The sequence below is a fragment of the Melozone crissalis genome, unplaced genomic scaffold, assembly GCF_028551555.1.
Source record: "Melozone crissalis strain CALT ecotype California unplaced genomic scaffold, PUWL_Pcris_2 ptg000016l_1, whole genome shotgun sequence".
NCBI lineage: Eukaryota > Metazoa > Chordata > Aves > Passeriformes > Passerellidae > Melozone > Melozone crissalis.
The window spans coordinates 4,843,627-4,967,006 of NW_026535794.1; the positions used below are offsets into that span (position 1 = coordinate 4,843,627).

Consider the following 123,380-nt stretch of genomic DNA (forward strand, 5'->3'; position numbering starts at 1 on the left):
GGGCTTCTGCTGCCCAGAAGAAGGTACCCGGACATCTGTAACTCTTTGTATTAATTGTCTCATATTGTCCGAATCCAAATTGTCCAAATTATTATTACTCTAATTGTATTACTATTTTTATAACCATTTTATTACTATTAAACTTTTAAAATTTTAAAAACAAGTGATTGACGTTTTTCACACCTGGCTGCTGAGCCTTGGTGCCACCCTCCTCTTCCTCCTCCTTCTCTCTGTTTGCAAAGGGAGTGATGCCCGAGCAGACGCAGGGAGGGCCCAGTGCCAGAGCACACTGATGCCCCCAGGTGTGTGGGGATGCCACTGATGCCATCTCTGCCTGTCCCCAGGAGGTTTTGGGGAGCAGGGAGATTGCCTGGCACATTGGGTTGTGTTGTGTTGTGTGCTGGTGCCCCTCTGCTCCACTGGGTAATGTGTTTAATCCAAATCAGCCAAGCCATGGGTGTAAGGAGAGGCAAAATCTGCAATCCTCGTGCTTTCCTCTGGTGCCAAAAATAGGTGAGATAACCCTGCCCTTTGCAGGACAATCTCCTTGAGTGAGTGCTGCTGTCCAGAAGAGCCTGAAAAAGTCAGGAGACACAAGAATCCAGCCAGTTCCTGCTGGGGTGTGGCACAGGGATGCCCCAGGAACAACCTCTCACTTGTGTTAGAGGGAGTCCCTTAGGGAAGCAACATGAGCTTCTTGTTTGGTGTTCAAACACAGGAACCAGAACTTCCTGGGAAAAGGCTCTGGGCTCACCTCAGCTCTGAGCTGCTTGTGTGAATATTCCAGTTATTCTCATGGAATAACCCCAAAAGGCTCCTGGGAAGCACTGGGTGTATCAGCCTTGTGGCAATGAAAATGAAAAAAAAAAAGAGGGTTTCGGGCAGCATCCTGCTCCTCACCAGCCTGTCATGGACAGGTTGGGGGTGGCTGGGGGACACCAATCCCTGCTGGCACCCAAGGCTGTGGCTGGGGGACACCAATTGTGAAAAATGCATGTATTTTATGATTGGTTTTGGCAAATATGAAAATGAATATTATATGTGTTGTGTTAGAAGGTAATGCTGTATTAATTCTCTTAAGTAAGTGTGTTAAAAATAGTTTTAGATTATAAAAAATGTTAAAATAGAAACTATGCTATATAGGGTACTTTTTTTAAAGAAAGGACTTGAAGTGCAAGGATAGCAGCCACAGGACACCCAAATCTTTCAGAGAAAGAGAATTTATTGCCCCCTTATCAGAAGAAATGAACTTCTTCCCACCTCAAAGGCGCTGTTGGACTCAGAGGAAGAAGTTGACAATGACCAGACAGAATCCTGTGTTTGAATGGAATTTATGCATCATGTATGAGGTGTATGAATATGCAGCAGGTTATTTTTTTAAGGGTTAATCCTCTGTTAACGTGGGTCCTTTTTAGGGCTTGTGCTGCCCAGAAAAAGGTACCCAGACGTCTGTAACTCTTTCTTTCTATTGTCTCATTCCTAATTAGAATTGTCCAAATTATTATGACTCTAATTGTATTACTATTTTTATAACCATTTTATTACTATTAAACTTTTAAAATTTTAAAAACAAGTGATTGGCATTTTTCACACCAATGCTTGCTGGCACCCAAGATTGTGCTGGCCTTTTATCTCCACATGCAGCACAGCAGGTGTGGCCCAGAGGGGACAGGGGACACAGAGCTGGGGGTTCAGCTCTGGGCTGGACTCTGGAAATCATTTCTGACAAGGCAGCTGCAGTCTATAGACTGTGACATTGCCCAAAAAATGGCTGCTTGAATTCTTCACTCATTGAAAAGCTGTAATAATAAAATCAGACTTGCACTTCATCTTGGGGGTATGGTTTGGTGGTAAATGTGGCAGTGCTGGCTTAATGGTTGGACTGGATGACCTTGGAAGTCATTTCCAGCCTTAACTAGTCCATCTTCCATTTTTGAGAAGTCATTTCCAGCCTTAACTGTTCTATCTTCCATTTTTAAGAAGTCTATTCCAGCCTTAACTGTTCTATCTTCCACTTTTGAGAAGTTCTGTGGTGCCAGCCCTTCCAGTTTGTGCTCCTTGAGCTGATCTACAAGAAAGAGGTGGAAATGGTGATGCAGAACTCCATGGGGAGGTGTGTACAGCACCTGGTGGGGTTCCTGCTGCTCATCCATCAGCTGGAGCAGGCTGTGGTGGGCATCATCCCCCCTCTGGTGCTGGCAGCAGGGGTGGCAGAGCTCCTCCCTGCAGCCTGATGTGACCAACACCTGACACAGGGGGTAATGGGCCAAGGAAGGACATCAGGCACTGACTGCACCCCTGGGGACTGCACAAAGCAGGGAGGAGTGACAGGAGGGTGGCATTTTCCCAGCCTTTAGGGGTGGGTCGTGGATTTTTGTTGCTCCTTCCTGGTTGGCACAGGCAGGGCTGCATTCCTGCAGACAATGGCTCCACCCGGGCAGCCCCAGCCCTGGCCACCCTCTGTCCCCTGGCACAACCTCAGCTCTGCCTGCAGGTTCTGGGCTCAGGAGCTTGCAGGGTTTGTCCTCTGTTGGGGAAGATGAAACAGGAAAGCCCTATAAATATGATTGCCTGGCAAAAGATTTTGAGAATATGGAAACTATAAGTGAGATTGAAATGAAAGCAAGCTTTGAGATACCTCAGTTACTGAACAACTGGAAAACAGTGGTGTGGCCAGCTGAAGGTAATCCCTTTTTGATGGAACAACACCCTCTGCTTGCAGACAGCTCCAAGGGTCAGAGCAGACCCTACTAGCTTGGCAGAAGGGGCCCAAAGAGGAGTTTTTAGTGTTTAAAATGTAACACAGTATGGTAATGTAATGATTCTTATAGGATGTATGGAAATGCTATAGGATTTGTATCTTGTACTAGATTGGTTAGTGAGAATTAGAATATTCAGCACAGAAGATTTATTGTATTGTAATGAGAACTTTGTCCTCTTACCCCCTCTCACCCTCTCTCTCACCCTCTCTCCCCCTCTCTTCTCTCAGGCCTGCTCCGAGCTGTGGCTGGCAGCTCCCAGCAGGGCCCTGCACCCAGGCCCTTTGCAATAAACCCCAATTCCAAGACCAGAAGAAGATTTATTGTATTGTAATGGGAACCTCCCTCTCTTATCCTCTTTTACTCCCTCTCTTATCCTCTCTTTTACTCTCTCATCCTCTTTACCACACTCTTGCCTTCTCTCTCTTTACCACTCTCTTTACTTCTTTGGGGCCTGCTCCGAGCTGTGGCTGGCAGCTCCCAGCAGGGCCCTGCACCCAGGCCCTTTGCAATAAACCCCAAGTTCCTGACCTGGCTCCAGAGATCTCTCATCTCCATCCATCCCCACCATCCTACCCCCACCACTCCCACAGTCCTCACACTCCTGCCCCTCCTCAGAGCTGGATTCATGAGCTCTGCTAGCAGATGTGAGCAAGAGCAGTGATGAACTCAGCTGCCAGGCTACCTGTTCTGGAGAAATCTCTGCTCTGTTTTGGGGAACAAACTCAAAAGTCCCTAAGAAAAACCTGGATTCTCTCCCAGGGCACAATTCCCACCTAACACAGGAAAAGGACAGGACTCTCCACAGTGCTGTGCTCCTCACAATTTCCTGGGAGAGGCTGGTGGACCCTGGCAAAGACAGGGGCTCAGGATTTCACCCCCATCCCATACCCAAGCATACATTGACTTTCTGTGCCCACACGTGCAGCCTGGCCACTGAAATGAGACAGGTTAAAAATTAAGTTTGCCAGGGAGGGTGGGGTTATTTTGTGGGCACTCGGGTATGGCCACCAACAGGAACAACCAGGTTTCCCACAGTTGTGAAAACTTCTGGTCCACCTGAGGAAAAAGGGAAATAAGGAAAAAAGGAAATAAAGAAAAAAGGAAATAAACAGTGAGGATGAGAGCTCCAGCTGCCTTCACCAGTAAAGCCAACATGTTCCACAGCTATCTCAGCATCCAGTGATCCTGACCCACAGTAAAACCATTGGGATTAAAACCCACTTGGATTACTGAGTGCTAAAGGAGCAGCCTTGTACTCTGCAGGGGAGAAACCCAGGCTGCCTCTCCTGCAGGGAAACTGAGCCAACTTTCTGCTTCCTGCATGGACATCCCAGGTAATCCTGTCCAAAGGACATAAATAACCTCTGTCTGCCTCAGCTCCCATGTTATAACAAGGTATTAATCCCTCATCTTGCTTGCTTGTGGTGTGATTCCCATGAAAGGACAGTTCCAAGGAACCTGGACCTCAGGGGTTGTCCCTGCCCCAGCACAGTGATTTCCTCCTGCCCAGGATGCCATGGGATGACCTTTGCCAGGCTCCCACACCCATTAACCAGCACTGGGGCTGAGCCTCCCCTGCCTGTGAAATCCTTTCTGCTGGATCCAGCTGGAAATGGAGAGGCTCTGCTTGATGACCCTGACCAAAGTGTGCTGGAATTTGCTGGGTTTCATAAGGTTTTCATTAGGGCTGTGAGAGAGCCCCTGAGGTTTTGTGTAACTCCTAAACCATCCGTACAGCGATTTGCAAAACTGTTCTCTTTGCAGGGGTGTTGGGTTTTACTGATCCTCTCTGCTTTTTTGTCTTTCTCTCCCACCATTCTCCCTCTTCAATGAGCACATATTGCTCTGAGGGAAACATCTGATCCCCACAAGGGCTGAAAGGGTGGTCAGGGATTGGCACTCAGGGAAATGGTGCAGTCAGCATCCCTGGAAATGTCCAAAACCACCTGGATGTGGCACTTGGGGACAGGGTTTAGTGCAGGACCTGGCAGTACTGGACTCAGTGATCTGAGAGGGCTTTTCCAGCCTCACTGATTCTGTGGCTGAGGGACAGGGCAGGGACAGGATGATCAGGAGGAGGCTGGGTACCATTACCAAGTTGCCAGGCTCGTGTTTGGGTGATCTGGGGGTCACAGACATATTTCTGAAAAATCCTTTGCTAAGATTTTTTTTCTCCTAAGAAGCTGGGAGGCCTCAGAAATGAAATGTAAGTGATTATCTGCTGCTGTAGAATGCAACAGGTGCACCTTTAATTAATCTCATGTGGTTATTTTTAATTAACGGTCAATCACAGTCCAGCTGTCTCAGACTCTCTGGTCAGTCAGAAGATTTTATTATTCATTCTTTGCTAGCCTTCTGATGAAATCCTTTTTTCTATTCTTTTAGCATAGTGTTAATATATAATTTTCCTTTAATATAATATATATAATAAAAGAATAAATCAGCTTTCTGAAACATGAAGGTGAGATTATCCTCTCTTCCCTTGTCCTGGGACCCCTGTGAACACCACCAAAATCTGGGTTTGGTTTTGCCTTTATTACCCAGCTCCTGCCAGTGGTCCTGGCTGGAAAACCTCTGTGTGCATCCTGTGCTGCCTCCCTGCTATCATCCCTGTCAGGGATGAGAATATCAAGCAATAATCCCTGCTGCCTTCTTGGGACAGGAAAACATCTCAGTGCAAAGCTCCCACAATGCCTTACCTGGGATTAAGTCCTGAATCAGGATTTAAGGTCTCTAGAAGATTGCAAGTTAATATCAAGAATCAGCAGGTGATAGTCCAAATGGCTCAGCCAGCTGTGGCTTGAGTACAAGTGAGAAAAATCCTCAGGAAGAGGAACAGCTCAGCTTTGTTTTCCTGCACGTTGTTCCCTCACAGTTACTCTGTGAAGCTGCCGTCAAACTCACCCTGTCAGACTCCATGTCTTCACCTAAAGGATCAACTCCTGTCACCTTCACTTCCCTAAAGTTTCTTGGCATTCTGGAAAATCTGGCTCCTTTTCTGCAGCAGCAAAACCAAGTTTTTCCCAGCACAAACCTCCTCCATCTTCGCAGACATAACCCAAAGAACAAATTGTGCCCATCAGCATTAGGAGAAAGGTTTAACAGCAACAAGGGGGTGATGGGTCTTGGGGATTTGGGTGCTTCTGGAAGTTCCCCCAGATAAAACAAAGGGGTGAACACATCCAGATCTGGCCTGGGGCCCATGTGCTGCATTCCTCCTGGGGCTGGAAGGCAGCCAGGGTGTCGTGATCTCTGCTTGTCAGAGTGACCCCAAGATATGTCAGAAAGTCTCTTTTCCCAGCCCGGCGGTTGAAGAAGGAGTCAGAGCTCTTCATTTCTCGGTCTCAAGGTTGTTCATTGTATCTTATCTGTAAAAAATTCTCTCCTGCCCTGCTGAGGTCCATCCAGCAGGACAGCCCAGGCACTCTGCCTGCCCTGGGGCAGTGTTATGTCTTTATACTAAAAATTACGTGTACAATATTTACAATTACTTCCCAATACCTATCACATATGTTAGACAGTGAGCTTCTACTCTAAAGCAGTCTAAAAGTGCCACCATCACAGCAGAAGATGGAGGCCAAGAAGAAGAAGGAGAAAGGCTGGACACACCCAGTTCCCTCCATCTTGCCCCCTGAACCCCCATACAAAAAACCCCAAAATCTACTTTTCCACCCCGGGATAAATTCACCATTATTCTACCTAAAATGTTGTGGCTTGCTGATCTTCATATAAGGTTGGTAATTTGCTCCATGGGTCATAATCAAACCCACAGGTGTTCTGGGCTCTGTGCCAGGGTCTCTGAGCCCCCTGGCAGAGGTCTTGGCCATCCTGAACAGCCAGAGGAATGTCCTGGGTTCCCACACCAGGGCTGCCAGGTCAGGGTCCCACCTGGGCTGTCCTGCTCTCTCAGGGCACTGCTGATTCTGTGGTGGGTGAGGTTGAACAGGGAGAGGTGCAGAGGAGCCCCCAGTGCCCCCAGAGGCAGCTGCCCCTCCTCTGCCACCTCTCCTGTCCCCAGCCAGCTGCAGATTTACCTCCTGGAAGGTAAATCTGCTCTTCTGCTCCAAGACAGAAGTCTGGAATAAACCCCCTCCCCAAAGGCTGGGAGAATGTAATTCTTCCAAATGTACTTTTGGAAAACATGCTGCTGTACATCCCTCTGCAAAAACTCCAGCCACAGCTCACAGGGACAGACCAAGTGACATGACACAGCCATTCCATCAGTATTGCTGGAGTTACATTCACTGAGGTGTTTCTCCTGGCTAGCAGAGACTTAGAGTGGTGCATCTCACCTCCAAGGATGGGCTATAGACATTTTAGGATGGACAAGAGGGTTCAAGGCTGACCAGAAGCCCTGTCAGACCTTGCTGGCAATGCTACAAGAAGTCCCCACCTCTGTCCCTCTCTCAGAGGGTGCTTTTGCCCATAAGCCTGAGGACACATGAGCCCCATCTCTCCAGCCCACAGCCCAACACAGATGGCTTAAAATGGATTTTGCACTAACATGGCCAAACAATAAACTGGAGCAACAGCTACAGGTTTTCCCCATGTCAGAAACTGCTCCTGTCTTAACCTGCTGTGAGCTGCTGGCCCTGGAAGGGTGAACTGCACCTCCAGAGCTCTTCCAAAGCTACTCCAAATCAGCATTTACCCTGGTGCCCTTGGCTTGCCAAGGCCACCCCTTTAGGTTGGAAAAGGATCATTTAGGTTGGAAAAGACCCAAAAATCAAGTCCAGCTGTAAACCCAGCTGTCGCAGACATCTTTTATGGAAAATCCTTTCCTTAGGATTTTTCCTCCTGAGAAGCTGAGAGGCCTCAGGAACAAAATGTAAACATTGATTATCTGCTGCTGTGGAATGCAACAAGTGCATCTGTGATTGGCCCATGTTGGTTGTTTCTAATTAATTGCCAATCACAGTCAGCTGGCTCAGACAGAGAGCCGAGCCACAAACCTTTGTTATCATTCTTTGCTATTCTATTCTTAGCCAGCCTTCTGATGAAATCCTTTCTTCTATTCTTTTAGTATAGTTTTAATGTAATATATATCATAAAATAATAAATCAGCCTTCTGAAACATGGAGTCAGATCCTGATCTCTTCCCTCATCCAAGAACCCCTGTGAACACTGTCACACCCAGCACTGCCAAGGCCACCACTAAACCCTGTCCCCAAGTGCCACATCTCAATCTTTTAAATCCCTTCAAGGATGGTGGCTCCACCAGTTCCCTGCTCAGCCTGTTCCAATGCCTGATAACCCTTGTGGGGAAGAAATTTTTTCCTGATGTCCAACTGAACCTCCTTTGGCACAACTTGGAGCCACTTCCTCTTTGCTTTTGTTACCTGGGGGAAGAGACCAACCCCAGCTCCTGTCAGGGAGCTGCAGGGAGTGATAAGGTCTCATCTGAGAGATGATCTGGCAGTCAGCACACAAGCATTTGTATTGCTTTCTCAGTTTTTCCCCCACACCCAGGGGCACAGGAGGTGAAGGAGCAGAAGGTTATAACCCAATCCTCCTCTATCAGATCAGCTGTTACACCTGTAAGAGGCACTGTGCAGATTTTCATGTGGACATTATGATTTTTTAGGACAGAGAAGAGTCTGAGTGAGGCTACATGAGGGAATTGCAGTGAAATGTCTCTTGGTTGAGTTGTGGGTCAAGGAAAGCTCTCCTGAAAGCTTCTCAGAAATTCATGCAGTGCTTTTGCTGTTACAGGTCAGGGTGTTTAACCTCTACTGATGGTGTTTTGAGCAGCTTGTGGGGTTTTTTTAACTCCTTCCTTTGCTTTCCCAAGGCAGGAGGCCCCTGCTGTGTTATCTCATCTGCAGGGCTTGGCCCTTCCCTCTTCCTCCCAGAGCTCCAACCCAGCAGCAGGCTGGAAATACCTTTGGGAGGTGTCACTTTGCAAACACATCCTTGGCAGAGCCTGTTCCCCCATGCACAAAGTCACCCTTGTGCACAGGAAGGTGGGATGGCCCAGGCTGAGGCAGATGTTGGCCCATTCTGCTGCCAGACCCTGTGCTTGCACTTCTGCTCTCTTCCTCCCTCTCATTTACCCCAGCATGGACCTGGGACAATGCTCTCAGTGTCCTGGGCTTGCACTGGGACACTGCCAACAGCCTCATCTGCCACCTGCAAGCACAAAAAACCCCAAACCACAAGGTTTGTGAGCTCTGGGAATAGCAGGGCCAGGATTAGGGCCAGGACACGAGAGCAGCAGGTTGAGCACAGCTGGACAGGGACATCTCAGATCATGTTTCAGTTCTGAAAGTCAGGCTAGGCTGTTTTCCACCGCTACTGAGTTAAACTGCTTGGAAATAATGTTTTCTGCTCTATAACCCCATGGCATGACCAGAATTAGCAGGAAGCAAAAGTGCCTACAGCTCAGCCCTAAATGAACCCACGTTTTATGATGAAGATCTTTATTTTTTCCCTTGGCATTGACTGTTCTAAACTGCTTTGCACATATTTCTGCAAAGCTGGGCTCCTTAAAAGCTCACCAGGATAATTTAGAGCTTTTTCACTGTGGCACTAATGGAGAGGAGGAGAGGGCAGGCAGCTCAGGCATCACCTATGTGGGAGCCTGAAGTGCATTAGCAAAGCTTGGGTATAGCAATGACAAACTCCATCCCAGAGCTCAAATTTGTGTAACCACAGCCATGAAAGTGCCTTGATTTACATCAGCACCAAAAATTCACCCAGACAGACAACTATTAATGAAATCCTTGATTCTGAATGAGTCCATGAGGCAAAAAGGGAATGGGAAAATAACAGGATTTGGTGCTGATCCTCCAAGATTCCAGGTGATTTCACCCCACCTTCCAACACCTCCCACCAGATCTGCTGGTGTGTGACTCTCACTACTGGGCCAGCACTGGGTGGACTCCAAAGATGAAAGCAGAGCCTGCTTCAGGTCCCCATCCTCTGTTCTCCCAAATGTAATTTTGGAAAACATGCTGCTGTACATCCCTCTGCAAAAACAGAGGGACTCACAGGGACAGAGCAAGGGACATGACACGGCCATTCCATCAGATCTGCTGGTGTGTGATCTCACTGCTGGGACAGCACTGGGCTTAGGGTGGGCTCCCAAGATAAAAGCAGACCTTGCTTCAGGTCCCCATCCTCTGTGGACTGGAGGAAACACAAAGCCTTGTTCCTCTGTCCCCTGCAACAGACAAGCACTCTCAGCATGGTGAAATGAAAAGAATGACATGAAAACAATGAAAAATGAAAGGTGAAGGCTGATACAGGTTTATGAGCTATAGCCTGCAGACATAAAGGCAGAAATCACTTGTGAGGAGTTGGTTTTGCATCTTAAACCGTGAAACTGAGACCTCTGCAGTGATCCTCTCAGAAATGGGCACACCCAGGCTGAATAAGCAGGTGCAGCCACACCTTGGTTTGCAGCTCTCTGTGGTCAGTGGCACACCAGGCTGCAGGCAGTGTCACTGGTATTCTGGGCACTCCTCCCACTACAGCTCCCTGAGGTCTGACAGTGGCCAGTGGATGGGACCTGTGGGAAGTGTGGTTTAAAGCTATTCAGCCACCTGGTTTAGCTGATTCATATTTATTTTCAGATTGTGGGGGCTAATCTAGAAAATTCAGGAAGTGACAAGGGAAAAATGTATCTGAAGGGAAGGCCTTGGACAGCTGCCAGTCATGAGTGGTTGTGTGTAGTTTCTATCCTCAGAGATGTGCAGAGCACAGCTGGACACAGCCCTGAGTCCCTCAAAAGTCTCCATGCTCAGAGATGAGCAGAGCACACCTGGACACAGCCCTGGGTTCCCCAAAAGACTCCATGCTCAGAGATGTGCAGAGCACAGCTGGACACAGCCCTGGGTCCCCCAAAATTCTCCATGTTCAGAGATGTGCAGAGCACAGCTGGACACAGCCCTGGGTCCCCCAAAGGTGTCCGTCCTCAGATATCTCCTGGACACAGCCCTGGGTGCCCCCAAAGCAGAGCTGGTGGCTGATGACAAGGTACCACATGGTTCCTTCTCCAGACAGGGATGTTCCTCCATCAGCAGCACCAAGCACATGGCAGGCAGGAGCAGCTGGGAATGCCAGGAGATGATTTTTCCTCAGCTCATCCCCAGCCAGTGAATCAGGCAGCCTTCAGTGGCTGTGATATCACAGCCATCCTTCACAGGTAATTTTTTTCTCAGCAATGAGCTGTAAGGGCCCACACACAGAGCTTTGTGCTGCTGAAGGTGGCTCAGCAAACCCTGCTGGGGCTGCCTGGTTGATCATTACTGCTCTCCTGGGAGGGCAGCCCAGTTAAACACTCCAATGCTCTGTTACACCCCTAAACCTGGGGGCAATCCTCACCCAGGGCTCCTTGGGAGCACAGGAACACCCAGCTCGGCCTTGCGGGGAGAAGAGGAGCAGAGATCTTCCCGCTTTTCCCCTTGGAACAGCTTTGCCAAAATTCGGGACAGAATTTTGGGGACAGTCAGAGCCAGTGACTGGAGCTGGAACTCTTTGTCCCCAAGGGTTAACACTGAGCAGCACAGCACCTTGCTTTGTCCTGCAGAGACTGAGAAAAGAGGAAAAAAATCCCTCCTGTGCCCTCCTAACCTGGACAGAACAGGTTTTTAATGAAAGCAGCACTTAATCACCATTCAGGGAATTCAGAGCGGGGGATATTGGATGCGAACAGAGTTGGTTGAAACTCTCCCGGACCGGCTCCCTCTTTGTCCCTCTGTGAGCCTGGGAATGGGTGTGATCTCCGGGTAGGAGTGTCTCTGCGGTTAAGTAGAGGATTGAATTTCCGAACAGTGCTGTTCCCCGGCTGACAAGGTAGCAGAACAGCGAACAAAAGTGCCCTGAAGCTCGGCGGGGAGGAGAAGGAGGCGCTGGGCTCGGTGGAGAGGGGACACCTGCGAGGACAGCGCGCACTTTGCAGCAAGGTAAGCGAGCTCCTGCGCCCTTGCTGGTTTTCATGAGGCCACAACTGTTTGATGACTTTATGTGGGATGGTAACAAACAAAAAATTAATGTTTCATACTTAAAAAAAATTAGTTAAAGATCCTGCCCTGTTGCAAAGCAGGATGTGTCTGCTGGAAGGAGCCCACCCTGATTTACATCGTTTGGGGCTGGAACGAGCAGCTCTGAGCCTGCCAAGAACCCGTCCGGGCTCCCTGTCAGCTCCGAGGACACAACTTTTCCTTCAGCCTCTGCACAGCCTGGCTTTGATTTCGTGCATAACCTTTGTCTGGGCCTGGATTGTTTTGTGTTTTGCTGCCGTGGGGATTTCCAAAAGCTCTGCTGCCTTTGGGGTGCAGTTATGGGTCCAGGCAGCCACGGAAGGTCTTTGGAAGTTCTCATGGATGGGTTTTATTGTCATCTCATCGACAGATTGCTAATGGCCAGGCTGCTGTGCTCTGCAAATAGAATGTTTTCTCATCCTGCTCATTCCAGATGCGAGCTGCACTCAGATAAAATTGAGTTGTAATGCAGTTGAGCTGCAGGCTCACTTGCCAGTATTTTTCTTAGGCGTGCCTATTAGGAACATAAATATTTAACACAAAGGAGAGCTGATATGAATTAGCATCTGTGGGAGGTTCACGCTTATTCAAGGCTGCCCTAACGCAGATGTAAACAAGTGTTAGAGCAGCTGAAGCAAACTGGCCCCGCCAGAGCAGGGCTTGGATGGTGAATCATCCAGGTGCTTTTTACACAGCGCAGCGAAATGGGCTGATTAGAGCCTGCAAAGTGCAGATTAGACAATCAGAGGGCACTGGCTTTCCTCTTCCGCGGGGTTTTACCGTTCCCGCGCGATGCCAGGTGGAAGGCAATGCAAGGACAGGCAAATCAGAAAAAAAACCTCACCTTCTTCCTGGCACAGCCAGGTGAGCCTCCCCTCCTCCTCCTCCTCCTCCCTGCGCAAACAGGATGCCTTTATCCTCCTCCAGCAGACACAGAGGTCTCATGATGTTTTTTTCCCAAGCACGACTTTGAGGCAGCACTTGCCAAAGTCTCCCAGCTGGGAGCAAAGGTTTTGTGCCATGGCTGTGAGCAGTGCCACTCTGATCTCCTGCCTCTTCCTGTATCTTCTGCTTAGGTTGAGTCAGTAAATCCCTGCTCTTGCATGGCCAGGGATGCTGAAGATGTTCACAGCATCTTCTGGCCTTTTCCACAGAGCTGTGCAAGTTTTTCTGCACTTTGAGCATGGAAGTTGTTATCTCTTCTGTTATAGAGCACCCATCCTGTGGTGATCCATCCCCACCTGAGGAGGAGGCTTGCTTGGACACTTGCCCCGTGCTTGGAAATGTGCTGGGGCTCAGCTGTGTGCTGGGCACATCCTGCTGGACCAAAAGCCTTCCCTCAGCTCCCACAGAGTTAAATATGTGGTGACCCACTTGGAAGCAGAGCCCTGAAATGTTCAGTGCAGTGAAGGGAGCTCAGGGCACAGCCAAAACCTTGGTGTTACCTGCCCCAGCTGTGTTTTTGTCACCCTTGGGGAGCACTTGTGCCACCACTGACCCTCCTCAAGGCCCCCCTCCTTCAGGACATTTTTGTGTCAGCCTTGTGAGGCTCTCACTGGGCAGACACAAGGCACAGGTTGGGCTTTCCCAGTGTGAAATGTCCATCTGCCCAAGGAAGGACCCCAGGGTAGCCACACCACACCCAAAATATCTCTTTGTTTATTCACATTTATTCTTCATCCTCTGTTGTCCCTTCAGAGGAGCAGATCCTTCAGTCACAAAGGGAAACACTCTCCCACAACTCAGTAAAACCTCTCCTCTCATGAGCTCTCTCTCCATATAATACAACCGTGGAAAGGGGCCTAATTATGGTTTATCCTGGATAATTATACATTTCTACTGTATTTCCACCCATTCTGGGTGTGAAAGGGATGCAGAAAGGGGAGAATATTATCATTTAAAGTCTTTGGCATCTTTCACCCTGAAAAGTCCAGGCACATCAGGTGATGTGAATCCAATTCAGTTGCCTTGATTTCCAAGGATCTCTGCTTGTAACAGAAACCCTCTCATTTGTTATCTGCCTTTATCTGAGCCTCTTCAGGCTTATCTGAGGCTGAGCTGGGTACAGTGACAGTGGAACTTGTTATTACCTTATATCCACGTCAGGGATGTGACACTGACCTTAAATTGCATGGTTGGGCTCCATCCTGGGCAGCTCCTGTGGAAGGAGCTATTCACAGCACTTGACATCTTCTACCTAAAAATGTCCTGTTGCCATGCCCTGGGATGAAAGGAGAGGTTTGTGCCTGGCCTTTTATTTAAAACTTCTTACGAAAACAGCTGCACAGGGTAGGAAACAGGCAGGGCTGGAAATAATGTTCTTTTTTGGGTTAGAGAGGTTGTCTGGGTACCCATCTTTCCTTTGGGAGTGTGCAGAGCCTGAATTACTGCCCTTTGTTGCGATCCCACCCATCCCAGGCTGTCAGATGCCTGGTTCCCTTGCTGGTGCTCACACAAAACTCCCCATGTCAGCTCCAGGTGAGAAAAGTTGTCCAGGATGAGTGACTCTGTGACCTTAAAGCTCAGAAAAGGCAACTCACAGCCTGGCCCAACACCCATCCCAGTGGAATTTTGGCCTGGGTTAGTTGGTCCCCTTCTGTTCTGACACAGGTCAGCTGTCTTTAGTTAGAGTTGCGTCAGCCAGCACTCACATGGGATGAGCTTCCCTTTGCTGCTTGAGAAACAAAACTTCCCCCTGAATAAACCTTTTCCATCTCACTGGGCCAGAGATGGAAGGGCAGAGTCACCCACAGAGCACCTGCTGAGGTCCAGGGCTTTTCATTTGCAATCCAAAATGGAAACCTGCTTGGGGTTTTGGTTTTGTTTTTTGTTTTTTAATGGAAGTCCTGGGTTTCTCTTCCCAAGCTTGATGTTATGTTTGCAGATCTGAACTGGGACAAAACTGAAACGTGCTTCCACTTTCCACTGGGAAGCCAATGCTCTGGAACCAGTTCTTCACAGCTGGTCTGAGTGGAGGCAGAGCATCTCCCCTGCTCCATCACCACCAAAAAAGGTCCTAAGGGCTTATTCAAGTGCACTCATTAAACTGTGCACAAGGGAAAAGCTGCTTTTGATCTTCCACACATACGCACATGTGAATTCGTACAATAAATGTAAAACTGTTACGTGCAGCAGCAAAAATCCTAACTCTCATACTTGTTTTTTGAGAAGGATGGGCCTGTTGGGCACTGGCAGCTGGGTTTAAAGGAGGTTTTATTTATGGCATTTGTCTCAGTTCATGCAGGCAGAATCTTGGGGCACAGTGGATGGGGCTGAGCCCCAAACTCTGGGGGAGCAGGAGGGAGGTGTGCCAAGCTGGGCTCTTCCCCAGGGGTTTTCCTCTTAGGGCAAGGGAACAGCAAGTCCCTCCTGTCCAGGATTCACTGGATCTGCCCTAGAACAAACACCAGGATGAGGGGAACTACCCAGGGGAAGCCCTGCTCAGATTTATGCAGCTGACACCCAGGAGAAGGTGGATAAATCCCAGTCTAACCCCCTCTCCTCCCCTTCCTCCAGGCTCTGCATGGAAGCTGTGGCCTTTTCCTCAGTTTCAGCTGGGAAAATGTAATTTTTTTGAGGTTTTCTCCTTCCTGTAAGCTTTTGAAGAGCAGGGGCTCCGCTGTGAACAAACATACTTTCCTCCCTGATGTCTCAGCTCTGGTTTTATTTAACCTGCAGCCATGGGGTTAAATAATGCTCTGTTAAAATGCTGATGTGGGAGAGGGTGGTAATTTTTTTTTTGTGGAGGTGGTGAGTAATCAGGAGTTAGTTAGAACCTGAACCCCTTCCCTGGAAACCAGGAAGAGCAATTAAAACGGCTTTGCTTTCCTTCTGTGTCCATCTCCTGCGTGAAGCCCTGCCTTTGGATGCTGGGCTGGTCCTGAGCCAGGAATCCCTCCCTTTCATGAGGAGAAAGAGCTAAAAGAAAGGGGAGATTTGTTCGTGATGAATTGGCAAGCTGCCTGCTCACCTTTCCCTTGGGATGGCTCCGTGCTGCTGCTGACTCACAAACCCCACAGAGAGGGGCTGGAGGTGCAATGGATACCTCTGAAGGAGGTGTGCACCAAGCTGAAAGTTTATTATTTGGCAAAAATGCACCTGGCAGCACACCAGCACAATGCAGAAAGTTTTTAACAGCTTCTTGTGCCTGGTTTTTTTTTCTTTTTTTTCTCATGGATCTTCAGAGGTGGGTTTGCACAGCAATGAGTTTGTTATCGGTCACACGGTTTGATCTCAGGGAGAGCTTCCTGCTGCTGCTTGGGAAAGCTTTGAGTCTTTTAGGGCTGCCCTCAGCCTGCAGAGATCCTGCCTGCCTGCCTGCAAGAGCCTCCTGCTTTCCAAGACATGCTGGGGAGGAAGGGATTTGCTGGGAAAGAATTCAGCAGGAGCTGCGTGGGTGCTGTGACCTTCTGTAGGACACCAAGGGGACCCTGCCAGCCCCACCTTGGCCAGAACTGAGCTCTGGGCTCCACAGCCAGCCTGATGAATGTGGAAACTCAGACCACATGACTTGGGAGCTGGGGCTGAAGTCAAAGTTCTGATTTAATTGTCAGTGCATTGTTCCAGCATTGTGAGAAGTTTGCTGGGACAATGCAGCTCCTTAGTTCCCAGGACAAGCACTCAGCTGGTAAAATTTTAGAGGGGATACTCAGAAATAGCAGCAGTTTGAGGGAAAAAAAAACAATCTGCTCTTAGAAATCAGTTTCCCAAGACCATCTGCTTAAAGATCAGGCTGCTGGAGCTGCACCAGCAGCGAGAGAAACAGAGGGGGACAAGGGAGATCATGAAGAGAGGTGTGGAGAGATGAGCAATATTCCCTGGATGGAGTGAGGTGTTGAGATAGAATTTATGGCAGGTGCAAATACAGCTGCAGTCAAAGTCAGAGGAGATAAATCATGAGATACCTTCCCTTCTAAATCAGCAGGAATTTGAAGAGGGAGATGAGATCCAGACTGAGGGCTGGTGCAGCTGGGAAGGTGGCTATTTCCCAGCAGCCTGGTATTTCCTTGTGCTCTTTGCTTTTATGTTAGGAACAATGGGGGGACTGGAGGATTAGTGCAAAGTCCATCCTCAGGAGGAGCTGAAAGGTGAAGCTCACAGCCTCAGTGCTTTTCTGGGAATGACCAAGTATCAGCCTCTAAGTCTGAGATGCCAGAAGTGGCCAGGAGGTGAAGGCACAGGTTGTGAGAAGTCACACTGAGCCAGAGGTTTGTTTCTTGTAGGGCCTGGGTTGGTGGTTGGAGATGGGGTAAATTTCCAGGGTTCAAGGGACAGAGCAGCTGGGTCCCAGAAACACTGGTCAGCTTCTTTTCAGACAGGGAAAAATGGTTATTGCTCTTTCAGAGCCTGAGGGATTCCTTGGCTAGGTGAATGCAGCTTTCTGCATCCTTTGAATTCACTGAGTAGGGAATTGAAACCTCTCCTGGGCTGCAGAGCACTTACAGTTTGAGAGGCCATCATTAACATTAAACCTTCTCTTCATCCCATGCCCTTACATCCTCACTCACATTAACCTCAGCATCGCAGCCCATGAGCAAAGAACAGAAAACTCCAGTCTGCTGTGGTGTCAGGCAGCTCCTGGTGTGGGGATCCCTGGCAGCCATTCATGGAAAAAGGGGAAATCCTGCCCCACTTGAACCAGTGAAGTCCCCTCTTATCTCCAACCCTGAGAAGAGGAGCCCAGCCTCAGCTCATCCCATCCAATGCCCCACCTCAGGTTTCAAACCATTTCAGGATCCATCCTGATGATCCTGTAGCATGGACAGGGGATCTTTTCTGCCCAGTGGAGGTGGCTGAAGCAGGAGGGCCACTCCAATATTTGTTTTATTGCCAGAGCCATGGGAAGGAGCAGCTTGCTGGAAGTGCAGCACCTGAGCAGCAGCTCCTGGCCACAGAGCCTGAGGAGCTGAGCCCAGCCACTCACCCATCTCATTTCGAAGACATTAAGTAAAGCCAAGCCTGCCAGCTTCCCTAATAAGCTGTTCCAATGTTTAATTGCCCACCATGATCAGAAATAGCATCTTATTTCAAGGCCTGCTTTACGTAATTTTAGCTGCCAGGCAACAGCTCTTTCCAAGAAGGCTGAAGTGCTCTCTGTGGTCACCCAGGCGTGTCTGGGCAGAGCCCTGGCCCTGGATTGGGGGCCACACTGAGCTCCTGAACCTGGATCTCACAGGACTTGGAGCAGGAGGATGAGCTGAGCTGTGCTTTTTCCTCTTTTGCCATCCCCACCCTGCATATCTCATTCCTTGCCCTCCCCACCAGGCTCCAGCACATCCAGCATTGCTTGGAGGAAGGTCTTACAGCTCTGAATGTGACAACATTAGAGAACAGACAAGCCCCACAGCTGGCCCTCCCTAGCCATGATTTTCCTGTGGTATAAAAGCTGCTTTTTCTCCTCTTGGAATAGAGAAATAAGACAGCTTATCCAGGCTGAGTGCTGAACTTCTGGACAGTCACTGTTCCTGAGCTGTGGCTGATGAGCCACAGGAGGGAACTCCAATGTTGAATTTCACTCCTCTGGGCAAAACAAGAGTTAACCACTGTCCTCAAGCAAAAAATGGCACCTACTTGGGCCCAGATGCCCAACTCTAGTGGAGACAATGAAAGCAATTCAACAGCCCCTGCTTTACCTCATCTAATGCCAGTCCAAGTATTCCCAATAATTAGGCCTTTCAGCCTGGAAAGGCTGGAGCCACAGCTGCTTCCTATTTTCCCAGAGCTGTACAGAGCATTAGTCATTTCACTGGGGCTGTTTTATTACTGTGACTACAGCCAGAACCCAGGCCAGCCAAAGCAGCCTGGATTCAGAATGTGCTTCAGGAGCTGGAAATGCTCCCCTGTCCCCTTTCTGAGTCCTGCTTTTTCCTCCCCACCCAAACAGCCCCAGAGTGCCTGCAGCAGTGTCCTACAGGGTCTGGGTTCCATCATGGACCGAGCTGACCCAGGGATGGCTGGCACTGCCACCCCAGCCATTAATCATTAACCAGCCTTGGGAGTGACCTTGACACTCAATTAGTCATGTAGTCCTTCCTGAAGGTGAAGCTTTTCCTCGTGCTGTGCTGCTTGGAGAGGGGATGAGGGTTGGATTTAGCAAGCAGGAGTGCTGCTGTGGTTTTGTGTCACTCTGATTTTTTAAGATTTTCTAAGCCTTCTGATGCTGACATTCTTGTAGCAAACTGTCTCACACACTTTATATAAATAACTTATTGTTTTACATTCTTTTATAGAGGAAGAAAAATTTGATGGACTGTTGGTTTTTCCAGTGTCATTGGAGAGGTGGCACTTTCGCCTTCCAATCCACTGTCACTTTTGGGAAACTATAAATGTTAGAGTTTTCTTCACCTTGAGAGCAGTGGTGTGTGCACTTGTTGTTGTTTCATGTCCTATAGTGACAATTTTGGCAGTGCACAAAGGGCAGTGGGTGTAAGGGAGACCCATCTGCCTTCACCCACCAGCTTTGCTGCCTGGGTTGTGCCAGGAAAAGCTTTGATTTTAGCTCTGGAGGCTCCAGGTGCCCCTGGCTGTAACATCCACTCAAGGGCCAGCCACTGATGTTCAGTTTCCAGGTTCTCTGCCCTCAGTCAAGAGCAGCATTTGACCTTTTGTCCTGGTTCAGGGCAAATTTGGGAGAGAACCCCCAAAGGGGCTCCTCTAGGAAAGCAGATTCAATTGGCCCCTCCCCTCAACTGGTCCGGGAGAAACTACCTCCTTGGAGAAAAGTGGAAAAAAACTGTTTATTAAACAATAACATCTAAACAATATTAACCAATAAAACCCCTTGCTGCTCCAAAAGAGATGACAAACTGAGAAAGTCCCTCTCCGGGTTGCAGCTCAGCTCACTCAGTCTCTGATCAGTCCGTCAGTGCTGGAAATGTCGCAGGCCAGGCCCGGCCCGGTGGGCCTCAGGTGCAGCTGCCGGTGCTCCCCTGGTGTTCAGTCCAGAGCGGGTTAAACAGGGCCAAAGAAAAGGAAAAAAACCACAGTCCAGGGAACTTCTTTGCCTCAGCTAGCTAACACTAACTAAAAGCAAAGGAGAGCTCTGTCCCGTTGTCTCTCCATCCGCAGACAACACAGCCCAGGAGCAGGAATGAGGAGGAGTGAGTGCAGTGTCTGAAAACAAGCTGTGCTTCTTCTGTCCCCCCTTCACTCTCTGGAACAAGTCTTAAAGATGCAAAACTTATTATTCAGCATAACAGAACAAGATGATTTGGGATAAAAGCATCATATAGTCAACCTAGGACACCTTTGCAATTTCATTTATAACACCTTAACAAGTGGTGATCACCCAGAGAGCAGCTCCAAGCCAGAAGCTGCCTTTGCTCTGCAGTGGCCACTCCCAGCCCACAATCAAGGGGTGAACTTTTCTCCTCTTCCCATGCAGAGAGGAAGATTTCCCTGGAAATGGTGGCAATGGGAGAGGCTGGCCCTGGAGGTGGAAATTGAGTACTTGCATGTTATTAATGTGTGGGCAGAGAGATGACCTAGAGCTGCTTCTCTCCCCCCTTCACAGGTAGAGCTGTGTCTGCCCAAGGAGGCAAATCCATCCCATAACCTGTGATTTTCCCTGGTGAATTCCTGCCCCTGAGGTGGTTGACTCACACTTCTTGCCAATTTGCATTTCACCTAATGCTGGGCAAAACTGGTTGACTGAGATAAGGGCTGCCCCAGATGCTGCTGTTGAAACCCCACAGTGAATGCCCAAAGATTCTTAACATCCCTTTTTTCTTCCTTTTTAAATTCTGAAAGTTTCTGCCCTTCATAATTCCAGCACAGATGGGAAGATTTCACTCCATGAATACCAGATTTCATGTCTGGACAGGAGTTGAATTATGAGATCATCTGATTAAAACCCCACATTAAATCATTAATGAAATGAGCTGCTTGATTATATAAGTCGTATTCCTATTATTTCTAACTTGGCCACTGGCTGAAAGAAGCTGGAAACTCCAAAGAAACAGCCAACCTTGTCTGTGATTCACACTTCCCCAGCTAAAGCACTTAGGAGGAGGGGAGAGACACCATTTCTCAGAAAAGTGGGGACTCAGCACTGATTGTGAGGTTTCAGATGGAGAAAGGATCCTCAGGAGTGAAGGAGATCCAAGACCCTTGTTTTTAGTCAATTAAGTTTGATTTGGGATCTGTGGAGCACTGATTGTGAGGTTTCAGATGGAGAAAGGATCCCCAGGAGTGAAGGAGATCCAAGACCCTTGTTTTTAGTCAATTAAGTTTGATTTGGGATCTGTGGAGCACTGCTGGCTCTCAGAGGGCACTGCCTGTGGCCAGAGGAATCTCAGCATCCTTTGGGTTAATTTTTCCAGGAGAGGTTGGGATGCTGAGAGGAGCAGGGATCCAGCAGTGTCTCACAGCTGGCCAGCTGCTGGTTTCCTGAGCTGTGAGCAGGAGAGCAAGGTGCCTGCTGCCTTCCAGAGGGAGAAGTGTCAGCAGTGCTAAAAACCTCCACTGCCCTCAAATATAAAGTATCTTTACTGGCTTTGGTTTCAGGTTCTTCCTGTTTTGATGCTGGAAGGAAAAACCCCTAAGTAAATTAAAAAGATAGCTGAGGGAAGGAGGCTTCATTTGGGATTTTCTTTGATAGGGAACTTTTGAATATGATATTAAAAGCAAGGAGAGGTTTTTAGCTAAAGATCTGAACTAAGACTATGTTTTTGTGCTTAGTTCTTGATTGCCCTCCCCTCCAGGGCTGAAGGTGAGTCAGGACACCATTTAGAGCAGTGTGTGTCTCCTCTGTGGACACTGAAATATCTTCTTGGATCTGGCTTTTAATCTGTGTGGGTGTCAATCACCTTTCTGGGAATTGAAGTGAAAAATATCTTATTTTGTGCTTGCTGTTTGTTTTCCTGCCTGGAAGCTCTCTGGAGGACCAGAGAGGGAGCTGAAAGTTGCTGAATGTGTTCCTGAGGCCTCATGGACTGAGTCTCCAGCAGTCCTTGTGTGTTCAGGAAGGAATGAGCACTTCTGATTCCTGTTCCTGAGTCCTGCCAGGCTGTGCCTGCTCAGGGAGCAGAGAGGTGCCGGGGCTGTGCTCAAAACACCCCCAGAAACATCTGCACCTCCCTGCTGCCTGAGCCAGGATCCAGGAGGCCTGGATGGACCAATGTTCCTGCCTGTGGCAGCATTTTTGTGCTCTTCCTTAGTGTTCAACTTCTTCAGGGTGACCAGCACTTGTTGCTCGTAACGCGAGCAATAAAAACCTTCTGGCAGGGATCACAGCTCTGCTCTTCCCCTCCTGCAGAAGAACACTGAGCTGTGTTTTCTCTGGAGGCTGGGCCTGGATTTGTGAGCAGGACTGGCTCACAAAAAGGCTGCTGTGGGTTGTGGCCCTGCACAAACACAGCCTGTCCCATGGCTGCTGCAGCGGAGCCAGCTCTGATAGGATCTAACTCCACGTTTTTATGGACATTGCTTTGGAATTTACTTGTTTCTGGAAGTTTCCCAGTAAACAAGCTGGGTTCTGAAGTTGTTTCTTGGGCAAAAATCTTGGCAGTAGGATCAGGGAGCATAGCTAAGAATTTTTCCTCCACAACTGGTGGGTATGGTAGAGGATGGATGGGAGGCCTCCACCCATCAGAGGGGCAGCTGAAGACACAAAAACCACCTCAAATATTTTCAGGCACCTTTGTGTGGGCAACCTGAAACCTGCTTCTTCCCCATGGAGGCAGCAGAGCTTGGGGAGATGCTGGGATTTGTGTAAAATAGACATTCTGGTTATTGATTGGATCACTCTGTACCTGCATGGAGCCTGGTGCCCTGCCCTGAGATACCTGTCTGAATTTACACCTGAATGTTGGCCTGAAGTAGAAGGGCTTCATTCCTTGGGCTCCCCCAAGGCCAGGAGACCTCACCTGACCTGACCTGACGTGCAGTGACTGGCCCAGGGGGGCACAGGACTCCTGGAGGTCCTCTTGTGTCTCCTCCACCCCTCGTGCCATGGTGGGAACAAACCAGTACTGGTGTCAGGTCCAACAGCCCAGTGGATCCTTTCCATGTGTTAAAATCCAGGGAGAATGATCCCAAATGGATCCTTTCCACCTCTTTAAATCCAGGCAAAATAATCCCCAATGGATCCTTTCCACCTGACCAAATCCAGGGAAAACGATCCCAAATGGATTCTTTCCACCTCTTCAAATCCAGGCAACATGATCCCCAATGGATCCCTTCCATGTGTTCAAATCCAGGGAAAATGATCCCCAATGGATCCTTTCCACCTCTTCAAATCTAGGGAAGATAATCTCCAATGGATCCTTTCCACCTCTTCAAACCCAGGGAAGATAATCTCCAATGGATCCTTTCTACCTCTTCAAATCCAGGGAAAATAATCCCCAATGGATCCTTTCCACCTCTTCAAATCCAGGGAAAATGATCCCCAATGGATCCTTTCCATGTGTTCAAATCCAGGGAAAATAATCCCCCACCCAAACAAGTGTCCTATCAATGTTTGCTGGGCTGGGGTCCTGCACTTTGCTTGGCCCTTCATGACCATGGATAGCTGGGAATGGGGGTTCATCCCACCTAAGTGTTAATAGCAGATATAGAGACACTTCAAAACGTGGATTTTCTGTGTTAAACCTGCTCTGATGGCAAGAGGAACCCAGCACACTCACTGTTACATCTAATTATATAATTATTTTGGATTTTCTTCTTCCTTTGCCTTCTAGCTCAGCCTGCAGGATGACAGAAGGTGACACGAACCTCCCAAGCATCGAGAGGAAGCTGGGACTGCAGATATGGGGCATAGAGGTAGGACAAGAGGGATGGCACATGTCCTCTGTCACAGTCATGGCACATGTTCCTCTGCTCATCTGTGTGTTTATGTTTCAAGGAAGATTAATTCTTGCAGTAATCTGTGTGGGAAAAGAGGGTCCTAAAGATAAGATAGAGTGGGAAACAGACTGAGTATTTCCCCATGAAATGTTCAACATGTTATTGTTGTGGTCTCCTGCTCTGTAAAACGGAGATGATAATGTTTACAAAGGAAACAGGAATGTGGTGGGACTGAAGTCATTCCTCCAGCACTGGAGGCTTTTCTCACCCCTTTTTGGAATCAGTGCAAGGCTGCTTTAACACACCAGAAATTCCCTGTTTCATCAAGATGGGTGATCCTTAGTCCATACTAGCAGATGCCATGGGGAAGACACAGATTTTTGCAGCAAAGGCATTCCATGGAGTCTATTTGTACTTCTTTCTTTCTGCCTATTTGTACTTCTTCCTTGCCTTTCCTACTCTGTGTCACTGCAAGGAGAGACCCTGCAGCTTGTGATTTTGCCTTTTTGCTGGTGGTGGTATCTGATTTTGGATTGGACCCAAGCTTGCTCAACTCTGCTTTTTCTGCCCCAGTTCACCCAGAACATTCCCCTGCAATGAGAGTGGGTTTAGTCTGAGGTGCAGAATCCTCTCAGGGATGAGGGAAGAGTCTTCAACATCTCCAAGTGATATTCAGCAGGTCACAGCCATGTTCCAAATATCACAGAGCCTTCACCTTTCCATTTCTCTGCAAAGCACTGAGCTGAGCTGCTTCCAGAGGATCTGTAATTAGAGCTGTGTGGGTTCACAGGGGTCAGGCTGGTATGCTGGGAGACAAGTCAGGCCAGCAGAAGAATGCATGGCTCTAATTTCAGGGAACCTCAGAGCCAGCTCCAGCCCAGGAGCTGCGTGGGGACTGCTGGGTGGCACAGCCAGGCACCTGTGCTGGGCAGGCATGGCTAATTATTGGTGGTTAATTATGCACTTGTGCCAGAGGAAATCTGCAATTAGGGTCTGGAGAGGCGAGGACCATCAGTGTCCTCAGCTCTGTCTTTTCTCAGCTGGTTGCCCTGAGCTCCTAGCAGAGGGGTTATCCTTATAAAGTGCTGAAAGTTTGAGGAAAACTCACGGGCACAGAGCAAAGAACTGTGCCCACAACTAAATCTAGGATGAGATGTGCTCACTCTCCTGGGGAATTCCCACAAATATTCCCACAAATAAAAAAATTGTAGGGAAATTAAATAAAATTTGTAAATAAAAAAAAATTGTAGGGAAATTCCCTACAAATGCAAGCTCTGGAGCATTTCAGCCTGAGCCCCAGGTGTAGATCTACAGGATTGCACAAGGGCCAGGACACTAAAACCTACGTGTCAGTCTGTCCAAGCAAAATCATCATTTTCCATTCTCACTCCTTAGTATTTTGGATATTTCCTCCAGAAGTGGCTTTTCCCAGCTCACAAACTCAGCCCTGATTCTTCCTTCTCCAACCCCTGATTGTCACCTCAGTGCTTTGTGCAGCCCAGCCTGTCCTGTTTCATACACACCAACTTCTGGCTCTTCACTTTTAGCAATGACCCCACCTCTGATTTCCTTACAGAACATGAAGATGGTTCCTGTACCTGAAAAAGCTTATGGGACTTTTTTTGAAGGAGACTGTTACATCATCTTGCACGTAAGTAAGACAGCAAACACTGCTCTCTGTTGGGCAACTGGCTCAACCCTTTTTATTTAAATTTGCCTTGGTGTACCTGTCCTGTGGAAAAAGCACTGTTGAAGTGGTTTTGCATGTGTGCTCACCATCTAATCATGGATCTGAATTTCACGTGGCTTTGTGACAACACTGCCTGTTTAGTAAATCAGAAGTTCAGAGGAGCAGTTAACTTAGTAATTCATTAAAAGTGTTTATCTTCCAATCAACTGAGTCATGCCCAGGCATGGCAAAATGACCAGTACATTCCTGGAAAACTCAATCAAGGACCACATTTAAATGATTTGTGGGAGTGCTTGGGGGATGTGGGATGTGACCAGCTGGAGGCTCTCATTTTTAGCAGGTGATGTGGGCCATGAGGATGCTCCATGTCATGTGTCACGTAAGCAGCAGAGGCTCTGCAGCCCATCCCATGTCCCCATAAGGACACTTCTGCCCCACCCAAATTTGGTGCAGAGCTACCTGAGCTGGCTGTGAAGGGCTGCTGAGAACCAGCTCTGCTCTGTGCAAACTGCCTCGTGGTCTCAGATTTTGGCAGGAGGATGATGTGTTCCGCTCACCTCCTAAAATCCCTTCCAAATCTCTTCATCTGCCTAGAGCAACTCAAGTCCCATTGAACCCAAACACAGGGTGGAAACCAGAAGCATTTCCCACTTCCTGGGTCTGAGTGTGCCTCGTGCAAACATCTCTGTCGGTGGAGAGGCAGCAACACCTCCAGTGCCCCACAGTACCCAACTGTACATCCCCCATGTGCCAGGATGGGAAGGCAGGCTGGGATAGCAGCACAGGATGTGTCTCCTGCTCAAATGCCCCACACACATGCCTCTAGGGTCCCTTCAGAGTGCTGAAAGCTTGAGTTACAGGCCCATGAACAGAACAGAATACTAGATCTAAACTAAAGTTTAGAACACAATACTGGAGTCCTTGCAGGGAGCTGGCAGTGTACATATGGATTTTGATGCTCAACTTCTGTTACAACAACTTCCCCAGGCAGAAGAGCCCTTCATCAGCCCACTATTCTCCTTTTCCCTGGAAGACAGGAAGGAGGGTAAAAACACTCATCTGTGCATTCTACTTCTTTATTGGAGCCTTTCCAAATAATGATTGTCCGTGGGACAATGGGACTTTGATCATCTTCAGTAGCAATGTATTAAATTGAGTGATTTTTTCACAAATTAATTATCTGTGCCTAAGGAACAGAGCTGTGTTTTATTCAACTCCTTCTGCTGTGTTTCGCTGTGGTATCACTGCACAAAGCAAATAAACAGAATTTAGTGTCAAATCCAGCTTATGAAATGAGCTTTTATTACCTTTCCCAGGTGTCCACAATGGGATTTAACACAGTGGGTGCAGAAGAATAACTGGCACAACTCAAATAACACTGAGCACACCTTCTTCTCAGCCTGCTTGCCTCCTTTTTGTAGGCTGCTGGGGTTTTCTGTAATAAGATGAATCCCAGCATGCACACACTGGCTCAGCTTCATTTGGAGTTATGTCTGTTTTGCAAGTCAGCAGGAATTCTGAGGCAGTTTGTGCTGCTCTGTCATGTGCTGTGAGAACAACAACAAGAAAGCGAGGGTAGCATCTCCAGGCAAATAAATAGCAGTGTGCATTGCATTTCAAAAGATATCCTATGAGAAGAATCTGCTTTAAGTCTTAATATCAAAATGTACGACAGTAGAACAAGCTGAACACATTAATTGCACGTGCGCTCAGTTTTCCATGATAATAGGAGTTATAAAAGAATATTAAACAGAAACATCCTTCAGTTTGGTTTATAAAACCCATAAATTGCTCTGCTGAATGAGGAGAGCAGGGAGTACCTGAGGCTCTGTCCTCTCTGCTCTTGCCCAGGAGAAAGGCAGAACTGGGAAAGGGCTCTCTGGTCATTTTGTTTTCCGACACAAAAATGTTTTCCAACACAAAAATGTTTTCATTGTAGAACAAGCTGAACACATTAATTGCACGTGCGCTCAGTTTTCCTTGATAATGGGAGTTATAAAAGAATATAAAACAGAAGCATCCTTCAGTTCAGTTTAAAAAACCCATAAATTGCTCTGCTGAATGAGGAGAGCTCCAGGTTGAGCTCCCAAGGAGTACCTGAAGCTCTGTCCTCTCTCCTCTTGCCCAGGAGAAAGGCAGAACTGGGAAAGGGCTCCATGGTCATTCTGTTTTCCAACACAAAAATGTTTTCAGACACAAAAATGTTTTCAGGCATGCTCAGTTTTCTTTGATAACAGGAGTTATAAAAGAGTATAAAAGAGAAACGTCCTTCAGTTCAGTTTATAAACCCATAAATTGCTCTGCTGAATAAGGAGAGCTCTGGACTCAGTTCCCAGGGAGTACCTGAGGCTCTGTCCTCTCTCCCTTGCCCAGAGAAAGGCAAGAACTGGGAAATTCCATGTTCACTCTGTTTTCCAGCACAAAAACGGGCTGTGCCTTCACCTGGACTTGTCCTTCCCCTCTCTTGCAGACCAAAAGGAGCTCCCGTGGCTCGGCTGTGGATCTGCACTACTGGATTGGCCAGGACTCCTCGCAGGATGAGCAGGGCGCTGCGGCCGTGTACGTGACGCAGCTGGACGCGGCGCTCGGGGGCAGCCCCGTGCAGCACCGCGAGGTGCAGGGACACGAGTCCGAGACCTTCCAGAGCTACTTCCGACACGGCATCATGTGAGTGGCACCCAGTGACCCACAGAGAGCTGGGCTGTGGCCCCTGGGGTTCCTTCTGCTTCTCTCTAAGTCTCAGAGACATCCATATCTCAAAAATGTGGGAAATCTAGAATGCACAGAATGAGCGGGGTTGAGGAGACCTTCTAGATCATCGAGTCCAACCCAGCCCCAGCACCTCAACTAAACCATCTCCCCACATCCAGTCTGTTTATAAACACATCCGGGTATGGGGACTACATCACCTCCCTGGGCAGCCATTACAGAACTTTATCACTCTTTCTATAAAAAGATTTTTCCTAATATCCAAGCTATATTTCCCTTGGTGCAGTTTGAGGCTGTGTGCTCTGGTTCTGTCAGTACTTCCTGGAGAAAGAGCCCAACCCCAGCTGAGCACAGGCACCTCTCAGGGAGCTGTAGAGAGTGATGAGGGCACCCCTTGACGAGGCCTCTGGTGTCAAGATGACCTTGAGGTGTTATAAAGTCTCTTTTCCCAGTCCCGAGACCAAAGAAGAAGACAGGATTCCTCAGCTGTCATTCTCAAGGCTGTTTTCTCTTATCTAATACATTGTCTTTCTGACCTGCTGAGGTCTGTCCAGCAGGTTGGGTTGTGGCACACTGACCACCCTTGGGGTGGTGTTATCTTTTTCTTCTAAAAACTATGTGTACTTTATTTACAATAATTTTCCAATACCTATCACCTATGTTAGGCAGTCTGTCTCTACTCTAAACCAATCCAAAAGTGTCACCATCACAGCAGAAGATGGAGGGCAAGAAGAAGAAGAAGGACAGGACACACCCAGATCCCTCTATCTTGCCTCTTGAACCCCCATTCTAAATCCCCAAAATTCTACTTTTTCACCCTGTGGTAAATTCTCTGTCATTCTATTCAAACCCTTGTGGCTTGTAACTCCTCACACAAAGTTGGTAATCGTTTCCATGGGTTAAAACCAAAGGCACAGGTGTCTGACTCCATGCCAAGGTTTCTGAGCCTCCTGCCAGGATCTCCAGTCCTCCAGGACAGCCAGAGGAATGACCTGGGTTCTGACAACCCCTGAGTCTCCTTTTCTCCAGGCTGAGCACCCCCAGCTCCCTCAGGGGCTCCTCTCAGGGTTTGTGTTCCCAGCCCCTCTCCAGCCTCGCTGTCCCCTCTGGATGTGCTCAGTGTCCCAAGGTCCTTCCCAGCTGAGGGGCCAGAGCTGGGCACAGCACTCGAGGTGGCACCTCACCAATGCCAAGTAGAGGGACAGAATGACCTCCCTGGGTCAGCACTGATGCTGGTTAAAATTCAGAACAAAGAATTCCCATTTTGAAGGAATTACTTATTCAGTCTGGAGCCGTGGCATTCTGTTCCACTGGTCATTTTCCCAGATTTTTGCAGTAAATGAATCTTAACCTCCCTTTTGTTCACCTCAGGGTCTTCATTTCTCTCCTCCACAAACTTTCAAGTGCCCATTCAGAGCACTTCAGACTAATATCCACCTTGCAGTGAAATGCTGATTTGGCTCATAGTGGGTGTAATATTCCTTAAGTGGAAGGAAAAAGTGACTGAACTTTTGTCATCTAAAAGATAATGTTGAATATATGATATGTTGATATGTTGAATCCAATCCCAGGGTCTTTGCTCACTCTTGGGTTTTTGGAAGGATTCCAGTTACTGTCCTCCAAGGGAGATCTTCACTGGCAATAAACAGCCTGAGTGCTCTGGTTTCAAACAGCTGAAGGAAACTCAGAAATCCTGGGTCAATATCCTCCATCCCAGTCTGGCTGGATATCTCTGTCTTGTGCATCTCAACAACCTCTCATGAATCTCCTCAGAACTTTTCTGAGAGAGATAAGTGCTTTTAGCCTCATCTTGAAGATGAGTAGGGGACAATGAAGGACTGAAAATCAGACCCTCAAAACCAGTCTGTTTGGAAACCTGTCTGCCTCTGAAATCAGCATGGGTTAGAATTCATCTGGGTCTAAACCACATCCCCGTGGTCAGTGAGGAAGTCTGAGGCAGAATGAGAAATTAAAGGAAGCTCTTTCCACATCTTGGCAGGTAGACTCATCACCACAGCATCCTTCTGTGGGTATCTTAAGCTGGGCCAAACAAGTCTAGAGTGCTGTGAGTCACATTTCTGACCACATTAGCCAGTACCTTTCCACCTAAAATAGTGGAAAGTTTCCACCTACAATAGCCAGTACCCTTCCACCTAAAATACATCAGTTACCCACATGGCAAAAACTACAATCAACAATTGTTCCCTTTTTCCCCCTAAATAGCATTGTGTCAGTTATTACTGCAGTGTGAGCAATGGATCTGTTTTCTAAAATGGTCTAGGGTATGTAAGAGTGGATTAAACTCACCCAAAAAAACATTAAAAGGGCTGTGGGACTTCTGTGTGAGGTTGTGCCCTCTCATGATTGTGCAAAGTTGCCCCAAGAGAGGGGATGACATTGTGGCATGAGGTGATAACAGTGCTGAGAGTGGCTGCTGCAAAGTGTGTGTTTAAGGATGGAAGAAAAAAACTGGGAGGTAAAATCTGAGAGAAACACAGTGTCCTGTACGTGTTTACAGTTTTGTTCTGCTTCTGGCCACAGTTTCCTGTCTAGGCTGCTTTTAATAAAATAGCTATTTTGAAGAAAACAAAATTCTAGCAGGAAGTTTGTTTTCTGCCAAGTCTGTTTCATATTCTAATTGAATGCTTATGGAATATTTCAATTTTGGGATGCCACTGCCATGATCAATGGGATTTTCAGTTTGGTTGTGTTACAATTCCACTACCATCACTGACCTGCCTGTTCATCTTCTCCCAGGATGTTTAATGCTTGGAATCAATGATCTTGAAAGTCTTGTCCAACCTAAATGATTTTATGATTCTATAATTGTGTGCACAGCAGCAACACAACACCCATAGGAGGCAGACAGACACCTTGATAAGGACCATGAACAGCAGTGAGGAGCACAATATTTGCCACTGCAATTTTAGGACTTTGAGATTATTTTGCCTCTAGATTTTTCAGTTGCCACCAAAATCTTGGGATGTTCTCAGAGGATAGAGGGGAAGGTATTTTCTAACCAGCTCTAACTCTTTATTCTCTGCTGCACAACAGCTACAAGAAGGGAGGAGTGGCTTCAGGATTTAAGCACGTGGAGACCAACATGTACAACATCAAGCGTCTCCTTCACGTCAAGGGCAAGAAGCACGTGTCAGCCACAGAGGTAAGAAGAAGACCTTGCTCTTCTTATGGATCATTTCTCCTTCCCTCTCCTCCTTCCTACACTCATTTTTGAGCAGATTTACAGGTGGGTATCTCATTTCTGCTCAAGAACTTCTATTTCAGGACAGTTTTCAAGTCCTTACTTAAGGGTTTGGTGTTAGCACTGTGCTCAGCGAGGAGCTGAGTGCCAGCAGAATGAGCAGTCACTGCAAACCTGTTCTTACATCCCCATGGCTGGGACTTGTCACCTGCAGCTCTCCTCGTCCTCCCCAAACTCTCTCATTTCCCTGGGACAGGTAGCACTCTCCTGGGACAGTTTCAACAAGGGAGATGTGTTCTTGCTGGACCTTGGTAAAGTGCTGATCCAGTGGAATGGACCCAGCTGCAGCATTGCTGAGAAATCCAGGGTGAGTACAGGCAAAAGACACTTGGCTTAAGGTGACATTTTTTTATGCCTATGGAAAAAAATGAAGAAAAAAGCTCACAGTGTTTTCACAGTGAAAATCTTATGACCAACAACATAGATATGACCAAATAATCATAAATTTTCTACTTGCCCATCTGGTGGTTTTAGAGGCCCATGGAATTGCTTTGCTCCAGTTCAGACCTGGCCTCAAGTTGCATTTCACAGGCAGCCAAGGGCACATCACTAGTTCCAGCCCCAGAAAGTCATCCAGCTCTCTCTGGAGCTCATCTCCATCCCTCTGTGCCCTGTTGTTTGCATGACAAGGATTAGAAAGTCAGCAGCTCCAGTAGGTTTAGCTGCAGTAACCATCTCGGGGTAGATTAATTTTAATTTTTTGTTTACAGCATCAACAGGGAATTCTGGCTTGGTCAGTATGAGACAAGCTGATAGGTCACATCTATAGCTCTTAATGCACTTTGCAAAGGGATCATTACCCTTATTTTACTGATACAGGAGCCAAGATACAGAGATCTAATAAAGCAAGATACAGCAACAGGTCATCAGCAAAGCTGGTAGCCAAGCTTGTGGTTATTATAATATTAAAAGGCAGATGGGTCTGCTCTGTCTGTGGTGTCCCCTGATGAACTGGGAGAGGGGGAATCTCCACAGGGAATGCCATTTTTGGGGCACAGTGGAGATCCTCTTGGTGCTGAAGAAGGTACAAAGCAATCCTCAACACGGGAGGGGGAGCAGGTTCGTGGCTGCTGGGTTCATCTCAGGCCTCAAGCAGGTCATCCCCTATGTCTGATAAAGAGACAGGAGATAAAGAGAGGAGTCTTTCAAAGCTGTTGCAGTAGGAGTCATGGGAACAAAAAAAAAAAATCAATTGAAGATGGAGATTTCAGCCTAATTAGCTGCTTGACATTTCATGCTGCTTTTTTCACAGAAGACATCGACGTTTTTGAACACTTGAAACATTTAAATGTAAAATGCCACTGTGGGGTGGCCGGGGTCCTGCAGCTCTGCAGCATCCTGCCTCGTTGGCCTCAGCATGTGTTCATCTGTCCCCCAGACCATCCCAGGGGACCACTGGACCTGCTGGAGCACAGTCACACGCAGGCAGTGCCTGTTGTGGCTCCCACATGCCTGTGGCTCCCATGTGCCTCCTCCCATGTGCCCTGTGGGAGCAGCATCAACAGCGACTGCAATTAGCAATATTTTCCTACGAGTTAGTTAATAATCAGGCATTACAAACATATCTGCTTCTTTAATAGCTAAATTTGGAAGGCACTAGGAGCTTCAGGGAGCTGTGGTAACCTGGCTGGGGCTGTTGGCTCTCAGTCACTGCTTGGGGCTCGCTGGGTGTGGGGTGTGTGTCAGGACTTACCCCTGTGGGTCCTTGTGCAGGGTCTTGCTCTGGCTCGGAGCATCAGGGACAGCGAGAGGGGCGGCCGTGCTCAGATTGGCATCATTGACAACGAGAGGGACTCTCCAGACCTGATGCAGATCATGAGGATGGTGCTGGGCGAGAGGCGCGGGGAGCTCCGCGACGCCGTCCCCGACACCAAAGCCGACGAGCTGCAGAAAGCCAACGTCAGGCTCTACCAGTGAGTCCTGTGCTCCCAACCCTGTCTCTTGTCACAGGGGGCTCTGTGGGGTCTAACTCAGCTTGGTGGCTCTGTCTTGCAGTGTCTATGAGAAGGACAATGACCTGGTGGTGCAGGAGATCGCCACCCGGCCCCTGACACAGGATCTGCTGCAGCACGAGGTGAGACAAAGCCAGAGTGGCCTTTGCAGCCAGAAAAGGAGGCTGTGGCTCACTTTGTTTTCAGCTGAGCACCTGTTTCCTGAAAATTATCAGGCCTTCCATCACTAGGAGAGCTTAGCCCTGCTGTTAGGTTAGGACAGCTTAGCCCTGCTACAATCTCAGCAGTCGGAGGTAGGTGGTGTGCTGAAGCTGTTCCAAGAAGAGATGGCAAATTGGTGCTCTGAGCCAAGGATTATATTAGCTTGGCAATCACAGTGAGGGAGAGCTGCATACCAGGAATAAATTCCAGATGGAATGAAGGCTTCTTAATACCTGATGTTCAAGGATAGCCTTCCCTCTGCTGACTCCAGAGCAAATAAATACTCTGATCACGAAACCAGAGAGATTTGTTTTCCTGTCATAGCAAGTGGCTGGTCTCAGTGACCCACCCTGGAAGGAGATTTCCTGACAGACCCTCTGTGCAGAGTTTTTCAGAAAACAGAGGCTTTTCCTCTGACTGAAATTTGGCAGAGAATTGCTCATCCTTAATTCTCTGCAGTGCAGACCAGCCTATTCCAGCACAGCACTGCGCCGCAAGGCTCCCACTCCCCTTTGCATCCTGATGTCAGCCTTGTTAAAATCTCAGCCCCCCTTTGCAGACATGTGAAGCCCTTGTTCTTCTTTCATAGTTCAGTTTAAAAAAGGAGCAGTCTTTGGTCCCACAGTGTGTTTGGAGCTGTCTGCATGGGGATGGGCTCAGCACACCCCTCATTCCCTTTGGGTTTGGGATCCTGCTTCCTTCACAGCAGTGCAACACTGAGCTTCAGATCAGGGATATCAATGAGGACAAAATGTTCATGCGGAAGATGTCTAACTTGGACCTTTCCTGCTCCTTTAGAAGCAGATTTGGGCATAAATGCAGGGAGCAGCAGGGTAGGGTAGATATTTCAGTGTACACTTCTCTTGGCCTCTTTTAGAGCTGGTGGTGTTTTTGGTTTGAGAACACCTCCTGTGGAGGGGTAATAGACAGTTTTGAGCAATGCCTAAGAAAAATACATACTTCACTAGTTAAATCAGCAGCCTGGGCCAGTTGTGCCCACACCTGTGAACCCTGCCCAGTGGGGTTGGTGGTAGTTGCACTCCATTTATAAACCATGGAAATTAATTAATTAATAGTTGTACTCCATTTATAAACCAAGAAATTCATTCTCTGTCACCTCTGATAATGGCTGCACCAGGGTTAGAGCTCTGCAAGGCAGAGAAATGAGCTGGATATGCATCTAACTTAAATCTTCAACAAGGATCCACCTGATTGGGCTACAAATGATGAGCTTTTTCTGCACAGAGTTTTTCACATTTGGTTTTTTTCTGTTTCCTGTTTTTTTGGTTTAACCTCAGGACTGCTACATTTTAGACCAAGGTGGCTTCAAAATTTATGTCTGGAGAGGAAAAGCCTCCAGCCCAGAAGAGAAAAAAGCAGCATTCACTCGAGCTGTGGTGAGTTGTAATAGAGTGCAAACGATGTCGTGGGCGGTTGATACGTGCTGATCTAGATCTGACCACTAATTACAATTAAGTGTAGCTCTTGGGGAGCTGGCCTGTGTAATAACAGAGAAGTTGAGTGTCTAGGGGAAGCATGATGACATAAATACAAAATTGTTAGTCATCAAGTTGTGCTAGGACTAAGACCTGCCACTAAAACTAAGAAAAAAATGGATAAAGAAAATCAAGTATAAAAGAAAATACTTTTCTAAGTGGTAAATAGTGAACTTCTGGGAACTGTTGGTTCAAGGTATGGTGGAATCAGAGAGGATCAGCAGGGTCAATAATTTGACCAAAAAAGGTGCATAAACAGATAATAAAGGGGCTCTGACATCCATGTGTTATTTTCTGTCAGAGCATTCATCAGCTCTTCCTCTAAGAAAAAATTAGCCTCAAGGGAGCCTGAGCAAGTGAGATACTTGGTATTTTTTTACAAGTTAGCATGCTGAAGTGAAGACTATGAGGGAACACGGCTTTTATTTAGACATTTACTTATGGGAAGACCATAAATGGCTTCATCTTCCATGAGATCTAACTAGGACATACTGAACTTCAGTGGGTCCACCTTCAGTAAGGTATTACCTGGAGATTCCAGCTTCAATAGGATTGCATCTATTGTCTCAGAGAAGAAAAGCTTAAAAATGCCTTAAAACTTATCTCACTGTCCTCTGTGCTCCTTTCAAGAGCTTGACTCAGACTCATTTCAGTAGGCAATCATCTCTGCAAATTCTGGCCCTGAGCTACACATGTAGAACAAAAGATATGTCTGTCTTTCAGCGTGGCAGGTGGGAGGGATGGGAGAACCATCTGCTCTGCTTTTCCCTGAGGGCAGTGTGTGGCTGCAGCTTTTACAGCACAAGTTGGATGCTCAGAAAGCCACAATCAGGCTCCTTCCCACAGCTGCCAGCACTGCACCTCGGGTCATCCTGGAGCCTTCTGAGATAAACACAGGAGCAGTTCCCAAAACTGAACCAGGATTTTGGAATTGTGGCAGAACACAGAACGTTTTCTTCCCACTCGTATTGCATCAAGCACCTCTGTGGAAATACGGTAGCGCTATTGCAAAGAAATAATATGGGTTTAAGGAAAGAAATAGAAAAAAAGAAGAAAAAAATATTTGTAAGAGTTTATTCCCTTCAGAACAGACTTCATGTTCTGGAGGTGCTGAGCTACCTCCACCCCTTCACTCCTATGCTCTCTACCAGGCAGAGCAGTTTTCCTGGCTTAGAGAGGGACAAAAAGTTTGGAGAAAAGAGATAGGGGTAGGGTTCAGTCCCCTAAAGACAGAAGTAAACATCATACTACAGCAAGAGTCTTCAGTTACTTCTGATTAGTGCAAATGCAAATCTTGGACTGAATCCCACCCTGTGTTCAGTGAGGTACACTCTTCAAGCTGGTTCAGGTCCACACCCCTCTTCTCATGTCTGTAAAAAGCAAAAAGCTCACTAATGACCTTTGTGAACCCCACCAGGGTTTTATCCAAGCCAAAGGCTATCCTTCATCCACCAACGTGGAGGTGATCAATGATGGAGCAGAGTCAGCCATGTTCAAACAGCTCTTCCAGAGGTGGACAGAAAAGAACGAAACACAAGGGCTGGGCAAGGTCTACACTACAGGCAAAATTGGTGAGCATGTTGGTCCTGGGTTTGTCTTTCCTACCTGTGCTAAGCAATAGCTGAGGGAGCATCATTCACATCAACTGTCTCCTGCCTTCAGGATCTCAAAAATCTAATGTACACTCTCCTGGTGCCTTTTATTTTCCATCTTCTTCAGTTGATGGAAAGGATTCATGAACTGAAGGACATTCAGCTCTGCTGAATTTTCTTATATAAACCAAATTGCCACTTTGAATATAAATGTTGTCAGAGAGTCACTCCTCTCTGAAGAATTGTATGCAAAATTTCCAACTTGCAAATCTCCCAAATTTCCTTTATGAAGGGCTAATGCCGAGCCTGATAAGGAGCTCTGGTTTCATTTACACTGGCATCCATCCAGTCCCCTCCTGACATCAGTGGAATGATGCTGTATTTACACAGGGTGTAAATGGTGTATTTATCACACTGCTGAAGGGAATATTACAAAGCATTAACCCCAAAGATTAAACAATTCCAAAGAGAGAGAACTTGTTGATGAATGATGGGAAGGTGACAGAGATGCTGAACATCTCCATCAATAACAGCCTGAGAGCCACAAATCTCTTTCCCTTGCAAGTTCTCTCTTTTCTCTCCATCTCTGTTTCTCTCTATGCTGTCTGTAAATACTCCCTTTCTTTGGCATGAGCAGGAGAAATGTAGGCATTTTATTTCTGAAATCAGCATTTTAAAAGGAGGGAAATATTTATAGATTTGGAGAAAAAATTAAGAAATTTCAGTCAGGAGATGAGTAATATTTTTACCAGCTAGCTGTCACTGGACCATGCTGTGTGGCCAATTCCAGCCTGTCACAGATCAACACTGAAGTGGGTTTGCTCTTGCATATTCCAAAAACTGGTTTACTGGGGGCAGGAGTGGCTTTTTGCAAACCTGGACTGGGTTTTGCTTGCTGTACAGTGGTTGTGGGTGAGGGCTGTGGGAAGGGTTTGCGTGGTGCAGTCACTGGATTCTTGTTTTTATTCTGATTTTGTCCTTGGTTTTTTCTGTTTGACACAGCCAAGGTGGAGCAGGTGAAGTTTGACACCACCCAGCTCCACGCCAGACCTGAGCTGGCGGCTGAGCAGAGGATGGTTGATGATGCCTCTGGGGAGATCGAGGTGAGACAGCTCCTTTGGCTGGCAGAGGGTGCAGTGATCAGCCTCTTTCCAAGCATTTCTTGATTTGTTCAGCTTGGAGGAGGCTGAGGATGGACCTCATGGCACTTCACAGCTTCCTCATGATTTCACAGACATCTTTTATGAAAAATCTTTTCTTTAAGATTTTTCCTCCTGAGAAGCTGAGAGGCTGCACTAACAAAATGTAAACATTGATTATCTGCTGCTGTGGAATGCAACAGGTGCATCTGTGATTGGCCCATGTTGGTTGTTTCTAATTAATGGCCAATCACAGTCAGCTGGCTCAGACAGAGAGACGAGCCACAAACCTTTGTTATCATTCTTTTCTAGTCTATTCTTAGCCAACCTTCTGATGAAATCCTTTCTTCTATTCTTTTAGTATAGTTTTAATGTAATATATATCATGAAATAATAAATCAAGCCTTCTGAAACATGGAGTCAGATCCTCATCTCTTCTCTCATCCTGAGACCCCTGTGAACACCACCACAGGCTGGCACTGATCTCTTCCCTCCAGTGGTGGGACCTGAGGGAGCACCTGAAGCTTCAGTGGTGTGGTAGCCAAAGGGTTGTGCTCTGTCCTCACCTTGACTCCACAGCTGCTCACCAAGATGTTTTTTGTTCCCTAGGTGTGGAGGATTGAGAACTTGGAAATGCAGCCAGTGAATCCCAAGATGTATGGGCAGTTCTATGGGGGTGATTGCTACCTGGTCCTGTACACCTACCTGAGGTCAGGCAGACCCCACTACATCATCTACATGTGGCAGGTAGGTCAAAGCAGAGCAGAGGGCACTGTGCTGTGCCTGCTGTACAAGCCTAAAGCTGAAGGAAGCAATTGCACACAGAAATCCCAACCCAAGCACCCAGAAGAACTCAGATACACTTTGCTCATCAATTTCAAATATCCCAAGCTGTCCTTTGTAGGTAGCATGGACACTGATCCCAAACTGGCATCAGGCTGAGCATCAGCAAAATCAGACAAAAAGAGTGGAGAATGATGGGGCTTACAGTGCTGAGGTCAATGTTTGGAGTTGGATTGTCCCTTAAAGCCTCAGTTCCTAGAGTTCTGTGGTTATATGGATATCTCTGCTTTCCTTTTTAAAGTATATCTTCATGCAGAGAGAAGCTTCAAAATGGGACTCTGAAGTCTGCAAAACCAGAATGCCAGTGAAATTTAAATATCTGGAAGTTTTAACTCTGGTCTCATGGTATTACACACTTTGGGACTGGCAGGTGTTGAATTGTGAAGAGGTTTGTAGGTTTGTACCCCTGTTCTCATCACGCTGTGTGTGTCACCCCCCTGTCCCCCAGGGCCGCCACGCCTCCGTGGATGAGATCACTGCCTGTGCCCTCAATGCCATCGAGCTGGACAGGAAATACGGGGACGAGGCCGTGCAGGTGCGGGTGACCATGGGCAAGGAGCCCAGGCACTTCCTGGCCATCTTCAAGGGCAAGCTGGTCATCTACGAGGTAACCTGCTCTCGAGTTTAGTGTTGCTGAAATGGCTCCCCAGGTATTAAAGAGTCTTTTTCCCCAGCCCTGTGACCAAAGAAGTCATCGAGATTCCTCAGCTGTGGTTTTCAAGGTTGTTTATTTTCTCTTATCTAATACATTCTTTCTCTGACCTGCTGAGGTCTGTCCAGCAGGTTGGGTTGAGGCACACTGACCACCCTTGGGGCAGTGTTAGTTTTTTATACTAAAACCTACGTGCACTTTATTTACAATAATTTTCCAATACCTATCACCTATGTTAGACAGTCTGTCTCTACTCTAAACCAATCCAAGTGTCACCATCACAGCAGAAGATGGAGGGCAAGAAGAAGGAGAAGAAGGACAGCACACGTCCAGATTCCTCCATCTTGCCTCTTGAACCCCCCTTCTAAATCCCCAAAGATCTACTTTTTCACCCTGTGACAAATTAACCATCATTCTACTCAAACCCTTGTGGCTTGTAAATCCTCACACAAAGTTGATAATTGTTTCCATGGGCTAAAATCAAAGGCACAGGTGTTTGTGACTCTGCCAAGGTCTCTGAGCCCCCTGCCAGGGTCTCGAGTCCTCCAGGGCAGTCAGAGGAATGTCCTGGGTTCCAGCAGCCTGGCTTTGGGAGGTGGGAGCACCAATAGTGGCTTGGCAGCTGCAGTGGAAATAGTCAAATCAAAATGAGCTGATACTCAAGAAAGGAGCCTGTCAGCCCTTCCCAGACTGGCAGACTGGACATTCTAGCACTCCTCAAGCAGTCTGAGCATTGTTGGAGTAAACACAGACCTGGACTGACCCAACTCAACTGAGCTCCACCCCTGAGCTTCAGCAGTGATGTATGGAGTTCATTACGACTCTGTCCCAAAATATTTTGCAGAGTTAGAATAAGGCAGTCATCCTGTGAATTATCAGTGCTGCTATCCAGAGAGGGTCATTCAGAATATCCTACAAACATGATTTGCATTGTCCTTGCCTCAATCACATCACATAACTACCAACCCACTTCACTTGCTGCCTTGGCTGCTGACATATGTGGTGGAGAAATTCCACATGTGGCTGTGGGAGAGGGGAATTGCCCTCAGCTCTGAGTGTTGGTCCCACTATATGATTTCCATGGCAGGTGTTCAGTTAAGATGAGCACCGCTGGAAATCAGGGTACAGATGCCCTGCCCAGTTTGCATGGCACATCCTCTACAGACACCAAGATCTGGTCTCATGGACCTTGAGCATCTTGATGGGAGCTGGTCAGGACTCCATAATCAGGGAGAAATGTGGGAGTTGTGCCATGTAGGTTTCGTTCTGACCTGGAATCAGAAGATACTTGTATTTCCTTACCTGCTCAGTGCAGAACCATGGTTCATTATTGTTGAATTTGTAAGCAACCCCGACAAGGGGAGGAGTGATGATCTGACTCCATGTTCTTAGAGGGCTAATTTATGATGATATTTATATTATATTATATTATATTATATTACATTACATTACATTACATTACATTATATTATATTATAGTTAGAGTATAGTATAGTATAGTATAGTACAGTATAGTATAGGATGCTATACTAAAACTATACTATAGAATAGAGAAACGATACAGACAGGAGGCTTAACAAAGAGTGAATAATAAAAACTCGTGACTCCCTCTTCCAAAGTCCCGACACAGCTGGCTGTGATTGGTTATACTTAATAACCAATAAAAACAATTCACATGAAACCAATTAAACAACCACCTTTTTGATAAGCAACCTCCAGACCACTTTCCAAAGCAGCAAAACACAGGAGAAGCAGATGAGATAATATTGTTTTGATTTTTCTCTGAGGCTTCTCAGCTTCCCAGGAGAAGAAATCCTAGTGAAGGGATTTTTTGGTAAATGTGACAGTAACACATAATTGCAAGTGGGCAGGGTTGCCCAGAGCCTTCCTCAGATCAGTCACATCCTGGATCTGTGCGTCCTCCTCACCTCTCAGTGCTACCTATTGGAATAATCCCAATATAGCTGGACAGGATGAGCCTGAGTTTGTCTGGCCCTTGGTGCTGAACCAAATAGGCGGCACTGTGGTGTTTTACCCCAGAGACACCTTTGGCTGGCTGGCTGCTGCAGCTGGGGGCTTGGGGACAAGTCCAGGCTTGCAGGAGCTCAGGTTTACCTCTGGCAGAGAAGCTTTAAGGTGGTGGGGAAGGAAAAGAGTGGGTTCTGATGGAGGGTTTGGATCCAGAGCTTTATTCTGGCCCACAGGCCTCTGAATCCAGCAACAGCTCCAACAGAACTCCTGAACCACAGCATGGTTGCTGTTCCTTTAACCTGGGGGAGACGGGGAGGGAAGGGGTAGGGTGCCACCAACCAGGTACAGGAGAGGAGTTCCTAAGGGACAAGGGACACCTGGATGGCCCAATGCCCCCTCGGGTGGAGGGCATCCTTTGAATCTGCAAATCACTCCATGCCCTTCTGGAATGCCAGGATGGACAGACAGTGCTTGGCAGGGAGCAAGGGAGGGGGAAAGAGAGGTGACTGACACACCTGGCAGGGAATTATCAGGGAGGGACCTGAGGTTCTGGGGTAAACCCTGAAATCACAACAGCTGCCCTTCCCTCTCTCCCTGCAGGGCGGCACCAGCCGGGCTCAGCAGAGCAGCCCCGAGCCGGCGATCCGCCTCTTCCAGGTGAGGGGCACGGATGAGGTGAACACCAAGGCCACAGAGGTGCCAGCCCGAGCCTCCTCCCTCAACTCCAACGATGTCTTCCTGCTGAGCACCAGCCAGGTCTGCTACCTGTGGTGTGGGAAGGTGAGTCTGCAGCAACACACAGGGAGGCAGCCAAAAGGATCTGAAAATGGTGAGGTGGGGCTTGAGTCTCCTGCCTCTGCTAGGTCATGGAGATGAATCCTAGGGCAGGTGGCCCATTAATTCAGTGGAGAAATGGCTTCAAGTTGTGCCAGGGGAGGTTAATACTACATACTAAAAAATTTTCATCACAGAAGGGGATGTCAAGCACTGGAACAGGCTGCCCAGGGCAATGGTGGAGTCAAAAGTATTCAAAAATGTGTGGATGTGGCACTTGATGACATGATTTTGTGATGGGCTGATGGTTTGACTTCATGATACTAAAGGTCTTTTTCAACCTTAATGATTCAATGATTCTGTGAGGAAACTGCACCCAGGAAAGGGCTCTGTGGAGGGTAGGCAGTAAAAGCCTTCTCTACAAATGTAACCCATGTTGGGGTTCACCTCACCTCATTGTAGGTGTTCATACAACTTTCATTCAGATCAATAAATCATCCCAGATTTTCCAGCTGTAAGAAATCAGGGTGAGAGCAAATTCCTTTATCTTGTGTCAGTTGCGTGTCAGGATGAGATGCCAGATCAAACAAAAGCAGAGAAGTTGTTGATGTCCCATCCCTGGAAGTGTTCAAAGCCATGTTGGATATGGTTTGAAGCATCCTGTTTGAGTGGAAGGTTCCTGATAATCTTTAAAGTCCCTCCTAACCCAAATCACTCTGTCATTCTGTGAGGTTTGCTCTAGGTGCCATTGGCTGCACTAAATGTCCCTTCAAGGACTAGAAATTATTGTGATCATGAGTGATCAGCTCAAGAGCACTCAAGCAGGCCTGATGCTCTCCAGAGGACCAAGCCAGCTTTTCCCCACGGATAATTTTTGCCAGTCTGCCCCTAACTGCACCTCCATCTTTTATCCTGGGCACAGGGATGCAGCGGAGATGAGCGGGAGATGGCAAAAATGGTGGCTGACATCGTTTCCAGAAGGGACAAACACACCATCCTGGAAGGACAGGAGCCTGCAGAGTTCTGGGAAGCTCTGGGAGGCAAAGCACCTTATGCCAGTGAAAAGAGGTAATTGTGACCTGCTGGTTCCTCTGGCCAGGGGACATTAGGCAAGGGGTCAAAACTTTTCAGGAATGTGAATGCTTTGTGTCCTCAGTGAAGTGAGCACAAGGCCAGAATATCACCAAGACTTCTATCAGAAACCACACCAAGGTGTTTCTTTCCTGGTTTTTGGGCCAGGGGTTCTCCTGAAGTGGGAGCTACAGGTCCAAAGCCTGCAGACAAGGGTGTGCTACATCCTCCTTTCTCCCCAGTAAAACTATCCCATATCTTGTCCTGAGGGCTGCAGGAACCACATGCTCCATTTCCAGTTCCATTAGCAGCAGCAGCCCCAGGAGAATCATGAGACTAGATCTGATCTTGGATAACATAGATTTCTCCAGCACTCTGGGTTGGTGGTGGTTTCCTCTGCAAAAAGTGATCTGGTGTGGCTTTCACCTGACACCACGCTCATTGCCACAATGAGGGAAGGGTTCTGCTTTTTCCTTTTTAGGTGGAGAAAAAAAAATTAACATTGAAAATCATTAAAATGGTCTGAGAATCTCCTGATACCTGACATTGTTGGCTTCCAGGCCTTTAGATGGGTGCTGCCATGTTCCACCTCTCCCCTCAAGGCCACAACAAGCAGCTCCAGGGCCCTGCAGTAAGCCAGGAGGGAAAGATTTCCACATTTCTTGCTTTTCCCTCCCCTGCCATGCACGGGGCAGGTTCCAGGAGCAGGTCACACACTACCAGCCTCGCCTCTTTGAGTGCTCCAACCAGACAGGTCGCTTCATCATGACGGAGGTGGTCGGGTTCTGCCAGGAGGACCTGGATGAAGATGATGTCATGCTGCTGGACACATGGGAAGAGGTCAGAAAAAGCTTCCTCCCCTTCTCCTCAGCCATGTTTTCAAGCAGGTTATGGCTTTAGTTGGTGTTTATTGTGTTGGGTCTTGGCCTGTGACTGGGTTCAGCTTCCTTGAAACGTACAAGAGGTGTCACCTTTCAGAGTTTACCCCAGAAATACTTATGCTCTATTCCAAAAAACCATTTCAGGGTTTACCCCAGAAATATTTATGCTCCATGCCTGTCTCAAAAGCAAAATCTTCCTTGTTTGGGGGTAAATTTGGGCTCAGAATCACAGGGGACTGTTGGGAAAACACATTTCCAGTCTTGTCTTTACTTCCACTGGAGGGGAGAAAAAACAGCTGTGTCTGCACAGGTTCTGATGCCTCACTGACCTTCAACTCCTCCCCTTGCAGATTTTCCTTTGGGTTGGCAAAGCCTCCAACACACAGGAGAGGAACGAGGCCATTGCCTCAGCCAAGGAGTATCTCAAGACCCATCCAGCTGGGAGGGACCTGGCAACTCCCATCATCCTGGTGAAGCAGGGCTATGAACCCCTCAACTTCACAGGGTGGTTCAACGCCTGGGACCCCTACAAATGGAGTGTGAGTTGCTGGAAAAGCCCTGAGGCTACTCAGGGGGGCCTGGAGGGTGTTGTTGTCAGTGAATATAGGGTGCATGGAGTGAAACCTCACTAGGAAATGTCCTGAGCTTCACAAAATCATGGAATGGTTTAGGTTGGAAGGAGCCTTAAAGATCATCTAGTTCCAACCCCCTGCCATGTGCAGGGTCCTTCAAAATATGAGGACATGAGTTCCTGGTGCTGTCTGAAGCAGCTTCTGCTCCTTCACCAATAAAAAAGCCCCTGTTTGGTGAAGCAGAGGCTTTTGCAAATGTGCTTAAATTCACAGTGTTCATATTTTCATAAATATTACGTTCCAAATCAAGTTTTTGATTTCAGCCAGAAAGAGGTGGGGACTGTGAGTAGTAAAAATCAAGCTCAGAGGGAAAAAAGACCCACCCACATCATAAAGGAAAAAAGAAAATAAACCAAAGCAACAGAAGTTCTTTGTTGAAAGTGCAGCCACAGAGGCAAATTTATGAGCCAGCTTTAAGGGCAAACTGTGGTGAAAAGAAATATGTGGGCAGACAGGTCTCTTGTTTAGGTTTGTGGAAAGCCCATCAGAGCTCAGGAGCTCCTGAGCAAGGTCACCCTTGGTCCCTGCACACCAGCCTTCAAAACCAGAGTTGCAAATACCAGCTCCTCCCTATGTAGAAATGGAAACCTGCTCCCAGAGATGACTAGGAAGGAAAAATTCCTTTCTCCCCTCTTTCCCCAGGACTCCACACTGCAGGAAAACTATTACAGAGATGTTTTATTTCCTGTATCTGAGTTTGCATTGTCTTTCTTCCCAATCCATGTGGTGGTGGATGCAGTCTTGACAGCTGGATCTGGAGAGATAAGACAGCAGCTCACAGTGACCCTTAAAATATGTTGATGCTTAGAACAAAGGTCAAAACTTGTGGGTTTGTTTTATTTTTTTTTCCCTGAGGAACTGCTGAAAAACAAGGATACAGCTCATAAAATATGTGCCTCTAAAAATATCCCCTGTAGGCAGCTTCAGCAACTACAGACAAGCCATCCAAACTGTTGACATCCCAGAAACATCTGGTGTGTGTTCTTTGCTCAGTTTTGGGTTTAAATCTGTTTTCTCTGCAGTCCATGTGTTTATGTTGCTTGTTCTTGTTGGGAAACTTTGTTGGATGTTTCTGTTAAGAACTGACATCTCCTGGCTGCTTAGGAAAACACAGTCATGAGCTTTGCCAATTTATCTAGCATCTTCCATTTCTTTTTTAATACAAAATTAGAGGTATCTGGTAATACATGGCACCTAATTACAAGAAGGAAGGACTTGAGGCTTTGAAAAATATGTTGTTGTAGCTAAATGAATGAGGAAAGTTGGGAAAAAGGAATACTTTCAGGCATTTCAAGATTCATCAAAAATGTAAAAGATTTAAATCCAGCAGTAAATATTATTTCTGTTCATTTGCCTTCTGCTCCGAAGTCTTTAAATTTCCCGGTTCCACCTGTTATTGTACAACTGCAAAGGCTGAAGTCCAGTTGTTTTTTTTCTTTGTTTTCAAGTGAAAGCTCAGATTTTTCTGACTGCAGGGCCTGAGGTTTGCAGGAGCTGCCACATCAGTGGCCATCACAGGGCTTTAAAATTCAGGATCTCATGACCCAGGAATGTGGGCTAAAGGCAGCCCATGGCTCTCACATCTCTCTCTTTCCCTTTAGGATGGCAAATCCTACGAGGAAATGAAGAACAGCTTGGGAGATGTGTCGGCCATATCGGAGATCAAAGTGGTGAGTTGTGTCTTGGCCATGCAAGTAGGAAGCACCTGGGTTCACACACCTCCACATCCCCCAGCCTGTTTGCACCAAGGAGGGGACACCAGGACCAGGGCAGGGATGGCAACCTCAGGCTGCCAGCATCAGAGCTGTGCTGCTCTGTGGGAGCAGAGGGAGATGTGATGAATTACCCAGAAATACACCCAGACCTTCTGGGCCTTTTCCAGTCCTGCCCAGAAGCATCTGTGAGCAGGACATTGTCCAGCTGTTCTAATGCAGAACAAATTAAGGTGTGTGCAGCTCTAAGAGGGTGTAGTTAAGTGTTTTGTGAATAGTTTACAGTGGTGGAGCCCCTGAGACCTCAAACATGAGTCCCCTGGTCAAGAAGGGCATGGTCCAGTGGGGGATCCTCCAAAGTTAATGATGTCCCAGCAGTCCCAAATGTCATTGTCACAGGGTCAGTTCTGCCCTGGCCAGGGTCAGGATGAAGTCTGGAAGGAAGTGGCAGGTTTGGGTGAGGAGAGATGGCTCATCAGGGAGGGGTGTGCAGGTAATTTAGATGTTCTAGACATGGTAGACATCTAACCTCACCTTCTGTCATCCCACATGTGCCTTCCCCTGATGTTATCTTGAGAAGAATGAGACTGCTGTAAGTATCCTCAGTTATTTGTAAGAGCTCTCACTAGTGTGTGCTTTTAGCAGTCCTAACACCAAGGTGTAGCATTTATGGAGGCACTGCACTAACACTTCACTTGGGACTTTCCCCTTGCTGCTTTGGAGCTACAGATAGCCTGTGCCAGAAATAGTCCCCCAGAACCCCAGCAGAAAGATCCTGGCATCATCCCCAACTTGCTCTGCCAGAGCATCTCGTCATGACATGTTTTCCTCCGTTTGGCAGGACCTGAACAACCTCAGCCTGAACAAGAGAACCCTCAGCACCACCAGCCTGGCTGGTTCAGCTGCAGCCAGTGCCTCCTCGGAGTACAAATCTCACTTCAGCCACAGTGACAGCAACAGCAACAGCTACAGCAACAACTACAACAGCAACGGCAACAACTACAACAGCAACAACAGCCACAGCAGCCCTGCCATGGTGCCCAACGGGGAAGGGATTTACTCCCGAGAGGTGCTGATGCACAGGACCGTGGATGAGCTTCCTGAAGGCGTGGATCCCACTAAAAAAGAGGTGACAGCATTGCTGCTTTGATCCCTTTCTAACTTAACCTGCAGCTGGCTAAGTGTGCTTTAGACCACCAAGTCCTGCTCAGACTCAAGGGGACACTGGCAGGACACACAGGTGTGACAGTGTTCACAGGGGTTCTTGGATGAGGGAGGATCTGACTCCATGTTTCAGAAGGCTTGATTTATTATTTTATGATATATATTATATTAAAACTATACTAAAGGAATAGAAGGAAAGGTTTCATCAGAAGGCCAGTTAAGAATAGCAAAGAATGATAACAAAGCTTCTGTCTCAGACAGAGTCCGAGCCAGCTGACTGTGATTGGCCATTAATTAATTACAAACAAACCAACATGGCCCAATCACAGATCCACCTGTTGCATTCCACAGCAGTAGATAATCATTGTTTACATGTTGTTCCTGAGGCCTCTAAGCTTCTCAGGAGGAAAAATCTTAAGGAAAGGATTTTTCATGAAAATATGTCTGTGACAACCAGGTGTCACCAAAAGCAGGAGCTTTGTGTGAGGAAGTTCATAGGACCATAGAATGGTTGGGTTGGAAGGGAGCTTAAAGATGGTCTAGTTCCAAGCCCCTGCTGTGCACAGGGACACCTTGTGGTGCTTTTAGCCTAGTTGAAATAATTATAGGGTTTCTATAGCAGAAAAAAATAATTTTAAGTAGTAATTTTTAAAAAATGTTTTCGTCTGGTAGAATTGTTTTGCTCTGCCACCCAACTTCTGTCCTCAGAGGGACAGGGGGACAAGGTGACACAGCTGAGAACTAAGCCAGAATTTGCATCTCTTCCTCCCAGAAGAGATGGTTTGGGTTTTTTTTAAATTGTCAGAAAACTTGCATTTCAGCAATTTTCAATTTCAGAAGAAATTACACATCCCAGATTTCCAGTCAGCCCAAGGATTTTGGCAGTGTCTGCAGCTGAATCCAAGCAAGCTGATGAGGGGGACAGAGAATTGATTCCCACTATTCCTTGTATTCCTTGTTTGACCAATGTCTTGCCCAACAGATCTGGCACAGATCAGCACCCACAGAGTCATGACCACAGCTGGGCTCTAGATGGGTTCTTCTACCCCAAATACCAGGAAAAAACAAAAACTCAACCTCCCATTCCCACAGGGCCTCTGTCAGCATCTCTGATGAGCCCTCTTTCTGCAAACCCTGTTTTTCCAGCAATGGGAGTGAACATTTCCAGTGAATATTTTAGGGGAAGGGACTGAGCAGGGGAAGATGCTTTCACTGTGAATCACTGCCCATAACTCTGGCCAGCAGAGCTTCCCTGGTGGGCCATAAATTGTCCTGGCCACGGTGTGATCAGCAGGGGCTAAATTCCAGCCAGAGCATGCTAACTCCTCAAAACTGGAACATCTCTTTGTTCTGGGGGGCTTTTATTCCCCGGTGCTTTGGGAAGTGGCATGAGGAGCAGTGGGCTGGGATGTTGCATTTCCCAGCACGAGGACAGGGAGCTGAGCAGGAGCTGTTGGTCTGGAGTCAGAGGTCAGCTCTGGCACAGTGGGGAGGGGATGCAGCCATGGGGGTGTCCCAGGCTCTGCAAAAGCCAAAGCTGACCTGTCCTTTCTCTTCTCACTGCAGTGCTATCTCTCCGATGCCGATTTCCACGATATCTTTGGGAAGTCCAAGGATGAGTTCTACCAGATGCCCAAATGGAAGCAGCAGAATGAGAAGAAGCAATTTGGACTCTTCTGAGACTGCAGGGGGCATCTGATGACTCTGGGACCAGCCCCTGCTCCCTTAGGAGCTGCAGGAAAGAAGTGCAGGCATTTCCTCAGTGATCCCAACCCAGCTCCCCAGTCCAGCTCAGTTATTCCAGCAGCCTCTGTTCAGGGGATGGCTCCTTTCTCCCTGCAGACCCAGAACCCCAGGAGGAAAAACCTTTTTCAGGAACAGCTTCTTGACAAGATTTTTGCCTCTTCCTGAAACACTTTATTTCTGATAGCCATGAAGACAAGCGTGTGCCACACAACTGCATTGTAGCCTCATCTTTCCTCTCCCTTTTGCAAATTGCCACGTGCACCAGGCCATGATCTTCCTTCATCTGTAGAAGTTTAAAGTTAGTCAAGACAAAGGCCATTTGCAGCTGCTGTGTGAATTCTGGGTGGGGAGAGGAGGGGGAAGCCCTCAGAGGATGGAGGGGGAGCCTTGAGGTCAGGAACAAGCCTGATGAGGTACTCTGTGAGTGACACCAGACAGTTCTGCCCCTTCTCACCTTGTAGAACAACTGCTCACCAAAAAACAGCAAGAATCAGTTCCAGATTAACATGCATAGCCCAGGGCAGGTAAAACACATGAGAACCTGGTTTGGGGGATAAAAGCATTTATTATGAGCATATTTATTAGCTGATGTTTCCAGAGGATGATGACACTGAAGGCTAGACACAAATATTGATTTTTGACTGCCAGACAAGACTCTATTTTTTCCTCATTCAGACAGCATCTGCAATCTCACCTGGCCTCCCTGACTGTGGCCAGGTGAATGTCAGAGTCCACCTGGCCACAGAGCAGAGGCTTGAGGAAGCCAGGAGGGGTTTGGGTGTGACCTGAGGCAGAGGGTGTCCTACTGAAGTTTTTATCAGGCTCCATCCCTGTGATGTCCATGAGAGTGCTGGCTCCACACTGTGGGATCAGTCTGACTGGGGAGGGCAGTGGGAAATGTGAGCAGTCAGTGATTACAGGACAAAACTGTAAACTAAAGGAAGAAACACCACCTTAAAAACTCAGACAGTGTGGGTTTGCAGCTTTACTCCATTTCCAACCTGATCAGTGATTCCAAATAAACATCCAGCAGCAGCCCTGTAAGTGTCTGTGATCAGCATGGCGGGGTAGGATGGCAGCAGATAAAAGCTCTGCAGGGCCACAGATCCTTCAAACACCTGGTCATCAATGGAATTTTGGATTTTTTTGAAAAGAAAAGAAAAAACTGAGGAGGTGGAGCCCCTTCTGTCCCCAAGCTCCAAGTAGCTCAGGCCATTTGTCCCCCATGCCCATGTACCCTGCTCCTGAAGCCCCCACTGGCAGTGAGCAGCAGTACCTGGCCTGAGTGCCCTGCCCTGCTGCAGGGACATGGGAAGGAGCTGGGGAGCTCCAGGCTGTGGACTGAGGGGCAAAGAGCTTTCATTCACATCCAGGACCACATCATTCTGCAGAAGTGTCACAGTCTGACTGGGCTGCAGAACTTTGTGTTTAAGAATTGGTAGTTAACTCAAATAAACCCCAACCCCATTGTTTTGTCCCCATTCCTATTCCACTTCATCCCATTTCTGCTTGAGGGTGCAGCCCAAAGCCCACTGGAATGCCTTGTGCAGAGTAAGTTAAGCATCAAGCAGAGACACAAATCAGCTGAATTACCTGTGTGATTGCTCCTGTTGTGTTCACAAGAGATGCAATCAGTGCACATTACCCACGTTTCAACCTCTGTTGGCCCTGCTGGAATCAGCAATATTTGCCTTGCCTTGCTGAGGAGTGCTGCTGCCAGCTCCCAAATGGAAGAATTGCATGTGCTCCTCAGTAAGATGCAGGAATGCCACCTACCTGTGGGCCTGACCAGCTCCACACAGTCAGATGAAGGCCAGCCAAAATACAGTGAAATTACAGAGATTAGGTGAGTTTGCTGCAATTTGCTTTAATTCCTGTGGCCACCACGCTCACCAGCATGAGTGGAGTGCTCCTGCCAGCACTCAGGAGCCAGCCTGGGATTTCACAGCCCACAGAGCCTTCTGATACCTGGGCTGATGGAAACTGCTGCTGCACTCCTCTTCTCATGGGGGAGTTGCTTTTACTCCCCACCTCTGATTGCTGAAAGAAAGATCCTCTCCCACTCCTCCCTTTGGTGCCTTTTGCTGTGATGTCAGTGGCCACGTCCTGTTTCTGCTGCTCTTCCCTCCTGTGGGGCTGCAGCACTTCCTGATCTGTTCAGAGATAAGCTCAAGTGATAACAACATGGACATGTCCCTTCCTTTGGGGAGAGAGACCTTGCAGCATTGTCATCATGCTCTGCCCACCCCATCTCCATCTCAGCTCCTTTCTCACCTGGCTCAAGCAGCTTTCCCCAGCTGTTTCTATTTGATAAAGGATGTTTTTTCATCCCATGGATCTTGCCTACCTTTAAGTGCAAAACAAGCAGAGGAAACCCCAGCCTCTCTGTGCAATGCTCCAAGCCCACCCTGACCTTGGCCACCTGGTCCCCCACTTCTCTGGTGCTGGCCACAGCAGGCAGGTGAGGGCTTTAGCTCAATAATCCAACTGAAATCTAACCCTGCCACCCAAAAACTGCAAGTGATAAATTCACAGCCAACCCAGCAGGCTGATCTGACCTCACAGAGGAACAGAATCACAGAATGGTTTGCATTGGGAGGGACCTTAAAGCTCATCCAGTTCCAACCTCCTGCCATGGACAGGGACAGACACCTTCCACTGTCCCAGGCTGCTCAGAGCCCCAAAAGTGGCCTTGAACATTCCCATCGATGGGGCATCCACAGCTTCTCTGGGAAACCTCTTCCAGTGCCTCACTGCCCTCACAGGGAAGAATTTCTTTCTAATTTGCCCTACAAGAGCTGGTGTTGGTACAAGTGAGGGGACAGGAGCATTTCTTACCACCTTCACCTCTGCTTTTCATCCCATGGCTCCCTAAAACAAAGTGCTGAGAGAGCAGGGACCAAACTCAGGCTGTCCCTGGGTGGGAGTCCAGGATGTTCCATCCCTGGCCTTCAAATGTGTCCCCAACAATGTGCCCCATCCCAGAGGTGACCTGGAGAGACTGTGTCACTGCTCTGCCTCACTGGCCACTCCTGAGCTCTTCCAGAGCTGGCTGGTGGTTAATGCAATATCAGCCCTTGAGGTGTGGGTTTAATTCACATTTAATCTGGCAATGGTTTACAACATCATACAGTATTGTAGTCAAGAGGAAAAATCAATGTGTCCAATGTTTACTGCAGCATAACAAACTCCAGGGAGGGCTAAAAGGATCCCAGCTTTGCAGAGGGCCTAAAAATCACTAAATCCAGGCTATTTTGGACTAAAAAATAAGATGACCAGAGTATGCTTAAAAGGGCATTAACATCTTTGGTATCAGCCCCTTGTCTTCACCACCAGGGATCAGAACCCCCAGGAATCCTGATAATTTAAGAAATCAAGCAGGTCTATCTCCAGATTCATGCATGTTGCATTCAAGTAGGACAAAGAGGCAAATAGTGACAAGTAACTGAACGCTTCCAGAATTCATTTTAAACTTTTAATAGTCTAATGTACTGTTAGCAACACAGCTGGCACTTCAAAATATATATTACTTTATTTCAACAATATTCCCTTAACTCTGTAGCTCTACTTGAAGACAAGTCACTCGTTGCCATAAATACTGTGTTGTTCTCAAAACATTCTTGTGCTGGGTTACCTCTACAGTGCAACTGGGACCAACATCTACTTCCTGTCTGTTAAAAAATGACATTTTTCTGTAAAAACACAAAGTTTTACTGTATTTAAAAAACAAAACAAAAAAAGCCCTGCTAGCAGTTGAGCCTGCTCCCTCTGTCTTTGGCACAAGACCTTCTCTGAGGTCCCTTTGAGTGGGTTTTACTTTGGGTCAGAGGGAAATCTGCTGTTCGGCAGCTTCTTTCTCCTTCACAGGATGAGAGCAAGGCTTTGAATGCAAAGTGTCCTGGCTGGGAGCCAGGCACACAGGCAGAGTAGTGCTCATGTATTTTTTATTACAACACAAAAGGAAACTCGGGTTACATAACACGGGGCTTTGTAGTGCAGCTTTCTTTTTTAATCTGTAACAGAAAGGAGGGGAACGGTGTCCCCATTTAGGGCTTCATATGGTGAAAGATGGGTGACACCTGCAGCTGCAAGGAGCCACCTGGCACCTGGCCACTGATTGCAGTGCTGAGGGAGCCTTTTCCTTGCACAGATGTTGGGTGCTTTGCCCAGATGCCTGACCGAGCCCAACCCAAGAGCTGTACTTCACTAAAAAAGGAGTCCCTGTCCTCTCGCTAAAAGCAACGTTAAAAAAATGGAAATAAAGTGAACTAAAACCACAGCTGGGTCGGTTGAACAGGTACAAAAGGATTAATCTCATCAGCAGCATCAGGATGTTTCCAGCAGCAGGGAGAAGGTTGATGGCTGTCTCACACCAGGGATCCTATGGAGCACCGAGTGCTGCTCCAGGGCAGGTGCTGGGGACTGACCCTGGCACTGGCAGGGCTCTCACACGCTGAATTCCTTCCAGGTCTGTAGGGAGGCTCTCTGTGGCCTGGGGGAGCCAGGCTGCTACTCACAGTCCTGGATGTTGACGAAGACAAAGAGGGTGGAGGAGGAGTAGGGGTCTCCGTTCTTGGTCAGGAGATGGATGTGGCGATAACCTGGGAGCAGAGACACAGATGGAAAATGGCCTTTAGTCCATCTGGAAAAGTGTTTGCTGATGTTTGCCAAGACCCTGCACAAACATCTCCCTGTCTCAGAGCATTTTGTCCCCATTTCCCAGAGGGTGCTGAACAGGCAGGTCCAGAGGCACAGCTCTGAGCATGGGTAACACAACGCGCCCAAGGCCTCTGGTGACAACAGGTGCCCAAAAATCCACTCTGACCCCAGCTCTGATGGATCTGGACCACTCATCCAGGACACTGGAGCTTCCCAAAGGGCTCAGTGGCTGTGAGGAGCTGGCAGCAGGGCCTTACCTTGCTTCAGACTCGTGAAGGGAAGGGTGTACTGCCCAATGAAGTCATTCTTGGTCGACATGTCAAAGTCCTCCACCACAAACCGGACCAGGGTGAGTGCAGGGATCTCTATGTCAAATGTAAACTCTTCATTCCAGTTTGGGTTAAAGCCTGGGCAACACAGACAAGGATGGAGGTCAGAGATGTCAGCAGTAATGGTGGTCTGAGGTGTTTGCACATGGATGGAGACTTTTCCTGCCTGTCAATCTAATGTGACTCAGACCACGGCTCTGAGGAGGTGCCAAGAGCCTTGTTCCCAGCTTTGATACTGTGATTTGCTGCCTGGAATTAATAAATCCTTCAGCCTGGGCTGTTCACTGCAGACCTTGGTCCTAGCAGAGTGAGAAGCAGGAGAGGTACTCAGCTCTGCTCCACAGGCTCTTGCTGGGTGCTGCATGGATGTCTTTGGTTGCCATTGGACCAGATGCAAACTCCTATAACCCTAAACTAGGGGAGGGAAGAGAGGAAAGCTGTGCTTTTGTGTTGAGACAGCCTTCTGGGGCCTTAAGCCTCTCCAACTGCTTGAGATAATCCATCTAAGCACCACTCTGTGCCCCAATTTCCCTGTCTGCAAGAAAAGTTAATGAGGAGTGTCTGATTACAAAAAGCATAATCAAGTCTGGATAAGGGTCACGTGGCCCAGAATCACAAAGCAAACAAAGCTGAGACTGACACACATGAAATGCAGAGCAAGCTCAGTGCCCTCTCTCCAGGCCATGGCAGTGCAGTGTCAATAAACCACTCCCCAGGAGCAAACAGGAGAGGAGATCCTGGTAAAAACCCTGCTGCCTGTGCAGAGCAGAGACCAAGGACAGCAAAATGTCACCTGGAGCCTGCTGGTCCTGCAGGGCTTGTGAGGCAGGGATATTTCATCTGGCCCTGAAGGTGCTGAGATGGGCCTGGGGTGCCTTTATTGTTTGATCTGCTTTCCACAGGGCAGCACTTATCATTCCAGCATCATTCCAGTATTGTTCCAGCTAGGGAAGGGCTGGCCATGGGGCTGGGAGTGTTCAGCAGCCCTGAGGAAAAGGCCTGGCAGGGCTGAAATGTTCCCTACACAACTTTCACTTGACAGGCCGTAAAAATTATTGTAGGCGACGGAAATGGCCACGAGCTTTAGGAGCCAGGCCAGATTTATTCAAACAGGAAAGAGGAAAAGGAAAACATTTTTAGCAGGCAGGAAAATATGCACCAGCTTTCCAGTGCTTGGCTCTTACTCCACACAGAAAAGCAGAGTGTGTTTGAGCAAAGGCCATGATACCAAACCCTCAGTGCACAGAGGGAAGTCACAGCCATGTCTGACTGGTAAGAAATGGTCCTCCAGCTTCTGAGATACTCAAAATTCATCTGGGAAATACCCTGAGGAGCTTGAGTAAACTTTGTGTGGCCCTACTTTAGGCAGAGGCTGGAGCAGACACCCCTGAGCTTCCTTGCATCAATCTTCTGTGAGTTTGTGACACTTTTGGGGTACACCCACAAGAAGCTTCCTCTGGGAAGATCCTGGTGAGAACCCCTGCACACCAGCTCAAACCCAACTGCAGGGAGGTAAAGAGCACTTCCAAAGCTCTAGCTGTGCAAATCTGGCAGCCAGCCCCAAACAACCCACATGGCTGATGTTGTTTTAAAGGGAATTTCTGTCTCCAAACAGAAGAACAACAACACCCCAAGTATCTGCTTAGTGTGGGCAGGATTGGGTGCCCTGGATGGGTCTGCCCACAGGACAGCAGCCTTGCCAAGGAACAGAAAAGGTTCCTGCTCATGGGAGCAGAGCTGGGAGCAAAGCCCCTCACCGTTGTTCTCGATGACTTTGGTCTGCTTCTTGTTGTTGTCTTGCTGGACCCCGTGGATCTCTATCGTCACCTTGGGATCCACAATGGAGTTCTTGCTTTTGTTCACCTTTGGCAGCTGCTGGCCAGAGATTATCTGTGGAGGAAACAGGGGAGGAGGTCAGGACATCACCAGGAGAGGGGGCTCCCTGGAGGATTCCCTCTCCTTCCCCAGGGGTGCAGGATCTGCTGTGAGAGGCTGGTGCTGCCCCTTCAGAGCTGGTTCTGTGACATCCTTCAGAGGAAGCTGTCATGAGCTAAAGCACCAAAGGAACCTTGCTCTAGCTGCCTTTGGGACAGACAACTTTTCTGAGTGTCCCCAGAGTGCTCAGCTGGTGCTTGGGAACACCAGAGGTGGCTGCATGTCTGCCTGCACAGTTCTGGAGCAACAGCAAATGTTGGCATTAACCTATTGCCCAACTGTCACAGACATCTTTTATGAAAAATCCTTTCCTTAGGATTTTTCCTCCTGAGAAGCTGAAAGGCCTCAGGAACAAAATGTAAACATTGATTATCTGCTGCTGTGGAATGCAACAGGTGCATCTGGGATTGGTCTCATGTGATTGTTTCTAATTAATGGCCAATCACAGTCAGCTGGCTCGGACTCTCTGCCCAAGCCACAAGCCTTTGTTATCATTCTTCCTTCTTATTCTCTTCTTAGCTAGCCTTCTGATGAAATCCTTTCTTCTATTCTTTTAGTATAGTTTTAATCTAATATATATCATAAAACAATAAATCAAGCCTTCTGAAACATGGAGTCAGATCCTCATCTCTTCCCTCATCCTTGGACGCCTGTGAACACTGTCACACCCAACCTTAAACATGTGAGCAGATCCCTGGAGGATCCAAGTCCATGAGAGCCCCCAGATGTGGGAAATCAGTAGTGTTAGACAACATTGAAGGCAGGACCAGAAGAAAGAGAAGGTACAACCTAAACACCTCCCAAAAAGTGGATGTTACTGAGATGTTTCCCAATTTCTATTCTTACTCTAAGCAGCAGCTTCTTCTTTGTCCCCCATGTTCCTTCTGTGATGGATTTTGGATTGAATTTGGTTTGTTCATCCCGGAGGAATTCTGGCTTTAGGACATAGCCAGAAAACCCATTGTCCTGGAAGCGGCCCTGGTACACATCCATTTCTGTGCCTGCTGTCTGGAAATTCAGGGCAACTGCAACATAAACAAATAACTTCAGTCACTCAGAGAAATCAATAGGAATCTTTTCATGCTAATTCTGTTCACATGAAACTGCACTTCATGGACATAAACATTGGCTTTTCCACACTTCAAAGAGCAGTGGTAAACTCTGACCCTCATAGCCTGCTAGCCCTGAGGATTTCTTGCATTCAGAGATGACAGAGACAGGAGGAGCCATTGCAGCCATCCTGCTCTTCCCATGATCAAAAATTGTCCTGCAAGGAATTTCTGCCACCTAGAACAACTGCATCTTTTAGATAAACCTCTTCATTTCTATGCTGAAGGAGCTCTCTCCTGCAGTGAAGCCAGCAAATCCATCTCAGATCATTTCTCTGGCTACTTAGCCTCATTATAAAATCTCCTTTCCAGCCCAGAGCTGCCTGTTTTCATTTGCCATCCTGAGGGGCATTGATGCCTCTGCTGTTTGGACTGCAGAGCTCCTCATTGTCTGAACTCCTCAGGTGGCAGCACAGAAGATGTGATTAAATCACCTCTTTACTGTCTACTGCCCAAAATAGATTAAGCCTCACTGCTGTCCTAACACCAGGCACATTCCTTGTATTTTTCCCAATTTGTCAATACCTTTTTTTAAAAGCATTGATGTAAAACCTGGAACAGCCTCACTGACACCACACAGTGCACATGGACCCAGCAGCTCCTCAGTGATCCCTTGATTTCCTCAAGGATGATTTAAAAACCTTTAGCAACACCTAAGACATCTCTTAAGACACAGAAATTTATTCTGGTTGCATGTCCTTCATACCTGATCATACTTAAAGGCTGAGGGCATTTTAAGGCCCTCCCCTATTTTTTCACCTGCAGCAAGACTTTGATAACTGCAGCACACTGGTTTTCCTGGGAGCTGAAAGTACTCAGGGCTTGTAAAAAATCTTATTTTGAGTGCCCAAATAATGGATTCAGGTCTGGCCTTCCTGTACTCCAAGGGAACTGATGGTGCCTCCCAAGGACTGTCCTGAGGCCAGATAGGGCAAAGGGTGCTACCTGTGTCCCCATGGGGCTGCAGGACCCATGGAGCTCATGCTCCCTCCTCCTTTGTTACATGGCAATAACTCTGCTGACAGTGAAACTGCAGGGATTTGCACATTAATGTGCAGAAAAGCCTCTCCTGATGGATTTGTGAGACAGAAGATGGTCCATGGGAAGTCACTGTGTCACTGTAATAATTTATGAAAAATCCCTTGGCCAGGATTTCTTCTCCTGGGAAGCTGGCAAGCTTCAGATTCTCCCTGTTTTGCTGCTTTGGAATGTGATTTGGAGAATTGTTTACCCAGCATGTGAATTGTTTCAATTTCATTACCAATCACAGACAGCTGTGTCAGACTCTCTGAGTCTGTCACGGGTTTTTATCATCATTCTTTTCTAGCCTTCTGTCTGTACCCTTTCTTTATAGTTTAGTATGGTTTTAGTATAGCATTTTCTTTTAATATAATATCATAAAATAATAAATCAGCCTTCTGAGAGTCAAAATGGAGTGAAATTCTCATCTCTCACCTCATCCTGGGGACCTCACAACACCGCATCACTGGGCATTATTTGGAAAACTGGTGTCTCCCAGTGGCTGCTGAGCCTCTGGCTGCAAAGGGCTGAGATTCTGCCTCAGCTGGAGCCCCTCCCCAGCCAGGTGACCCCCTCCAGCCCCAGAGACACCCACCAATCTGGCAGCCAACATTCCACAGGTCCACGGGGCTGTAGTTGGAAGAATCCGTCCTCCAGCCTGCGGGGTAGATACGGCTCAGGTGCCTGATGTTGTGATGGATAAAACTGGTTCCTACAGAGACAGGGAAAAAAAACCAGAATTTTTTTCCCCCATCCCTTTCAGTGGTGGGGCTACTTTTATCTCTTCTTGCTGCTGCTGTGTGTTCCCCTCTGCCTGGCAAGTCTGGCTGAATGGGAACCACCTGCAAAAATGCCCTTCTTGAGGATATTAAGTTCTTCCCACTTTTCTCAGTGACATGCTTGACCAAAGAGACCATAACCCATGTCTTTGGGCTGCCTTTTCCACCAGCAGCTGTCCCTTTCTGGGGAGCAGGGACAGAGGAGGGCAGGACACACTCACCAGACTCCTGGGCCAGTTTCAGAGCTTTGCTCTCCGAGAACGACGACATCTCGTAGAAAGCCCGAGGATGGTTGGGGTCATCAAAGCCCTCAAAGTGGACACTCTTGCAGTAGACAACTGTGTCTGACAGCTCCTTGGCCAGCTTCAAGGTGTCACTCTAAAAACAGGACAGCGAGAGGTTTGTGGGGAGGTTTTGCTGTCGTGTTTAAAAGTGGCAATTGTGTTTTCCCTATAGGACCCCTGGGACTTCTCTTTTCCATCACTTCCACCAGGAAAAGATGCAAACTCTCAGTGGCGGCTGGTGTGTCCTCTGTGTCACCCTGTGCAGGAAAGGCTGGAAAAGAATTCCCCCTTTGTTGGTGGGATACCCTTCCTTGCTGCTCCCTGCAGAATCATTTCTATTTCAGCACCCACGTCTGTCTCCAGGTGCTAAACTTTACAGCAGAGCCTTAGCAATGACTTTTCCATACTGTGCTGGTCCCAGGCATGCAAACCTGGAAATAAAGGGAATAAAAGGGTGTTTCGGCCTCCACAGAGCTTGGGCTTTTCTTCCCCTTGAATCAGGAAGTTGTCACAATGCTTTGATGACTCCAACTCCACAGCCACATTCATTGGTGCAAGTGAGAGTCCCCAGCTCCCATCAGGGGCAAGAAAAGAAAGTCAAAAGGTGTCAGAATGTCAAAATCATGTACACGTTACTGACTAGAGATCAGAGAAATAAATAAGATCTGCAAAGAGTGAGCAGCTCATCAAAGGGAAATGTAGATCAGTCCTGATACAGAGGTAATACCAAATATCTTTGCTTTCAGTGGGGCTGAATGTGTCTGTCATCTGTGAAGCCGCCCTGTAACAGATATGGTCTTCACAAGGACCTGCATGCTGGAAAAATCCATTTCCCCACATGATGGGGCAGAACACTTGTGTAAAGGTCAGCCTTTTCCTTCCAGCAATCATAATACAAATTGCTTTAGTAACTGGCCACCCCTTCCCATAGATCCTCCCTCCCTCCCTGCCTCCTCCAGGTCAGTAACAAACAGCCAGGGAGGCTGCAGGCATATCCCAAAATGTGACTGGAAAAGCCAAAGTCATGACTGTCCCATGACAAACAGATTTCTGGAAATAAGACAGAGATTGAACATGTGCCTTTCCACTGCTTCCACAGTCTGCCCTTGCTGCAAGGTCCTCCAGTCTCATTTCAGAGAAAGAAGCCAAGCTTTGTGCTTGGCTGGCTCTGCAAGATCTCTGTTTGTGCTTGGGACAGAGATCATTAAGCTGGGCAAGCACCAGGATCCTCAGCCCCAGCAATTTCAACAATTCACCCTTACATATCCCCAGCTGAGTAGCTGAAACCACACTGAGACCTGTCTTGGCTGGGAACACATGAAAAATCATATTTCAACTGCTTTTCTTTCTTTATTTTTTTAGGTGTGGTACAAAACCCATCTAAAAAGTGATTTCTCAGTGATTTCTTCTTTCACTCACCTTTCCCTTCTGCTCTACCTTGGTCTTCACAGACTCATCTTCAATTTCAGCTGCTTCATCTTCATCAGAGACATCCTCAGCCTCCAGGTTGTTGTTCCCATTGGTGGGGTCCTCCTGCCTGCTCAGCTTCTTGCCTTTCACCAGGATCTTCCCTTTCAATTGCTGCACAAGGAGAATGGGACAAAATACCTGGTGGTTAGAGAGGGTTCTGGCCCACCCTGAAAAAGCCCCTCAGTAACCAGTGCTTTGACAGTCGCATCAGTGACTGGTTATTACCCAGAGACACAGATAAAAATAATTGTTTTTACACTGGGGCCCTGCCTAGCCTCTGAGACCACAAGCCATGAGTCTGAAAACCTCAGAGAGCTCAGTGATTCCCCTCTGTTATAGACCTGACCATCTCTTCAACCAGACAATTTAAACAGTTGTGCTGTTAAAGACAATTAAAATATACTTTTTTTCCCCCCCCCAAGACTGAAATGTTGCTCAGCAAACAAGGCTGAGCCTGGAGGTCTGGGCTGCTGGAAGAAATTTGTGGCACCATTTTTGCCCCTCTGTGTGGCCTGTTATTTAATAAATTTATTAATTATCATTTATTTAATAAAATTATTAATAAATTTATTAACCACCCCTCACTCTGCAGTGTGTGGTTATAAACCTGTGCACTGGAACTCTGGAATCTGGATCTCAAACTCTGGAAACTGTTTGAGATCCAATAGGGACTGAGGCACTCCAGCCTCTGCTCCACAGACATTTTAATGTGGAGGGAGTTCCAGTGAGTTCTGGACAGGTGCTTCATGCACAGCAGACATGGAATTTTAGTACATTTGGAATTTTGCAGGTGAAGCCTTAGGGTGCTGACAGCCTCAGGAGGATTTCCCAGACCCTTTCCAAAGCTGCCTCCTCTTCAGAAACAGCTTCTCCTGCCCCTGCTCTGATGGTACAACACTGAGCACAGCCAGCAGCATGGGCCAGTGCACCACAGCTGGGTGCACAGCGAGTCCAGGGAGCTGTGCTGAATTAATTCTCTCCAGCCTCTTTCAAGGTGCACATGAAAGTCCTTGTTGGAGCCCTGGCTGCTGAGAATTTCAGATTTCTGTGCTGCCAGGCACTGACCCCCAAGAGAACACTGCACTGACCTGAGGCCGTGGAGAAGCTTCCAGAATGGAATGACAGAACTGGGATTGTGGGTGTGGAGTTTGGATAGAAGTGTGTGATATCACAGGGTGGGAAACTCAGAGTTTAAGGGTTTAGAATGTAGTAATAGATGTAAAGCAAGATGGAGGTTTGGGGTGGAGGCTGGTTCTTGTTCTTGTTCTTCTTGTTCTTGTTCTTCTTGTTCTTGTTCTTCTTCTTCTTCTTCTTCTCCTTCCTCTTCTTCTTCTTCTCCTCCGTCTTCTCCTCCTTCTCCTTCTCCTTCTTCATCTTCACCTTCTTCATCTTCTTCATCTTCTCCTTCACCTTCTTCTCCATGGGTTTGGGTGGTTTTGTGTAATTGGATAAAAAAGTCCCCATTGCAGCCATGTGTGGTTGGTTGTTGGGTTAAAAGTAAAACTAATTTAGGTGTCATTTCTTAATTGGACAGTTTATCTTTCAAAGGCCTTGTAGAGAGAGAGAGATGGGGCTCCATTTTTAGTTTGTTGGAGTGCAGTGCTGCAGAACTCAAGGGTTTGTGAGACTGTGACAGAGATAAGAACTGATAAACATCTGAGTCCCAACAAGAAATACCATCTCACACATTTAATCCTGACCTTGGCAAAAAAAGAAGCAAAGAATCCACAACCCCTGACCACTGATGTATCCTTTGCACAAGCCCTGGCTGTGGGAGGAAGGCTGGAGCCTGGGCAGGGATGACAGAGCCCAAACAAGGCAACAGCAATGTTTGGAGCAGGGAGAAGTATTGGGAAAGGTGACTGGGGGTGATCTCCAGTGTGTGGGCTATGCCTTAAAATCAAGAGCACCACCAGGCCTGGCAGCTTCCAGGAACAGATATTTGCTGCCACCTGGATGTGTTTGGTACTCCTGGCTTTGGAGGGTATGAGTTATTCCAGAAAAATGCTATCTTGGAATTAGCCAGTACAGCCCCTCATTCTGTGTAGCACGTTCCCCTTTCCTCAGCAACACCCTATATTTACCTCTTCTGCAACAGTAAAAGCAACAAAACCCCACCACATTCAAATGACAGGACTGTGAAAAACCAAGAATCTTTTATTAAAGAACACAGGGGAAATTTGAATCTTTTTCAAAGGACACAATTCCCCCTTTGCACCCTTTGTGGGTTCAGGCAAATTGCATCATGTCCTTACAGAGAGCAGCCCCACTCCTCACCACCTGGCAAAGCTGTGGGTGAAGCTGGGCTTGAGCAGAAATCCAACCCTGGCCCCTGAGGCAGCATCTGAGAGCATTTTTATTCAGCTATAAATGGGCTGTTCACGGTGGGGCACTTTCCCTGTCACTCAAAAGGAGCACTCAGAGCACAGCAATGTCCTCCTCCCCATCCCCACCCCACCCTCCCAGGCAGGGCTGTGCTCTGCTTCTCCACATCCACGGCTGGGAGATGAGCTGGCCCAGCTTCAGAGCCTGACTTCAGCCTGCTGCTCTCATGTTCCATCCTCCTGCCTCAACACCCAGCTCTTCTCTGCTCATCCACCACAAAATCCAGTTCTGGGTGAGCTTTTGGGCTCTGCTCAGCACTTGGGAGGGACAAGCCTGGAGGGATTGCACTGGGGACAGGAAGGAGTGATGCCTAAAGGTTTTAGCTTTTATAATTTTCAGATTCTGTGCTGCTTTAGTGTGTGGGTCTGAGCTTCATATCAAGGCATGGTGAGCTCTGTGCACAGAGCAGGGAGACAAAACAATTCCTGCTCCAGCTGGGCACCAAGGACAAATGATCCAAATCTCAGCCCAGGAGCACAAACACCGTGGGCTGGAGAGAGAAAAACAAGCAGGGTGGGACTGCCTGGGCTAAAGCTGGGATGGGACAATGAACTGCAAGGTGCAAATGGAGCAGAACTGATCCAAGGGAGAGAGCCCGGGAGCGCTCGTGCATTTTGGGGCCATTTTGGTTCATCTTGGGTGCAGCCCTGGCTGGGCTCTGGTGCAGCCCAAGGTGCATCCATGGAGGCCTTTAATAAATCCCTGCTTTATTCTTTAGCTCTGTCCAGCCTTTGTTCTAGGTCGGCCTGCACAAGGCATCAGGAGAGGTTGAGAGCAGCCCCTCTTGTCCCCTGCAGGCTGCAGATACCATCCTGGTATTTAGTATATTATCCATCCTGGTATTTAATGTTTTATCTGCCTCTGCTTTCCAATGTCCCACAAGAAATGTTACTGTCTCCCCAAACAGCTCAGCAGTGGAGAACTAGGGATAAGGTATCTGGGTCAGCCCTCTTGATTCTTAATTACCAGCAGGTAATTAAGCTTTTTAAATCTTGTCAAGCCCCTAAAGGGGAAAAATGATGCCTTAAGTTTTAGCTTCCATGTTTTTCAGATTCTGTACTGCTTTAGTGTGTAGTTCTGAGCTTCATATTAGGGGATGGTGGGCTCTCTGCACAGAGTAGGGAGACAAAACAATTCCTGCTCTAAGTGGGAACCAAGGACAACCAGTACAAGTTTCAGGCCCAAGAGCACAAACAACGTGAACTGAAGAGAGAAAACAAGGATAGGACTTCATGGGCTAAAGCTGGAATGGGACAATGAACTGCAAGATGCAAAGGGAGCAGAACTGATCAAAGTGAGAGACCGCGGGAGAGCTCGTGCATTTTGGGGCCATTTTGGTTCACTTTGGGCTGGGCTCTTGTGCTGCCCAGGGTGGATCCATTGAGGCCATTTAATAAATACCTAATTTACTCTTTAGCTCTGTGTAGGCTCTGTTCCAGGTCAACCTTCTCATTCAGCCTGCACACAAGTGGGAGGTGCAATTCCTGGCACAGACCAACCCTACATGGCTGAAGAACATCACGAGGGGGAAGGCACAGCAACACAGCCTCCACTGTGTCTCCTAACCACAACCCACTCCAGGGCTGCCAGCAGCAGGTCTTCAGTGCTGCTGTTTATCCTATCCAGCCTCTGGTTCCTCTGGGAAACCTTGGATATGGGGCAGATGCTCCCCATGGGCACAGGACCTGCTCCTATGCCTACAAGGGAGAGGAGGCCATGTGCCACCTAACTCAGAGGAGATCCATTTGTCAGAAGAAAGGGTGAGTCTCACACCAAAGAGAGGCATTTTCATCCCCATTTCCTGCAAAAGGTGCTATCCTGCAGTAGCATTGCAGTGAATCCCCCCTGCAGAGGAAGCAAAGTCCTCAATCTGAGAGTTTTTCTTCTTTACTGAGGTTTTAAATAAGCTGATATAGACAGTCACAAACACACAGTGCCCTTGCTCCATCTCTCCTGGTTCCCCTTCATGTGATATTAAGTATTTCTAGCCTGAGGCAGAACACACTCAGCTCATCAGTTCAGCTCTGCTGAGCAGATCCCTTGTCTTAGGAGGAAGCAATAGCTGAAATACCCAATAAACGTTCTCCAAGTGGACAATAAAGCCGTTCCAGCTGTCTGTGGGAAGCCCAAGGTGGAGTACAACCTCAGGAAGGGCTACAAGGACATTGGACTGCACTGAGAACACACAGTGGAGTGGCTGCTGGAGCAGATGCAGCTCTTGCCCTATGAACGGCATTCCTTGGTCCCCCTGAAGTGGAGCTCATCTGCTCTCCCACCTCTTCCACTGCACACTGAACAAGCTCAGCTCTGCAGGTGAAATGGTTCTGACAACACTGGGATATGGAAACCATCTTAAAGGAAACACTGACTTTACCAGAAGCAGCAGAGCTGTAATGAGCAGAGGATTTTAAAAGATCACAGGTTTATCCCACCTGAAAGCTTCCTGCCCCCAGGAGCACCCTGAGAGACACAGCAAGGTCTGAGCTCCAGTTTTCACCTCAGTGGGAATGGAGGATTTGTAAAGTGATCCATCTCAGCAAACTTTCTGCGCCTTCAACACCTCCTTTAGAGTCAACAGAGAAAACCAAACACTCCCAGGGTGTGATTCCTCCTCTGTTTGGACAAACACTGAGGAGGAAGAAGTGGACCACACCTCCAACTTTTCTGACTGTTTCTCCAAAGGAGCCCTAAGTGAAGTGCTCAGGTACACAGATACACAGGGTCAGCACTGCCTCCTGACATCCCACCCTCAGGATGAGGATGAGAGGAATCATGGATTTGTCTTTACAAACAAGCTGTGGTAGATAAAACTAGCACTAGGAGATCAAAAAAACAATGGGAAGGATTCCACTGATTGACGAATGGAAAAAGATACTTGCTTTTACAAATAAACTTTAGGTTTGCTGATAAATGAAATCAGACATTGAAAGATGAAAGAAACAATGGAGAAGAAAAATCCCTAAATTCCATAAGAATTAAAAATTAAAAGGGAGAGTTGTACATTAGAGGGGAATCTCTGGTACCAGGTGTTTTGGGCAGTCTGTACCTCTCAAGTACCTCAGCCATGGAGAAAGAGACAAGGGAAATGTAGCTGGGAAATAGGGATAAAAAGGGAGGCTGGGCCCTCCAAAAATTTGAGAGATCCCAGGGGAATGCCCCATGGCCTCTCCCTTTATTCAAATAAAGTAAAAGGAGTCCTCTGTCTCCTTTTTGGACATAAACCTCTGGTGTTTGTGGATTAATTTTCCCAACAAGGATATCCATCCCTGCAGACTTCTGGAAGCTGTGAGGAGTAACATGTTCACATTCCTGAGGAGAATCAGATGCACTAACTGGTGTCACATCTCCATCTGTGCTTGTCCTTCAGCTGCAAACTGAGGTGTTGCACCAGCAGTGAGTGGCACCAGAGGATGAAGAGAGACTCCAGGAAAAGGGGAACAAACACATTACTGAAGGAGGGTTTGCAAGATTGAAGGAAACTCAGCTCAAGAACTTATGCAGGAAGATGCACTTGCAGACAAGCTGGGCTAAGGTTGGAGAAACAGAGATGTGCAGATGGACCTGAAGCCACAGTGACACAAAATGTGTGGGTAATGCCCAAAGCCACTGTCCTCATAAACAAGGAATTCCAGGAACACAGAACTGTAGGGGTTTCAGACACCTGGACACTCTGAATAGTTCCAACACTGGGAGCAGTTTTAGTCTCATTCTAGGACTGTGACTTTGCAGCATTTCTAGCTGGGATGTAGGGACAGGGCCAAGGGACCCTGGCACACCCCTGTGAAGATCAGGGATGGGACAGAAGGGCAAGAACCCACTAGCAGCTCCTCCTTACAACCCTGGTGCTGCCTGTCTGTGGTTTTTCACATAATTCACTATTGGGACCCAAAGACAGCAGCTTGGGGGAGGTATTTAGATAATCTGTGTAGCCCAACACTGCTCCTGAATGGAGCTGAATAAATCAGATTCCTGCCCCGGGCTGTGGTGTGAATCGTTAGCACCAATCCAAACCGTGTCAATCTTCCTTTAATTACTAACCTTGCCCTGCTGACACAATCGGCAGCAATCCTTCGACTGTTTGTGTTTACAGCCTCCAGCCCTTTGCCCAGTGGCAGATCCCACCCTTTTCCTGATATAAAAAAATACCCTTGTTGTCCCTGGTTTCCCCCTGTCAACAAGGGAGGGAAAAGCCAAGAGGTTCCTGGTTTGTTTGTTTGTTTTTCCCTCATATTTCAGTCTCAATGTATTTTACACCCCCAAATAATCAGCATTTCAGCCCTTTGCACTGCCCTACTTCACACAGCATGAAAGTAGAGGAAAAGTAGCAGAAGGAAAAGGATAGGTGTTGTTGCAACGTTGGCAATTTTTCTGTGTTTAAACTAAATGGATCAATCCCTGCAATGGAGCAGATCAGCCCAAATCCATTCCCTAGGGTGGATCTGGGCACTGTGTTCAGCTGGGGCCAAGTGTCTTTTTGGCAATCACAATCAGGTTAGATGAGCACAGGCATGGAAAAAGCATCTTTGGGAAGCTGGGGTCATCCCCTTCCACTCACAAATCACACATTGCTTCGCTTGGTGTTTCTCCCTTCTCTCATCCTATCACTGCCGTCAGCTGAAGAGCCATCAGCACTTTTCCTGATCCTGACCAGGATAAATAACAAGTCAGGAGGGGACACTCAAGATGTGTTTTTCCAGCTCAGTGAGAGCCTGCAAAGATTGATCTCTGTGCTGGGAGTGTCCTCACCCTGGCAGAGTCACTTCTCCCACGGAGGCACCTTGTCTGTGCCAGAGCCAAGGTCCTGCTGAAGCAGCAGCAGTAAAAATTACAATTCATCCTAATTTATTGCCCTGGTGCTTAGGGACCAGCCCAGAGCAGCTTCCCTCTGTGCCAGGCATTGTATCAAACGAGGCATGACACTCCCAAACAAAAGGGGAAAGTCAGAAAGAGAAAGGAGATAAAGGAAGAGGGAGAAATAATATAGAAAATATTCTGGGTGGATTGTTTTCCTCTCCTTTCTCCCCTGCTGACTGCCAGCTTTATCTCACCCACAAACTCCTTCCAGCTCTGAATAGGCATGTTCATCCAAGTTTTGGGGAATGAGCAAAGAAATGCAATTTAAAGGGAACTAACCTACAGCTAACCCTACAGGAGTCTGTTTCTGCAAAGTGCTAAGGAAAACAGAAAGAGAAAGAAAGAGAAAGAAAGAGATAGAAAGGAAGGAAGAGAGAGAGAGAGAGAAAGAAAGAGAAAGAAGGAGAGGAGAGGAGAGGAGAGGAGAGGAGAGGAGAGGAAAGGAAAGGAAAGGAAAGGAAAGGAAAGGAAAGGAAAGGAAAGGAAAGGAAAGGAAAGGAAAGGAAAGGGAAAGGAAAGGAAAGGAAAGGAAAGGAAAGGAAAGGAAAGAAAAGAAAAGAAAAGAAAAGAAAAGAAAAGAAAAGAAAAGAAAAGAAAAGAAAAGAAAAGAAAAGAAAAGAAAAGAAAAGAAAAGAAAAGAAGAAACAGAAAGACAGAAAGCAAGCACAAACCACATAGGTGGAAATAGATTAATGTTTCCTTTTGGCTCCTCTTTCGGAGACATATTTTCCATATCAAGATTCCATTTCCAGTTTTTTTCTGTCAGCTAATGATTTCTAATAATTTATACTGGTGAACCACTGTTGAGTGCTGTGTATCTCTTTCCTCTTGCAAGGCCAGGGCTCAGCTCCCAGCCTGTCAGCTGCAGGGAATATTTTATTCCTGGGAATAAAAGGGAATCTCTAGGCAGCCTCCTGCTTCCCTTTTTCCTCCATGGACATCTCCATCCCCACCAACCCAGGCCATTCCCGGTGGCTCCCCCAGGACACTCTGAATGGCAGGACACTTTATTTTTAATACACTTCAGGCTCCTTGCAATGGTTTTCCCCTTGAGTTTTGAGCTCTGCACTCAGCAAGAAGAAAAACTTCCCCTCTTGCCCAACCCTCAGAAGGCAGAAAATGCTGGAGTGGCCTTGCTTACCTCTGGGGAGGGGAACTGGGATTTGTTTCCATCGACTGGGGCGACCAAGAGCATGTCCTGCAGGATGGTGGTCATGTGCTGGGCCATGACCTTCTGCTGCTCCACGCTGCAGTGGTTCTCCAGGGAGATGATGACAGGGTACGGGGAGGTCTGGAACAGCAAGAGAGCAACGCACACCATCAGTGAACCCTGTGCTTTCACCAGTCTACAGCAACAGGTATGAACCCCAGTGCTGCATGTCTGGGATGTCAACAGGAGGGTCTGATATTCTCCTAAAGCAAGGATTTGTTAAAAATGGAATTTGTTAAAGCAGTTACTCAGATCCGTGCTGATGCCTTCCAGAGATGATGGTCCAATGGAGAAGGCACCAGGATGGGTCAGGATTGCCTCTCACAGCCCCTGTGCCTCCATTCTCCACTGTGGGCCAGAGCACCTTCCTACTCACCTTCAGAGGAGGGACTGGGAAGGGGGTTTGAAATCACAGGGTTTGCTCAAACCCTTAAGTGATATCAATCTTTCATTCCTGCATAGGCCTGATCTGGTTCCCTGTGCCCCCCAGGTAATTTTGTGTGCTGAAGGCATTGTCATTATTGTCACTGTCACTCCTTTATGGCCCCAAACAAAATTTGACACCAGCTCCCCAATGCACTGAAGGAAAACAGCAGAGTCCAGTGAGTCTGGACAGACCTAAGATTTTCTGAAGCCTGCTGCCATACAAGAGTCCAGCCCTGTTCACCCATTTTAAAGCGGAATAAAAGCAGCCCTTCACATCCTAAACATGCACATGGGTGCCTCTAAACAAGAAGCAGACCCTGAGACATCAAAGCCACACAAATCATGGGCTTGCTGGCATTTCCCACCAGGTATGCTCAATTATGAACACCATTTTCATTGTAGTGAAAATGCACAGGATGGTCCAGGATGCAGCTCTGCTGGCACAGGTTCAAACTCATCCCTGGATGGTGCTCTCCCTGTCCAACAACCCCTACAGATGGATTTCTGCAGGAAGCAGAGCATGGATGCTCAGACAGAAGGAGCAGGAATTTCTCTTGTCCCCATGAGGTGAAGCTGTCATTGTTTCTGCTCTCTGCTGAGGGAGAAGAGCTCTACTGCCATTCCTGGGCTGTGCAACATGAGAAAAAGTCCCTCCTCCTTACTTGGAATGCATAGTTCTTGATGGCCTTAATGACATCACTGAAGAGGATCTTAGAGGTGAGGGTGTAGCCGTGATAAATGACGGGCTCCGAGTTGGGGCCGTCCCAGCAATCCAGCTCCACACAGCGACAGCCTTTGGTCAGGGCTCTGGAAACAAAGAAGGGACTGGTTGGGTTCCACACCTTCTGCTCCATCTCCAGGTGAGGCTACATCAGGCACAGACACTGCCTGGGAAGAGTGGAGGGAAGTTCAGGAGCAAGGGAGAAGAAAGGAGCTTGGAAAAGCAGGAAAGAGATAAAGGATGGGATCAGCTGGAATCAATGTCAGCAAGGAGAGCTCAAGGCTGAGCAAGGAAAGCACAGAAGGATCTGAGAAATAAGGTAGTGAAAGTCCAAGGTAGACTTATCCAAAGATTAAGACAGAGTGAGTGTCAGATGAGAAAGGACACTGATGACTGTGCCCCAAGCCTTTCCCCAAAGATGGTGAAGAGAAGAGAAAATCAAGAGAGGCTGCACTGGAAGAATGACAGTCAGCCTGAGAAGCCAGGTCACAAAGTTTAGGTGATGTGATTTCTTCATCTAGATCTGATATGACATGAGGGATGAATCCTCAAAGCTGGGAGAAAGGCAGGGAGCTATGGGAACTCCACCACAGCTGAGGAGACTGCTGAGGGCCAGTTTCCTAAACCAAGTCTACAGACTGAATTTCCATGTGGAATTCCTACCTCTACATATCCCTGCTTCCATTTCAACTTATTTTCAAATGTAGATTCCCTTCCAACTGTCTAAGAGGTGATTTCGTCTCTTTTACGGTAATTCCCTAAACATTTCAGATTACACAATTCCTCTAGCTCATTGCAATAGAATCACAGAATGGTTTGGGTTGGAAGGGACCTTAAAGATCATCCAGTTCCAACCCCTGCCATGGGAAGGGACAGAGCCCTGTCCAACCTGGCCTTGAACACTTCCAGGGATGGAGCATCCACAGCATCTCTGGGAAACCTGTTCCAGAATAATGGGATTATTTTTTTTTGTACAACCCAAACACACATTTATAATTTTAAGACTGTGTAAGATGAATTCAAAGAGCTACTGAGAAGTAACCCATGCCAGATTTCACTCTCAACACTTTTGACCTTGTGACTCCAGTCAGCTGTTGCTCCTGAGAATGAGATAAGTCATAACCAAAGGCAGAACTGCAGCCATTGACTGGCTCATGAGGAAACACTGTCCCACCTGATAAAAACAAGAGTAATGTATTGTGGGTGTGCAAATTACTAAAGGTCACTGCACCCATCTGGCCATGAGACATCAGATGCTGTTAAAGGCAGACACAGGCAACACCTAAAGCTCTAAAGAACACCTAAAGTGCAAGGGCGCTGCGGGAATATCTGAGATGATAAAAAGGCACCAGGTGTAAGTTCTGCTTACTCACCTTGCTCACTTCCCACCTCTTTTTTTTTTTTTTTTGATTGCTCCAATTGCTCCAATGAGGATTCTCCAAAATAAACCCCAGCATGGTTGTGGGGACAGTCCCTGCCATGGGCCTCTCCCAAAAGGCAGCACAGAGCACAAGCACCATGGCACTATGCATCATTTTGGCTTCTCCCAGACCTGGAGCTCTATCCCAGGAGGAACCTTTCCATCTTGTAAGCTCCTTGCACTCTCTTGTGCCATATTTTGGGGAATGCAACACCCCCTCTGCATCATGCTTAGAGAACACCAGGCCAGAGGGCTGTAATTCAGCCTCCAGTGACTGCAGATATTTTATTCTGCTTCCAAATGTAGTAATTATACATCTACACTCAGGTGGACACCAGATGAGACTCGGGTCACAGAGCTGTGACAAAGGAGCTGGTTTGGAAACAGCTCACCCTGGAAACATGGCCCAGCCCATATTACCTGGTCTGGTGCGAGATTGCTTCTTGATCCTTGCACCCATCAGCACAGACACTCATGTCTTCTGAAAGAAAGAGGTTAACCTCTCAAAAACACACAAACACCCACTCTCTTTACCTGATATAGGCCTCAGTGCTGCTTGGCCCTGTGATCTGGTCTTCCATGAGATAGGTGTTGTGTGAGGATGACACCAGGTAGTGGCTGAGAGGTTGGGTCATGTCCTGGTAAACTTTCCTGTGGGAGGGGTTGAAGATGTTCCCCTCATCTGACAGCAGGTACATCAGGAAGCCATCCTTGGTCATGGCATTGCCCCTCTTGGCTGTCAGACAAACAGACAGAACACCCCACAGTGAAAATGAGATGCCACCAGGCCGTGCTGCCACCTTCACCATGGTGCCCTCCAGGAGATCCCAGAGGCAAAATGTGATCCCCAGGAATTCAGTAAAGGCAAAGACCTCAATGTTCTCCAGACAAGGATGACACCTTCAGCTGCCTGAAAATGCTTTTAAAGCCCTTCCCAAGCACAGATTTTTATGACACTTACGTGGCTTTTTATTACACTTTCCTTGTCCTTGATAACATCTTAGAAGTGTCAAAGGCAGACCTTACCTCATCTCTCTCCAGAGATTTACAGCATGAAAATCTCTGCTTGAGCATTTCAAGGTTTCTTTGCACCAACCCAGAGAAGCTGTCAGATGTCTAAACACAGCCAGATAAATCCTGTCTAGATTATCCAACTAAATACTTGATTTGCAAAGAGGAATTACAAAATTACTCCCCATTTTGAGGGACTGAACTAGATCTCAGCCTAATCCTAAAGCCTGACAGTTGCAAAGCCTTGTCCCCCTCCTGAAGGAATAGCAGGATAGTGGAAAACCAGCCCAAGATTCTGAGCTGGCTCTTGGAACCCATCCTCCAAGGTGCTCCAGACTGATGATTCACCCACAATCTGAGCAGACAGACAGCTCAGTGTCTGCCTCCTGAACAGCTGTCACCTCCTTGGCCTCTGCTCAGAGATCCCATCTGCAGATGGCTTCACAGGTGCCCACCATCAAGGACATCTGCCTCCACCCCAGCTCCTGGAGAACACAAATATTGCTCCATTCTCAGCCTTGGAGAGCCACAGGAGGTCTGGGCACCTGAATAACCCATCTGAGTCTTTCCCTCAGGGTTTTCATCATCCTCTAGTCAAACCTGTGCCGAACCCTCTCCTGCTGTTCAGTGCACCCCAAGTAAAATTGAAGAGAGAGATTTCCCAGCCTCTCCTCTGCCCTCCCCTCCTAGAGATGCTAGGAGAGGAGAGCAGAGGAGAAGCTGGGAAATCTCTCTCTTCAATTTTATTTTAATAAATAAATATGTTAATGCTCCCCTAGGAGAGTGGTTTTTCAGAAGCAGCTGTGGGGAGAAAATAATGCACACGACTGAAGAAAAAAAAGCAACAGCAATGCAATTCACAGTTCATCAAAAAAACAAGATTTTGAAGCAAACCAGCCAGGGTTTTCAACTTACCTCTTTCGTTGGGCTCATATCTCTGAATTAAGGCAGGGGCAGCAACAACAGCATCTTCTTCCTGCTGCACCTCATAGAGAAACCTCACCAGGTTCTGGCAGGACATGAACCCCTCTGGGTCCGAGTACATTTGGAAGATGCTGTCTATTTCCTTCCTCTCTGTCAGTATCTTGTAAAATTCCTCTATCTCATCATCCTCCAGAGCCTCTGTTTTGGACTTGTCACAGTGCTGTAAACGTAGAGGGGAGAAGGAGTGAAAACCTTCTTTCCTTCTGGCATAGGCCAGCCGTAATCTGCACCAGGGCTACACAACGCAGAACACAAAATAATTGCAGAGAGTTACTGGCCAGCACGTGGTCAATGACAATGGTTCTCATTGACAAGGCCAATGGTCATAAAAAATACAGTTATTGGTATTTATACATTGGCAATGTGCTCAAAAGAACCAGCCTCGAGTTCCATCATTTGGTGTGCTTCAGTCAGGATAGCTCAAAATAATCCAAGCACAAATCAAGAGTCAAAAGAATCTTAATCTCAGGGGAACAAAGGGAAACAATTAATTCCATTCAATAATGACAGACAGTATAGGCAAAAATCCAGGAATTTAAGTGAAAAGAACTTTTCCTTTGACCTTAGTGGCTCAGAGCTCAAGAAGCTGTCGAGACTCACAGTAGGGTTGTTTGCAAAGATGGCATCAAAAACAATTTAAAACCCCCACAACTGCTAAACATGTGCATGTTTAGGTAGGAAAAAATCCAGTTACTGGCCAGCCAGAGAGGAGCACGTGGTCAATGACAATGGTTCTCATTGACAAGGCCAATAGTCACAAAAATTACAGTTATTGGTATTTATACATTGTCAGTGAGTTCAAAAGCACCAGCCTCGAGTTCCATCATTTGGTGTGCTTCAGTCAGGACAGCTCAAAATAATCCAAGCACAAATCAAGAGTCAAAAGAATCTTAATCTCAGGGGGAACAAAGGGAAACAATTAATTCTATTCAATAATGATAGAGAGTATAGCCAAAAATGCAGGAAGTTAAGTGAAAAGAACCGTTCATTTGACCTTAGTGGCTCAGACCTCAAGAGGCTGTCAAGACTCACAGTAGGGCTGTTTGCAAAGATGGCATCAAAAAGAACTAAAACCCCCCACAATTGATAAACATATGCATGTTTAGGTATGAAAAAATCCAGTTACTGGCCAGCCAGTGAGGGGTACATGGTCAATGACAATGGTTCTCATTGGCAAGGCCAATAGTCATAAAAATCACAGTTATTTATACATTGGCAATGTGCTCAAAAGAACCAGCCTCAAGTTCCATCATTTGGTGTGCTTCAGTCAGAACAGCTCAAAATAATCCAAGCACAAATCAAGGGTCAAAAGAATCTTAATCTCAGGGGGAACAAAGGTAAACAATTAACTCTATTCAATAATGACAGACAGTATAGGCAAAAATCCAGGAATTTAAGTGAAAAGAACCCTTCCTTTGACCTTAGTGGCTCAGGCCTCAAGATGCTGTCAAGACTCACAGTAGGGTTGTTTGCAAAGATGGCATCAAAAACAAACTTAAAACCCCCACATGTACATGTTTAGGTATGAAAAAATCCACCTCTCCATGGAAATTTTCCATTCTCACCCAAAAGCTGCCAGGTAACAAAATCCCCACAGATTTCAAATCAGATATAATCTTCTCACAAGGAACTGTAATTCAGGTTCTCCACCTTCCTCTGGGGTTTGAACTTTTCCAGGAGATACCATCTGTGACAAAGCACCAGAGCCAAGGACTTGATTGACCATGAAAGATGGGGAGCTTGAGATAGACATGTTAATGTCTCCATCAAGGACACAGCTTTTCCAATAACAAGTTGTTCTAGTTTATTTTAAATACTCCCAGGTTCAATTTTTCATCAGAAACAGCTTTTTTTTTTTTTCCTGTGGCAAATCCCGATATTAATTTTGTTGTTTGTTCCTAGCAGAATTCTTCAGCTTGTCAAACCAGAGGAATTTAATTGCTTTCCATCTTTGATCCCCTGTGACAGAGCTATTTTCCTGGCTTTTATGAAGAAAATGCCTGTCTCAGTTTAACCAGTAATCACACTAATCTCAGCCTAGCCCTGCCAGTGATCTCAGCAATGGCCACAGTGGCTTTGGCAGTGTCCCAATATGATATGGAGGGACTTTCATCCCCTGAAAATCTTTCACTATCTGTTTAAGGAGCACACATAAAGCCAAAGAACATTATCATGATGCCCAGCATTTCACAAATTGAAGTGACAGGAAAACAGAGTTCAACTTGTCCTGACTTCAGAACCTGCTGGGCAGAAGCTACAGGCTCATCTCAGGGATGGGACAACCTGTGACATGCTCAGTCCTACAAACACCTCCAAAACAGGTTTGAGAGCTCAAGAACTGCCTGTTCCTCACTGCCTCCCATGTCTGTGATCCTGCTCTGTGGCTCTGGCAGATCCCTCAAGCTGAGCTGAGCATGATGCTTAGCAACTGCAAAAGGAATATAAAGAGGGAAAGCAGCTGGTGGAGACAGCAGGGATGTTGTGAATTACAAATGTTCTTTTCTTTAAGACATGACAGGGAAAATGACAAGATATTCCTCCTAGAAAACTGGCATTTTAAGTGGTGAGCCTGGGGAAGTTTATTCATTAGTTGCCATTAAAGGCTGTGATGAAAACAGAGCAACGGCACCAGAGTCAAACTCCAGGACAGATCAGATGCTCAGTATAAAAGTGGGTTCCTTCTGCTTTGGCTACAAGAGGTCCAAATTAGAGAATCTCAACCCAAAATACTGTGGTTTACCTCCCATGTATGCATCACAGGCCATGAGCCCTGCATGACCCTTGGCCTGGCAGCAAAAACACCTTTCTGATGCATCAGAATGAATATTCAGGTTAAAATGAAGTGAGCAATGGCAGCAGCTTTGCATCATTTCTGGTTGCATTGCAATATGTTTTACTCCAGTGTCCCAAACCTGGATGTGGACACAGAGTCACGAGAGGAAAGGCAAAAATAATGTGAGAACATGCCCTGCAGCCCCGACTTGAGCCCCTGCTCACCCTTCCTTCCTGTGACTAAATGAAGAAAAACTCTGTGAGACAGAAAAGATCACCCTTTAATGGGCTGTAATGCCCTGGTCCATCCAGGCTGAGGCAGGATGCAAACTGAAAATGTAATTGCTTTAAGAGCAGGACAGACCCTTCCTGGAGGCAAATCAGCCCTCAGGAGATCAGAATTAACCTCCAAAGTGCCTCTCTTTCCAGGGGCTATACAGGAAACTTTAAATTACTTGCTTAATGATGGCACTTCAACTAACTCCCTGCATTTCCACGGGCTGAATCAAGGTTTAGCAATTACTTGGAGTCTTTAAGCAAAAAGGATTAATTTCATCAAGTTTCCTCTCCTGGAGCTCCCTTCTAACTGTTGGGACAGCAGAAGAGGTTCATTGAATAAGAGGAAACTGTGCCTCTAAAATAAAAAAAAAAAGGAAAATTAAAAAAAAAAAAAAAGGGTGATTTTTGCTTTTTTTCAGGTTGTTGATGTGTGAAGATGTGGGAATTTTTCATCTCCTATATGTGAGATGTCTCCTTTGGGGTGAGGAGATTCAGACCCTGCTCCCCACTGGCTTCACCTGCACAGAGGGCAAAGGAAGTGTTGGCAACTCCTTCCAGTGGAGACATGCAGCTCAACCAGGGGATTCCCAGCCTTATTTCCACTCTTCCAGGACCTTCCTGGGAATGGGAATGGGATCCACCAGCCAGAGCAGGCAGTACAACTGGAATATTTTGTGAGCTGAAATTCTTTAAGATGTGCTGATGACCTTCCCCCTGATTCCTGAAGAGCAGAGAGATGTCTAAAAAGCAAAGACAAGGAAATTTGGACCTCCTTTGGGGAAGGCTGCCTGCCCACATGGAGGAGCAGGAGAACTGCCTGGTGCCCAAAACCACCCACGTGTTTACCACTGATCAGAAAAAAACATTTCTGGAACTGCACACACATTAATTCAAATCCTGCTTCAGACAGGATGGAAGTTTGGAAATTATCCAGATGTTTTATCTCACCTCAGCAGGATGGATTCTCTAGAGAGAAACCCAAAGCTTAACAACTGAGAAATTTTCATCCCTTTCTTATCTTCTGATAGGCTCAGCCAGCAAGCTGAATCTTGAGAATTTAGAAGTGTACATCCCTGACCAGATTAAATGTGCCTTGGGAGTATTAAATCAATCAGACTAGTCCAGGCTTGGGTGCAATGTTGTGTATCTATCATGAATCTGGAAAGTTTTTTTTCCTAATTTGTACTGTATTTTTTGTTTGTTTGTTTATACCTGATATTTTGCAACCCTCTCCTCTGAGAAGGTGAGGATCTGGGTTCACAATTGTAACCAAACAAAATTCAGCCAGACTTAAGCACTGACATGCAGCTGTGGCACACAAAACTCCTGAAACCCCTGGGACTTCAACTTTGTTTCCCTTTTTCTTGCACTATTCATGTTTGCATCTCATTTTCTGCTTTGTGGCAAAATTAGGCATTGGTTATGAAGAAATATCTTAACACACCTTCATCAAAAGCATTGTGCTGGCCTAACTCAGTGGGAATCAATTATTCTGGGCAATAAATTACTGAGCACCAAAACCTGAGAGCCCTTCCTTGGTACAAGGAAAGAAACCAGGAGTTCACTTTAGGTGAGGTCTCCAAGCCAAGCTGAAAGCTGTGGGACACCCTGACCTCACCAATGAGCAAACCCTTTTTCTGCTTGCTCCCATTACCTGGAAAATCTTCTTGGCATGGTAGTCATCCACTTCAATGTTCACTTCTTTCAGGAAGTCCTTGAGCTCCTTCAGGCTCATCTTGTTGTCTTTGTTTTTGTCAGCTTTGCGCAGGCAGGTGTGAATCCAGCTGCATGGGGATGTAAGGAAACCTGTCCAGGTCTGAACACCCAAACACCTTCTGCTGCACATGGCAGGGGGAAATCCTCTCCTACAGGCTCTGAGCCACCTCTCCAGCTGCTGTAAATCACCCTGAGCAGCTGCCACCACCTCACCTCCTGCTCCCACAGAGCACAATGGAGCCTTGGCAGGAGGAAAACGTGCTGGGATACAACTGATGGTGACCTGGAGAAGCTTTTCACCATCTGGCCAAGGCTGGAGCAGCTCTCTTTACCCTGTAGGAGTTCCTGGCCACAGCCAGAAACAGTTTGATTTCTCTTTTGTGACAGAAAGTACATTCTGCTCCAGACGGTTAAAAGGGGATAAAGGAAAGAATGAAAAGAGCTCCCAAGAGAAACTTGGTAAACTCATTGTCAAGGATTTGCTAAATTTTCAGTGTGTCATGGTGAGCAGTGAACTCCAAAAGAATGATCAATAATAATTTTTGAACTCACCTTCAGCATATTTTTAGAGATTTCTGCCTATATCTCCTAAGAATTTGTTGTGAGTGGAATCCAACCAAAGTTTGTGGGTCTTTCCTTCTTCCCCTGATGAAATGCACAGGGTCTGTTACTGTGCTGTACTGAGGTAATATTTCGTAAGACCTTGGGTTTTAATCACTTTAGTGTATCTGGATCAGGAGTAACTGCTATAAGAATGATCTTAATGTGATGTCAGATATTTTGAACCGAGACTTCCATTTTCTTTCAGTCTCTAAAATCATGTTAGACAGTTGAGACACACTGCAGTTTTAAACACCAAAAAAACCTCCTGCTTTTTGCATCATGGAACTGTCTGTCTAATTTGTTTTACTGTCAAATAAGAAAGGTCATCCAGAAAAATATCTACTTTTCAACAGGAAAAATAATGATCAAAGTAAGAATATGATCTCCAATAATAACCTTCCATGTCTCACATAGGAAACAATGCTTCCAAATTCCAGAAAAACTTCCAAAAAAATGCCCAATCTGAATGCTAATCAGAGTAAAGCTCAGGATCAGCAAAACCAGCTGAGGCATATAGTGCTGTAACATTTAAACTGGGCCTTTCAAAATGACCCCAGAAAAGGGCATAAGCAGCCTTAGGGGCTGTAAACATAACCCTGAAACAGTGTTTGCCAGAGCTACCCTGCACTGAAGTATTTCCCAGTGATGGAGATATCTGTAAACTGTTAGTGAGCATTGTTTGTCTCATGGAAAGTTGAACTTTCTGACTTAAAAAATCTTGGCAGGTGCTAAGCAATGACCTCACCCCACATCCGTCTCAGCCTGGTAATATTAATATTCCTCTTCTTTAGACATGGAAACCAAAATAAAGAGAGGCAGCATTTCCCAAGGACACTCCAGAGCCCTGAACCAGGGTCTGATTCTTCCCAGAAAACCCAGTTTGAGTCATGAAGCTGCCATGAGCAGAGGATGCTGTGCTGGGAGCACCCCACACCCACCCCGGGGTGCAGAACAACCCCTTGTTGAAGATTGCAATGCAAGATGTTTTCCATTACCATCTGTATGGCAGATTACCTTTGTCAAGTGGGCAGTTTGCTTTATCTCTCTCTTTGAGTGACCACAATCACTCCTCCCTCGGGAGGGGACATCTGCTGATAACAGCTACTGAATGTCACTGCATGGCTGATAAGAACTACAGCATCCCATTGGGAGATGTGAGCCCAGAGGGAGGAGCCAAGCATTCCTACCCAGATATAATCCAGAGGTTTTGAGACACCAGCACGGCTTCTCCACTGGATTCCCCAGAGGAACAGCAGCTGCCTCTCCTTCCACTGGATCTTCAGAGGAAGAATACATCCTTCTCTACAGGATCCCTGCTCCAACAGAACCACCCCTGACACTGCAGGAGGGCTGCAGCCACAATTCCAATGGGACTGCTGCCAACACCCTGACCCACAGGGTGTCAGGTTGGGTTCTGACTCTGGCAGTGTTGTTCTAGTGTACTGCATTGCTTATTTTATCCTTTATTTTTTTTCTTTTCCCTATTAAAGAACTGTTATTTCCTGCTCCCATATTTTGGCCTGAGAGCCGCTTAATTTAAAATTTATAGCAATTTGGAAGGGTGGGGAGGGTTTACATTCTCCATTTCAGGGGAGGCTCCTGCCTTCCTTAGCAGACTCCTGTCTTTCCAAACCAAGACACCCTTCCACCAGCTCTGCTCCAGACAGGGTCTGTCAGACTATCAGATTGTCACCAGACTGTCAGAATGTCACCCTCGTGCCACCCACTCACACCTGACCCTGCACCTCAGGTCCCCTTCCCAGCCTTCCATAAAAACAACAAGCAGGAGGAAAACCCATCTCTGGTGAGCAAGAGGAAATCCAGCCTGCCACAGCCAGAGGTGAGCAGGAGGGGTGGATAGAAACTACTTTTTTGTGCATAGAAACTACTGGTTTTGTGATGACCACTGCAAAAAAACCCACATTTTTTTAAGAGTCTGCATCATTTCCTCTGATAATGGGCACGCAGAGGTCATGCATGTACTCAAAGTCCTCTCTGGTAGGCAAAATGTGGGCAGTAAATGCATCTGCAAGAGAGTATGCCCAGGTCCTACCTGTTAATGGAGGATGTTTTTCTCTTAGATCCTTCCCAGGAGGCTGAGAATGCAGGAGGGAAATCAGAGAGCCCAGGAAAAGCCCAGGCACACACAGTGGGTCCTCTTGCTGCAAGGGCAAGCAGCAAAGAGAGGAAAAGGAGAGTGCAGACAACTGAGATCTCAGTAAATAGGAGCATTCTGGCCCCAAAACACCCAAACTCCCCATCCATCTGCATCCCCTCAGCTTTGGGAGAGCTTGGAGGAGCTGGATGAACAAAACACTCCAACTGGAAGTCCTCTCTTCTGGTACAAACACCATTTTCCAGCCCTGGCTGTGGGCATTCCTTTCACCTTGTGACCCTCTGTGGGGCTGAGTGCACTGGGCAGCAGCTGCTCCCATTTCTCTGGGAAAGCTTCTCCCATTTCTGTGCATCCAGGGAGAGCCTCTGGCTTTTAAAGGCTGTGCCAGCTCCAGGGCTACCAGCTTTCTCTCAGTTTCAGTCATCCCTCTCTGGTTTCTATCTGGCAGATATCCCATGAGTGTGCTCAGAACAGAAATGCTGCAGAACTCCTGGTAATTGCTTTCAAACCAGAAGAAAAGCTCACACATAAACCCCAGAACTGAAGCAGACAGTGCCACCCTGCTCAAATGAAAAGTCCTCTGTGTTTTCTGGTCTGAAGCCTTCCCTGCACACATACCTGCAATATTTGCTAAACTACCCATGCCAGCCTTCTGCAAGGTTGAATCTGAGGCTTATTAGAACAGAGCTCTCTGTATAAGAACATCAGACATGCTCATCAAGCATGTGGGAGTTTTATCTGTGTAGGAATATAGGACTGGAAAAATACATAAGACACTGATTCCAGTCCCTTCCTAGCACAGGCAACTCCACTGAATTCCAAACTGAACGAGCCCCATCTGAAACTAGCAGAGTTTTTTGCTTTCAATCCTTCTTTTCAAAAACTTGCACATTCCTTACTTGTTTTGCAAGGGTTTGGGAGGCTGAAAAAGATACCCTGCAAGGCAACTCTCCAGTCATGGGGGACAGGCAGAGGACACAACACTTCTCATGCCCTGACTCTTCCCCCTCTGTGCTCACAGATGCTGAGAACACTCCTGAGGTTTAAGGAAGATCTGAGCAAGCCCACGCTGCCAAGCAAACCCAGTGAAGGCAGACTAAATTTAAAATCCCAGGCTTTAATTAAACATCATCAAATTTCAAATGAGAAATCATGCTGTTCTGTAATTCCAGGTTACGTTAAATGGCCTGAGACAAGCCCAGATTGGAAGCCAGCACTGCACAGTAATTACTCTTCCAGAAATATGGTTTGCCTACCCACCCTATTTAGCTTCAATTCTGCTTTCCAAAGACAGAAAGGCACTTTTCCATGCTGGAAATTTACAGCTTTCTTCCTTTGCAAATGTCATTGTTATTTTTCCCCCCTTAAAAAATCTTGTCTCTTCTTACAGGCAAGTTTTTCAGCAATATATTTAACTTGATATGCTCCTGGGACAACTTTCTGTAGCCCAGATTTTCCCCTGCACACTGTGGGGTGGCTGAGGAGTGATCTTACAGCCCAGAGCTTGAAAAACCACCCAAAAAACCACACTCCTAATGCAGGAGATAAACAGGACATCCCCAGCACAACAGAACTAATGGAGTCTGATTCCTTTAAGGGAACAGCACTATGGCTGTGAAAATGCTTCTCAAGCTTCAAAGAATCCACAGAGGAGTAAAGCCTGATGAAAGTTCAGCATTTATGCACCATCTCCTTCTCCATCAGTGCATTATTACCCAGCAGAGAACCCACATGGAGTGAAGACTTAACTGAGGGCAGCATTCCTGGTGCCTTCTCAGAGCTCCAGCTCTGTGAGCTCCAGCTTTGTGATATTCCCAGCTGAGGATTTTGCATCTCCCCTCCTCTCTGATGTTTGGTGTCCAACAAGCCATGAAGCCCAAGCAGCTTTCTCTCCCCAAGAGTGGTGTCTGTTTTCCTCTCTGATAGCTGAATATCTACCTTTGGGAAGCTTAAAGGAACCTAATATTTTACTATTACTGTGGCTCTATCAAATCAGGGTGAAATCAGCCAACAGCTTCAGATGTCATGGTCAGAGTCTCCACACGGACTGAAGAAAATCCACCCAAAAACTCCACCCACAGATATCCTCTCTTTATACATGAGACCCCTGCTTGCAAAGCAACTTATTGAGTGAAATGCAGCCTCAGGGAGAATTCCCTGTGAATTCAGCAGAGCCAGGATTTCACCCAATAACCACCCTCTCTCCATTTCATAATGAATTCACTCTCCTTTCCTGCTCTGTGCCTTTTCCCTTCTGCTCTCTGCATTGTCACTAGAGCAACTGCAGATTTTTTCAGGGCAAAACTTCCTCCCATGCTGAGGCTAATAAGGAGAAATTTCACTCAAGTCAGTGGAGCTACCCTGGAGTAAATTTGGCAGTGAGAAGAGGAGAATCAGTTCCCTCTCCTTGTATTACTGAGAAACACGGTAAACAGTGAGGGCTTTTCATGCCTTGCCAAGAAGTGCCTGTCCTGCAGTTTACTGCATTGCAAATGAAACAGACCCCTGAAGAACACAAAAAAATAATGATTGTTTTATCTGGAGCTCCATGAAAGAGGGAATTCTTCGCTTAAGGAGCCACATTAAGCCTGACTCCACTCTTGCTGGTATCATTGTAAAACAGGGGGGAAAAGCACTGGAAACCAGGGAGCTTGCCTGGGTGCAAAATCAATGCAAGAGAAAACCCAGAATAGGGAAAAAAGGAGGTTAGTCTACTATCCCCACCCACATGGAAAGACAAGTGCATCTTTGTCCGTGATTAATCACTTTATAAGGCAAAGGATACTGTTGGAGTTTCTGTTTCTGGTTCATGGAGTTGCTGTGGGCTATGATTTTCCCAAGGCCAGCAATCCAGTGGTTGGCATCATCCTCTGAGCTCGCAATGAGGTCCAGGTTTTTCCTCTGGTCTTTGAAGATGATGGAAAAGCAGCGATACTCTGGGACATCCTTGGCGTATTTTTCCATCCCTTCTGTTTTATGGCCTGACCTCACATCCCGGATATCTTCAATGGAGACTGTGGAAAGAAAGCAGAGCCTGCTGTCAGCAGGGGTTCACTCAGCCTTATCTCTCCTTGGTGAGGGACATTAAAAAATGACTCTTTCTCCTTTTCCTGAAGCCTCTGGAGGTTCCCTTCCTCTCCCTCTCTTCCCCAGGCTTTGGCACTAAAGAAAACTCAACTCAAAAGGGCTAGAAAGAGCAAGAAATATTAAAAAGAAAACCTATTTCTTCATGTTCTTTATTTAATAAAGAAATAGAATATGCCATAGGTGCCGTGCTGTGATGTCCTCTTTATGAGCCAGAAATCATGGCCAAGAGTTTGGTTCCAAGTCCTTGGAGCATCCCTGACTTGAGCATCCCTTGACTCATTCCCCCTGAGAATGGGGAGGGTGGAGCTGTGCCTCCCTGTGAGCATCACCCCACAGGAAAATCCTAAAAGCACTGAATGCTTTGGGTTGGAAGGGACCTTAAAGACCAAACCCCTGAAATGGACAGAGATGCCTTCCACAAGATCAGGTTGCTCCAAGCCCCATCCAGCTGGCCCTGAACAATTCCAGGGATGAGAAGTCCACAGTCTCTCTGGGCAAAATAAGAGGTGACTTCAATAAGAGGAGGGAAAGGGAAAAAACTGTCCTTCTTTAGGTTGCAAAAACAGTGAGAAGGAAAAATTTAAGATCTCATCTGTTCCTCTCAGTCACAGTAGTGCAAATTAAGGAGGCAAAGACCAAAGATTCAGAGCAGTCTGGGGTCACCCATACTCCATCCTAACCCCTGTCAAGGGTAGAATTTATCCTCCTTGGTGTAAGAAATCAAAACACTGTTTTCAAGAACATCCTTCCCCACTTCCATCTCTGCCCTTCAGCTGGTGGAAATGAACCCTGAAGTTGCTCCAAGTTTGCAAAATGCACACACAAGGCAATCCAGAAGGAGAAGTGCATTAAGAGACTTTTATGAAACAAATGCAAGTAACAGAGACAGCCCTAAAAATGCTCTTGAGAGCAAGCAGTGCCCTCAAACTGGGCTGAAATCAGGTGAGCTCCCAGCAGCACCCACAGCCTCCTTTTGTCTTTCATGGGCCACTTCATACATCTACACAACACTGGCACAGGTTGCCCTGAGTTGTGGATGCCTCATCCCTGAAGTGTTCAAGGCCTTGTTAGATGGGGCTTGGAGCAACCTAGTCTGGAGCTTTGTTAAAAAACAGTGCATATTTCGTACCCCCAAAGTTTGGCTGAATAGGAGAAATTTGCCTTTAAACATCCATTTCACCATTAAAATGCCCAGTTTATTCAAAGTCAACACTGTAGAAAGACCCAACTCAGCATCCACCTGCACATTTTTGGCTTGGCTTGGGATTATTCAAAATTCATCGGATGCTCATTAGAGGTTTGAAAACTTTCCTTGTTTTCCCAGAGCAGTCATGATAATGCTCATCTGCTGGGGAAAAAAAAACTGCAAAAAAAACCATCCAAAATTTCAGTCTTCAAAAATCAGTGACTTTCCAAAAGCAACACTTCACATTTGCTTCAAGTTCTCACCAGATGCTGGGGTGGTCAAACACCCTCCACAGCACTTTGCTGGTTTGGTTCCTATACAAGAACACACCAGGAGCTCCCTGGAGCTGGCAAAGCTCTTCCCTGACAATTATGAGCTGTTATCTCTGTGTGGTCTTTGATTATCACTTTGCAAAGGCCAACAGTTGATTAGCTGAGGGGAGGGGAGGAAAAGGTTGGGTTGGGATGGGCTGCTGTGGAATTATGATACCTAGCCAATTTACCTCTGAGTCAAAGTTTATGGGTTTGAGTACTAAAACCAGCTTAAAAAGAAAAAAAAAGGCTGCAATTCCCCCTCAGTTGGGCCTTCTGGTGATCTTGCCCTTTAACCAGGACATTAATCAAATTATAGTGGTTGTGCCTAAGGTGGAACTTCACCTTTAATGTAAAGCATCTTATTATGTTTGGCCAGATTCAGTTCAATCAAAAAGTCTAAAGTTTAGTTAGGTTTCTTTTATAGCCAGTGGGAAATAAAGCAGCTTTTGGAACACAGCTGTTCTGTCCTAGTCAAACAAAAATTTCAGGACAAGATAAGTTATACCCTTAACCCATGGCTACAGTGGACCCTTGACCAGAAGGGAAGTGCAATCTGAGCATCCCTCTCATATGTAGACTGTCCTTAAATGGGGGATTCTCCTCCTCTCCAGATCTCTTCTGCTTATGGCAGTGAAGTGGAAGGATCATCCTGTTATTCCTCTCCACCTGCCAGCTGCTCACCACTGCTTGGCTCACAAGAGTTATTGTCCTGCAGAATGGCTCCTCAGTCTGCTTGTGCAATCACCCTAAACTTGGGGCTGGCAACAGCCTCCTGTTTCCAAGACAAGAAAATCTGATGTTAAATATTGGAAATTTAGAATGGATTCTTTGGAAACCATTACGTGGCTGCATGAATCCACTGGAAAAGAAAGCTGTGTGGGAGGGAAAAAAAGATTGAAAACCTGTGTGTGGAAGGGCTGCCTTGATCTTTTCAGAGGATGATGGAGATAAAAGAGCTCCTCAGTACAGAAAGGGTACAAGGAAGGCTGAAGAGCACGACTGGTGTCTATTGTAGTCACACAAGAGAGAAGGAGAGAAACTATCACCACAGGAACTGTTAAAAAGCAGGGTAAGGAAGGACACTTTTATAGCTTTCCGTAGCTTGGTTGTGTGTACTGTTTTCATCTATCAATAAAAAAGCTGAAGCCAAAGGACTCAGCCCAAGCCATCTGCTAAAGTTATCTCTTTTCTGGAAAATCTTAACCCAGCATGAGTACTTTATCAGCTGCTCCCAGGCAGTGACTGTACTCTATTAGGAGTCCCAAACTGTGTGTATCTGCAAGGAGAAATCAAAAATAACTGGGGCACAGAGATGTTTCACAGCAGAGGAGCACTCCCAGCAAACAGCCATCAATCACAGCTCCCTGCAGCCTCCCTGCTCCTTCCCCATCACGCCACAGCGGGGAGATAACCACAAGCAGAAGAGAATTTGGAAAGTTCGCATCTCCTTTGGAGTGTTTGCGTCTGCTGAGGAGGTGGTTTGTAGAGAGCCCAAAAGATGACGCACAGCACAAGGCAGCCTGTGTTCCTGCTGACCTCCAGACACCAACTCACACAGGTTACATCCTGGTCAGCCTTCCTGGCTGCTCTGGATGCTGCTCAGACAGCCAGAGGCTCCCCACTGACACGGACATACAGCAGCCTTCCCTGGAGCCAGTGGAATTCCTCCTGTCTGAACCACTCTCAGGGAGATGTGGAGAACTTTCTTTCTAGCCCTCTTTTCAGTTTTCATCACTGGCTCCTGCTCTTGTGCTTCTCCCTTGCTGACTTTCAGCCCAGCACCCTTCTCCTCTTTTACTCCTGGCTGGGATGACTCAGGCCCTCAGGACTCTTTTGACAGCCCATGGTATTTTCAAGCAACCAACATGTAAATTTTGGGTATCTCTCTTGATTTGGATTTCTCTCCTCATGGCTTTCAAGCAGCTTGGTGTTACACTTGCAAACTCAATCTCCTCACACAGAAGGAACACCCCTTAAAGGAAATCAGCTGGATGATCTTTAAGGTGCTTTCCAACCCAAGCAACTCTATGATTCTGGTGCAGAAGAGCCAGAAGGATGAGCCTGACAACATTCCTAATGATGAAGGCACTTGTCAGAGAGGAGCCCTGGCCTCTCCACATCTTCTCTCATCACTGCTCCACAACTGAAATGTCCAGACCATGCTGGGACCATGAGCAGTACACTCTTTACTAGTCCTGAGGAATAGAGGGAAAGGAGGAATGAAGGAGACAACAACCCCTTTGTTTTCCTCCTGCTTGATAGGCCTTTGAGATGAGACATTTTGTCAAGAGTATTTGTCAAGAGAGAAAGTAAGAAATTGAACCTTCACCTCCTGCAAACTACCAAGCATGTGAAGGACAAGGAGTGGCAGGTGTCTCTCCTTTCTTGTGCCTTTGCTGATGAAGGGGAGAGGAGGGTCACTGTATGGGCACTGCCAAAACAGCCTCCCTTGAAGAACAGCTCCTCAGATCCCTTCCTTATCCCACCCCTGTCAGTGACAGGCGGTCTGTGCCATGTGGCACTCAGTCACATTGAATTAATCCATCCCACTCTAATTAGCTCAGTAAGTCACTTCTGTTTACTGTCAAGAAATGCAGATGAGAAACGTGCTCAGCCCTGCAGAGCCTGCACACCATCCTGCCCGTCTGCAGAGAGGTCAGACACCTGCACATCTACAGAGAGGCCAGACCAGCTGCATCTCAGCTCAGCTTCTTGTGAGGAGCAGATGAAAGCTGACCCCAGGACCACCCTGCAGAGACACCCCATGGATTTCACACCACCTGAGTGTGCCCTGTGTGCTGCTCCTCACTCTGGTTTCACCCCAGGAGGAGCCTCTCAGATCTCTGCTGCTCAGAGTGACTCTGAGATATGTACAAACTTCTTTTTCCCAGCCCAGCAGTCAAAGGAGGAGTTAGGACTTTTCTGTTCTCGCCCTCAAGGTTGTTTATTGTATCTTATTTATAAAATTCTTTCTCTGACCCACCGAGGTCTGTCTCGCAGGTTGGGTTGATGCACTCTGCCTGCCCTGGGGCAGTGTTATCTTTTTATACTAAAAACTATGTGTACAATATTTACAATTACTTCCCAATACCTATCACCTATGTTAGACAGTGAGCTTCTACTCTAAACCAATCTAAAAATCATCACCCAGAAGATGGAGGCTAGGAAGAAGAAGGAGAAACACTGTACACGCCCAAATTCCTCCATCTTGGAACCCCAATCCCCCATTCTAAAAACCCCAAAAATCTATTTTTCACTCCGTGACAAATTCATTATCATTCTACTTAAACTCTCTTGACTTGTAATCCTTCATATAAGGTTGGTAATTGTTTTTTCCAAGGGCTCAATCAAAGGCACAGGGCTCTTGGGCTCTGTGCCAAGGTCTCTGAGCCCCCCTGACAGAGTCTGAAGCCCTCCAGGGCAGTCAGAGGAATTTCCTGGGTTCTGACAAGAGCCCTTCAGTTTGATTTTGCTTTCATCAGGGGTGGCTGATGCTAATGGCCACACAAAGCTGGGATCAGGGCCTGCAGCTGGGATCAGGACCTTTGTGAGCAGCAGGAGCTGGAGCAGTGTCAGTCCCTCAGGCTGGGAATACCAAAGGATATCCATCACCCTCATCCCTGAGGGATACTTTAACACCATGGCTCAGGGTGGGTTCAGCATGAGCCCTGCTGTGGCAATGCTCCTTACTTAGGGCTCACCAAATGTGGTGGTGTTCACAGGGGTCCCAGGACAAGGGAAGAGATGAGAATCTTGACTCCATGTTTCAGAAAGGAGATTTATTATTTTATGATATATATTATATTAAAATAAAATTATATATTAGAACTATACTAAAGGAATAGAATAAAGGATTTCATCAGAAGGCTAACAAAGAATGGAAAGAATGGAATGATAATCAAATCCTGTGACTGCTCCCAGCCTCGACACAGGTGGCTGTCATTGGTCATCAAGTAAAAACAATTTCACATGCTGGGTGAACAATTCTCCAGATCACATTCCAAAGCAGCAAAACATGGAGAAGCTGAAGCTTCTCAGCTTCTCAGAAGAAAAGATCCTAATGAAAAGATTTTTCATAAAATATGTCTGTGACAATGCCCTCCCAGCCATTGCTCTTTCATCTCCCTGTGTGTGAGTTGCGGCGGGTCCCAGCTGCTGATTCCTCACCCATTCCCTTCTCCCCTCCACAGACATGCTCAGCAGGTTGTTCTGACTCGAGATCTGCTGCACAGCGGCCTGCCCTCACTGCTGGAGTGTGTTTACCAGCTGACAACCAGTGATGCAATGCACATGCAATTTTACAGGTTGTTTGGAAATACCCTTTCATATAAGGTCTTTACCCAGCCTTTCAGTCTGCCCATCGTGACTTGGGGCACTAAAGCAAAGAGAATGATCTCTATTTACATTCCTTCCACACAACCAGGGCCCTGCAAACTATTTTGGTGACTGGTTCCTACTTGCCCTGCCATCACAGCACTGCTAAATTTGGATCTGAGGCTCTCAACACTTCTGCCTTTGCATTTAACATATGCTGCAGAGAATAAGGTCAATATTTGTCAGCCTGTGATGAAAACTGTCCCAGCAATGCCCGCAGTGGCCTGATTGAAAACTCAATCAAAGAAACACCAGCTCTGCATCCGAAATGATGTGGTTGATGGCTTGAGTGATTCTGATAAAAACTGATGGGACCCACAGACAGTTTTGTTTTCACAGCTGACGGCCGCCTTGCATAACTCACTGGCATCAGCAAATATTTTTCCAGGGATAAATACCTGTCTGACCACAAAAGCAATGATTCCTCAAGGAGCTGCAGTTAGTGCAGCCAGCTACCTGCTGTGTGCACACAGGTTGCTGAGAGTTTCTGTTGACTTTAGACACTTACCAGGAACAATTTCAAGCTTTTGCTGTGCGATTCCAGCAAACACAAAGCAATATTACATCCTTCCTGTTCTTCTGCAAGTGAGTTCAGGACATTAATTCAATGGAGACAATAATTTATTCTTCTACAAAAGTGGTATGATATGTTCACTGCATGATATTTTAAGGATATTCATAGATTTCCCAGCAAGCCAAAAGCAAAGGAGGAAGTTTTCTGCTGAACACTGGTACTAGGCTATAAACATAAACCTTTTGTACTATGTTTAAACCAAGCAAAAAATATCCTATAACTGTGCCAGAAACCAGAGGAACAGAAGCAAATGCTGTGCATTTTTAATAGGGAGACTAACTAATTATCAGATCAAAAGATCTATTTCATGACTTTAAGCAATAACATAGTCATCACTTGCAACAGTAGTCCAACCGAGTTTAGCTCACCTCCCAAAACCGATTATTTTAATCAAAAAACAGAAAAAGAAATAACCCAACAATAGAAGTTCTTACGCAAAGCTTTTGGCCAGAAAGGGAAACATTTCATCTACAACTCCTGACGTTCTCTCTTGACTTCACTGCTCGTGATTCAACAGCACAGCCCCAGTGAATCATCCCTGCTCCAGTGTGTGAAGCTTTTCATGGAAAACATCACCTCCCTGAGCCTCCAGGAGAGACACAGTGCAGGAGGTACCAAAGCACCACCCCTGGGGCCCCACTGCAGCACCCCTAAACCTAACAGACTCATTCAGCCTTTTCCTTCTGCTTTGAACACTCTGTTTCTCCACCAGCTGCTCAAAAGGATGATTCACTGGAAAGTTTTCAACCATTCCCACAAATCCCCAAGTTGAGAGAGTTTTTAAAGGGATTGAGTCTGGCTTAAATGAGCTCACACTAGGGATTACAGCTGGTTTAAGAAAATACTTTCAAAAATCAATTTCACTGAAAGCAGCAAGTGCCTTTTTGCTCCTTTTATTTTTTTTCCACCTACATGAGATCTGGTATTTGACCACAGCTAAATTAGACAGTGCTTGTGACAGGCTGCTGCTCTGCCCCCTTTGGCTCTCCTCCCTCACACCACAGTGATCTGCCTCAGAATTAACTGTTTTCCAGCTCCCTCACATAAATCTTATCTTTGCCCCCAAAACTGTTAATCCAGCCACTTTAACTCTGTTTCTGGAGGCCAGGGAGAAAGCACTGTGAAAGCCTCATGGGCCAAAGAAGCCTCCACCCTCCCATGGCCCTACACATCAGCTGGGATAATGACAGCAGCAGTGTGTTTGTGGATCTGGTTGTAGCTCAGCCACAGAAAGGAACAACCTGTGGTGAAAAATGGATTTTTAAAGGTGATTTGGTGCCCAGCACTCCTGGAGGCAACCAGGGAGTACACACAGGGCACAACATGCTTGCTGGAAAACTGGCTTAAGATGCTTCAAGGGCTTTTGAGGGGGACGGAAAAATATAATTGTCCTGGGGCCTAAATGGAACATACTGAAAAATAAGGAATCATTGACAATAAGGAAAAAATGGATTATTCTACCAGATCAGAAACCATTTTGGAAGGACAGCTTATCCCCAAAGGGGGATGCAGCTATGAAGACAGCATCTAATTTAAATTCCCAGTTGTTTAAAATAAAGACAACAGAGGAAGGTACTGCTTGTACCCCATGTATCTGATCCAGGCAACATCTGTTCCTGTCACAACCCTGATAAGTAGGGTTTTTTGAACTTCAAACATCTGAGATTCTCCTGTCCAACCCTGGCAGTCCTCAGCTTTATCTACTGTACTCCATCATACAATGGTTTACAAATAGCTTTTCCACATGGCCATAAGAACAACAACAGGAATAACAAGAAATTATCCAAACAAAAAAACCCCATAACCCTTAGATTACCCAGACTTCCCTCCTCTGAGGTGCATCCACTGCTGTCAGCAATGCTGCAGATAAGATTAAACCTGCTGCTAAACCTCCCAGTTTCCATTCTGCTCATCCTTTTTTCCATCCTGAAAAGGGAATTTATCTGCAGCTTTGGAAAGTCTTTGTCCTGGAGAGCAAAGTCAGTGTTTGTTAGCAAGGAAGGGTGACTCTCTGCAGAGACTCACGCTGATTTTGGGTCTCAAACCATGATCCTGCCCTCCTCCTCTGCTGTGACAGCCTTCACTGGACCAAGGGAGAAGAAAAATGGGGTGACAGAGCCTGTCAGAGGCCACAACATGAGCTGGGGTTAACCCACCCTGCACCTGGACCCAGAGCAGCCTGGTGAAGTTAAAAGCTCCAGAATGAAACCCAAACACAACAATCACTCTGAAAACTCATTAATGGAAGGTCTCAGAGGATCAACAAAAGAGAAAGGCAAGGAGAAACATGACCAGAAGGTTGAGGGAAGTGATTTTGTCCCTCTCCTCTGCTCTCATGATCAGCACCTGCAGCACTGCAGCTCCAGGGCCTCCAAGGATGTGAATCTGCTGGAGCAAGCCCAGAGGACCCCACAAATGAATATATATATGAAATATAATAATATATTATTATAATAATAATAATAATATATGAAATATATTCATCCACAAATGAATATATTCCACAAGGCTGCTCCAAGGGCTGGAGCCCTCTGCCCTGGGGACAGGCTGGGAGAGCTGGGGGTGCTCAAGCTGAAGAGAAGCTCCAGGAGATCAGAGCTCCTCCCAGGGCCTTCAGGGGCTTCAAGAGATCGGGGGAGGGACTTTTGTCAAAGGGCCTGGAGTGAAGAGACACAGGGGAAGGTTTCACACTGCCAGAAGGCAGGTTTAGATTGGCTACAAGGCTGGGATTCCTTACAGTGAGGGTGCTGAGGCCCTGGCACAGGCTGCCCACAGAAACCATGGCTGCCCCATCCCTGGAAACGGTCAAGTCCCTTCCAACCCAAACCATTCTATGATTTTATGGAAATGGACCTCTTTGATGTCATGGGTTAGGACTTTTTAGGAGTACTTTTTGCTCATCTCTCTCATTGACTTCCAGGTCAGATGTGTTCAGAGCACCTACAGCTGTCCCTCCACCCCCGCCAAGAGCTTGGCACCACAGCGTGGCAATGCTGGCAGCATCCAGCTACCAAAGTGTACCAGAGTGCTGTAAATCCACACCCACACAGACGCAGCCCCAGCCTGTGCTCAGAGCCTCTGGGAACCCAGGGAATTCCTCTGGCTGCCCTGGAGGATGTGAGACCCTGTCAGGGGGCTCAGAGACCTTGGCACAGACCCCGAGACCCCTGTGCCTTTGATTGAGCCCTTGGAAAAAACAATTACCAACCTTTATATGAAGAATTACAAGCCATGAAAGTTTAGGCAGAATGACAGTGAAGTTATCATGGGGTGAAAAATAGATTTTTGGGGTTTTTAGAATGGGGGTTCAGGGGGCAAGATGGAGGAATCTGGGCATGTCCAGCCTTTCTCCTTCTTCTTCTTGGCCTCCATCTTCTGCTGTGATGTTGGCACTTTTAGACTGGTTTAGAGTAGAAGCTCACTGTCTAACATAGGTGATAGGTATTGGAAAGTGATTGTAAATATTGTACACGTAGTTTTTAATATAAAGACATAACACTGCCCCAGGGCAGGCAGAGTGCCTGGAACTGTCCTGCTGAACGGACCTTGGCTGGACAGGAGAAAGAATTTTATAGATAAGAAACAATAAACAACCTTAAGAATGAGAAATTAAGAGCTCTGACTCCTTCTTCGAGCACTGGCCTGGGAAAAGAGACTTTCTGAACATCTTGGGGTCACTCTGAGCAGCTACAGACTGTGAGAAGAGCCCAGCTCAAAGGATTTATCTCACTCGTCTTTATTAAACAATCCCATTTACAGCCCTTCTCCATGCCAGCTCCACAGCCATGGATCCACCAGGATCCTCCTGGCAAACATGCCTCCTCCAGGCAAACATCAGGGTTCCTGGAGCCACAGCCCAAGGATCCTTCCCATTCACTTCCAAGGAATGGGTGGGGTCAGGATTGTTCCTGTAGGGGCGCTCAGACCCCATAATTTCGAAACTGCTGGCTCAGAGCACAGGAAAGGGAGCTCTGAAAGTCATTCTTCTCAACTCACACCTTTATTTGATTTAGAGTGAGATATGTTAGCAAGATAAATTATATAGAGAAAGATATATATGATGTGGCAAAGGACTTTGGTTTTATATGGGACAGAGCTCAGCAGAGCAGGAGCAAACATCCACTGAGGACTTTGTGTTTGTTGTTGTTGTGACGGGTTATTGCCCTGGGGGACCTGAAGAGCCCAGCTGAGCTCAGGACCCCACCAGGCTGAGACCCAAACACTCAGGAGGGGTCAGCCTCCAGCCCAAAGCCTCAGGAGAGGTCTCACTGCAGCCTTCCCCTTTTGTAAAAAAGGAGCCACAGGGTCTTTTTACAAGGGCAGATAGTGATGGACAAGGGGGAACTGTCTTAAACTAAAAAAGGAGAGATTTAGATGAGATGTTAGAATGAAATTCTTTACTCAGAGTGCGACAAGACACTGGCACAGGTTGCTCAAGGAAGCTGTGGATGCCCCATTCCTGGAAATGTCCATGGCCAGGCTGGATGGGGCTTGGAGCAACCTGGTCCAGGTGTCCTTGCTCATGGCAGGGAGTTGGAACTCCCTGATCCATGATCTTTAATGTCCCTTCAAGCCCAAACCTTTCTGATTCTATGATCCAAAGCCTTTTACAGTTAGAGGGAAGAGAAAGAAAATGTGTGGAGAAGGATGCACAGAGATTAAATGAGGTGCCCAAGGTGATGTGAGAAAACTTTGGTTACAAACCAAACATATTTTACCCTGTTACTTTACTCCTCCTACTGGAAATCTTATCACTGCTTGAGGGAGGAAGGGAGGTACTTTGAAAGACCCACCCTTCATTTAGTTAATTGTGATCATTACAAAAAAAACCTGTGTAATTAACACATTTCAACATGCCATAAAGCATTGTCCATGTTGCTAATTTATCTCCTGGATTTACAACACCACAATGATTAGTGAAATAAGAGAGAAAAAAAGTCAGAAAATATAGAGAAATGTGTCAGAAAAACATGGAATGAGAAGGAAAAGAAAGATATAAACAGACACACCCTGCCTGATTCCACTTTGACTGCACAATTGGGTTCAACTGGGGTCCCAGTTATGGTGCCAAGCTGGGTGCTGCTGGAACAAAATGGTTTTTCCTGTGCCATATAATGGTGATTGTAATATCTGGACTTTTTATAATAGGGCAGATCCTGGGTTTCCAAGGTAAGGATGAGAATAGGCTGTCCTTCCCAGAGACATCTCCTGTCAGCCCTTGGATTTTCACATCTCTGCTGTTCCCTTGTGAGGCTGAAATGCCAATTTCTCCCTGGGGCTGCAGGCAGGAAAGGAGCAGCAGCCACACACCACATCACAAGTGCTCACACCATGGCTCACACAGAGCATTAGGACTCAGACACCTGAGTGACCTGAACAATCTGGGGAGGAAACAAGGCAGGCAGGGCTGCTGAGACCAGCACAGCCCACCCCACAACCACCTGAGGCAGCAGCTCCTGAGCTTGGGCAATGTGACCGTTCCTGACATGGCAGATTCCTCCTGGCTGTCCCAGGGGTGACAGCATCACTCAGTGTGTGTGTCACAGGAGGAATGAGGGACCTGCTCCCATTGCTCCTGTGGCAGTTCCAGTTCTGGGTTTCTCTGGGTCTGGACTGAAGGCACTTGAGACAATTGTTCATGTTCAGACTCAAGTGTTTATTATTCCTTATCAGTAAAACAGTCTCACTACCATGAGTTTGGCAGCAAGGCACAAAATGGCCAACAATCTTTTCTTATAAGGTCTTTTAAGACTAAACTATCCAATTAAGCACTGACACCTGGATTATTTTCCCTTTTAACCCAATAACTGATCCCACAGAGCTGCAATGGGGACTTTTCTGCCCAATTACAAAATGCCACCCAAACCCATGGAGAAGGAGGAAGAAGAAGCATGAAGAAGAAACCCAGGATGACACCCTGTGCCCTCCATCTTACTTCCATCCACAACATACCAAATATCCCAAAACCTCAATTTCTCACCAAGTGACACACCTACACTGCTCTCTATAATCTATTTCACACCTTAGTGGATTCTAGTCTATTCTGGAGTTTAGGAAATTTTCTCCATGAATGAGGGTCAGAGTCAGTGCTGCCCTGGGGGGTCAGGGTACCCCAGAGCAGACACAGAAATATTCCCAGTGCCCTGGGTTTGCACATGCTCCAAACCCTCCCTCCACAACACATAATGGTCCTGGTTCACCCCAGGCACCTCTGACAAAGCAAACTTTACTCACAGATCTGTGACTCTGGGGATCTCAGCACCTTCTTTGACTCCTGCCAGATGGTTTTGCAGTCCTCCTGGAGCTTATAGAACCGCTCCTTTCTCCAGGAGCTTGACTTCACTTTTAGCAGCTGGCTGCCTTTCAGGAGGAACTTCAGGTCCTTGTCATCTTTGAGGCCTGTGGAGAAATGTAATGTTTTAAGAGATAGCTCAAGAAATGATGCTCAAAAGAGTTTTCCCTTCCACAAGGGCAGCCAGGTCTGGGGAGGAGAGCAGAGCAGAGACCCAGAAATCCTCCACTCCATTTCATGATCACAAAAGAGGCTGAAGCCTTGTGTGCTTCTCAGACTGAGTCTGAATACTTTGTGTTGTAATTCTCAAGTGTTTTACCTTTCTCAAAGGTAAAATACTGTTAGGATGCAAAAAAACTACAACAAAACCAACAACAGAGAAGTAAAAGCACAGAAAGGAAAATTGCATAACTTCTAACTGGAATGCTGTCAGGAACTTTCAAGTGATTTCAGATCTCTTCTGCAACAAAATTTCCTTTGCGGAAACAGGAATACACAAAGATATCTCTCATCCTGCTCTGGCAAGCAGTGCCTTCCTATCCATGTGGGAATTCTGCAGATCAGATGAAGCTTGATTTGGTGACAGGCAGCAGCAGATCACTAAGACAGCAGAAAGGAGCAGCCAGGATCTCCTCATTGCTCAACCATCCAAAGGGTCTTTGTCTTTCTTACACTACGAGGCCAATGCAATGTCAAGTAATAACCAAACCTTCTGGTTGTGGGAACTTGAGATTTCACAACTTAGCCTAGATTTAGGAAGGCACTTGAGACATCTAGAGAGGAAACAGACACCTACTGAGATTCTGAAAACAGATTTGACATTCTACATGGTTTTAAGTGTCCTAGCAGTGCATGACTTCCACATACCTAAATACCTTGGAGAATCTGTCCCTCAAACCAACCATTAATTACAGATCTGAAGCATGCAGGCTGAGAAGGGAGAGCATGAAACACAAGAAACCCATCCTGGGCTGTGTGTAACAGGCACCTTGCAGCTCTGCGGCACTGCATGAGAGGCTGGCTCAGAGCTGGTGAAGCAGCATTTCACTCTGCAGAGCTGACCATGCACATCCCAACTCAGAGGAAACTTTTCTTACCTCACCTTGACAGCGCAGGGAGCCACTTGGCCACCTGACACTCAACTCCAGGGACATTCCTCATTACACAAATATAATGTGGAGTCTCACAAATAACATTTTTTCAGTGCAGTGTCCCCTGTGATGTTGGGCTGGTTCCTCTCTGGGAGACACAGCTGCTTTGAGTCACTGGATTTTAAACAAGGCAAGACAAGAAACTACCAGGCATCACTTCAGGCCTGCTTGGAAAACAAAACCCTGAGATCCAAGTGGCCAAATTCCAGTCTCCTGACATTCCATACAGGAAACTGAAGTGCCAGGTGCTGCAAAGCACCAGTGTGGGTCATGGTGGCAGCAGCAAAAACCAGCACTGAGAGTTTGTAACTGGGATACACTGGCCTAAAGAGAGCATTTTACACTGTGAGTTTGTAACTGGGATACACTGGCCTAAAGAGAGCACTTTAGGCTGCCAAAGCCTGAGATTTACATCAGAGATAAATATTAGGGGTGTCCATTGTCCACTTTGTGAGCAGCTCACACTGTTTATTGGTTTTGCAGAGCTCAAGGAGCACGCCCAGAGCTGAGCCAGGCTGAAACATCCAGACTTGAAAGCATCAGAGTACAAGCTGCAGATCCTGCAAAGGTGCCTTTGGCCTCTCTCTTTCCTCAAAGTTAAAATGGACATCTGATTAATTGTCTTCCCTGCTACAGCACTACTTGGCTCCCCAGCTCATGAGTGGTCTGGAGGTTCCTAAGAGGGCAATTTTAATGATTCCCCCACAGAAAACCTCGGAAAAAAATAATGGAGAGAAGAAAAAAATCTGAATCCTGCAAAGCACAGAAGGGTGACAAGGTGAGGCCAGCTATGGGACCTGGGACAGCATTCCCAGGGGCTGATGAGAGGCCAGATCATCTGGAGGAAGGACACACACCACAGCAGCTTCACAGGTTCTTGGTCTCCTGAGCTGACTTAGAGCTCTGCTCTAAGGCAAATGTCCTCCAAGTGCACAGACTGCAGCCTCACTAACATCCCTGGAGAGGAAACCAACTTCTCCCTTCTCCATATTCACCCACATTTCTATCCCAGCTCCCAGCTCAATTCCTTCTTTTTCTTCAGATCCCAACCACTCTCAGTCATTACAGGACTAGGAGGAAGACAAGTCATCCTGGGGTGGCATGACAAGGAGAGCAGGAAACCCAACAAATCCTTTGGATGCTGATGTTTGTAAGTGTGGAATGAGGACTCCATTTAACCAGGGCATGTTTTGTTCCACAGACCCTGTGTGCAGCATCTGTAACGTGTCCTGCTACCAGGACATCCCAAAGAACTGCACCAATGTAAAAAAGACAAATCTGGATGGGCGGTGGCCAAGGGCAGATTCCTGTCCTCCAGGCTTGAACCACAGAGTTCAGACACAAGCTGGAGCTCAGAGCCCTTCATCCTATTCACCAGCACAGCCCAGTCAGTGTAATAGCATGGTCAAAATTCCCCTTCTTCTTCCCAGTGCTTCAGGCTCTGCCTCCTGTGCCCAAGCAAGCACTGGCACTGACTCTTTCCTTGGGTGAGTCACTTAACTTCTGTGTTCCTACCTGCTTTTTGTTGGGCCATAGTGCAGCAAAAGACACTCTGATCTGCTGATACCACAAACACACCCTGATGTGTCAGTGGGACATTACTCTCAGCTGGTTGTTTGAACTGCTTTTCCGTAAAAAAAAAAAAACAAACAAACCACCTTTTCCCAGCAGAAACATGAAGATTTCTTCCTAACAACCCCATGGAGAATCATGGAATGGTTTGGGTTGGAATGAAGCTTACAGGTCATCCCATTCTACCCCCCTGCCATGGGCAGGGACACTTCCACTAGACCAGACTGCTCAAAGCCTGAAGCTGAGGAGGTTTGTGGTCCAGAGCTCCATCTCACAGCAATGAAAACCAGACTCATTCATATTGTACACATGCATCATGTAAAAGTTAAGAACACTGTGCAACAGGACAAGGATATTGACTCCCAACTATATAACAACACTTAGCATAAGAAGCACAATCTCTGCACTGAAATAGACATGCAAATCCTGCCTGAAGCATGTGACAAGACTGTGTCTTGCTTAGCATCCTCTGTAAAATACCAAATACACACTTAGCATGCAAAATTCCAGAGTGCCTTTCAAGGGTCAGGACCCCCCTACTTACAAAACATCAATCACACACTTTCTGAACAGAATATATTCAGCACACCGTGATGTTCAGAGCGAAAATCATGTTTGGCCAAGGTAGGAGTGCCTTGAGCACACACGGCACCACAATAACCATCGTGTTGATACACTGCACTAGGAAGCTTCAGCCACTGAGATATCAGAAATGTTAACCTTTGGTTTATGTAGCTCAGGCTTACAGCAAGCAGGAAGCCCAATAAAACAATAGCTGTCATGCTAGGAGCTCACTGAGGAGCTCGTGAGGATGGCAGTGTTAATCTGTATTGTTGCACTGTTCTCACAAATCTGCTGATCTGATAGAACTTAATTACAGTTGCTATAAAACAAGTCTCCTCCTGCCTGCTTACAGACCAGATTTAACTCAAGTTTGCTGGTTTAAAAGGGCAGAAAGCCCTTCTTATAAAATCTAAGGAACTCGGGTGAGTAAATGGCTATTTCCCACTTGCATCCACTCGGGCTGTGCCTCCGGAGAGCAGGAACAAGCAGTGAGTTCATAGCCAGGCACACAAGTTATGAAACTCCCCGGGTTTCCTCTTTCATCGGCAGCCTCTGCCTCCTTCCCTGGGCTCTTACAGCAACGAGGGCTGAAACCGGGCAGGAGAATGGCACTGCCCGCCCCAAACACCCTCAATCAGAGGCAGGGCAGAAACCCACCAAGAGATTTAGGAACCAAGCCTTTGCCCACACTCTCTGATGCCTCCAACTGTTCACACATCTGGCGTGTGGTTACAAGCAACCGAAAACAAAGGAAACCTTGGGAATTTAAAAATAACGCTGGATTCAGGGCGGAGCACTCAACTGCGCAGGGAAACGAGAAGGGAAGCGGCTGCCGGGTGTGCCCACGCTGTCCCTGTCCCTGTCCCTTACCCAGCCTGATGCCGTTCAGCGCGGCCACTCTGCGGCTCTGCTCCAGCAGGATGTTCTCCTGGGACGCGGTGCGCTTGGGCTGCCTGCAGATGCACTGCATGATCCAGCCTGGGGCTCGGCGGCCGTCGGGAGGGCTGGGAGGGCCGTGCCACCCCTGCGGGGGTCCCTGCTCATCCAGGAGCTCCGGCGGTGTCACACGGGGCTCCGAGGAGCGGCCGGCGGGACGGCGGCAGCGCGGGCGGGCAGGGCAGGGCAGAGTCCGGCTGGGGGTGGGACCGGGTGAGTCTCTCCTCCTGCTGCACACGCTGGATGCAAACTCAAGCCGAGGAGCCTGCCGGCAGCTGCCCAGGTATCGGGAACAAGTTTTCCACCAGCGGGATTTTACGCATCTTTTCCAGAGGGTGGAGAAATCGCGGATATTGTTTGCGGCTCCTAATCAGTGTCCTGGGCTTGTCAGCGTGTGCTGCCCGCAGCGAGCCTGGCTCCACCTTTCTCTTCTGAGCAGCTGCCCGGCACTGAAAGGTGCCTAAAACACCTCCTAGCCAGGGCACACGGGACCCAAACGATGCTCTCGGAAACTCAGTTTTAATCCTCTTCCTTTTCCACCAACGAAAGAGTGGTTTCCTAAGAGTGCGGAGAGCGCCTTCTCTGCCACCGATTTCCTGTGTGTGACTTGGGTGAGTCACTGACCCCACATTTCTGCATAGCTTTGGGTTTATTATTGTCATTCAGATTTGCCCTTCACTCTAATATAAGAATAAGCCTCCTCAGGGATTTTACAAGTGACTGATTACACAGAATCACGGAATAATTCAGGTTGGAATGAACCTCTGGGGCTCTCTTGTTCAACCACCCATTCAAAGTGAAGTCACCTTCAAAGGTAGATCTGGTTGCTTGCAGCCTTGTCCAGGTGAGTTTGGATATCTCTAGGGACAGAGACTCCAAAACCAATTCGGATATCCACACAAAAGCTCAGATGTTTTCAGAAGGATTTCTATGTTATGTCCAATATACATTTCCTTTGTTGAAACTCACAGCCATTCCCCATTGTCCTGGCAATGGCTGGGGCTAAAATCCATTTCTCCCCTAGCCATGACCTTTTCTGAAGGGGAAAACAGCAGCTATACACACACACCTTGTCGCAGACTGGTTTTTTTTTCTTTTTTTTTCTTTTTTTTTTTTTTTGTCATTGCCTTTGCAAGCTGCTGCTGTAAGGGTGAAGGTACTGCAGGGACATGGGTCAAACAGGGGTGAATGTCCCTTACTGCAGAATCAGCACATATCCATTACACTTGATATCAAACCACACTGTTTTAGCCACTGTTTTCAACCTAAATGAAGGCTCCCCATCACCAGCCCCTCATCATAGTCAATACAGGTTTTATAAACATTATCTCTGTTTCTGGTGTCTGTCAATCCAGACATTTCCCCTTCTTTCTCAGCAGTTTGAAGGAAGCCCTACCAGCCCTCACAGAGCACTGGGTTGTTTGATCAGCACAAGGACAGGGTCAGAGCCATTAATCACTGCCATACACCACAGGTGAGAGACTCTCAGGGGACAAGACACAGCCATTGCATGGCCTTGAACAGCAGTACATCTAATAACTCTTTATTTACACACAGCCATTGCAGATCACAGACTGCAAAGGAGAATAAAGGCAGTTTCTGGATGGGACACTGCTGAACATGTTAGCCAGATTGTCAGTGGGTGTTTGGGAAACACCTCCAGCCTTTCTGGGCCCCCTGCACAGACAGGGGCTGGATTTGGAGGTGTAATCTCCATAGCACTCCCCTGGGAGCTGGGGGCTTTGTTTTGCCCTGGCAAGGAGGCGAGCAGCATGACGTAATGGCTAGATGATATTTATTAGCTATCAGTCTCTGAGCACATCCCATATTTCACATTGTGCACTTTGGAGAGGCCTGATCTAATTAAAGGAGTGGGGAAGTCTCCTGTAATTGCCTTAGCAAAACAATTTGCTTCTATGCACCAGCTCTCCTGTCCAGCAGCAACCAGCATCCCATAGGGATTGATCTGGGAACACATAGAGCCCCTGTGCTTCACTTTCTCATTAATTCCTAATTGCATTGCCAGTGACAGCTCTGCTCAGAGCTTTCCTTGCCCTTGGAGAGCATTTTACTGCACTGAGCCCTGAAGTTTGCTCACACACTAAGCACAGGGTCAGCATGCAATGAGTTTCGCGACATCTCCAGAACAGCAATGTGCAAGTTCTGCTGTTGTGAAGACTTCAGAGATGCAAAGCAGTTCAAATCACTTTGTTTTTAAAATGAAGATGAGATTATCGGGACAGAAATTCCCTGCTCTGGGAAATGACTGAGCTGGATTTATTGTGGTCTTGAGGTCATTTAAAGACAATGTCACAACTCACAGAAGAAGCCTGATGGGCAAGGATGACATGGGTGTTGATGTTACACCATGCTGCTGTCACACTCCTGCATGGGAGGAAGTGATTCCTGTAAATGGCTCGTGGAAAGATTCTTCAAGCCTTATTCACTGCAGGTAACTGCACCTCAGTGGGTCGTGCAGTTTTACCCATGTTACCAATCCCAATTAAATAAATGGCCCTGGTCACATGAGTGAAGTTATCCACGTCCCCATGCCCAGGATTTGCTGTGCTCATCTCCCTATTGATTCCAGCTGGATTACTCACAGAGCAAATGGAAATCAATGGGAATGAGGATGGCAGAACAGTCCCAAAGTTAGCAAAGGGTTTGAGTGATGTGAATATCCAGGAAAGTGAATATTCAGGAAACAGGCACTTGCAGATGGAGTGGCTGCAGTGTCTGGTAGGAAATGGGCTGTGTGAGAACACTACAGTCCACAGGCTGCTCTTCAGATGATTTTCCAAAATTAATTAATCTCCATCACATCCTTTCACATGGGAGCTAAGGAAGCACTATTACCACTTCACACTGGGGGAAGCAGGTTGGCTTTTGTGTTCTTTATTAGGGCTGCACTTGTTCTCTCACCACCATCATATTTAGGCAACACCAAAAGTGATGCAACCCTAATTCTGATAACAGTCTCTTTAGGGCACATTGACAAAAATGACATGACAAAAGTCAGCTGCTGATTTGCCCAGACTTGTAATAATTTAGAATAAAAATACCTTTGCTGGTGATGACCTCACCATTTCCCCATCACATCATGCACATGATGCAAATTAGAACTAGTAATGCCTATGGGAACTACATATCAAATAATAAATGTCATGTTCAGGGGAGATTTTCCCTTTAAAGAGGTTAAAGGCTGTGTCTTGTCCTGTATTTGTTACCAAGAGGAGAAAAAAATGGTCCATTTTACATGATGTCATTCTTCTTACTAAAGAATGTGACAGAAAGCTGCCTTCCACATCTGCAGGGTCCCTGTCCTTCCCTCATTCTTCACTTCATCCATGCCCTGACAAATTCCACCTGCAGAACCCTCTTTCCTCCTTCTCCTCCAGGACACCACTCACTGCTCTCAGCTTCTTCTCCCCAGTGACCCCTCACATGCTCTGGGAACCAAGCCTTGCTGTTTGCACAGCTTCTCACCTCCAGCAAAAAAAATGCCTGTGGATCCTCTACACCAGCACTTTCCCTCTTTCTCCCTGTGGGGAAATGGGGATCAGGGAGTGGGGGCTGAGTCCAGATGCATCCCTGGGCAAGGATGTTGCTGCTGGCTCCCACCGGGTGCCTCTGCAGAGCATGTGGTATGTACCAAGTTCCACCTTGTGGTCACACTGAGAACGGGATTCTCCAGCAGCAAACCTCACACTGGCTTTTCTGGCTCTCTCCCTTTGAGTGCTGAGAGGTCCTGCTGAGCTGGGGCAGAAACCATACACATTAAACCTTAAATTTCATACAGGAGGAGTTCTCCCAAGTCTTGCTGTCCTCCAGATCACTGCCTTAAGCCTCCCCCTGCCTGCAGTCTGGGCAGGAGCTGTGGGATGGGATCAGCACTGCCCAGCATTTCTCAGCCCCACTTTGTACCCTTTGGCTGTCTCACTTTGTCTCTACAGTCCCTGGGAGGAGAATGGTCCCACCTCCATCTCTGACAAGTCCATGCAGCCCATCTTTCCCCAAAACAGGGTTCCCAGTTCAGAAACAAACCAACTTCATGAGGCAAGAGAAAGAGTATTAATGTGGTTATATCACAGTGCCCACTGGGAAGGGCTGCAAGGCCATCACCCAGGCCATGCCATCTGCCAGCTTGCTGTGGATCAAACCAGGCTGGGGAATGTGCTGGAAATTAAACAGTGCAGAGCCCTGGCCCTGCTTGGTGTAAACAAAGCCAGGCTGCCTGCTCAGACATTTCACAGACAGACAAATCTTGACCTTTATTAATGAAAACCTTCATACATCTTCCTGCCAGTCCAGGTCCCTCCCAGGGAGCTTGGATCAGTGCAGGGAACAGGCTGTGACCCATCAAAAGCTGCTGCCCCGAGCTCTTGACGAAATCCAGGTAAAACAGAACACCCAGCTAAAACTGGAAACCCAAAACCAGACTGAAGGTTTGGTTTGCTGCTTCCACTGGTCCCTTCATCACAGTGCACAGAGAGATTTGGCTGCAAAGAAAGTGTGAAAATAATACTGGCTTGCAATAAATTACAGCTTTTCCAGTAGCTGGTGTGGAAATAAAATAATTGAAAAGAAGGATATCAACTTGATGGATAGGACCAGGACCAGCAGGCAGGAGCACTCAAGCAGCTCAGCTGCCCAACTCCCAGGTCACATTTCTGGGAGCATGCAGATGAAGATGTTCTCTTCATAAACCCAAAGTCAGTTGTAGGTGGGTCCCAACCTCATTTTTTAAAGGCCACTTAAAAGCTTTTCCTCCACATCTTCTTCAGGAGCTGAAATTTCTTCCATAGACAAAACAAATACAGGTCATTCTCAACATTCTGTATCAGGGCAAAATTTGTGCAATAATTAAATTGCACAACTGAATTATGCAAAACTAGGGAATTTTTTTTCCCCTAAGAGATTTATCTGGAATTTCTATAACTCTAGCCAAAACCAGCCATTAAGACTTGTGTGGGCTTTAAAAGGCACCATGGTACAGGGCTTTAAAAGCTACCATGTGAGGGAAAGCCTGAGGTGTGAGAATTTCCCCACACACAGTGTTTAGGCTGGCTCATTTAAGGTGTGGAAGTATTTCAGTTTAGAAGAAACTGTGTCAAAATCTTTTCCTGCACAAAGAAAAAAAGAAACTTCTGTGTCTGACCAAGGTCTGCAGCCTTCTGGTCTGGTGGCTTGGCTGGTGAGGACTGAGCCCTTCCACCCACTCAGAGACACATGGCTGAGGGTCAGTGTGCAGGATTTAATTATCTACAGTGCCAACAAGGGGCCAGGAGAAGAGATTGTTTGTGTAGGATACAATCCTCCTGCCTAGATCCCTATAAACCTAAAATTTCTTAAGATACTGGTGCTGACCCAGCTGAATCCCACCCTGTGTGATCACCAAGTGTTTATCTGCAGCTTTCCTTCCAAAATACCTTTTTAAATTGATGTCCCTGTACAAGAATCTCTACTTTGCTCACAAATTATTGGTAACTTTGGCTCCCAGTGCCTATCCAGGCAGCTGAGTTGCCATTCCTACACAAACCATCTCTTCCCCACACACCTCTCTCTCCTGCTTTTCTTGTGGTTGGCTGAATCCTTTCATCTCTGCTACCTGCAGCACTTTTCCAAGTGGCTGCATTTCCCTCTTCTTTCTTTCTTTCTCATTTCCCCATTAAAATCTATTTTTCCTCAAGCATCCTCTGGCCCTGTCTTAGCTACTTTTGGGCCTGATGGGGCTTTAGACACTGGCAGCAATCTCAGAACCAACTGTGGGATTTAGTTTTACTAAAAGACATTGCTCAGATGGAAAATTTAGCAGCTTTTGTGCCAAAATAGAAATGACCCAGAGTGAATTTTACTTGTCCTGTCTGAGAAAGGGACATGTTGTTCAAATGTAATGGGATGTGCCAGTATCCCAGATTCCCCTGGACTATGGGGAACTGTGGCTCTCAAAACTCCCATGTGGTGGATCAAGCACAGCCTGCATCAAAGATCAAAGGTGTGTGCTGGGAGCATTTTGTTCCTAGGAAAGGAGATCAAAGTCACCAAGTGCTCCAGAGCAGATCCCAGCTGACCCCAAGCTGTGTAACCTCCTGGCTTGAAGTGCAGAAGGAGCCTCCTCAGTGCTCACAAGGGCAGGTGGAGATGATTCATTTGGAAATTTCAATATAGATGTTAATCCTGAGGACTTTCTGGCAGAGCAAACAAGGAAATGGACTGTCTTGTAGGATTTTACAAGCTGATTCTCCCCCTGGACTGTGGCAGAGAGCATTCCTCTCACAATGTACACAGTGTCTTGGGTGAAAAGTCAGTGTATAAGAATAAGGCATAGTACAAATCAGCTATTTACAATCTATGAGCACAAGGGCTCCCAGTTCAGAAACAAACCAACTTCATGAGGCAAGAGAAAGAGTATTAATAGCCCACATTAGCTCTGACATGGAAAACACAGCTGTTGTTTTATGTGGGTGGTTTTTTTGGGCGGGGGGGGCAGGGGGAAGAGAGAACCTGAAAGAAAGGTTTCAACCTCAAGAAAGCTGAGTTTCAACACAGAGCCAGGGACAAAGCATATCCACAACTCGCAGTATCAGAAATTTCTGACAAACTACATAGCAAACTCTGCTCCACATATGAACAACTGCTCTTATCTAAGTAGTCTGGCATTTGCAGTGACCCTGGCATTTGTGTGTGTGTTACATGTCAAGGAATTTCAGTAAATACTTTCTAAAATTCTTGGCTCATTCAACACTTGTGTCTTTTTCTGCTTCAGACAAAATAATAGATTACCAGCCACTGAATTCTTCTTGGTTCCTAAACCCAGAGGACTAAATAATATTCACTGAAAAATAACCCACAGGCCAAAATGGGAAATGTTTTAACAGTTCCAGATGTGTTTCTTAGCTTTCTTTTCCCAGTGGCTGTATAATGAATGAGATACCTACAAAAAGTAGAACATTAACCTCTGGTTCACCCTCCTGTCAGATTTCTACCATCTGGGAAAATCAGAGTGAAGATTTCATCAGCCTGGGGGAATCTTTTCACATTTCTGCTGCTAACACTAAAATGATTATGTTCATGGGTAATCACTTATTGCTCTATTAGTTTATTTTTGTTTATAGCTTATCTGTAGTAAGAAAGCACCCATTTAATGAAATAGAAGAAATACTGGAGGCTTTTCCCATTTCTTGGGGATCAAAATATTCCATTTCAACCTGTAGCTGTCACAGCACTGAGGTGCTTCTGCTCCTCAGAGTAAGTAAAATACAATAAAGTGGTAAAAAAGTAATACATAAAGTCAGGTGAGTGAATAAGAGGGGATATTTTATTACCCTATCAGACAAACCTCCCAGGCTTGGCAGCAACAGAACCTTCTTAAATCTCACTTGTTGCAAGGGCAGAGAGAACTTCTTTTTTTAGAAACACTACTTATTTTGTACTTAATAATAATTTTTGCAATAATGTTTTTTAGAAAACACACTTATTTTGTGCTCATTTTGTACTTTTGTGCTCAGGGACAGCCCCTGAGCCCAGGTGTTCAACCTGCAGCTGTCACAGCCCTGAGTTGTTTCTGCTCCTCAAAGTAAAATACAATGAAGTGGTAAGAAAGTAATACATAAAGTCAGGTGAGGGAATAAGGGGGGATATTTTATTACCCTGTCTATCAGACAAGCCTCTCAGGCTTGGCACCAACAGAACCTTCCTAAATCTCACTTGTTGCAAGGGCAGACAGAACTTCTTTTTTTAGAAACATTACTTATTTTGTACTTAATAATAATTTTGCAATAATATTTTAGATAATAATTTTTTAGAAACACACTTATTTTGTATTTATTTTGTACTTTTGTGCTCGGGGACAGCCCCTCAGCCCAGGTGTTTATCCAGGCTCTGCCGGCTCCACCAGAGTTTATCCAGCAGAGCACCCATCCCGCTCTCAGTTTCCCATAAAGGGGAGGAGATCTGGATCCACTTTTCTGAACTTGCACATGCTTCCCCAGCCAAGACACCACAGATCACCAGAGAAAAATCACAGAATCACAGAATTTCTAGGTTGGAAGAGATCTTAAAGATCATCGAGTCCAACCCATGTTCTAACACCTCAACTAGATCCTGGCACCAAGTGCCACATCCAGTCTTTTTCTAAACACGTCGAGGGATGGTGACTCCACCACCTCTCTCTGCACCAGCGCTGAAATGCCCCATTACATCCAAACGAGAGAATGGGGAAGCGGAGAAGGGAGGAGAAGAGAGGAGGGAAAATAAAGTTCTAGGACAAGATAAGAGAGCTGAAACACAAGAAGGCTTGCCCAGACTTACTGTTGCAGGCGAGGAAAGTGCCATTGGATGCCATGGCTGCAGCGGGAGCCGCCAGCAGCAGCAGCAGGAGCAGCAGCGGGACAGGGGCAGCAGTGGTGCCCGGGGCTGGGGCAGCAGCCGTGCCCGGGACCGGGGCAGCAGCCGTGTCCGGGATCGGGGCTGGGGCAGCAGCGGTGCCCGGGATCGGGGCCGGGGCAGCAGCCGCGCCCGGGATCGGGGCTGGGGCAGCAGCGGTGCCCGGGATCGGGGCCGGGGCAGCAGCCGCGCCCGGGATCAGCGCTGCTGCGGGGCCGGAGCCGCCCGGCTGCCCCCGCTCCTCGCCGCAGCGGTGCCCGCCAGGGGAGGCAGCTCCCTCGGCAGGGGCAGCTCCGTGCCCGTGGCTGGAATCCCGTCCCGGCTGTGCCTCCTCATTTATCGCAGCCGCCGCCGCCGCCTGCCCCGCGCCCCGAGCGCGGCCGAGCGCTCCTGGCTCCTCCCTGCTCGGCTTTGGCGTCTCCGCCGCTGGCCCGGCCTCCTCCTGCCCCTGGAGCTTCCCGGCGATGCTGCTTTTCCTGTGGCTGCCGCGTTTTTCTGCTCTGAGTCCGTCCTCGGTGGTCCGCAAATCAAGGAAGGGGTCTTAAGGAGATGCCACAGGTCAGAGTTTAATTATTACCTATTATTTTAGGTAATAATTCTTTTCATAATTCTTTTCACAAGTTAAAAAGAAAACAAACTAAAAAAACCCAGTCAGAACTTGCCAGTGCAGAAATAGAAACTGTAACCACAAACGCTCACAAAGGCATGAGCTTAGGGCAGAAAAAAAAAGTTGAGCTTTGCATTTGAGACAGAGAGACAGAAAAAACTGCACTGTCCTGAGGCTTTTAGTGAGTGGAACTGATTTCTTCCACTCTGTTCCCTCCTCCTGAATTAGGTATCTTTGAAGGGTAGAAAGATGGTGATGGCAAGCAGGGAGAGGAAAAGGAAAGGAAGCCAGTGTGGGAAAACAAAGTTTCCCTCTACCTGAATGTTCTTAGTAATTGGTTTGTTATTGTTTATGTATGTTTCTGGTTATTTAGGTTAATCTGATGCAAATACTTGATGGAGTTATTGGCAGATTCAAAGCCCTCTCTCCTCAGCAGCTCCACTGACAACAGAGAAGTCTCTTCCTATGGTGACAGATCTAGAAAACATGTGTTGAAAAATACATTGGGACAAAACATGTGTTGAAAAATACTTTGAGTTTGTCCATCCCTGCCAGGAACTGGGCTGCTCCTCTGAGAGACCAGACCTTGCTCTCAGAGAGTTTTACAGTCCACAAATACAAGGCTGCTGCCACCACCCAAGGAAAACAGCCCTAATATAGCAAAACTCCTCATGTCAGGACAAAACTAACAAAGCCAGACAAGTGGAGCAATAAAAGAGCAGAGATTTCACCCCATGACTCCTCCCAAGTCCACTCTTCTACCTCACAGTCACCAGCTTGGCATGGGGAGGGCTCAGCTCCTGCTAGACACTTTCCAAAGGACCCAGGAAGGAACATTCCTGTTTCAAACCCACAGACATTGATTCAGATGGGGCAAACTGGGAGCTGCTGGCAGGCAGGACCAGAAAATTCCTGGTACAGCCCTAAAAGCTTCAAGGTAGAGGGATTTTGGGAGGATTTCACAGCCTGTCACCCTTTCAGCTGATAGGGAAGAGTTCTGGAGGGAGTGTACAGGAAGGCTGCTGGAGGAGCCAGCCAGACTGGAAACTCCAGTAAGGCTGAGGTGGTGAGGATATGATGGTTTTCACAAGAGAGGAAAAGGAGAGAAGGGCAGTTTGAAAGTGGTGACACAAAATGGCATTGTAGCAACTCCTTCCCTGTTCTCTGTGTCACACCCCATTGTGCCCTCACACTGCTTGGCACAAATCCATCCTTAGAGATGGACTGGTCAGTGTCCCTGTGCCCTCTGTGGCCAAGGGGGCAGGGTGAGAGAGCTCCATCACTTCCAGAAATGACATGGACCATCTGTGGTTAGAACATCTTCACAGAGCATGGGGTACAATGGCACCATCACTGTGCTGTGAACACAGCCATCATCACCTCAGGCTGGACAGGGTTTCACCAGGAAAACACAACTGAGCTTCTCTGCCATCATCCCTTGAGACTTGAAGATCATCCCCTGCATTTACCCTTCATGAGAGCCCACTGTATCTCCTTGTGCTACCTCCTTGCCATGCTGCCTTTTCCATGGTCACAGCTGAAGCAGAAGCTGGAACCATGGAATCACTAAGGGTGGAAAAGACCTCCCAATATCAAATTAACCATTAACCCAGTACCACCATGTTCACCACTAAACCATATCCCCAAGTGCCACATCCAAATGGTGCCTGTCAGGAGGTCTCACAAAACTTTGCTGTACTTTCCACTTTTTGCAATTCTATTTACTCTCCCTTAATAATTCTGTGCACATCCAGAAGCATCACCACTTAGACTGCTGGGAGCACCTGGGGACATTTCTGCCACCCTAAACTAAGTCATCACCATTTCTAAATCCTTGATGGGCTTGAGCTTTGTGTGTGCTCAGAGCAAGCCAGGCAGTAACAGACACTTCTTGCATTCAAGCCAGGCAGTCTTGCACTTCTTGCATTCATCAGCAAGTCCAGCAGTCCCCATCAGAGCACTGATATGCTGTAGCAGACACCCAGAATTGGAGATCCCACAGTCCAGGTCTCATCAAAGCTTTGTTTCAGAAGGTTGCAGTGCTTTGAGTTGTATTTCTGCATGTGCTTGAATTCCCTTTCCTTTGCATTGCTGAAAACAATATACATCCACAATAACAATGAAACCAAAGGGATGTGAGCTTCTGTGAGTTGCAGAAATACTACTAATAAAAATATTCTAAGAATAATATAGCAATTTAAGAATGTCATGTGAATCTGCATTTTTTCTTGTCCACACCATCACTACTGTGCTCACAGAGAAGCAAAGTCAAGGCTTTTCTAGGCCTGGAGATGGGCTGGGGGTTGGCACTGTCTTCCCAAAAGTACAAGGTCAGAGCTGTGATATTTCACTGAGGGACAAGGCCTAAAGCCAGGACACATCCTGACTATCCCCTTTGCTCTCCAGCCAGAGAGGTGAGGCTGGAAGGAGTTAAATGTCAGGCAGGCTGGGTGAGGAGCCTCTGTAACACACCCTCCAACACAGATGTCCATATGCAAAGGTGCCAAGATCATCAGCTGAACTGGAGCCCTGCAAAGTCAAGGAGCTCTCCCATTTCTCACACTCCTACACCCCTTTTCATTCTCTGTTTTGCACACACAGCCCAGCCCAGGCACCAAAGAGCAGTCACAGAGCTCAGAGGCAAAAATGTTTGCAGGGTTCAATTCCTCAGTGAACCACAAATCACAGCAAAACTAAAGCAAAGCAGTTTACCTGTCTCCACTCTGAAAGCATGACTCAAGTGTTGACTTAATTGCACACAGTGGAAGGAGCAGCTTTTCATCTCAGAGGAATGCTGCACCGCCCCAACACCGAGTGTTTCCAATGGAGAAGATGCCTCCTGGCTCCCTCTGCCCTTCAGAATCTCACACACACCCTCCTCACCCCACTGAAATGTTCCCAAGCACCTCTCCAAAGGATAACAGCAAAGGTCTTTGTTTGCTTTGCAGAAAGGACTAAGGATTCCTGCCATGGTTACACAGTGTGAGAAGCATTTGGGGGTTGTAGGGCCAGCAGGGAGCTTTGGCAGCCACGTGGGGCTGTTTTTGTCAGCAGGAGAATTAGAAAAACCAGCACAAAAGAAAATGTCATATTAGATAGAGTTCATGTCAATGCAGAAGTGGGACAGGAATTCTCAAACGCTTTACTTATGGTCTGGCTGTTCACTGAAATATGATTTTTATGTCTTTTCCCAGTCTGTTTACTGGTTTAGATGAGGTGTGCTACTATCCTCAGATCATCAGGTCTCTCTAAATCCTACTCTCATATAAATAGACTAACAGAATCACAGAGTAGTTTGGTTTGGAAGAGACCTTAAAGCTCATCTTGTTCCTGCCCCTAGTCATGGGCAGGGATACCTTCCACTAGTCTGAATAAATGAGTCCATAGTGGATAGACAGCAAAATATCAAATTGTCAATTGCCTTTTACATTTTGGGAACAGCCAGAACTCTCACCAAGGAGCCTGAACACCCCTGTGGAGGCAGCTCCAGTGCCCTGGTGACTCACCTGCCACAAAGGCAATCATTACTCTTTGGTTATCAGTACTGTCTTTCATTAGGTGGACATGGCTCTTGTTGCTAAAACTGCTCTGCCCATGCAAGACCTGGGGTTCCTAGGACTGATCCTGCCACTGAGTCTGCTCCACCCAATGTTTACCTGTCTGTACATTTTCCCAGCACTCCCAGTTTGCAGCAGCTGCAGGTCTCTCACTTGCAGGGAGCACATAGAAGATGTGGGGAAGAGCAGCCTCGTGGGTCTGCAGGAGCTAGTGGAGATCAGCACCTCTGCAAATCAGCTTCCCTTAGGAGATAAATTGAAAAAAGCTCATGAATGGGATTCATGACTGTAAGAACAGTGAGATGATTGGGTTTATGGACAAGTCACTGGACAGATTAATTCACTGTAGTTTATAAACTAAGCTGGAATGGAATTATCAGCAGTACCATGCAGCTCAGGGAATGGCAAGGGCAGGCAGATGTCTTGTTTATCACCATGCACTGCTGTGCCAAAGTACCTTCAGAGTAAATGATATTGATGTATACATCTGCATTTAAACCATTTATTGCAGCAGTTACTCCCATTTAGGAGAGCTCTACATGGCCACAGGAAAAGGAAGCAACAGATGCTGGGATGTGCAGAGCTAAACCTGCTGCTGGCAGAATCCTGTATGAGCCCCATTAAAATTAATGAGGTATTTCTGCTTGAGCAGAAGATAAATTTGACTTGCTAAGCCAGAAATACACCTACCTGACTTACTGTATCTCAAGTATCTAGAAGGGTTTTCCCTCCACTTAGACTAAGTAATCAAGAGCAGTTCTAACCACCAAATAAAGCAATAAAAGAATCAAAGGAGTCATTTATTACTGTATGGTCACAAGTAAAGACTTAGACAGTTGCCAGTTCAACAAGTCTCACATTGACTTCAGGTTAAAAAATTATAGGAAAATAGAATTAAAAGCACAATTATGCATAAGATTTACAAATTAAAGCCCTAGGTTCCTCTGCTTATTCCAAGGAGTTCATTATAACTCTTGGAATTTCAGTAGAAAGCAGACAGTTAAATAATTTTACATCAGTTTGCCAGTGCTTGGTATTTGGACATCTCTCCAATTTTGTCTTCAGACTAATTTTGTGCTGCAAGTTTTATTTCACATTTGTTTACCTCATTTCTCCCACTACAGAACAGATTTTATGAGTCTCTGAGAGTAATTGTTATGCATTTCCATGCTTTAACAAATGTAGGTTTAAGTAGACCCTCTTATGCTAAATTCCCTGGCTTTAAATATTTTGATTCTGGGAGAAGGAAAATGTCTTTACCAGAGAGTTGTACAGAAAAGTACATTTAGTCTAAAACACTTATAGGAAGACTTTTTGGGGGAAGGGAACCCCAGAGACTTCTTTTAAAGCTCTGAAAAGCTCATCTGTGAACAGTGAATGAGAAGCTCAAAGCAAACATGGTGCATTCACTTCATCAGCCCCTCAGTTCAGTGCATCAGTAAACACCACGGATCAGCCTCACAATGCTATCATTTATAACTGTGAGAATGAGCTTGTGAATCTGACCATTAACGTGAAGTTATTGTTGCATGAATGAGAAACAATAACCTAATTGGGGAAACTAATGATGTACTAGACTTGCTGCAATGAAAACATGACATGGAGTGATTATCTCTTGTTTGGAAAGAACAGCAGGAGATGGGCCCCAGGGTCCTGCCACTTTTATCCATTAATGGCTGATTCTGGTGTTTGACAGGATGAGAGGAAATGGCCTCAGGTTCCACTAGGGGAGGTTCAGATTAGATATTAGGAAAAAATCCTTCACTTAAAGGGTGGTGAGGCACTGGAGCAGACTCCCCAGGGAAGCTGTGCAATCAGCATTCCTGGAAGTGTTCAAAAGCCATGCGGATGTGCAGCAGGGGACAGGGACAGGGTTTAGGGGTGGACACAGTGTTGGGCTCAAGGATCTTGGAGGCTTTTCCACCCTTAGTGATTCTTTGATTCTCTGATCCCAGATCACACCTGAGCACAGAGCCCAAGCTCCACAGCCACTGATATCCAGGTCAGCAAACTGATTTCTGGCCTTTAAAGATCACAGTCCTTAGGCCAAACATCTGCTGTCAGGAATGCTTGACATGTGTCTCTTCTTTCTTGTACCATGGCCTCTTTCCAGCCCACAGCACTGGGGTATACAGGTTAAGTATAGGGGAGGGCTGATGATTAATGTCATAATGGCTCCTTTTAATATACTTCATCTGTCAGCTTAATTCCCTGCAACTGGGATAATCACAATAATTAGATGCAATTGTTCAGATCATTACCTAATTGCAGCTTTTTTCCCTGTAACCGGTTCATGTGACTTTTAAATGTGCAGAAAAGATGGAAAGTCTGAATTACACCTATATTATAGAAAATTCTATGAGATATAAGAATGCCCCACAAGTTTAAACTGCACATGAGGATCTTGTGATTGCAGAGCGTGCAATATGGTAATCAGGGATGTTACAAGTAATGCACTTTTATTTCTGATTCTAAACAGTTAAAACTATGCATGACATAAAAACACAGTGACATCAGACTTCCCTCCACCTCCATCTGAATAAGTCATACAGAATCAGAAAATGTTCTTGAGCTCCTAACATCTCCAGAGCAGATGCTTATGCAGAAGGTATGCAAGGAATTCCTGTGTCTCTCTGATCCTAATTGTCAGCCAGCATTTTTGGTGTTAATTTATAATCAGCCATGCTCTTTGAACAGCCAAACATGAGATGAAGAGAACGACACAAACTGAAACTTCATCCAAAAAAAACCAACAACCCAGAGTAGATGGCAATTTATTACTAGATTAATTTTTAGATTAAGATATTTCCTAAATTAATAAAAGGATGGACTTGAAAAATCTCATCAAGTGCATTCAAAAAGAGTATTCATCACCTCTGATTTAGCTTCTTAGTGGATCTAGTTTCCTTTCATAAGATGAAGGTTAGGAGCACAGTTCAATAAACTGTCACTGTAGAGAGAGGAGCCTTTGAAAAGGATGAAGCAGACCAAATTAAGATGCTGAAGTATCTCAAAATAGAGTGAATACCCTTCAGAGAGGTGGTGATTTAAGTCTGAGATCACACTCTATATCTTTCTTACAAAGGGAATAATGAACCTTTGCTTTAAGAGCAAAGTAGAACTCAAGTTTATATATAAAAGTACAACTGCCACTTCCAAAATCACACATTTCTACACCTGCTAGAGTGAAATGCAGCCTCATTCCTCTGGCCAGTGGTGTTGTTTGGGTTTTGGAAAAGAAAACACCGAGGGGATATCAGGATATAGAAAGAACCACACAAGTTGCCCACTGAGGAAGTATTTTATTGGCTTTTGGTGCCTCCTCATCAGTTTTGCAAGCCCGGTGCAGCCCAAGCAGAAAGGTTGAATGACTCATTTCCTTCCTGCTCCTGTTGTCAGGCACCTCAACCATTGGAGCCTTCCCACAGACACGTCCCCCCTCTGGCTGGAGGAGCCCTGGTTCGTGCAATGCACGCGGACGTGCCTCAGGAACAATTCCCGGAAAGCCACACTCAGAGCTGCCCCACGGCTGGGAGCATTGCTGTGGGACCCCAGCTCTGAGCCCGTGGGCTGCACAACAACCAAAGGATGCAACTCTGGAACTGCTGTCTGGGATTTGCCCTTGAGTTTGTGGCACCTCAGGCACCTCCCTAAGCTCCTCAGGGCTTCCCTCATCCACCTAGTATGAATTATGCTGTTACCTACCCTTATGCCCACCATGTGTTGCTTGAATTGGGAAAACTTCACCCTCCTTGCTGTCTCTGACCACTTGCTTGGTGGAGCAGAAGGGGAGAATCCCCATCAGACATCTATTTTTCTATAGAAATAGTTTGTGTGGTATTTTCTGAGTCCCCCGTCGTTGGGAGGAATGATGAATGTGACTCCATGTTCTTAGAAGGCTTATATCATATCATATCATATCATATCATATCATATCATATCATATCATATCATATCATCATATCATATCATATATCATATTATGGAATACTATACTAAACTATACTAAAGAATAGAGAAAGGATACAGACAGAAGGCTAAAAGATAATAATGAAAAACTCCTGACTCCTTCCAGAGTCCCGACACAGCCTGACCGTGATTGGTCATTAAGTTAAAACAATTCACATGAAACCAATTAAACAACCACTTGTTGGATAAACAATCTCCAAACCACATTCCAAAGCAGCAAAACACAGGAGAAGCAAATGAGATAATATTGTTTTCTTTTGTCTCTGAGGCTTCTCAGCTTCCCAGGAGAGAAATCCTGGCAAAGGGATTTTTCAGAGAATATGATGGTGACAGCAGACAGACTCCTGCTTTTTATCAGTGTTGGATCTCCTTTGGATGAAAAGTAAAAAGGGCTGCCCTGCCAAAGCATAAGACAACCCAACAAACCAGCTTTGGCTGCTTAATGAACAGTTTCACTTTAAAGTGTTGAAAGCCTGTGGAGTTTCAGCACACCACCATGCCAGGAGGACGTGACGGGACCTGCTCTCACTGGTTTGTGCCTTGTATTCTTCAACCCAAATCAGCATGAAGACCTGATGCATTTCATTCCAAGGTGCCAGCTGCAGTTTGGGTTAAAATGAGCTTTTGAAGGGTATTTCACACTTTCTAATACATCAGGGATAATTCTGTGCTGCTGGGGGGATGCAGGAGTTTGTATTTTTAAGGCCAAGTGCTATCAAAAAAGAATTTGTCCATTCTACTGAATAATAAAAAATGGAGGAGCCTCCAAATGCAAAAATTTCATCTTGTATTAGGTAACTGGCTCTTTCCAGGTGAAAATCAACACTGTAGTGAATTTAACGTGAAAGTGTAGAATTTTAGATCATACTTTGATTTTAATCAGTTGCTGACAGTTTCTGAGTGCTCCTGGAGGGGGGAAAAGTGCTGCTCCTTGAACTTAACAACTGTAAAAACAATATTTGGCTGTGTAAACACAAAAGTCTCCGTGTCATTTCAAGTGCTGCAGGTTGTCCCAGCTGGCCACCTGATTTTATTCCTCAAGGCTGCCAATCCCTACAGAGGCTGGATCAATGCATGGATACTGCCAGACCCTGGTACATGTATCAGGTATCTTTGGGAATCTTACATGACATAGGGGCAACTGTAGACAGACTGTTCTAAGAGCAAAACCTTCCCTTGGGAGACCTTTCCTTACTCAGACTCCTAAGGGAACTCCTGTGTTAGAAATAAACCCTAAAATGTTAAAATATGATGTAAGTATCTCCTAGAGTGGCCTGCCCAGAGATGTGTTATGATACAAACACAATCAGCTTAACAGATGGGTTGTTAGGTGTGGGCAGGGCATAGTGGGGAGAAAACCAATTATTTTGGGACCTCCACACTGGGGCTGTTCCTTGTCCCAGTGCCTGCAGTGAGGGCCAGTTAGATGGCAATAAATGAAGGAAAATGACATATATATATATACCTCATTTCATGATTTCCTGGGCATGGTAAAAGGGTACCACTGATTGTGTCCTGCTATCCTGGGCAGGAAAGAAGATGCTGATTTTCTAGGCAGGTCCCAGTTCCTCTGGCTGGTGAACTCACTGCCTTTGATCTGCTGCAGGGCTCACATGGAAAAGCACATACAAGCCTGGAGGTTTGGCTGAGCCAGCCTTATCTTCCCCTACCAGCAAAAATGAAATAATACACTGGGAAAGCGAGGTGATAACACAGCTGTGCATTCTGCTGATGACAGACTCTGCCTGCCCTCAGGACATCACCACCTCTCACTCTCTCCCATCCCAGTGGGATGGATTTTCTTTCCCTCATACAGAGTTATCTTGACTGCTACAAACACTTTCCAGTTAGATTCCTCCCAATCCACAGGAGCTAAGGCACAGTTTGGAGAAATTAAAAATGAGACCAGGCCTCTTTAGCAAATCCAAATCCCTTCCTTTTCATTCCTGTCACCAATTCCAGGTTGCTACAGCTTCATGCCCTCTCCTTGTCCTCTCCTTGCTCTCCAACCCTTTGCAGCAGGTGACATTGTGTTTCCTGGGATGAATTTACTTATGCTGCAACCTACCTTTGCAAGGGCTTTTAGAAATAGCTCTAGCAAGCCATACCCATGTTGTCCCAAAGTGAATAAAAAGCCTCCTTGAGATGATGTTTTGAAATAGAGCAAGATGTTCTTGGTCAGTTGTACAGCCCTAACTCAGCTGGCCTTCTGGGTCATTCATCTGTGCCCAAGTTCCAGGGGATAAAGGGGTAAAAATCCATTTAAACCTACCCTATTCATCACCCTGAAACAACATCACCAGGAAAGATATTGTTTGGAGCTTAGCCTAAATTAGCAGTTTTCTGGGAGCTGAAAATAACTCAAGGTAAAATGTAAAAAGCTTTTTTCCAGATGTTTTTAGAGGGATTGGGATTCCTTTCCCTTCTGAGTTAAGTGGCAGTTCCTCATTGCTCTGCATTTTACAGGAGGCAGATTTTGAGTCTTCTCCAACTTCTACTCCAAATATTCAGACCTAACCCCATCCTTTACCAGCTGAGGGCCTTGTTCAACACATCGTCACATTACAGACACCTGGAGCACAGACAGGCATGCAAGAATGATTTGCATTTTTCCCTCTAACTAATTCACCTGATTCACTCACCCAAACCAGGAGAGCAGGGGAATATCTGCAAATCAATTGTGTCTGACAATTTGCTGAGAAAACACTTGCCAGATAAAGGTAAGAAAAAAGAAGTTTAATTCCTTGTGCACAAGATGACAAGACAAGAGGGGTAGCCTGGTAAAGTACTGAGGCATTGGGACAGCACAAGACAGGCCCAAGCCATGGTTTTCTGACAGCCATAGCCTGGATGAATGAGCCCAGACAGGTAAATCACAAGAGGATAAAAAGTAAGTAGCAGAGTGATTTCAGACAGGAGCTCCCAAGGGTGATGAGAAAAGCAGAAGGAACAGACTGCAAAGTTTCTCCTCTTCCAAGGTTTATTTTTGCATTTATAGAAATCCTGGCTGCTGTGTAGAAAGAACTTCCAAAAGAACTGAAACCCAGAAAGGACCATATTTCCTACTAAAAAGTGTCAATCATTGGGTTATTCCCAGCAGCATAAATTAGCTCCTGTGGAGTTCTGCCATGGCATGTCAGACTGCTTCTAGGACAGAAGAGGTTCATACAAATCTAATCCATGTATATGTGTGTGTGTGTGTGTATGTGTGTGTGTGTATTTGTGCAAACCTGGAATCTGGGAACATACAGCTCCCCAGGGATGCCCCTGAAGGGTGGATGAATACTATTAAGTATCAGTTAAACATTTTTCTACAGCAAAATCTTTAAGATCTGGATAGATAAAGGCTGTGATCCACCACACCAGGTGCCAAGAAATTGATTTCTACCAAAACTAGCATTGAGTAGAGCCTCTATGATCACAGGGGAAAATTTTCTGGAGTGTGAAAATGCTAACCTTATTCTTCAATTTGGGGACAAAATGTGTATCTGTAAGAAGAAGCCAAATTCTGGCTTGTAAATATATTTTCTTGTTAGTTTTCATAGACTATTTACAAATTATTGGTAGAGCCCCATATAGTCATAGGAACACAAAAAATTAAAAACTCTGATTTTAACAAAAGATGTCACTGGGTTAAAGGTAATAATGTCTTGGGTTAGAGGTAATAACTGTTGAGACAAGGAGGTTAAACTCTGTAATCCAATAAAGGAGGTTAGACTCTGTAATCCAATAACCCTCTCTGACCCAGGGATCTGGGAAGGTGTCAGTGGAGTGGGAACCCCTTGTTCTGCTCTGCCTGAAACCAACAGTGTCACACCTGCACTGCATCCTCCAGCTGGACCCTGTGTGGAGGGGGGTGTGAAGGATCCCAGGATCTATGCATGCAGTGGTTTCATTGAGGATCCCAGGATCTCTGCGTGGACAGGTTTCAAGGAGGATCCAGGATCTCTGCAAGGAGAGGTTTAATGGAGGATCCAGGATCTCTGCAAGGAGAGGTTTAATGGAGGATCCAGGATCTCTCTGTGGAGTAGTTTCATGGAGGATCCCAGGATCTCTGCATGGAGAGGTTTCATGGAGGATCTCAGGACCTCTTGTGTTGAGTGGTTTCATAGAGGATCCCAGGATCTCTGTGTGGAGGGGAGTGGGAAGGATCCCAGGATCTCTGCGTGAAATGGTTTCATGGAGCATCCCAGGATCTCTGCAAGGAGAGGTTTCATGGAGGATCCCAGGATCTCTGTGTGGAGTGGTTTCATGAGGATCCAGAATCTCTGCAAGGAGAGGTTTCATGACAATCCAGGATCTCTGCATGAAGAGGTTTCATGAGGATCCAGGATCTCTGCATGAAGAGGTTTCATGAGGATCCAGGATCTCTGCAAGGAGAGGTTTCATGACAATCCAGGATCTCTGCATGAAGAGGTTTCATGAGGATCCAGGATCTCTGCATGAAGAGGTTTCATGAGGATCCAGGATCTCTGCAAGGAGAGGTTTCATGACAATCCAGGATCTCTGCATGAAGAGGTTTCATTAGGATCCAGGATCTCTGCATGAAGAGGTTTCATGAGGATCCAGGATCTCTGCAAGGAGAGGTTTCATGGAGGAACCCAGGATCTCTGCATGGAGTGGTTTCATGGAGGATCCCAGGATCTCTGCAAGGAGAGGTTTCATGGAGGATTCCAGGATCTCTCTGTGGAGTAGTTTCATGGAGGATTCGAGGATCTCTGCAAGGAGTGGTTTAATGGAGGATCCCAGGATCTCTGGGTGAAGAGGTTTCATGGAGGATCCAGGATCTCTGTGTGGAGTTGTTTCATGGAGGATCCCAGGATCTCTGCATGGTCTCATGGATCCCAGGATCTCTGCATGCAGTGGTTTCATGCAGGATCCAGGATCTCTGTGGGGAGTGATTTCATGGAGGATCCCAGGATCTCTGCATGAAGAGGTTTCATGAGGATCCAGGATCTCTGCAAGGAGAGGTTTCATGCAGGATCCAGGATCTCTGCAAAGAGAGGTTTCATGGAGGATCCAGGATCTCTGCAAGGAGAGGGTTCATGCAGGATCCCAGGATCTCTGTGTGGAGGCGTAGCCCATTTCCAGTTTAATTAGAGTGATGTATCTGCCCAGACACTGCCAAAAAGGGATGACTGGCCCCTTTGTGTATGCATTTTCCACAGGCTTCTCCTACTTGCTGGGTGTGTCTGGCTTGTAAATCCCATGTGGCCTGAGTGAAATTACAGCATAAGTATTTCAGCAGAAGCCTGAAGTATTGCTGAAGTATTTCAGCAATATCCACTGACATGTTTTAGAGAGGGACAGACTTCTAGGTACAGGAAAGAAGTGCAGGAAACACAGAAATGCTTAAAATCAGGAAATGTAAACTGAAAGCAAGTGATACGGTTGGCTCATGTCAGGAAAGAGTGACAAAATAATGAAAAATATCCAGGGGGAATTTCCAGTTGCCGGTTATTTCAGAATGCCTCCAGGAGAACTGGAAATGACCACAGCACATCCAGCAAGGTCACATCTGTAAGATACAGACTGTCTCCAAACCAGGACATTTAAAGAAAAAAAACAACTTTGGCAGGAGAAGAAAGCAGTGCATTGGGAGAAGCCAGCTTTTAGAAACTGAGCTCTTTATCACTTTTCACCTAAAAGTGAAAGGTTATTTTTCCATTTTCCTTATCTGCAAATTTTCCTTGGGTTTTAAAGTCATTCTGTG

General features: G+C 46.7%; 2 protein-coding genes across 3 annotated transcripts; one reads left to right on the forward strand and one right to left on the reverse strand.

Moving 5' to 3' along the window:
- Window positions 1–11,613: 11,613 nt before the first annotated feature.
- VILL (villin like) lies at window positions 11,614–49,199 on the forward strand. Its single transcript, XM_054273797.1, has 21 exons — window positions 11,614–11,668; window positions 23,425–23,506; window positions 25,107–25,181; window positions 27,691–27,887; window positions 30,984–31,092; window positions 31,388–31,498; window positions 32,905–33,104; window positions 33,187–33,265; window positions 34,643–34,741; window positions 36,258–36,411; window positions 37,435–37,535; window positions 38,181–38,318; window positions 38,863–39,021; window positions 41,638–41,817; window positions 42,734–42,879; window positions 43,578–43,722; window positions 44,114–44,302; window positions 45,997–46,065; window positions 46,688–46,699; window positions 46,949–47,236; window positions 48,838–49,199. The coding sequence occupies exons 2-21, from the start codon at window positions 23,438–23,440 to the stop codon at window positions 48,949–48,951; spliced, it is 2,634 nt and encodes an 877-aa protein (XP_054129772.1). The 5' UTR covers window positions 11,614–11,668; window positions 23,425–23,437; the 3' UTR covers window positions 48,952–49,199.
- A 4,070-nt stretch (window positions 49,200–53,269) lies between these two features.
- Window positions 53,270–109,530, reverse strand: PLCD1 (phospholipase C delta 1). Of its 2 annotated transcripts, none has more exons than XM_054273478.1 (15): window positions 109,460–109,530; window positions 96,869–97,033; window positions 83,885–84,113; window positions 78,319–78,448; window positions 73,545–73,773; window positions 72,153–72,354; window positions 70,140–70,284; window positions 68,983–69,132; window positions 60,552–60,713; window positions 59,070–59,226; window positions 58,665–58,781; window positions 56,787–56,965; window positions 55,763–55,895; window positions 53,934–54,083; window positions 53,270–53,618 (listed from the first exon to the last, which is right to left on the reverse strand). In XM_054273478.1, exons 1-15 carry the CDS (start codon window positions 109,491–109,493, stop codon window positions 53,527–53,529), a joined length of 2,274 nt encoding a protein of 757 aa, XP_054129453.1. In that variant the 5' UTR covers window positions 109,494–109,530; the 3' UTR covers window positions 53,270–53,526. The 2 variants fall into 2 exon arrangements, with proteins under 2 accessions (XP_054129453.1, XP_054129452.1); XM_054273477.1 differs by lacking the exon at window positions 109,460–109,530 and adding an exon at window positions 101,084–101,312.
- Window positions 109,531–123,380: the final 13,850 nt, after the last annotated feature.

Bases quoted from the DNA above. Each gene is read 5' to 3' on its own strand.
- PLCD1 (XM_054273477.1), bottom strand. From the start codon at position 101,183: ATGCAGTGCATCTGCAGGCAGCCCAAGCGCACCGCGTCCCAGGAGAAC. The intron at 69,133-70,139 runs GTAAGGAGGAGG...TTGCTGTTCCAG, and splicing joins TCAAGAACTATGCATTCCAA to ACCTCCCCGTACCCTGTCAT. The intron at 55,896-56,786 runs GTAAGAATAGAA...TTTCCTCCACAG, and splicing joins AGAAGAAGCTGCTGCTTAGA to ATAATCTCTGGCCAGCAGCT.
- VILL (XM_054273797.1), top strand. From the start codon at position 23,438: ATGACAGAAGGTGACACGAACCTCCCAAGCATCGAGAGGAAGCTGGGA. The intron at 23,507-25,106 runs GTAGGACAAGAG...ATTTCCTTACAG, and splicing joins TGCAGATATGGGGCATAGAG to AACATGAAGATGGTTCCTGT. The intron at 27,888-30,983 runs GTGAGTGGCACC...GCTGCACAACAG, and splicing joins TACTTCCGACACGGCATCAT to CTACAAGAAGGGAGGAGTGG.